The sequence below is a fragment of the Myxine glutinosa genome, chromosome 10 (genome assembly GCF_964187855.1).
Source record: "Myxine glutinosa chromosome 10, kmMyxGlut1.1, whole genome shotgun sequence".
Lineage (NCBI taxonomy): Eukaryota > Metazoa > Chordata > Myxini > Myxiniformes > Myxinidae > Myxine > Myxine glutinosa.
The window spans coordinates 7,402,234-7,524,538 of NC_136270.1; the positions used below are offsets into that span (position 1 = coordinate 7,402,234).

The window sequence follows — 122,305 nt, forward strand, 5'->3', positions numbered from 1 at the left end:
CTCTGCAGGGTAAGTATTCTATGAATACCATCTAGTTAAGTCATGAAATTAAAAATTAGGTCAAGGTCAAAATAATTACATCAACCCCACCCGCATACTTTAGATTCCCATTATGGATGCGAAATGTCATTCCGAAAGTCCCAGCTGGCTCCAGGATATAGCACAGACATTTGCAGAAAATAAAGAAATAGAAAACCCTAAATGGTCGTTTCGTACTCAAAGGGGTCTAAGAAACTCTGAGGTGCCATTAAAAATTGGGGGCACTAATTGTAGAATCAACCCTTACAACAGCTATAAGCCTCCCCCTATCCTACAAGGGGAGGTTTCATTATAAATTGTTTAATTCAACAAATGTGATTTACAACTATACACAAACCATTTTCAATTTATATAAACCAGATAGAAAAACCGCAATAACCCTCAAAACCCACACACAGCTACGTGTAGAACCACTTTGCAGGGCACGAGGAAACATTTGTTACCCTAACTGACTGCAAATTCCCTTTGCAACTTACCAAGCACCCTCTTAACACGCAAAGCACAATACAACACACAGTTTGGCAAAGTTAGAGATTCATTCATTTCACGGTTGTCTTTTTGAATCGAAACAAATGTGGGTGATTTCAGAGACATGTTCAGTGGAAGAAGTGATCTGTGTTCTTGTGGGCAAGTGAAGGAACTATTGTCGGCTCACAGATGTGGTGGAGAAATCGTATACCGTTTTTGAACTTGTTCCATGTTCTCTTTGAGGTAAGCTACACATGAATGAAGGTGCTCTAGCACAAGTGCGCATGCTCAAACCATGCAGCCCAAGGCTGTACTCGCCTGTAATTGGCTGCCATGATGCCCATAGCTATAATGCCCAAACCGGATCCTCAAAGGCAGTGATTAATCATTCTACCAAGATGGAAGGATATGTTTGTATGAATCCACAAACTAGGGGGGAGAGAGGGAACGAGAGGAAGAGAGGGTGAGGGGGTGGAGGGGGAGAAGGGAGGGGAAAGGGAGGGGGAGACAGAGGAGGAAGCCATGCATCAACAATCCTTATCTATCTATAATTCCAGTAATCTCTGTGTGTATGTATGTATGTATGTATGTATGTATGTATGTATGTCTGTGACCGCTGTTTCTCGACAACCACGGGTCCGATATACTTTAAACTTGCCAGGTATATTGCTGGGGACCCGAGGATGTGCCTTTTCAAGGTTTCATATTAATCGGACAAGTAGTTACCGAGCTATGTCCAAAAAACGATTCAACCAATCAGAGAGCAGCGAGCTATCACGTGTGCCGAACGTGGCGAACAGACTCTGCCTCGGACGGCACATTTGAGAGCGTATTCATTTATTTCACGTTGGAAAACTATGTTGCCGTTAAACTATGTTTTAAAACTAATTAAAACTAATTTGCGATTCATCGTAACTGCGATTTGCGACCTTCCGGACAGTGAAGACCGCACTTCCGGCAGCCAATCACAGAACGCGTTGCGTAGGCGTGGCCGATGTGAGAGCGAGCCGAGGCGAGCGCGTGCGCCATTACGGTTCGTAATTCGATTTCTTCCGGAGAAAATAATAATTTCTCGATTTCTTATGCGCATTATTTCTCCCAATTCAGTCAGAGCGAAGGGCGGAAGCGAAGAGCGTTGTTTTTTTTATTTACGGGCATACGGGCGGGGTAGAGCGTACGGGTAGCGTTTTTTTTTTTTTTTGGCAAGGAACGGGCACCCACGTACGGGCATGCCCTAGTATAATCTAATAGCTTATAACTTAAGGCATGTGATGACATGCACAACTTTAAATAAAAAATTCATTTAGACACCTTTATGAGCATAAAATGGCGTGGCCTAACAGGAGGCCTTGCCTACAACATGCACCATGTAAGATCAGTCCACGCCGTAAATTAATCAAAACTCAACAGATTTCACAGAATTTGTTTTCACCGAGTCTTAATCTACTTTATCGACTACCATAAATGAAAACGCAAGATTGGAGGCGCATTGGATGTGCAAGATTGGATGGAGGTGACGTCTATTCAAAGCTGTCCCTGCTCGCTCGCTTTCGAAGTTAAGTAATTTTTCACAATTGTGTTTTTATCGAAACTGTATCTTTCTTTCGGTGTATGTACCTATTGGGGTGTCTTTAATAGGATTCTCGGTGTTGGTTTTCATACCTGTGTACAGAATCGTCGGTTCTTTCGTATCGCGTATTCTGAGGCCTAGAGTAGTAGGCTACCGTGTCCGACCTTGGCTTGAGGCTTTGTTTTTGTCTCAGCGGTTCTTCGATCACGCTGCAATTACTTTCGGTCTCTGGTGTTCCCGGTCTTTTCACCCCATACTTCCTTGTTTTAAAATCTCCTAAAAAAAAATATTTTCCTTCTCTGTTCTTTCCGTTGTTCGTTCTTATTTGTTCGTTCGTTCTTCGACCACGTTGTTTGTGATCACGTGATCACGTTGTTAAAATATGTTTAATCTGTCCCCTGAAGAACTGTATTCTGTCATATTCTATAACACCTTTTTCTTCTTCTTCTATAAAAGGATGCTTTCGCCTTGCTCACCAAATCTATTCATTCCAAAAAAAAATTCCATCTCTTATAGTGCATCTTTCATTCATTCCCTAAATTCTCCAGCACTCCACCCATCCTTCAGCGTCCTCAACGTATTTTTGACTCGAATGTCTCAAGAAACTCATTTTGCAATAAATGTTCGTTTTCCAAGAAACGTACACTTTTCAAAATCCAATCTCACCCCTCCCCTCCAAATCTTCCCCATCACCCCTTCCCTCCAAAACTTCCCCATCACCCCTCCCCTTCAAAACTTCCCCATCACCCCTCCCCTCCAAATCTTTCCCTTTGCCCCTCCCCTCCAAATCTTCCCCATCACCCCTCCCCTTCAAAACTTCCCCATCACCCCTCCCCTCCAAATCTACCCCTTTGCCCCTCCCCTCCAAATCTTCCCCATCACCCATCTCTTTCAAATCTACCCCTTTGCCCCTCCCCTACAAATCTTCCCCATCACCCCTTCCCTCCAAAACTTCCCCATCACCCCTCCCCTTCAAAACTTCCCCATCACCCCTCCCCTCCAAATCTTTCCCTTTGCCCCTCCCCTCCAAATCTTCCCCATCACCCCTCCCCTTCAAAACTTCCCCATCACCCCTCCCCTCCAAATCTACCCCTTTGCCCCTCCCCTCCAAATCTTTCCCATCACCCATCTCTTTCAAATCTACCCCTTTGCCCCTCCGCTCCAAATCTTCCCCATCACCCCTTCCCTCCAAAACTTCCCCATCACCCCTCCCCTTCAAAACTTCCCCATCACCCCTCCCCTCTAAATCTACCCCTTTGCCCCTCCCCTCCAAATCTTCCCCATCACCCCTCCCCTCCAAATCTACCCCTTTGCCCCTCCCCTCCAAATCTTCCCCATCACCCATCTCTTTCAAATTTTCCCCCTTGCCCCTCCCCTCCAAATCTTCCCCATCACCCCTTCCCTCCAAATCTTCTCCCATCACCCCTCCCCTTCAAAACTTCCCCATCACCCCTCCCCTCCAAATCTACCCCTTTGCCCCTCCCCTCCAAATCTTCCCCATCACCCCTTCCCTCCAAAACTTCCCCATCACCCCTCCCCTCCAAAACTTCCCCATCACCCCTCCCCTCTATATCTACCCCCTTTCCCCTCCCCTCCAAATCATCCCCATCACCCATCTCTTTCAAATCTTCCCCCTTGCCCCTCCCCTCCAAATCTTCCCCATCACCCATCCCTTTCAAATCTCCCCCCTTGCCCCTTCCCTCCCAAACTCCCCCCACACCCCTCCCCTCCGAGACTCTCCCTCGCTCCTCCCCTCCTAGACTCCCCTCTCACCCTTCCTCCTCAAAGCGTCCTCCCTGCTTGTTCCCCCTTCCAACTTTCACCTTCATCTCCCTCAACCTTCTGCCTCACTCTTCCCCCTCCTCAAATAACACCTCACTGCTTTCCTCTTTTCTCCCGCCTCTGGAACAAACTCCCTCACTCCCTTCAATCCCATTCCTCCCTCCAGGTCTTTAAAACAGCTGTTCGCCACCATCTCTTATCTTCCCCCATCCAAAACCTTGATATTTTCTACCCCCGCTAATTCACCCCAGATCCACCTTGTTTGAAATTCCAACTTCTTTCCTGGAAGTCCTGGCAGTGTCCATATGTTTTATACCTCTCCCACCCCCCCCCCTTCCCATGCCCCCCCCCCCAAAGCCCTCGCCCTCTCTCAGATTTCTCGATGTCTCCATGTCTCTCGGTCCCTGCTCTCAAATGTTGTGTTTGTGTCCTTCCCCCTCTCTCCCCATCTTGTCTACCGCTCCCGATGTTATATGTTTCATGTGTCGGTTTGTCTTTCTGTGTGATTAATGTTCGCTCTTTCACGAGCCTCGATCTTGTATACAAAAAAAAACAAAAAATAAAACAAACACCTTCAACAGCTCTCCCTACCTCTTCCTCCTCTGCTACATCTTACCCGGCCGTTCCCCCCCTGTTCTGTATCCGATGCTCCCCCTTCCTCTTCCTTAACGGTATGGACCTCAAACATCCGGGGCCTTCGCTCAAACTTGTCTGATCTCTCCATACAGGTTGCTTCTGACAAACCAGACGTGATCTGCTTAACAGAAACTTTCCTCCTTCATGATGTCTCTGATTCCTTGGTATCTCTCCCAGGTTACTCCCTCCTCCGGTATGATAGACCTAAGCCTCGTCCTGGAGGTGGGGTTGCTATCTTTATAAAAAAAACTCTCTTCCTCACTCGCGCTGCACTGCCCTCTCTCCACCTCACCCCCAGGAATACCTTTGGCTACGGCTTCCCCTTCGCTCCCACCTTTTGTTCATATGTGTGTTGTACCGTCCACCAAACAGTGATGACTCCATCTACATCTCGCTGTCTGATAATATGGACCAACTTCTATCTACCCATCCCAACTCTCTCTTCCTCATATGTGGTGATTTCAACTGTCACCATGCCAGTTGGCTGGGTGTGGGAACCTCTCTCACCAGCCATGGCTCTCCAGCAAAGGACTTCTGTGACTCACTGGGACTGACACAATCTGTCAATTTCCCGACCCGGATCTCAGTCAACGGAGCATCTTCTCTTCTGGACTTGGTTATGACTAACTTCCCTGAAAATGTCTGCTGCTCTTCTTCTGCTCCAATCGGCTCTTCTGATCATGTGCTTGTTAAAGTGGACATCTCTCTGACCATTCTCAGAGAGCCTCCTCAGCGTCGACGAGTCTGGCATTTCACTCAGGCCAACTGGCACGGTCTTCAAGCAGCCATCAATCATCTGGACTGGTCTCCCATCTCTACCGCCTCTGACATCAACTCATACTGGGAATTCTTCCAAAGTAAATTGCTCTCTCTCATGCACAGATTTATCCCATCTCGTCTTCAGTTGTCATACCTTTCCTCCCGTCCATGGTACACGGAATCTTGTGGTGAGGCTATTGCCCAGAAACAACTTGCTTTCGTCTCCTGGAAAGCAAATCCAACGGAAGGAAATCTCATTTCCTTTCACAAAGCCCGAAACAAGTGTGTGTCCACCCTCAGGAGAGCCAGGAAACAATATCTCTCCGTTCTCAGGACCGAACTCTCTTATCTGTCTCCATCTTCCAAATCCTGGTGGCGTCTGGTCAAATCTGTTTCTGGTGTTTGTTCCCCCTCCATCCCCTCCCTCACCTCAAATGGCCACACGGCTCACTCCGCACGTGAAAAAGCTGAATGCCTCAACTCTGTGTTTGCCTCTAAATCTTGTGTCCCAAACCCATCCCTCTCTGTACCTACCATACCCAGTCGTACCCAGTTGCTCCTGGACTCTGTGTCCTTTCCTCCTGACAAGGTCGAAAAGTTTCTGTCAACCCTCGACTCTGATTCTGCAACTGGACCTGACGCCATCAGCCCACGGGTCCTAAAATCCTGTTCTGCCGCTCTTTCACTCCCTCTCTCTGTTCTCTTCACCCTCTCTTTTGCTCAAGGTCATCTTCCATCTGCTTGGAAATCTGCCAACATCACCGCTTTGCACAAAAAAGGTGCAAAAACAGATCCCAGCAACTACAGACCAATCAGCCTTCTCCCAATTATCAGCAAAGTCATGGAATCCATCATTGCTTCAGATATGAAATCTTTCCTCTTCTCCAATGGCTTGATCTCTGATCATCAATTTGGTTTCAGACCTGGACACTCTACTCTGGACATGCTGCTTCTGCTTTCACAACAATGGATGGAGGTCCTCAATGCCAAACAGGAAATTAGAGCAGTCTCCCTTGACATATCGCGTGCCTTCGATACGGTCTGGCACCCCGCTCTGCTCACCAAACTCTCCTCTTTTGGTATCCATGGAAATCTCCACGCATGGCTGGCGGACTTCCTCTCTAATCGTAGTCAACGTGTGGCCCTGAATGGGTTTCTCTCATCTCCTCTTCCTGTTCAGGCTGGAGTTCCCCAAGGCAGTGTTCTGGGCCCTGTGCTTTTTCTGGTCTTCATCAATGATCTCTCTGACTCTCTTGAAAATCCTCTCTATCTCTTTGCTGATGACCCTACTCTCTGTCGCTCCATTCTTCATCCCTCAGATCGGCAGTCTGCAGCCTCCTCACTCTCTGCAGACCTGGACAAAATCACAGACTGGGCAAACAAGTGGAACATGTCTTTCAATCCTGACAAATCTCACTCTTACGATGTCTCTCCGAAAAGACCGACTGGACAACCCTCCCATCCACTTTTTGAATAATCCTCTCCAAGAAGTTCTGTCACTCAAGCTTTTGGGTCTCACTATCTGCCATGATCTTTCCTGGGAAAACCACATTTCAAATCTGGCCTCCAAAGCCAGTCGCCGACTGGGCATCCTCCGTCGTGCGAAGTCCTTCCTTGGCACACCTGAGCTCCTCACGACATACAAGGCTTTCATCCGCAGCTCAATGGAATACTGCTCTCCCCTCTGGGCTGGTGCTCCTGCCTCACACCTAGCTCGTCTTCACGCTGTTGAAACCAAAGCATTCAGAATCATTGGAATCTCCCGCGATGAAGCTAACTCCAAGGGCCTCTCACTCACTCACCGCAGGCAGGTTGGTGGTCTTTCCGTCTTCTACCGACTCCCCTCTGGCCTTGCCCCCCCCCCCCCCAGCTCTCTCTGGGCTCTGTCCCGCAAATATTCCTACAGGTCGCACAAGATCTGCCTGCAACCCTCTTATGGTTAAACTGCCAAAATCAAGACTCTCTGCTCACCTTCACTCCTTCATGCCTCTTTTTTCCCGCCTCTGGAACAAACTCCCTCACTCTCTTCAATTCCACTCCACCCTCCAGGTCTTTAAAACAGCTGTTCACCACCATCTCTTATCTTCCCCCATCCAAAACCTTGATCTTTTCTACCCCCGCTAATTTCACCCCAATTCCACTTTTTTGAAATACCAACTTCTGTCGTGGAAGTCCTTGGTGTTCTTGTGTTTTATACTTCTCCCTCCCCCCCCCCCTCCCCCCAAGCCCTCTCCCTTCCACACATCTCCCTGCTCTCAAATGTTGTGTTTGTGTGCTTCCCCTTCTCTCCCCATCTTGTCTTCCGCTCCCTCTTTTTGTATATTTTGTTTGTTTGGTTGATTTGTTTGTGAAATAAATGTTAGCTCTTTCACGAGCCTCGATTCAGTATACAAAAACAAACAAACAAAAAAAAAAACAGAAATCGAATCGCCTTGTTAAAATGAGGATGTGAAGCCATCGGGAAGAAAAACTACATTTTCACCAAAGGAAATTCTCCAAAAAGTCATAAAACTCGATTTATACGAAAGCGGATGCTGAAAGATGAAAAAAGGGCGGATGAGCTCCCATAGGGAGCCAACGGCCATCCAAGAAGGAGATGGTGTCTCTGAAAAAAACCCATCCAGGTTGGACTGGTTCAAGTCATACCAAACACTTCAAAAATGGTACATGCTGCTTCCTTGCTTGAAAAGGGAATGTACGGCCAATCCCCATTGGTTGGTGTGGTGAAATTGTCATTTAAGTTACGGCCTGGTGTTATTCTACTCATTGCCACTACGCGGCTCTTATAAAGAGACTGCCGTTCAACTCGGAAGGTAGTTCTGTGCCACGTAATTCTATACTATAGCATCTCCGGGCTTCCGTAGAATGGTAAGGATTCTCCATTGTGTGCTGCATGCTCGCTTGAATAGATATCATCTGTATGTACCTGTATGTACCTGTAGTAATACTAATACTATGAATGCTGGTTCTCCCTTTAGATGCTGTCTGAGATCGATCACGATTAAACTCTGCTCTGAGACAATGTTGTATCTCTGATTATTACAACAGTTGGCATCCAAAAGGAGGAGAAAATTCCTCTTGAGGAAAATGAGTAAATTCCTCTTGAGGAAACCCAGTTTATTGAATTCCACTTGAGGAAACCCAGTCATTCCTGCACTCCCTTGGAGTTCCTTTAGTATGCATGGAAAGTTTGGGGCCGCTAAGTTTCATGGTCTTGGATTTATGGAGGAGACACACACACATGCATACACACACTGGCACACACTGCCTTTTATTATTATAGACGACTCGGCTTGGGTTCACAACGACCTCTCAGAATTGGAGGAGATGCTCCACCGAAGTCTTGGAACATTAATTCACTGATTTTTTTTTTAAGGGACATTTTCATTGAGCAATTGGCCTACACCCAAGGGTTGCGCCATCTAGCTGGTGCAGTGCAATGGCTGCTGAAATCAATCCAAGGGAAGATGACAATGTTAAAGTGATCTGTATACAAAATAACAATACCTATGCAGGGTGAAATGGGGCTGGCAGGATGGTCTAAAGGTGCACACACTTGCCTCTATGCTATCTAGACTGGGTTCGAATCCCGACCCAACTATAAACCACCATCCCAGTATTTCTCAGGCAGGGTGATTCATCAATGTGGGTGTCGTCCCTCAAATTGACTGTAAACTGGGAATCCCATCTGTCAGCGTTAGCTGGTGGACATTAAATATCCCATGGTGTTTTTTGCTGAGAGTAAGCAAACTATTGCCGGTACCCTGTTATCTTGGCGCTAGCCATCATGGCACTGTCTTCCAGGCTGTCCCACCCCTCTTCAGGCCTGCACGGCTCACTATACTGACCTGGTCTGCAGTTATCTGGCCAAACGGCCCGTGAGGTTACCATTTAAAATGTGAAGCTCTTTCCATGTGCCTTTGTGCCCAAGAAGTCCTCCTTCTGACCTCGCCTACACAGAAGGTCTTACATAGTACTCCTTACCTTATTCTGTGCAAAGATTACAATCACCGCCTTCGTCGGTGAACATTTTACATACGACTTATCTCTGACAGATTCCTAATACAGACCTGTGATTCTACCCTACTTGAGCACACGGACCAAGCTAAATTCTTAACACATTGCAGCTATGGACACCCCCTTCCTCTCCCAACCCCTCCCCCTTCCTCCACCGTCATGCAAGAATATGAATTCTAACAAACTTAAAGTCTGTGAAAGAGATATGCCCAGTACTAAAACTTCTGTCAGTCAACCTACATAGGATTTAGAAGACCTCTTTGGAAATTGTAGCCCACTCATTGGGAAGATAATTAATCGACTAGGATGCATTTCAGGCTGACTTGCCATCATTAGCAATTAGGGGACTCCTCCCAAGAGTTGAGCTGGAAACTGTCGCATAAGGATTCATCTTACTACAATTCACCAAATGTCTGTCTGTCTGTTCCCAGGTACCGCAAAAACGGCTGAACCGATCGCACCGAAATTTTGGGTGGGTAATCCTGGGACCCCCTGGAGTAAAATAGGCTATATTGTTTTTTCCAGTTTTTTCTCCCATTTTTCCAATTTTCCAGTTTTTCCAAACACGATGGAATAACATTTACTGTAATGAACAGTGATGTGCCTTTTATAGAAATTCTACAAATACTGTTTAGATTTTGATGATTTGCGTGTGATGTGATTTAACGGATGTTTATATAAATCGTTTAAAATAAAAAAAAGCCTTCAATTTCCGATATTTTGCCTTTTCATTTGGGCCTCCCAATTTAAGCCCCGCCCTTAGGGCGGGTACCGTTGCTCGTACTGTTAATTTGCAATTGGTAATTGACTTGGACACCAATACAATTTTTTATTATGGACCCTAGGCCTCAAAAAGCTACATAGATCAACAAACAGTTGCCAAAGGAGCACCTCGCCGCCATTAGAGCTTTTAAATTGCATCAGATGTGGCAATAAATGTGAATTGTTGCTCCCAGCTTCCCGGCTCGATGACAGAGGATGCCATTTGCAATTTTGTCATCTCCATCCATACCACGTTTAAAATCCTGTGTGGACAAGGGCAACTTACTAGTTATGTCCAACAGTAGCTCTTCACTCTTCACCATTCCTCCTCTTCATTTCACGAGTCACACTAGCTTTAACACCCGTCGCCACCCCAGAAGAACGACACACTCATTGGTGAAACACCATGCCTACAGTGCATCAAGATTACAGTTTACTACCATCAGTACCCGCCCTACGGGCGGGGCTTCAATTGTGAGGCCCAAATGAAAAGGCAAAATATCGGAAATTGAAGGCTTCTTTTTTTTTTTTAAACGATTTATATAAACATCCGTTAAATCACATCACACACAAATCATCAAAATCTAAACAGTATTTGTAGAATTTCAATAAAAGCCACATCACTGTTCATATCGGTGAATATTATTCCATCGTGTTTGGAAAAACTGGAAAATTGGAAAAATTGGGGAAAAAATTGGAAAAACAATACAGCCTATTTTACTCCAGGGGGTCCCAGGATTACCCACCCAAAATTTCGGTGCGATCGGTTCAGCCGTTTTTGCGGTACCTGGGAACAGACAGACAGACGTTTGGTGAATTATAGTAAGATTGTCCAGTTGGAATCAAACTCATTCCCGGCATCATAAAAACGAGCTCAGTAACTGACCAATCCCATCACTACGCTTGATGCTTTATAGACCCCATTAGTTCAGCTGTGTTGTGGTCCTCTAATATAATTTTAGGGAATGAATACTTTTTGTCGACAATGACAATGATATTGTGTTCATCCATTTTAAGTGCAGATATTATGCACATCAATGAAATGATTGGTGAACAATTATTTTTGAATGAATTTATCTCCCTGTAATTACATTTTCAAACAGAACCTATCCCAGTTGTCAGTGTGAACATGTGTGCCAAAGTAGAGGAAACTGGATGCTCCTGACAGACAAGTGACGAGTTTGGCATACCTTCAAGAGAGTTATAGGCTATCTCTTTGTACTAACTCCAGATGTGAAGCATGTGGTGTGGAATTCCATACATGCACAGCTTGTGGTCTGTGGATCAGAGCTTCAGATGCTCATCCAACACCAATGATAGCACTGGGCTGGAGACTGTGAGTCATTTACTTTTACACACGAAGCGATTTAGTCTGCAATAGTCAGATATAAATGATTAAAAAATCTCTATTAATCACAGACCACCCACACACTGTAAAATTCGAATGGAAGGCTCTCTGCTGGAGTTCCGGGTATATATATATTATACCGTTATATATTATACCGCGGAGGAACGGGTATATTATACCCGTTCCTCTGCCCCCAGCCCTCCCCTTCCACAGATCTACCGATGTCCTTGTTCTCTTCTGTTGTTGTACTTGTGTGCTTTCCTCTCTCTCACCATCTTGTCTCCCGCTCCCTTTATTATATGTTTTATGTGTCCGTTTATGTTTTTTTGTCATTAATGTTAGCTCTTACACGAGCCTCGATCTTGTATACAAAAAAATAAAATACTACAAGGGAATACCCTAAACCAGTTTGAAATCTATATATATAAAACACAGTTTGTGTTTGTGTGTGTAATGTTACCGATAGACTCCTAAACGGAGAGGCTTACGTGCTTGATATTTGACATAGACATGGCCATTGAGCGTGGGACGAACATGGCCGAACTCAAAATATTTGACGATCCATATTTTTTATTCATATTTACCTCAGCGCATTTCAGCGAAGTACCCGCTAATCTCAGCCGGTTCCAGAGCAGCTCGCTGATTCGCTCAGAGCGATCACGTGATGTTCCATTCCCGCCGCCAGACTGATGCAGAGCGATCACGTGATGTTCCATCCCGTCACACGTCACTTCACCTTTTATGCGATCGTGTTTTGTATCGATTTTGTGCGATATGAATTAAATGTCTTTGAAACAGCTGTGAAACGTCTTTCCACAACCCTTCCATAACCGATTGGAGCAGTTTCTTGCCGCACAAAACGAGATCCGCGAAGCGAGTTGGTCGAGTCGTGCTGACCAAGATGGCGACACGGCAGCTTCACTTTTCACGGAGTATGAGCGTTCTATATCTATCTATAATTCCAGTAATCTCTGTGTGTATGTTTGTATGTTTGTCTGTGACCGCTGTTTCTCGACAACCACGGGTCCGATATACTTGAAACTTGCCAGGTATATTGCTGGGGACCTGAGGATGTGCCTTTTCAAGGTTTCATATTAATCGGACAAGTAGTTACCGAGCTATGGCGATTTCTTTACCAAACTCCGCAAGCCGTTCGCTTTGGACCAAACCATTTCATGTAAATAGAGGGGGGGGGGGATTGTCACCGTACTCGCAAGCCGTTCGCTTTGGACCAAACCATTTCATGTAAATAGAGGGGGGGATTGTCACCGTACTCGCAAGCCGTTCGCTTTGGACCAAACCATTTCATGTAAATAGAGGGGGGGGATATAATTTTAGATATATATATAGTACGGGCATGCCCTAGTATTTTCAATTCAGTGCGCCCGTGATTTGTGGCATAGACATGACCATTGGGCCTTCACGGTGTAATTTGTGCGAGGCTTTTGTCCGAGTGAGCTTGAGTCGAGAGGGCGAATGTACGGGTTGGGAATGTACGGGTCTCCCTTCCCCCGCCCGGCAACGCCGGTACTGGAGGACGTCACAGGATCGGTGAGTCTCCAAAATCCGCTTCGTGCTGTTGTGAATATGCAGGACTATGTCCGATTGTTGTGCTGCTCTCCGACCATGAGAACTGCAACGTTATTGTTGACTGGCCATCCCCTTCCCTCCCCCTTCCCCCCCCCTCCATCCCCCCTTCCCTTCCCCCTCCACCCTCCCCCTCCCCCTCCCCTTCTCCCCTCCCCCTCAATTTTCCCCCTCCCTTTTCCCCCTCCCCCTCCCCTCCCCTCCCCTGCCCCCCTCCCCCTCCCCCCTACCCCCTCCACCCTACCCCCTCCCCTTCTCCCCTCCCCCTCCCTTTTCCCCCTCCCCTCCCCACCCTTCTCCCATCCCCCTCCCTTTTCCCCCTCCCCTCCCCCACCCTTCTCCCCTCCCCCCCTCTTCTCCCCTCCCCCCCCCCGTTCCCCTCCCCTCCTCTCCCTCCTCCCCTCCCCTCCCCTGCCCAGCAATTCCGGGTACTTCTGCCGGGTCCCCCCCTTCCCCCTCCCCCTCCCCCCTCCCATCCCTCACCCTCCCATCCTTCACCCTGCCATCCCTCACCCTCCCATCCCTCACCCTCCCCATCCCCCATCTTCCCTCTCCCCTCCCCCCTCCCCCCTGCCCTCCCCCTCCCCCTCCCCCTCCCCTCCCTCCTCCCTCCCCCCTCCCTCCTCCCCTCTCCCCCCTCCCCCTCCCCCTCCCCCTCCCCCATCCTCCCCCCTCCCCCCTCCCCCCTTCCCCCCTCCCCCCTTCCCCCCTCCCCTCCCCCCTCCCCTCCCCTCCCCCCTCCCTCCTCCCCTCCTCCCCTCCCACCCCCTCCCACCCTCCCACCTCCTCCCATCCCTCACCCTCCCCATCCCCCCTCTTCTCCCCTCTCCCCCTCCCCCTCCCACTCTTCTCCCCTCCCCCCCCCCGTTCCCCTCCCCCCCCGTTCCCCTCCCCTCCCCTCCCCCCCGTTCCCCTCCCCTCCCCCGCCCGGCAGTGCCGGGTACTTCTGCTAGTGATATATATTATGATAACCTGCAGTGCATTTCATCTCTCCCAATAGCACCCTGGTGGACCGCCCTCTCCGCACCCCCCCCCCCCCCCCATTAATACGCCAGTGCACTCTAGATCTATGCCTCCTCACAATTCTATCTCGGAATTCTACATACAGTTCCTTGGACTTTATGGTGGAGTTTCTGCTCTGACATGCACTGTCAACTGTGGGACCATATAGAAAGGTGTGTTTCTCTCTAAATACTGTCCAATCAATTTAATTGGCCACAAGTGGACTCCAATCAAGTTGTAAAGACATCTCAAGGATTATCAAAGAAAATTGGATGCACCTCAGCTCAATTTGTAGTGTCATAGCAAAGGGGTTGAATACTTATTGACTCAAGACATGTCGGCTTTTCATTTTTTATTATTTTGCAAAAAATTATTCTCCACTTTGACAGCATTGGGTATACTAGGACGTGCCCGTACGTGGGTGCCCGTACGTGCGTGCAAAAAAACATGCGTGCAAACAACAACAAAAAAAAACTTTGAAACCACGTGGCAGTAACGACCACAGAACCCCCCCTCTATTTACATGAAATGGTTTGGTCCATTCGCAACGACCACAGAACCCCCCCCCCCCCCCTCTATTTACATGAAATGGTTTGGTCCATTCGCAAAGCCAAAGCGAACGGCGAACGGCTAAATCGCCATAGCTCGGTAACTACTTGTCCGATTAATATGAAACCTTGAAAAGGCACATCCTCGGGTCCCCAGCAATATACCTGGCAAGTTTCAAGTATATCGGACCCGTGGTTGTCGAGAAACAGCGGTCACAGACACACAGAGATTACTGGAATTATAGATAGATTGTGCAGATCAGTGACAAAATATCTCAATTTAATTCATTTTAAATTCAGGCTGTAACACAACAAAATGTGTAAAAGGTCAAGGGGTTTCCCACACATAGAATTGTGTGGTACAATTATTTGTGTGGGAAATTGCATTGTTATTCAGGGTCGCCCAGATATCTCAGATGGTAGAGCACTGATACAGGTCACCAGAGGACCTGGATTCAATTCCTGGTCTGGGTGTGTAATTTTCCCACATATATCAATTCCATTATTTGATCCTGTTCATTAATGTAATTGGTCAATTTAACGTGAATTTCACTTAACTTTGTGTTTTCAAGAACTTTACCATGACGTTAAACGAGGACCAAATGTATATATATTGTTATGGACATCGCCTCCACATAACTCCATGAGGACGCCATGTCTTGAGAGACCACGGATGACGCCTACAACCCTCAACTCGGGCGGGATCTTCGTGCCCAGTGATGGGTTACCGTGCCGGTGAGTTAAGCATGGCAGACAGTGAACCGTGCCAGCAACTACGCAGTAGTTAATTAATTTGCTGAGCGAACCAATACCACGTGTCGCATTACGTAGGCTACAATTGTAACAAGAGTCTCGGAACAATTGCCCCTCCTTCCCTCTTATCCCCAGGAAGAATAGTTACTTGAGAAATGGTGGGAACAATCGATAGAAGGCATTATAAGCAAAAACAGGCATAATCAGAAGCACGTATACATTTTCCCCTAACAACGACAGAACACATCCGTCCCGGTACACTTACAACATTCACTAATCAGAGAATACACTACGAGATCCATTTACAACCGTGGAAAGACACAAATAACTTTGGGTATGGGGAGGTAGAGAAGGTAGAGGAAGAAAGGAAAAGATTGGAGTCTATTATGCGCGCCAGCGAACCAGTTATTGTGTCCACAGCCCAACACCAGCACCTTGTGCCTCCTTCCCTCCCTTCATCGGCATTGCTCTGATGCTCTGGAACATCACTGAGGTCCCGTCCGACCTACGAGATTCTCTGCAGGCCTTGGAGAATTTCTCCATTCAACGCAAGGGGTGCCAGCGTCTTTGGAAGGCAGCATGGGGCTATTCTGGCACGGTGGGCGGTGTGCTAGACTGTCTCGTTGCAGGGCCGCAGAGCAAACGTGTGTGTGTCTGTGTATGTCTGTGTGAGTCTGTCTGTGTCTCACATTGAGTGTTGTGGTTGGTTAGCATTTTAAACACCATTGATGTAGAGTCTGCTGGTGATTTTCTCATTACCGTGCAATAATAACAAAGGCAAGTTGCTTTGTGCCTCTGAGTTACTTAATGAAAAGCCAATTTGCAGGTATTCCCCACAGCCAAATGCCAGTCTCCAAACTCTTAGCTTGTGGCAGTTCTTGGGACCATCATTTTCAAGGCTTGTAACAATATCTTGTCATATATATATATATAATATTATCCGATCCGATGTACCATACTCTGTGTTACAGAGCGTTTGTTCTGACGAACCAATTTCTAGGCCAAATGTCATGCTGGGTGGTTTGCTATTCCTCTCCCAACTATAGTTAGGGCAGGAAATTGTAATTTGTTCAGGGTGCCGGCGATAGCTCACCTACTCTTCACGAAGGACATAGTGGGATCTTTAACATCCACAACCAACAGACAGGGCGCCAGTTTAACGTCTATCCGAGTGACTGACGTCACACACATTGCTGAGTCACCCTGCCTGTGAAACACCAGAATGGCAGTTTATAGTTAGGTTTTGCGTTACTCTAGAGTCAGTCGACCCCACTCCTCCATACAAAGATACAGTCTGATGGATTATCCTTTTATCATGGACGGCTTGTTGACCTGTCAGTTTACTCAAGATTTGTTGTTGCATTCTCTTAGCTATTCCTTTCTTTAGAAACCAAGCCTCCACCATCGTCGGAAAAGATTAGAAAATGTGGAGTGAAAACTTTATCGTAGAAGATATAAATGGCGAAGAGATGTGTAACATACTTGTATATCTTCTATAAATGGATGAGTTGTGTGTGTGTGTGTGTGTGTGTGTGTGTGTGTGTGTGTGTGTGTGTGTGTGTGTGTGTGTGTGTGTGTGTGTGTGTGTGTGTGTGTGTGTGTGTGTGTGTGTGTGTGTGTGTGTGTGTGAGGCATACTTTTTGTGTCTATTAATAACATACGTCTATTAATTAATTACGTACTATGGAAATGTACCTTTTAACCCTTTAGACTGCTGAGACCCCTTTGACCTTTGAAGACCCTTTCAGATCATTAAGTCCTCAAAGGCCCCTGAACACCCAGAGGATCTAAATTCCCAAAGGACCCAAAAGTCCCTGATGCCCAAAAAGACCCAGATGACCCAAAATACCCCAAAGGCCCCTGAACACCCAGAGAACCCAAAAGACCCAGATGACCCAAAATACCCCAAAGGTCCAAAAGACCCAGATGGCCCAAAAGACCCAGATGACCCAAAAGTCTCTTGCTACCCAAAATACCCAGATGACGCAAAAGACCCAAAAGACTCTGAGGACCCAAAAGACCCAGATGACCCAAAAGACCTCGAAGACCCAAAAGACCCAGAGGACCCAAAAGACTCAGATGACCCAAAAGTCCCTTGGGACCCAGATGACCCAAAAGACCCAGATGACCCAAAAGTCTCCGATGACCCAAAAGACCCAGAGGACCCAAAAGATCCTCTTGAGTCTGGCAGGCAGGTATGCTACACGGCCGCGAAGACCAATGAAAATTTGGTACACCGGACCAACGAGCCCACTAGTATATATTAAAGGTCAGAAGGTAAAGTAGCTTTTCATCTTCTCCAAAGGTCAGGAGACAAGAATGTGGCTGCACTCTCTCTTTGTGGTGGGTCATCTTTCAACAGAGAATTTAATTGCTGGTGCAGTTTCTCCGACGGTTGTGCAAGAGGATAAGTAAGTTGACATAAAGCTAGAGGATTAGCCCCCTTATATAATTACAGAGGGAAGCAACATCCAACCGTTGTGGTGAAGACTACTCCATGAGAGCAAAAGAGCAGTTGAACGTAGCGCGGTAATCAGAATCCTGTGTTTGAACGGAATAAATCCCAGTAAGTAAAAGTGTTTGCGAAACATCATCAAAACCCTGGTTGTACAAAGAGAATTCTCACCTCATGGGTCCACTGCTGCAGAAGATGTCAGGTGAGGTCAGGAATCTGTCCAAAACAATGGCCGTATAAGCTACTGCGATGATGCCCTGCCAACAAGAACATCACCTCTACCCAACTTGCTGTTGATGTTCTTTATTACCTCCACCAACTTGGTGGTGGTTGTACCCCCACATTGGTGGTGGACCACCAGGAGCCGGGGGCAGAGGGGTCAAGCTGGTGGATGGAGGTTACGGATTCATCCTTGTTTGTCTGTAAGCAGGATATCTCAAGAAGTTATCATTCAAAAACACTTGGTGGGCAGGTTGGATGTGTGTGTGCTACCAATAAATTCCTTTGATTTTAGTGAAGGTCTGGATCAGGATACAAGAATTTTAAAACTGATTCTTCACCAGTTCATTTTTTTCCCCCTATTTTTTTTTGTATACTAAGTCGAGGCTCACGTAAGAGCGAGCACAAGTCTTACTATAATTCATGAAATGTCCGTCCGTCCGTTCACAGGTACCGCAAAAACGGCTGAACCGATCGCAACGAAATTTTGGGTGGGTAATCCTGGGATCGCCTGGAGTAAAATAGGCTATATTGTTTTTCCAAATTTTTTTCCCAATTTTCCAGTTTTTCCAAACACGATGGAATAATATTTACCGATATGAACAGTGATGTGGCTTTTATTGTAATTCTACAAATACTGTTTAGACTTTAGATTTTGATGATTTGCGTGTGATATGTTTTAACGGATGTTTATATAAATCGTTTAAAACAAAAAAAGGCCTTAAATTTCTGATATTTTTCCTTTTCATTTGGGCCTCCCAATTGAAGCCCCGCCCATAGGGCGGGTACCGATGCTAGTAACATATAATAAAGGGCGTCGGAGACAAGAGGGGGGAGAGAAAGGGAAGCACAACAATAGTAGAGAACAGGGATATCGGGAGATCTGGGGAAGCCACAGAGGACACTGCAGGGGATTTCAAGAAAAAAAACGGAATTTGAAGGAGGTGTGTTTTGGGTGTATAAACGGGGGTAGAAAATATCAAGGTTTTGGATTGGGGAAGATAAGAGATGGTGGTGAACAGCTGTTTTAAAGACCTGGAGGGAGCAGTGGGATTGAAGAGAGTGAGGGAGTTTGTTCCAGAGGCGGGAGAAAAGAGGAATGAAAGAGTGAAGGTGAGCAGCGAGTCTTGATTTTGGAAGTTTCACCAGAAGAGGGTTGCTGGTAGATATTGTGCGACCTGTAGGAATATTTGGGGAACAGAGCACAGAGAGAGCTGGGGGAGCAAGGCCGGAGAGGAGTCGGTAGAAGACAGAAAATCCACCAACCTGCCTGCGGTGAGAGAGTGAAAGTCCATCAGAATCAGCTTCATGATGGGAGATTCCAATGATCCTGAAAGCTTTGGTTTCTACAGCGTGAAGCCGAGCTAGGTTTGAGGCAAGAGCACCGGCCCAGAGGGGAGAGCAGTAATCCATCAAACTGTGGATGAAAGCTTTCTTTGTGGTGAGGAGCTCAGGTGTGCCATGGAAGGACTTCATGCGATAGAGGATGCCCAGTCGGCGACTGGCCTTGGAGGCCAGCTTGGAAATATGGTTTACACAGGAAAGATCATGGCAGATAGTGAGATTCTGAGACAAACACAAGGGAAACACAAACACATTCGGCTTTGTCACGTGCGGTGTCAGTTCTGTAGCCATTTGAGGTAAGGGAGGGGATGGAGAGGGAACAAACACCAGAAACAGATTTGACCAGATGCCACCACGGTTTGGAAGAGGGAGACAGGTTTGAGAGTTCAGTCTTGAGAGTAGAGAGATATTGTTTCCTGGCTCTCTTGAGGGTAGACACGCACTTGTTCCGGGATTTGTGGAAGGAAATGAGATTGCTTTCCATTAGATTTGCTTTCCAGGAGGCGAAGGCAAGTTGTTTCAGGGCAACTGCCTCATCACAAGATTCCGTGAACCATGGACAGGAGGAAGGGTATGACAACTGAAGACGATATGGGATAAATCTGTGCATGAGAGCAGTTTACTTTGGAAGAATTCCCAGGAAGAGTTGATGTCAGAGGTGGTAGAGATGGGAGACCAGTCCAGATGATTGATGGCTGCTTGAAGACCGTGCCAGTCGGCCTGAGTGAAATGCCAGACTCGTCGAAGCTGAGGAGGGTCTCTGAGAATGGTCAGAGAGATGTCCACTTTAACAAGCAAATGATCTGATGAGCAGATTGGAGCAGAAGAAGAGCAGCAGACATTTGCAGGGAAGTTAATCATAATCAAGTCTAGAAGAGAAGATCCTCCGTTGACTGATATCCAGGTCGGGAAATTGACAGATTGTGTGAGTCCCAGTTGGTCGCAGAAGTCCTTTGCTGAGGTTCCATGGCTTGTGAGAGAGGTACCCACACCCAGCCAGCTGGCATGATGACAGTTGAAGTCGCCACATGTGAGGAAGAGAAAGTTGGAATGAGTGGATGGAGGTTGGTCCTTGTTATCAGACAGTGAGATGTAAATGGAGTCTATAGCACGATATCTCAAAGTTGTGGGCGAGTTCTGGCTAAACAAGGTGGATGAGTTGGTTTGGCGACAAGACAAAGCCAGTTCGATTTTGGTTCAGGTCTGGATCCAGATTTGGCCTATCAGTGGGATACAAAACGTAAACTGTTCAGCCTGGTGGAGGTATTCTCTCCACCGAATGTCGTACTAGTTTTTGCCTGCAACATGTTGCAGCTCTACAAGAGCTTTGCGTTGCTGTTGTTGTTGTTGTTGTTTTTAGTTGTTCTGGTTATTTTGGGGGTCGATTTTTGGAATGTGCACACATTGGTCGGACAGCTGCCGGACCACACCCACACCTGTCGCTCGATTCCACCACCCACCAAAGCACCAAGACAAAATGGTATGGCCGCCATCTTGGTTTTCTATTGGGCCTAGTTGAATTGAATTGAATTGGCCACGGGTGGACTCCAATCAAGTTGTAGATAAATCTGAAGGATTATCAAAGGAAATTTGATGCACCTGAGTTCAATTTGGAGTGTCATAGCAAAGGGGTTGAATACTTATTGACTCAAGACATTTCAGCTTTTCATTTTAATTATTTTGTAAAAAAAAAAAAAAAATTAGGCTTTAACAACAAAATGTGAAAAAAGTCAAAGGGTGTGAATACTTTCTGAAGGCGCTGTGCACGTGTATATATAAATGTATTACAGGTTTTTGTGACCTTTTTTGTGATGCATAAGATCTCGATTTATTTAATTTTTGCCTCCTATTTAGTTATTTAATTTATTCAATTTAATTATTTAGTGGATTGGGTGTTAGGGTTATTCCTTTCATTCCTCTTTTCTCCCGCCTCTGGAACAAATTCCCTCACTCTCTTCAATCCCACTCCTCCGTCCAGGTCTTTAAAACAGCTGTTCACCACCATCTCTTATCTTCCCCCATCCAAAACCTTGATCTTTTCTACCCCCGCTAATTCACCCCGGATCCACTTTTCTGAAATACCGACTTCTTTCCTGGAAGTCCTAGCAGTGTCCATGTGTTTGTTTGTTTTTGACCTCTCCCACCCACCCCCCTTCCCACGCCTCCTCCTCCCAAGCCCTCTACCTCCCACAGATCTCCCGATGTCCCTGCTCTCAAATGTTGTGCTTGTGTGCTTCCTCCTCTCTCCCCATCTTGTCTCCCGCTCCCTTTATTTTGTCTTATTTTTTCCTTTTGTTTTTTTTGTGAGCAATGTTAGCTCTTACACGAGCCTCGATCTTGTATCCCACCCCAAAAAAAAATTGAGGAGAGCTGTTAATGGTAGGCAGTCCTGAAACAGACGGCAACTTAAGGGCCCTGGGAGGATAAGGCGTGTATCTGTTTCCTACGTCACACTCCCATCCCCACGTCCACCATCCACGCCGATATTCCAGTACATTAAGATTTAACAAGGTATTCCGATTCGTCTCCGCTACACGAACTTTCAACTCACCCAGCACCGCCCAAATCAAAGCAACACGAACAGTCGCGTCCAGGTGAGAGTCCGAGACCCACCTGGACCTATCGTTTATTACTGCGCGAAGCACGCACGGGTATCCATGATATCCATCCTCGTGCGGTCGTGCCCACGATGCCCGTGATGCTTTGCGCGCGCACTGGGCACGACATTCGAGGAGTCCCGCGCTTTGCCAGTGAGTGCCACGTGCTGCATCCCTCGCGCTCACGTGGGGCCCGTTTTACCCTCGTCATTTGTGAGGGGTGGGGTACACGTGGGGCGGATTGTAAGGGGGTTTAGGAAGAGGAGTTTCATTCGGGGGAAGGAAGTTGGATGGGGCTATTGAAGTCCAGGAAAGGAAGAGTGGTGCAGACCGTTGAAGGGAATTTGTGAATTGAAGTTGGAGAATAGAGGAGAGGGTGGTTTGATGTCGGGGAAAAGAATTTTCAGTTTGGGTGGTTTGAATTTAATGTGGAGGGGGAGGGGAGTTTAGGGAAGGGATGGGGTAGGGAAACGAGATTGGAAAGGGGGATGGGAAAGGGGAAGGAGTGGGAAGAAAGGGAGGGGTGGGGTCACTGGGGGAGGGGGTGTGGTTTGCTGTTTAACATATTCCTTTCATCCGCCGCCAGCAAGCCAATGACCGGGGCCCGCCGGCTGCAAGTGGCATGTTTTCAATGAAGAGCTTCTCCGGGCGTGCGATCAGTTGGACGGCAGCTGCGGACGGGGAGCGCGGCTTCGGGGCCCCGAGCGCGGAGCGTCCGCCTGTGCCAGGACGATGATGGCCGAGCGATCGCGGAGCTCGGAGCCGCTCCGGTGAGAGCGGACGGTCCGCGAGCAACATGGGGAAACTTCACTCCAAGCACGGTACGTGCGCCGCGTACGGATCGGCCTCGGTGCACGTGGGAACTCCGCGACGACGCTCCCATGCGTGACGTCATACTTTACTTTTCTCTCGAACGCCCAACTGTCGGAATACCGTGTGTACCTCATTTATACCTCGTTTGTCTGCCCACCTCTCCACAGCCCATATCCCTGCGGCATGTAGACGACGGGAAAGCCCCGAAGGTGAGGTCACCCACATTATTGGTCTAGCCACTATGGTGTTTCCCCAATCTGTACCACGTGCACAATGTGTATCCGATTTGAAGTGAAGACTCCACCAGCCAGAACCTTTTGGTGGAACCTCCATATTTTCCTTCGAGAGTGAACCCCAAAATGATGATTATGAACCTGAACCTGGGAATTAACCCTCGGTGGTATAAATAAGACCTCTGGCCCTTTTGGGGGTGCGTATGGCCCTTTTTATGGCTTTTGCTTTTCTTATGGCTCTTTGCTTTTTTATGGCTTTTCTATGGCTTTTGGTCTGGCCCTTTTCTGTGTACTTGCAGCATTTGTTAGCTGTTGTGTCATATCAACCCAACTGGTATTTTTCCCCATTGAAGCTCATTCTTCGACTTTGTCTTGAAGGTGACAGTTTTGTGGCAAACGCATACGTGAATCGACCTGGCATTGAAGATCTTGGAACTGAACAGAAAGGCCAGACACCCTCCTATAAGGTGAGCCAAAAAGCCTGTGGGACCCCTCATCGCTAACCATGTGATGACTGTTTGCAGTCGGATCATTGTGGGCTTTGCGAGGACTCGTTATTTATTTATTTATTTATTCCATTTTGTGCTCTGGTTATGAGTGGAGGGTGGGGACGTGGGGTGCGTGGGAGTGGTCATGATAGGGGTATGGCCGAGATTATCAGAATGGGGAGGGGTTACAAGAAGAAGCACTCCAAGAGCAAAGGTGGGGGCGAAAGAGGGAGAAGGTGAGGATGAGGAAGTGGAACCAGAGATTTTTCATGTGCCCTGTGCCCCAATGAGGACATATGAGGGACTATGCAAACCTTTTCCTTGGTGTCACGTCTAAAAGTGCCTTCACTTTGTTGACGCCCTAATCGCTCACATTTACGCATTCCTGCCCCTTTAGAAGGGCCGCGCCGGCCCAAGTAAATCTAATTAAATCCAGAACTTCTTTCAACTTCAAATATTTGCCTTTCCAGACGTCAGACCATCCCAACATCAAAGTAGGCTCTCTCTCTCCCCACCATTCCCTCACCCTCTCTCCCGCTCGGCTCAACAAGGGCCGAGGCGATGCTGCTCCGCTCGCCTTTTGTTTTATAACCGCGGGGAGCACGAGGGACCCGAGTGACCATCTTAACACGAGGCCAGGAGCACGAGGCCAGGATGCGCTTTTCCATTTGACCGACGAGCGACAAACGCAGCTCGGCGCCAGAGTGTTCTGAAAGGCAAAACTCAATATTGTCGAAGGAAAATGATACGAAAAGGAACAAATGGTAGATTGTGCAATCTTTTGCGCAAGACGGGCTCACTTTGTCCGCCGCTGCACGGCTTGGCTTGCGAGCAAAGCGCGGTTCGCCTCCACGGACGGAAACCCAAAGACGCTATTGAAGTGACTGCCAAGGCGGTGCGGCTGCAAAGAGGACTGTGTGTGCTTCTCATTATGGCTCTTTACATCTTATTGGACCCCCTTGCTAACGAACGGCGCCATTGTTCAGTCTATTGCTCGCTTGACACAGATACGCAAACACGTGTACTCAGAATTATACTACTAATTAACACGACATTAATATAACGAGATGTTGGTGTTGTTACCTCCACCACCAAAGGTGGATGGAGGTTATGTTTTCACCCCTGTCTGTTTGTCTGTCCGTTTGTTACTGGCAAAATCGAAGATTTTTCAAGTATATTGGTCGGTTGCGTTTGTGGTTCTGTCTGTCTGTCTGTTTGTCTGTTTGCTGTTTGTTTGTCACCGGCCTACAGGTCACAATTCGAAACCGATCGTCACGAAACTTCACCAAGCTGTGTAGGTCGTCCCAATTGAGAAGCCTGTTGTTTTTGGGGTCAAAAGGTCAACATAAGCCAAAGGTCACCCACCAACTTTGCCAAATTTCTAAAATCCTCTTTTCATCCGATTGACTTGAAATTTGAAGAGGACTTGCACATCTGGTCACTGAATTCAACCACCAAGTATATTTGAGGTCAACATAGGCCAAAAGGTCAACATACGCCGAATTTCTAAAATCCTCAATTTTCATCCGATTGACTTGAAATTTGAAGAGGACTTGCATATATGGTCACTGAATTCAACCACCAAGTATTTTTGAGGTCAACATAGGCCAAAAGGTCAACATAGGCCAAGTTTTTTTAAATCCTCAATTTTCATCCAATTGACTTCAAAATTGAACAGCATTTGCACATTGAGTCACTAAATAGGAAAACCAGCTATTTTTGCGGGCAAAAGGTCAAAGGTCAACTCAAGGTCAAACTTCTAAAATCATAATTTTTCATCTGAGAAAACATCACTTTTCATCCTGTTCACCCGGGCTTTGATCAAGATCGTAAATTTTAATCTTCATGAAATGGACAATTTGCTCTGTCAATGGAATTTATTTATTTGGGGGAGAGGGGGGGATTTTGCAAGTATCGTGCTCTGCATGGCGTCTTCTTGTTACCTGCAAAATCGAAGATTTTTCAAGTATATTGGTCGGTTGCGTCTGTCTGTTTGTTTGTCTGTGTGTTTGTCTGTTTGTCACCGGCCTACAGGTCACAATTCTAAACCGATCATCACGAAACCTCATCAAGTTGTCTAGGTCGTCCCAATTGAGAAGCCTATTGATTTTAAGGTCAAAAGTCATCTGGAGGTCAAATTTCTAAAATCGCCATTTTAAATCCGATTGACTTGAAAATTGAATACCATTTGTATATTGAGTCAATAAATTGGGAAATGAACTATTTTTGAGGTTAAAAGGTCAAAGGTCAACTCAAGGTCAAATTTTAAAAGTCATCAATTTTCATCTAAAAAGCCACCAATTCTCAACCGATTGACTTGAAAATTGAACAGCATTTGCATATCGAATCACTAATTTGGGAAACATACTTTTTTGAGGTCAATAGGTCAAAGGTCGACTCAAGGTGACAATTTGCCATTGACAATTGACAATTTGCTCTATCAATGGAATTTGTTTCGGGGGGGGGAGGGGATTTTGCAAGTATCATGCTCCGCATGACGTCTTCTTGTTTGTTTGTTTGTGAACAAAATATTTCAAAGTTGTGAACGGATTCGGACGAAATTTGGCAGAGATATAACGTATGTCAGAAGGACGAAATGATTAGATTTTGGTGAAAGATCCGGATTCGGATCAGGCTACGAGAATTTTTAAAGTGATTCTTCACCATTGGGAGATCGGGCCAAAAATGATACATAGCACGATAGCTCAAAAAGTTGTGGACAGATTTGGACGAAACTTGGTGAACCAGTTGGGTGTCTGACAAGGACAAATAGATTCGATTTTGGTGAAGATCTGAATATGGATTCGGATATGAGAATTATTTAATTTTTTAAGTGATTCTTCATCATTGGGAGATAGGGCCAAAAACGATAAATTGTGGGATATCTCAAAAAGATATGGATGGATTTGGACGAAACATGGTGGACAGGTTGTGTGTGTGTGACAAGGAAGAATCTATTCGATTCTGGTGAAGATCTGAATATGGATTCGGATATGAGGATTATTTAAAAATTTTAAGTGATTCTTCACCATTGAGTGATATGGCCAACCAGGCGGAGGTATTCTCTCTCCTGAGTGCCGTTCTAGTTGTTGTGATGAGGTTCTTTGATGCGGAGCTTTTATTTTGCTTACAAGGTTTTTTTTTGGGTTTTTTTGTATACTAAGTCAGGCCTCATTGAAGAGGAAGATGAGTGTTTATAAAAGCGTGAAACGGTCAAGGACATGTCGTTTAACTTGTTATCTATAAGTCAATTACATTGCGGTCATGGAGTCACCCCCTGTGTTTTAGCATTGGGTTTAATCCATCACACCACGAATACCTACCATCAGTGGCAACGTCATGGCGGTAGTTTAATGTGCCTCTGTACAGTTTGAAGAGGACGGCTTTATGTTGCCATGCTTGGTCATCATGAGTGTCCTGTTTCTGGAAAACATTTCTGTCATTCCAATGCCACTGGTATCGGCACTATCAAGTTTAACCAAACTTTCATGAAGCTGGAGGGGAGTGTCATGGGGTCATGGCAACGAGACAAGAAGGTAAGAGGTCAAAATTTACAAGGTTATTCAAGGCATAGGCAAATACTATTATCATGCTTGTGCCGCATCCACATCGCAGCGATTCCAACAAATGCAGGTTGTACTCATTATACAGGTAAACATGAAGTTTTCCCAAGCACATCATGACCTGCTCTTTATGAAAAGAAAAGTACAAATCTTTAACATCCACAACCTAAATGCACATGTCACAGCCAACGTTATGTTTCCATCGAAAAGACAGCATGCTTCGAAGCAGCACCCAGCTGCTGGTAACTAACCCAAATGACTGGCTTTTGTTCGGTCTAAGCTTAACGGGGACTGAACCCAGAAAAGACAGTTCAATAGTGAATACTATCCTACCGCATGAATATAAACCGTTGATAAAACTAACAATGATGAGCAATGTAAAAGGAATTGGAATCAAGAATTCATGTAAAATTGGATTAATGTAAAAGTAATAAATAGCCCTGAGTGGGCTGCCTGTCATTGGTTATCTCTTGAGGTTGTAGTTCACACATCTGTTGATTTGAAGAAACCCCCCTGGGGGCCGCCCCTGATCCCCTGGGAGTTCCGAAATCGAAAAACCTGATCCAAAATTGAAAAAGCCAAGACTGAGATATCCTGCGGACTATCGAGTGGAAGGGCTGTATCGGGTTTCAGAGAAATCGGTTGGTAAATAAGGGACAAGCAAGGATCTGAAGTTTCAGCCCCCCCCTTCTGGGACCCCCCCCCCCCCCCCGTGATCTGAGATTGAAAAATCGAAGCCCGAAAGATTGTGTGAGCTACTTGCTGTCTTGTATTCGTGTGTCGAGTTTCAAAACAATCAGCCGGTTGATAAGGGTGGAGTAGCAAAAATAGCAAAAGGTTAACAGACTGACTGATGGACTTACAGACATCTGGACATCATGACCCATTTTAAAAGGTCATCTCTGCAGGATCGAGATGAGATTTCCAAGGTCATCTCTTTGAGATGAGATTAGATGACCTATAAATCAAAAAACAATCTTAGAATTGCAAACTATCAAATAATTGCTGTGAACTTTGCATACCCACAGTAGGGTGCAATTGTACCCACACCCACACCTAACCAACTCATCCACCTAGTTTTGTCATAACTCATCCACAACTTCTCTCTTCAATCCCTCTCCTCCCTCCAAGTTTTTAAAACAGCTGTTCGCCACCATTTCTTATCTTCCCCCATCCAAAACCTTGATCTTTCTTACCCCCGTTAAAATACCCCAAATCCACCTCTTTCAATCTCCGACTTCTTCACTGAAATTCCTAGTAGTGTTCATTTGTTTTATACCGTGTAAGGTAATGAAATGGTACAACGTAGATAAAATGAGGAAGTAATTTGCAGATTGAAAACATGTTCACTTGACAATTATGAGTTATTTTGTAAAGTGCCTTATTTTATTTTCACTTCGGAGGATATTTAGGTAGCATTGTCTTTTCATAGGTCACATTTTGGTGACCCTCTCAAGTCACCTTGAGTCGACCATCCTGTGGGGGAACAGCATCACATGTCGTATATTTAAAACAAAATCCTATAGAAATGATTTCTTTGGGCTGGTGTTGGCTTAGCGGTTAGGGTGCCGGCTTGGGATCCTAGGATCCTGGGTTCGAATCCCGGTCGATCGCTGAATTAACGCCAGGGGGGTTGACTCAACCTGTCATCCTTCCGTGGTCGGCAAATTGAGTACCGGTTCACTGGTAATTCCCTGTGTCGCAAGAGGTGACTAACAGGGTTGGCGGCAGGAAGGGCATCCGGCCATAAAACATTGCTTCAAAAAGGGGACCACGGTGCCCGAAAAAGGCCAACTTCATCATGGGTTTACCCTGCTAGAGCGGGGGTTAGCCTTGCGGTCCCCGCAAGTAGTATGCAATTGTCGTCACTATGCAATAGTAATATAGCAATTCTCCTGAGATGAGCTTGATTTAAAGAAGCTTGTAATTTAAATCTGTGATAGTGCGGCCTCCATCTGGATTTGAACCTACAACATCTGGAATTCAGTGCAGTCTAGTGCAGTCCACCATACTGATCCATCATCCCGTCAAGTGTTTATTTCCTGAGAGAATAGGATTCAAGGGCAGACTTATTTTTCTTATGGTTGTTGTTGTAGTTGTTTTTTGGAGGGGTGGGGGTGGGGAAGGGAAGTTTTTGGTATTTGCAGATTCATATCCATCCTATATTTACAATTTAGCATGGTAACACAAATTACAACCATCGGAGTGCTGGAATTTAAATTGTACATTTCCCCCTCTCTCTACTTTTTTTGTATTTTGATTTTCATAAATACTGCAGTCAAGATAAAAAATAATTGCTAAAAAGATGAATGTGAAAGTTTCATCCAACATGTGGGAAGTGTAGCCCACATCACGTTAACTTTGAAGAACATAATGTTTTGGGACATCGTCCTTTCTATGATGTTGAAACACATTCCTTTCAGACGTAAACTTTCGAATAAGTATGATGTATGACACAATCTCATCCATGTTGTTCATAAACAGAGTGCAACTTCAAAGTTTTAACGTGATGATGGCAGCAGATTTTAGTGATGAAGCACGACTATACAAGTTAAAAGCACCGAAATATCAGGTTGGCGGTTTCATCAAGGTTTTCATCAAAGTGTTGGCTACATGCAAAAAAAAAAAAGTAGGCCAATCCTCAGCGCATTTTGCTGACATCCCTCATTTTCCTCACTATACTGCATGTGATTATCAGTAATGACTGATCACATCTAAAGTTCTATTTTCAGTCATCAACTAGAACGGCATTCGGTAGAGCGCATACCTTAGCCAGGCTGTTTTGTATCGCACAGATAGACCGGATCTGGATTCGGACCTGAACCAAAATCTAATCGGCCAGTTCTCGTCACCTAACCAACTCATTCACCTAGTTTAGTCATAAGTCATCCATAACTTTTTAAAATATCATGTTATATATCGCTTTTCGCCCGATCCCTCAATGGTGAAGAATCACTTTAAAATTAAGTAATTCTCGTATCCGAATCCATATTCAGATCTTCACCAAAATCGAATAGATTCGCTCTTGTCACACACCCAATAAGTCCACCAAGTTTCAGCCAAATCCATCCTTAACTTCCTGAAATATCGTGGTATGTATCGGTTTTAGCCCTTTAACTCAATGGTGAAGAATCACTTAAAAATTAAATTAATCTCGTATCCGAATCCATATTCAGATCTTCACAAAAATCGAATCGATGAGTCCTTGCGACACACACAACCTCTCTACCAGGTTTCATCAAAATCCGTCCATAACATTTTGAGATATTCTGCTATATATCGTTTTGGCACTATCTCCCAATGGTGAAGAAACACTTACAAAAAATTCTACTTGGCAGATCTGGATCTTCACCAAAATCGAATAATTTCGTCTGTCACATGCACTACCTCTCTGCCAAATTTCGTCCGGATCCGTCAACAACTTTTTGAGATATCTTGCTCACAGACAGACAAACAAATATACAGACAGGTGTGAAAACATAACCTCTATCCACCTTTGGTGGCGAAGATAACAAGCACAAGTGGTGGATGGGACTGAAGAACTGTGACCTACATAGGGCTGATGTACCGCAAGTCTAGATTGGGCTGACGTGTTGCTTGTCTGTATTGGAATAACAAACCACAGGCCTGGGTTGTGCTGACGTGCAGCGGTGGGTGATGGTTGGGCTGACTCGCAGTGGTGGGCGCGGATTAGGCTGACGTGCCGCGGTGGGCGTGGATTCGGCTGACGTTTCACAGTTGGCATGGATTCGGCTGGCGTTTCGTGGTGAGTGTGGATTCGACTGGCGTGCCGCGGTGGGCGCAGATTCATCTGACGTGCCACGGTGGGTGCGGATTCGGCTGACGTGCCGCGGTGGGCGTGGATTCGGCTGACGTGCCGCGGTGGGCGCGGATTCGGTTGACGTGCCGCGGTGGGCGCAGATTCGGCTGACGTGCCGTGGTGGGCATGGATTCGGCTGACGTGCCGCGGTGGGCGCGGATTCGGCTGACGTGCCGCGGTGGGCGCGGATTTGGCTGACGTGCCACGGTGGATGCTGATTCAGCTGACGCGCCGCGGTGGGCGCGGATTCGGCTGACGTGCCACGGTGGGCATGGATTCGGCTGACGTGCCGCGGTGGGCGCGGATTCGGCTGACGCACCACCGTGGGCGCAGATTCGGCTGACGCACTGTAGTGGGTGCTGTTTCCGTGGAGTGCCGCAATGGGCGCAGATTTGGCTGACGCACCACGATGGCGCTGATTTGGCTGACGCGCCGAGGTGGGCACAGATTTGGCTGATGCGTAGAGGTGGGCACTGATTTGGCTGACGCACAGAGGTGGGTGCTGATGTGGCTGACACGCCGAGGTGGACTCTGATTTGGCTGACGCGTCTTAGTGGGCGCTGATTTGGCTGACGCGCCGAGGTGGGCGCTGATTTGGCTGACACGCCTTAGTGGGCACTGATTTGGCTGACGCGCCGAGGTGGGTGCTGATTTGGCTGACGCGCCGAGGTGGGCGCTGATTTGGCTGATGCGCAGAGGTGGGCGCTGATTTGGCTGACGCACAGAGGTGGGCGCTGATTTGGCTGAAGCGCAGAGGTGGGCGCTGATTTGGCTGAAGCGCAGAGGTGGGCGCTGATTCGGCTGACGTGCAGAGGTGGGTGCTGATTTGTCTGACGCGCAGAGGTGGGCGCTGATTTGTCTGACGCACAGAGGTGGGCGCTGATTTGTCTGACGCGCAGAGGTGGGCGCTGATTTGGCTGATGCGCAGAGGTGGGTGCTGATTTGGCTGATGCGCAGAAGTGGGCGCTGATTTGGCTGACGCGCAGAGGTGGGCGCTGATTTGGCTGACGCGCAGAGGTGGGCGCTGATTTGGCTGATGCGCAGCGGTGGGCACTGATTTGGCTGATGCGCAGCGGTGGGCGCTGATTTGGCTGACGCGCAGCGGTGGGTGCTGATTTGGCTGATGCGCAGCGGTGGGCGTGGATTCGGCTGATGCGCCGTGGTGGGGACGGATTTGGCTAACTCGCCATGGTGGGTGCTGATTTGGCTGACACGCCAAGGTGGGCGCTGATTCGGCTGATGCACTGCTGTAGTTGTGGATTCAGTTGATGTGCCGCTCTGGGCATGGATTAGGAGGATGCGCCACTGTAGGTGCGGATTTGGCTGAGCGCCGCAGTAGTTGTGGATTGGGCTGATGTGCCGTTGTGGGCGCAAATTCTGCTGATGTGCTGCGGTAGTTGTGGATTCGGCTGACATGCCGTTGTGGGTGCAGATTCATCTGAGAGCTGCAGTGAGTGCGGATTTAGCTGACGAGCCAAGGTGGGAGCGGATTCGGTTGACACGCCGCCGTGGTGGACGCGGATTCGGCTGATGCACCATGGTGGGAGCGGATTCGGCTGACACACCGTGGTGGGTGTAGATTGGACTGACAATGCAAACATACCTGACACATTGTGAGGGGTTTGTGGCTCAGGCTGTGTTGATGCATTGTGGGGTTTATGGGCTAGGCTAATGCTCCGCTGGGGACATGGACTGGACTGACTCGCCAAGGGGGTGTACTGCGATAATTCGCCATCGGGGTGGACTGCATTCATTTTCTGTGCTATGGATTTGCTATGACTCAGTGCGTGGTGGATTGGATGAGCATTCGCTTCCAATAAGGAACACTAGATATCTGCGATCATAAAGCGATCTGGGGGAGGCTTATCCTTGGCGATCGCCCACACTTACCCTTGGCCCGTGATTCAATGATGGATATATTTCCCTTTTTTGGACCACCATATGACATTGAACTTCAACATTTAGGGATGGAGTGTAAATTAAGAAAATGTGTCCCCTTCTACTATATATTCAGAAAATTCAACATCATGAAATTCGGAGGACAATTATTCAAGTTTTGATCGAAAAGGTGTTTTTAGTTGATGAGGCCACAATCTGAAAAAAAATAGGTCAAGGACGCTAAACCAATAAACAAATATCAGGTGCATAACTTCAGTACAGGTCCACTATTATGATTTAAGAATATCTTGGCGTTATTTAAAATCCAGCATTGACAAAATTGAGCAACGACAAAAAATGCAATATTTTTTCAGACCGCCATTTCCTTTAACCCGGAGGGGTATGATGTGAATGAAGTGTAAATGCACCTTACTGTAAGCTATCTAGAGAGGGCGATTTGGTTCTGATCAGACAAGTCTCAGTCGAGTTTTGGTGACAAATGTTAAAATCTCTATAATCGTGTCATGACCTCAAAAATTAGGTCAAAGTCAAGTTGTGTCAACCATACACTTTTTTTCCTATTATTGATGCAAATTATCATTCAAAAAGTCTCTGCCAGCTCCGAGATATAGCTCTGAAATTTGGAGTGTTGGGAGTTCCGGAAGGAAAAAAAAATTTATCGATATATAGTAATAATAAGAATTTTATAAATGGTGGTTTAGTACTCCTAGGGGTTTAAGAAACTCTGTGGTACCATTAAAACTTGGCCCCGCTAATTGTGGAAACGAAACCCTTCAACTGCAATAAGCCTCCTCCTATGCTATAGGGCGAGCCTTAATGAAGTTGGTTTTACCAAAATTGTAGCTCAACAAAGTTGAGCAAGTACTATGCTCACCATGTGTCTTATTTTTAGGTTATCTCATCTCGATTCTTGAAGAGATGAACTTATAAAATGGGTCGTGATGTTCGAATGTCTGTCCATCTGGTCGTCCGTCCGTCCATCCATCCCTTAACCTTTTGCTATTTTTACTACTCCTCCCTTATCTTCCAGTTGATTGTTCTGAGACTTGACACATGAATACAAGACTGGAGCCTGCACAATTGCTCTGGCTTCGATTTTTCGATTTCGGGTCATGGGGCCACCAAGGGGGTCGAGGGTGTTAACCCCCAGATTTTGGATCCCTACTCGTCCCTTTTTTACCAACTGATTGCTCTGAACCCCGATACAGCCCTTCTACTCGATGGTCCGCAGGATCACTCGGTCTTAGGTTGTTCAATTTTTTGGGGGGAACCCCAGAAGGGTCTGAACAAATCAGCAGAAGTCTGAACCACAAGCTCGAGAGATGACCATCGGCCCACCGTCCACATTCATCACAACCTCTGTAGCACTCTGAGTTGGTGAGTGACATCTCAGAATGGTTGCACAACTAAACTATGCGTCATTTAAATAACTTGACTCTCAGTTCCAGTGCACTTTTTTCAAGAGGTGTTCTCCCCCATACTCGTTTCAAATAAATTAACTTTTTAATCACTCATATGTTGGTTTCCTCATCCATGGGGAATGTCGATATTTCTACCCAATGGTGTCCCATCTCCTTTCCTTGTGTGATAATGGCAAAAAATTGAGATTTGATCAAGGCACTAGCATATAACAGCTTACTCTTTTCAAAAGGTACAATGACATCTTTAACATTTACACGTGAACTCTAGCAGCTGCTTTAACACCTCCTCTGAAAGTTTGGTGTACTCTGTGATGCAATCCCCTCTCTGAAGAGCTCCAGGAGTCGTATATTAATATTTTGGAAATCAAACCAGACTGGTATCTCAAGGGCAATTACACTACCTCTGAGTGATGTGATGTGTGTGAAAACATACGTCAGTATACACATCAGTATAGTAAACAGTGATACGTCGGTATAGTAAATTTTGTGTTCCTTATTTTCCAAAATGAGATGCCCATTCCGCTGATTCATTCACAAACACAAACGAATGCCATTTCTTCTCAACTAATTGAGGTGGCAACTCACGCTTACTCTGACAGGCTCAGTATGTGGTATTCTGGTCACAACTGTGAAAATGTTTCTCACACAGTTGCTTTGAACTCTGTCTGACCTTGGTTATCTGCTTTGGCCACAATGGACTGGCCTGGAAACAGCAGCGAGGATTATCTTGCAAGCAACACCATGTTCAGCCCCCTTCTGGCATAGACCTGAGCTGTCGAGCCAGTGTCATGGCTTTCTGCACGTGCAAGGAGAACGACGTGATCATGGCCTAGCCTAGCTTGCCTGCTCTAGAGATTACCAAAAGACAACAAATCTGAAAACTCTCAAATGGAGGAACTCATTCTGAATCGACTTTTCTTTATTGTATCGTTATCTTGACATTTTGTTTTGTTAGTGAACTCTAATTTTGAATATGATGGTTTTTTTTTCTTCTCAAGAACCGTTATTTGCCCTTTGAACTGATGATTGCCTGAGGCACGTCATACCACTAAGAACAGAGCAATGAAGTGCGGTGCGCAGCCTGCTCTTTGCAGAGTACCGTGGAATCCGCTCTGCAAGCAGAATGGACAGTCTTCATGATGTTGTGTCTGTGACCTCTGTGCTTTGGAATGCAGAGTACAATCTGCTTCTTGGAACATACTCAGAATGTCTGCAGCCTGGATGCTTGGACACAGACAAAATGAACCTTTGCTGTGGAAATATGCCACAGAATGGAAAAGCTTCTTTGGAGAATTCAACGACTATTGTATTGTTGTTCCCACTTGGGATAAACCTTTTTGGAGCTTTCTGAAGAGCACAGTTGTCACGGCAGACACCAGGTTTAACATCAGCTCTGCTGTTGACATCAGCTCTGCTGTTCTTTTTTTGTTTGTTTTTCTTCTTTTTTTAGCCTTTGCTTTTATGGTGTGCTCCTTCTCTTCCTTTGATTGTGGCTGAAAATTACGTAATTGATATATCTGACCTATGTGTGTCTGCCCTAGAAATTGTCCTCCATGCTAATGTGGCGATGACCTTCAAGGAAGTTGGTGGAGAGGCAGGGCTGGAGAGTGATCGACGAAGCTTTATGGTTGCTCCTGCAGATTCTAGTATGGATTGAAATAGCAGATTTTGAGGTCCCTCGAAGCCCCCTTCATTTAATTTGCAGAGCAATAAAATATGGTACGCTATGCTCATAAAAACCCATCAAAGCTGTTTTATGTCTACAATGGAGGCCGCAGTCACGTTTACAGCAGCTGTGAGAGCTGGAAAAGAGACCAGAGAAAGCGGAACAGAAGAGCCATGTGCTGGTAAGGATGGAATGGGGTGGGGGTGTGAGTGGTGGGGTATTGAGTTTAAAGCCTTCGGCACGTAAAAGCCTGCAGCCACTGCATGGTAATGAGAGAAGCGTATCGAGGCTTCCCTGCCGGGGTCTCGTTTCTTCTGAGATTGACCTTCCCGCCTTGAAAGGCGGCCCAAGGGACCCGATTCTGTCATGATGCCCTCATGTATCCCAGCTTTTTATACTCTTGTGCCCCAATTCTTGCTGACAAGCACGCTCTCCCTCCCACATTGGTCTTCTTTTCTCACCCCAACCTATCCTTGTAGTTTTTTTTCCTATTCTCATTAATACACCACTTCCTACTTCTGTGCTATTGCTTGGCATTGCTATTCCCACTGACATTCCACCAGCATGCCTTCCCTACAGTCTTTTGATCACCGTTCCTTGCAGGAGATTTGGGTTTCTCGGCTAGCGAAGGAAACGATGTAAGAAAGTTCTTTCCATGGTACCTTTATCAAACTTGAGCAAGCTGCGCTGCCAGCTTGGAGAGGGAACCGAAGCTGAGAAGCTTTCATACAGGAGGTGTTCGCTTTTGCGTTTTTGTGAAGTGATAGTGTTGGGGCAACGAGGATTCCGAAGTCTGGAAGCTCGAGGGTATATTTTCCATTTAAAATTTCGTCCACAAGCAGATCAATATGTCAGGTTTCCAGGTGCTTTTGCAATTGCGGTGCTCCTTACCTCCTCCTTTGGGGTACACGTATCGTTTACTTACATCATGTAGAATAATCTAGATTTCCTGTCCATTAATCCACCGTGACAAGTCCTCAATGGTGACATTTTAAATGATCCACCTCCCTATCTTCTCACTATTATTTTTCCTCACTGCCCTGGTTAGATTCATTGATTGTCCTGCATTACATGAAATTTGGCTACCCTGTGCGTAATGAAAGGGGTGGCCATGAGACATGTGTGTAGGGCCCACATCTAAAGTTTACCAAATTGAAGAAAGGAGCTTTCATGCTGGGCCCGAAGTCAGCACTTTGTGTTTTGTACTTCCCTGCACGTCACAACTTGGATTAAACAACCATTGCAAGCCTTTATGTGTGTGATGGGGGAAAAAAGGAATAAAGAAAAGAAATTGATTTTTGCTGCCTTTGATTTGGTAATTTTCTGTGGACAAAGGATTCTGCCTTTTGAAGCTCACCAGTTTGTCTTTGTGAGCCTCATTCACCCGACCAATCAAAGGCAAGGCCATTGGCAGACAGCCCAAGGGTGGCCACAGCTGGTTACAATGGCTCCGTAAATTTCCTGTACAGAATCCGAGTTCGGCCTGAAGGGATGGGCTGTTTTGAGCCAAATATTCAGGACACTAAGTATCCACGACTGAAGCTGATGCATCTCCATGTTATGAGTCAAGGCAGGGTAAATAGCTGCCGGTGGAGTAAAATATTGTCACATAACCACAGCAAACGTCGAGGAGTCACAACCGAGGAGTCACAACTCCGTGTCAGGGTAAAACCATGGTAAATAGCTGCAGACACTCATGGTAAATATCTCTATCTCTAGGAAAGTGTTATTTCTATATATATATATAATGATGGTAAATTATTATTATTTGGTAAAATATATAAAACCATGGTAAATAACTGCAGACACTCATGGTAAATATCTCTATCTCTAGGAAAGTGTTATTTCTATATATCTATCTATAATTCCAGTAATCTCTGTCTGTACGTTTGTACGTTTGTACGTCTGTACGTCTGTTTGTCTGTGACCGCTGTTTCTCGACAACCACGGGTCCGATATACTTTTAACTTGCCAGGTATATTGCTGGGGACCCGAGGATGTGCCTTTTCAAGGTTTCATATTAATCGGACAATTACTTACCGAGCTATGTCCAAAAAACGATTCAACCAATCAGAGAGCAGCGAACTATCGCGTGTGCCGAACGTGGCGGACACACTCTGCCTCGGATGGCACATTTGAGAGCGTATTCATTTATTTCACGTTTGCAAACTATGTTGGCGTTAAACTATGTTTTAAAACTAATAAAAACGAATTTGCGATTCATTCGCTTTCCTGCGCGTTTGTGCACGCGATGGCGATTTCTTTACCAAACTCCGGAAGCCGTTCGCTTTGGACCAAACCATTTCATGTAAATAGAGGGGGGGGATTGTCACTGTACTCACAAGCCGTTCGCTTTGGACCAAACCATTTCATGTAAATAGAGGGGGGGGATATAATTTTAGATATAGATATAGTACGGGCAATGCCCTAGTATATATAATGATGGTAAATTATTATTATTTGGTAAAATATATAAAACCATGGTAAATAGCTGCAGACACTCATTGTAAATATCTCTATCTCTAGGAAAGTGTTATTTCTATATATATATATATAATGATGGTAAATTATTATTATTTGGTAAAATATATAAAACCATGGTAAATAGCTGCAGACACTCATGGTAAATATCTCTATCTCTAGGAAAGTGTTATTTCTATATATATATATAATGATGGTAAATTATTATTATTTGGTAAAATATATAAAACCATGGTAAATAGCTGCAGACACTCATGGTAAATATCTCTATCTCTAGGAAAGTGTTATTTCTATATATATATATAATGATGGTAAATTATTATTATTTGGTAAAATATATAAAACCATGGTAAATAACTGCAGACACTCATGGTAAATATCTCTATCTCTAGGAAAGTGTTATTTCTATATGTATATATAATGATGGTAAATTATTATTATTTGGTAAAATATATAAAACCATGGTAAATAGCTGCAGACACTCATGGTAAATATCTCTATCTCTAGGAAAGTGTTATTTCTATATGTATATATAATGATGGTAAATTATTATTATTTGGTAAAATATATAAAACCATGGTAAATAGCTGCAGACACTCATGGTAAATATCTCTATCTCTAGGAAAGTGTTATTTCTATATGTATATATAATGATGGTAAATTATTATTATTTGGTAAAATATATAAAACCATGGTAAATAGCTGCAGACACTCATGGTAAATATCTCTATCTCTAGGAAAGTGTTATTTCTATATATATATATAATGATGGTAAATTATTATTATTTGGTAAAATATATAAAACCATGGTAAATAGCTGCAGACACTCATGGTAAATATCTCTATCTCTAGGAAAGTGTTATTTCTATATATATATATATATATATATAATGATGGTAAATTATTATTATTTGGTAAAATATATAAAACCATGGTAAATAGCTGCAGACACTCATGGTAAATATCTCTATCTCTAGGAAAGTGTTATTTCTATATGTATATATAATGATGGTAAATTATTATTATTTGGTAAAATATATAAAACCATGGTAAATAGCTGCAGACACTCATGGTAAATATCTCTATCTCTAGGAAAGTGTTATTTCTATATGTATATATAATGATGGTAAATTATTATTATTTGGTAAAATATATAAAACCATGGTAAATAGCTGCAGACACTCATGGTAAATATCTCTATCTCTAGGAAAGTGTTATTTCTATATATATATATAATGATGGTAAATTATTATTATTTGGTAAAATATATAAAACCATGGTAAATAGCTGCAGACACTCATGGTAAATATCTCTATCTCTAGGAAAGTGTTATTTCTATATATATATATAATGATGGTAAATTATTATTATTTGGTAAAATATATAAAACCATGGTAAATAGCTGCAGACACTCATGGTAAATATCTCTATCTCTAGGAAAGTGTTATTTCTATATGTATATATAATGATGGTAAATTATTATTATTTGGTAAAATATATAAAACCATGGTAAATAGCTGCAGACACTCATGGTAAATATCTCTATCTCTAGGAAAGTGTTATTTCTATATGTATATATAATGATGGTAAATTATTATTATTTGGTAAAATATATAAAACCATGGTAAATAGCTGCAGACACTCATGGTAAATATCTCTATCTCTAGGAAAGTGTTATTTCTATATGTATATATAATGATGGTAAATTATTATTATTTGGTAAAATATATAAAACCATGGTAAATAGCTGCAGACACTCATGGTAAATATCTCTATCTCTAGGAAAGTGTTATTTCTATATATATATATAATGATGGTAAATTATTATTATTTGGTAAAATATATAAAACCATGGTAAATAGCTGCAGACACTCATGGTAAATATCTCTATCTCTAGGAAAGTGTTATTTCTATATATATATATATATATATATAATGATGGTAAATTATTATTATTTGGTAAAATATATAAAACCATGGTAAATAGCTGCAGACACTCATGGTAAATATCTCTATCTCTAGGAAAGTGTTATTTCTATATGTATATATAATGATGGTAAATTATTATTATTTGGTAAAATATATAAAACCATGGTAAATAGCTGCAGACACTCATGGTAAATATCTCTATCTCTAGGAAAGTGTTATTTCTATATGTATATATAATGATGGTAAATTATTATTATTTGGTAAAATATATAAAACCATGGTAAATAGCTGCAGACACTCATGGTAAATATCTCTATCTCTAGGAAAGTGTTATTTCTATATATATATATAATGATGGTAAATTATTATTATTTGGTAAAATATATAAAACCATGGTAAATAGCTGCAGACACTCATGGTAAATATCTCTATCTCTAGGAAAGTGTTATTTCTATATATATATATAATGATGGTAAATTATTATTATTTGGTAAAATATATAAAACCATGGTAAATATCTCTTCGCTTTATTTTAGAAATTATGTCACAAACCTCATTGTCACAGACTGATGTAGATCTCGTCTGTTTTTATTTCATTCACGTCGTCATTGATTACTGCCACTCTTGGGTGGTGGTCCACAGTACTGCCCAGTGGACGTCTCTCCGCAGTCTTCACAGAGGATGATTACGTAAAGGTTGGAGGAGGTTAAAGTGATGAAGAATGTGGTATAACTAAAATTAGGTGGTGAGGAGAGAGTGGGGGGGGGAAGAGGGATTCTACTTTCAGTGTTTGGAAACTTTACCCAATTGTTTTGACAAGGCTCAACATCCCCTTCAGCTTGTGCTTGGTCTTGTGCTACCTCCAGCAGTGAGGATCACTGCACAGGGTAATTTCTATCTGCACGGAGAAATAAAGGCTCATTGTCATTCAACAGTTTCTACATGTTGAAGCTTTGTGAGGTTTGAGTGATCAAATACCTCCAGTTCTTCACTAGGCCTGACATTGAAAGAGTTTCGAGAATATTGAGTTGTACTATTACCGTAAAAAAAAGATTTACGATTTATTTTTTCCATGGGAACCTATGAAATGTCTCATAGATCTCATGACAAATAGGAGAGTTTTGTAAAGGTGATGGCTAACAAATTGCTAAATGTTGGGTTAGCTTCTTTCTTCGTCTTCTTTCTTCTTCTTCTTATAACAGCCATTATTAGGCCAGTCATAAACTTCTTCTAACAGTCATAAACTTTTCTTGTGGGGTCGGCTGTGGGGAAGATTAGCCTGAGTCTTCACGAACCGGCTGGTCAGGCCTGATGTTAGACCATGCGTTAGCTTGCCTACTCTTTGCTAAGGACACCGTGGGGTCTTTAACGTCCACCAACTAAGGCTGACAGATGGTAGGCCCAGTTTAAAGTCCATCCGAGGGACGACACACACATTGATGAATCACCCAGCCTGTGAAACACCAGGATGACAGTTTATAGCTGAGTCAGGATTCAAACCCAGGCCTAGACACTTCGAGGCGAGTGTGCATAGGGTCAGCTTCTTTGGTGTCCCATATGATCACATTGTTCTTCCAGGTAAATGTTTAAGTCTCATGACTCATGCCGATTTGATTTGTCGAATGCAATCGAAATTCACGTTAAGGTAAACTTCTGTCATCTTCTGTCATCAAAACCTTGTCTTGCACTGTAATATGTGTAAAAGCTCTGATAGTTCTGATGATGATTATAACATATCTGTATTTACTTATCAATAGGTCACCTGCTCGATGCTGAATAACTTTGCATCCAGTCACAGTCTTGCATTGTCCTCACTTTGTCTTTTCTTTGTCTCAGACATTATTTCCAGTAGCTTAGCATGAAAAAAACAACCAACAGTGGTCCATTTGTTTGACACATAGCCTTTCTTTTTAATTACCGCCCCATAATGAGTAAAGGTGCGTGACATGCAGTAGCTGCTGATTCTGTACCTCTGGTAGCTTAGCATGGAAGGCGTGCTTATGGCAAGCTTAAGAATAGGTTGATAATTAATTTTTAAAGGAATACTTATAACCACACGACAATTGTCCCATATGCCCACTATAAAAGTGTCGTCATGCTTCCCACAGTGTCTTCGCTCACAAAAATGATGCAGGGACCAGGCCCATGACGTCAAAAATGGGTCCAATGATTAATTTATGATCGATCAGGGATTAGGATTAGTTATTACTAAAATACCGTGTTTATTCTCAAACGTTATCACATGCACGTTTTGCTCATCAAGCCCCTATACTTTCAACTATGAAGCAGTGGTGGCCATGTTGGCCGTCTGCTGACGACATGATCATGCAAAAAGAATCCTGCAAAAGAACCACTACTTGTGAGTGCTGCAGGCCTTCAAGTTGAACTTTTTCTCTTTATCCTTTTTAGGTTCCTTATAAGGATTGGCGGCTTATAAGGATTTGGGGACTGTTTGTCGTTGAAGGCGGCAAAAAGGGTTGGCGTCAGGAAGGGCATCCGGCCGTAAAACATTGCTTCAAAAAGGGGACCAAAAAAACAACAACTACCAAGGTCCCCGAAAAGGCCAACCCCCGCTTTGCGGGGAAAAATGGCCTCTAAACGGTGGTTTTATAAGGATTGGCGATATGATTTACAGTCACGTGAAAAAGTAAATACACTCCATGTAAAGTTTTGACTTTTTCAATATATTTCAACATACAGCTATTTGATCTTCATTTCAACAATATTGACAGATAAAGGTGATATAATATTACAAATATCATGAAACATTTACATTTTGTACTCCATTGTATAATTTAAATAAACATAAATGCAAATTTCACATGTGGAAAAAGTAAGTACACCCATGAAATGTTTTTAAAATCTTTTTAACATATGTGGACATATCAATATTTGATCTTCATTTAAACAGTATCTATAGATAAAGATCTATAGATAGATAGAGATATCTATAGATAGATAGATAGAGATAAACAGATATCTATAGATAAAGTACCCTGGTGTTGGGCTAGCGGCTAGGGTGTCAGCTTAGGATCCTAGGATCCTGGGTTCGAAACCCGGTCGATCGCTGAATTAACGCCAGGGGGGTTGACTCAGCCTGTCATCCTTCCGAGGTCGGCTAATTGAGTACCAGTTCACTGGTAATTCCCTGCTTGTCGTTAAAGGCGGCAAAAAGGGTTGGCGTCAGGAAGGGCATCCGGCCGTAAAACATTGCTTCAAAAAGGGGACCGAAAAACAACAACTACCACGGTTCCCGAAAAAGGCCAACCCCCGCTTGCGGGGAAAAATGGCCTCTAAAGGTGGTTTTTTTTATTTTTATAGATAAAGGTGATCTAATTGAACAAAAAACAATGAAAAATTGACTTTATAATAATTTATTCAACAACAAATTAAGATGTTCGAGTTTCTTGCATGCACAGCTCATTTCAAATCCCCCCACAACATCTCGATGGGATTTAGATCTGGGCTTTGACTTGGCCATTCCAGAACCCTCCATTTCTTTCTTTTCAGCCATTCCTTGGTGGATTTACTGGTATGTTTAAGGCCATTGTCATGTTGCAAGGTCCACCTTCGGTTGAGCTTCAACTCTCTGACAGATGGCCTCACATTATCCTCAAGCACCCTCTGGTACAATGAAGAATTCATAGTGGATTCTATGATGGTGAGCGGCCCAGGCCCTGATGCAGCAAAGCTGCCCCAAACCATAATATTTCCACCACCATGCTTTACAGTTGGTATCAGGTTCTTGTGGTCAAATGCTGTCTTTGGTTTTCTCCAAACATGTCTTTAGTGGGGCGGCTTAGCCCAAATATTCAAAAGAATTGTGCATTTTGTGAAACAAGCACCAAATTTGGCACAAATGTACATTAATATGTTGCGAACATTTTCAGATATTGGGCCACTTGAAATTCCGTAATTTTTTTTTTCAAATTTTTTCAAATTTCGTAATTTCAAATTTTTCGGGTGACACCGTCACAATTTCGGTCTTCGAGGCCGGCCGATAGGCAAAGTGTGACCGGAAGGGACGAGGTTCTCCTGACCACGTGGCCCTCGATCTGGGAATCGAGAGGCGTTCCATTAGTGGACGCGCCCCTCACGCCCGACTTTTGGGCGGCCCCGGCAGGCCGTTTGTTTTGACGTTCCGTGACAGGCCCCGCACCCCCACCTCCGGGCCGACCGGAAGCTTGTGCTGAGTACATCATACCTGAACAACTCAGTGAGGCAGAACACAGCAGTGCACACCAGGGTGACCCCTTCAGTGCATAAACCAATTAACCTGTCCACTGCAGGGCATATAGAAATGAAGTTATTTTCTGCATATAATAATAATATAAGTTCAGTTCTATATAACAATTTCTGTTATCACCACTACCACTACAACTACCACTACTACAAGCTTTGTCTGGAATTTTGTGGACTAACAGACAAACAGACATACAGACAAGCTGGGATCAAAACATTACCTCCTTCCACCATTGAGTGTAGAGGTAAACATCATGGAAATTATATCATGCCCTAGATTTAATTCATGCTTACCCGTGTATTTGCTTCACTGGTTCACAAGGTCTTTTGCATACATGTAATTCAGACTCTCGTCTTCATTGCTGACCACACAATGTTCGCAACATATTAATGTACATTTGTGCCAAATTTGGTGCTTGTATCACAAAATGCACAATTCTTTTGAATATTTGGGCTAAGCCGCCCCACTATATCGGCCGGCCTCGAAGACCGAAATTGTAACGGTGTCACCCGAAAAATTTGAAATTACGAAATTTGAAAAAATTTGAAAAAAAAAATTACGGAATTTCAAGTGGCCCAATATCTGAAAATGTTCGCAACATATTAATGTGCATTTGTGCCAAATTTGGTGCTTGTATCACAAAATGCACAACAGGTTTGCTATGCTGCTACACTACTTCTGGTACTGTGGCCAAATAGCTCTACCTTTCTCATCTGTCCAGAGCACATTGTTCCAGAAGTGCTGGTCTTTGCCGAGGTGTTCATTGGTAAACTTTAGTCTTGCCCTGATGTTCTTTCTGGAAAGCAAAGGTTTCCTCCTGGCACACCTCCCATGTAGATCAAATTTGTGCAGCCTCTTTCTAATGGTAGACTCGTGCACTTTGACATCAACAGTGGCATTAGCTACCTATAGGTCCCGTGATGACATTCTGGGGTTCTTAGAGACTTGTTTCAGCATCTTGCGGTCTGCTCTCGGGCTGAACTTGCTGGGGCGGCCTGGCCTGAACAAGTTGGCAGTTGTTTGGAATCTTCTCCACTTGTAGATGATCTTCCGGACAGTCGAATGATTGATTTCAAATTGTTTGGAGATCTTTTTAAATCCCTTCCCAGACTCATAGGCATCTATAACCTTCTTTCTGAAGGCCCCAGAGAGCTCTTTTGATCTATGCATGGTGACGCCGCACACTTCAACAACAAAGAGCAAACCAAACGAAATCTCTGAGGTTTAAATAAGACAGGTTCCTCCAAGATCCTCTCTAACGATGTTCTAATCATTTGCACCTGAGCTGGTGCACCTGATTCTAATTTTAGGTATTTGAAGTAGTTAAAGCGCGGCGTTACGCGCGCTGCTTGTGAGCAAGGAGGAAGCGGACAAGCGGTAACATATAAACGTCTTTATTGTAAGACTACACTGTAACACTGAACTCCTCCGGGCTGGTCGCCCGGTGTCTATCATGAGGCCACGCCTACCCCTCTGGCGTGGCCACCGCCCACTTGGTGCGTGGAATGATGTCACCACGCCAGTGGGCTTTTGTGTCCGCCACACGCGCCCCCCCAGAATTCCCGCGCACCTGGAGGGCCAGTTTGCGGGGCAGACGAATGACCCGGCCGAAGCGCCCCCTGGCGATCGGCGGCGTCCGGGGTGCAGGGATACCAGGTGGGATGCCCCTGGCTGCCCCTGGGATGGGTGCAGGACCGGGGGGCGCCGTGGCGGCGGGGCTGGGCGGTGCCGGGGGTCCGCCCGCAGGAGGGCGGCCCCGACGTGGGGGTCGGGCCACTGGCGGTGGATGGTCCACATCGAGGTGGGCCGGCTTGAGGCGGTCTACCGAAACGCGGTCAGGAGTACCGCCGATGTCCAGGGTGAAGTGCTTCGCCCCGGTCTCCAGCACGCGGAAAGGCCCGTCGTACGGGGGCCGCAGTGGTGTCCGATGGGCATCGTGGCGGACGAAGACGTACTCCGCCGTGCGAAGCTCCGGGGCGACGTGCGTCGGTGGGTGCCCGTGGCATGCAGTTGGCACCGGGGCGAACCTCTGGGCGGTCTCTTGCAGAGCGGAGCGCTGCTGTGCCGCGGACCATGGTGCCGTGGAGTCGGGGAGGAACTCGCCCGGCACCCGCAGCGGTTGCCCGAAGACCAACTCCGCCGCGGATGCGCGCAGGTCCTCCTTGGGCGCCGTCCGGAGGCCCAGCAGGACCCAGGGGAGCCTGTCGACCCAGCCGCCGTCGCGGAGGGTGGCCCGGAGCGCGGCCTTCAATGAGCGGTGAAATCGCTCACACAGGCCGTTAGCCTGGGGGTGGTAGGCCGTGGTTCGGTGCAGCCGGACCCCGAGCCCCTGCGCAACCGCCCCCCAGAGCTCCGAGGTGAACTGGGGGCCGCGGTCGGATGAGATGTCTGAGGGGGCGCCGAACCGGGCGACCCAGGTGGCGATGAAAGCCTGCGCGACATCGGCCGCCGTTGTCGACGCCAAGGGCACGGCCTCCGGCCACCGGGTGGTGCGGTCCACCATGGTGAGGACGTAGGTGAAACCCCGCGAGGGGGGCAGAGGTCCCACCAGGTCCACGTGGACGTGGTCAAACCGGCGTTCCGGCACCGTGAACGGGGCCAACGGGGCCTGGGTGTGCCGGTGCACCTTGGCGCGCTGGCACGCGAGGCACGTCCTGGCCCAGCCGCGGACGGCCTTCCGGAGGCCATGCCAGACGAACTTGTCGGCGATCAGCCTTTGGGAGGCCCTCGCGCCCGGGTGGGACAGGCCGTGGATGGCGTCAAACACCTGGCGCTGCCAGCCCGCGGGCACAATGGGGCGAGGACGCCCGAGGGAGACGTCGCACAAGAGGGCCGCGCCCGCGCCGTCGAATGGCACCTCGGTGACGCGGAGGCCCGTGACGGCGGTCCGCAAGGCCTGGACGTCGGGGTCAGCGGCCTGGTCCGCTGCCATCCGGGCATAGTCGATGCCGAGGTGGACTGCGTGGGCGACGGCCCGGGAAAGGCAATCCGCCACCGGGTTGTCCTTCCCCGCGACGTGCTGGATGTCCGTCGTGTACTCGGACACGGCCGAGAGGTGACGCTGCTGCCGGGCCGACCACGGCTCGGTGACCTTGCCCATCGCGAAGATCAGCGGCTTGTGGTCGACGAAGGCAGTGAACGCCCGGCCCTCGAGCAGATGGCGGAAGTGCCTGACCGCCAAGTGAAGTCCGAGCAACTCGCGGTCGAAGGTACTGTAACGGCGTTCGGGCGGGCGAAGCTGCCGGCTAAAGAACGCCAGCGGTTGCCAAGCTCCACGCACCCATTGCTCGTGCACCGCGCCCACCGCGTAGTCCGAGGCATCGGTGGTGAGGGCGATCGGTGCATCAGGCGCCGGGTGCGCGAGCATGGTGGCGTTAGCCAAGGCGAGCTTCGCGCCCGTGAACGCCGTGTCCATCTGCTCGGTCCAGGTAACGTCGCCTTTGCCCGGCTTACCTCGGAGAGCTTCGTGCAGGGGGCGCAGGAGCTGGGCGATACGGGGCAGGAACCGATGGTAAAAGTTCACCATGCCCAGGAACTCCTGCAGCCCTCTGATCGTGCGGGGGCGCGGAAACCCCTTCACCGCCTCCACCTTGGCCGGCAGGGGGACGGCACCGTGCCTGGTGACACGGTGCCCCAGAAAATCGATTGTGGCGGCGCCGAACCGGCACTTTGCGGGGTTCACAATCAGGCCATGCTGGCCCAGGCGTTCGAAGAGCGTGCGGAGGTGGCGTAGGTGCTCTTCGCGGGACGCGCTGGCGACGAGGATATCGTCCAGGTAGACGTAGACAAAATCCAAGTCGCGCAGGACGCTGTCCATCAGTCGCTGGAACGCCTGAGCCGCATTCTTCAGACCGAAGGGCATGCGCAGGAACTCGAAGAGTCCGAATGGCGTGATGACCGCCGTCTTCGGGACGTCCTCCGGCCTGACGGGGACCTGATGGTAGCCGCGTATGAGGTCCACCTTCGAGAAGAAGGACCTGCCCGCCAAACGGGCGGAAAAGTCCTGAATGTGGGGGACGGGGTAGCGGTCGGGAGTCGTGGCGTCATTGAGACGGCGATAGTCCCCGCACGGTCGCCATCCCCCGTCGGGCTTCGGCACGATGTGCAGCGGCGACGCCCAAGCGCTCTCTGAGCGCCGAACGATGCCGAGTCGCTCCAGGGTAGCGAACCCCGCTTTTGCCACCGCCAGCTTCGTCGGCTCGAGGCGGCGTGCCCGGGCGTAGACCGGTGGCCCGACGGTGGGGATGTGATGGGCCACCCCGTGCTTGACGGCCCCCGCCGAGAAGGTGGGCCGCGTGAGGGCCGGGAAGCCGGCGAGGAGGCGGGTGAATGCGTCCGCTGCCGGAAGCGTACAGACCAACGTGGCCGGAACCGAATCGTTCGGCAAGCCGCTTGGCAAGCCGCTCGTTGAGCTGGGCAACGCACATGCGAGCGAGCTGAACGTCTCGGCCTGGACAAGCCGTCTGCGCTTGACGTCGACCAGGAGCCCATTAGCGCACAGGAAGTCCGCGCCAAGCAGTGCCATGGGCACGTCGGCGGTGACGAACGTCCATCGGAAAACCTGCCCTCCAAACCGCAGAGAGAGGCAGCGTTTTCCGTACGTACGGATGGGCGTCCCGTTCGCGGCAAGCAGCGCGGGGCCCCCACCCGCGGCGTGCTTGTCTGACGTGCCGGCGGGAATGACACTCACCTGTGCTCCCGTGTCGCACAGGTAACGGCGCCCGGAGAAGGTGTCCGTTATGAACAGCAGGCTGCTCGAACGGCCGGCGCTCATCGCCACAATTGAGCGCCGGCCCGGGCGTTTCCCGACCCGTTGAAGGAGCACGGCGGATGACACCGCCGAGCTTCGTGGCCGAACTTGGCGTGGAACCAGCACCAGGTGGTGGAGCTGGAGGAGCGCGGCTGGCTCCGCCAGGCCGGTGGAGTCGACGGGTTTCCCCGCGGTGGCGGTTTTCGCCGCGGCGGTGGGCGGGGCGTGGCGGCGTTCACGAGGTGCGTATCAGCATGCTGCTGAAACTCAGCGTGCTGTAGAAGATGATGCTGTGGAACAGCAGCGTCGAAGGCCGTGACGGCCACGCCAACGCTCGCCCGCGTGTCCGAAGCGGCGAAGTACTTGTCCGCCTCGGCCGCCAATGCTCGGGGTTCCGTTAGCCCGGTCCCGGCCAACGCGAGGCGAACCTGCGCTGGAAGTTGGCGACGGAAAAGTGCCCGGAATAGCGAACCGGGGGCTTCGTCGCCCAACAGTGACAGCATATGGTCCATTCGGACCGACGGGCACGTCTCACCGAGCTCGGGGAGATCCAGGAGGCGGTCGGCCCGTGCGTCGTCCGTGAGGCTGAACGTGGCTAGGAGTAGCCGCTTGAGTGCCTCGTACTTGTGGCCGTCCGGTGGGTGGCGAAGGACGGACACAACTCGAGCGGCCGTGCCAGGCCCGAGGGAGGCGAAGACATGGCAGTAGCGCAGGTCGTCGTTGGTGAGGCGCCGAAGCTGAAATTGGGCTTCGGCTTGAACGAACCAGACCTCGGCCTGGGCCTCCCAAAATTCGGGAAGTTTAATCGCCATTGACTTGTCGTTGGCCATTGCAATGGCGTCGTGTTCGGAAGGATCGCTACGGCAGATCCAACGTCGAGGGTCACCAGTAAAGCACGGCGTTACGCGCGCTGCTTGTGAGCAAGGAGGAAGCGGACAAGCGGTAACATATAAACGTCTTTATTGTAAGACTACACTGTAACACTGAACTCCTCCGGGCTGGTCGCCCGGTGTCTATCATGAGGCCACGCCTACCCCTCGGGCGTGGCCACCGCCCACTTGGTGCGTGGAATGATGTCACCACGCCAGTGGGCTTTTGTGTCCGCCACATAGTGATAAATGTAGGGGTGTACTTACTTTTTCCACATGCGAAATTTGCATTTATGTTTATTTAAATTATACAATGGACTTCAAAATGTAAATGTTTCATGATATTTGTTATATTATATCACCTTTATCTCTCAATATTGTTGAAATGAAGATCAAATAGCTGTATGTTGAAATATGTTGAAAAAGTCAAAACTTCAAAAGTAAGGTGTACGTACTTACTTTTACACGTGACTGTATCTGTATCGAAAATATATATATATTTATATATATATATATATATACATATACGTATATATAATGTGTATATGTTAGCTTGTTGGCCAAACCTTTGATATTCAGGGACTATGTGGTGTAATGGGTTAGAGCGTCCCATCTGAGCCTGGGAAGTCGGCGGTTCATACCCTGGCCGAGTCGTACCAAAGACTTTAAAATGGTATGTGCTGCTTCCTTACTCGATGGTCAACATTTACAAGGATAGAGCACGGACAAACAACCATTGGTTGGCAATACAGGCACGGCCTTTGATGGGCGTAATGGCCTCCTCATGTATTGTAGTACCTTTTAAGGAACCTCGTATTATTATATTATTCTAAGCATTTAAATCTTGGAATAATTTTTTTGTTGGTAAATACTGAATTGATAAACACTGTTTGAATCGTAATTTCTCTTTCCACCAGTGCTTTCTTTTCCATCAGCAATCTTGGAATAAGTGATACACTTTGAAAATGTCCCATTAATTTGATGTCGAACGAACAAGTCGTCTGACTGTCTCAGTATTGCTAAAAAAAGAAATCTTGATTTTTTTTTTTTTGGCATGTCAGATGTCTTCTTTTTATTCTCATAATCCAGTACTGGACTTTGTAATGCCTCTGCTGACCAAGTCGCCGGAGGCATTATGTTTTTGGGTTGTCAGTCCGGCTGTCCGTCCGTCCATGAGTCCGTGATAGGTTTTCGTTACCGTGATAATTTTCTTTTGCAATTTGACCCTTTTACCCAAGAAACAAACCACTTTAAAAAAAAAAAGACAAAAAGAGCCTCAGGTAAATGGTGAGGTCTCAATATGATGCCACAAATTGAAGGAACATGTGCTATGTTAATAGAATGGTACTATGTGAGTTGTTTTTTGGCCTGGGTGGGAGAATTGCACCACAATACTAATAATTGTCTAATTAGGAGAAATTATTTGCCTCATCCATTCTCGATGGCAGATGGTGTGTGTGTGTGTGTGTGTGTGTGTGTGTGTGTGTGTGTGTGTGTGTGTGTGTGTGTGTGTGTGTGTGTGTGTGTGTGTGTGTTCAGATCTATGTTAATATAGATCCTTCATTCTCAAATCAACTGGAATCTTTCTTCCCTGATGAGGCTCTGCATTGTAAATACTCGGCCTCGTCACCTTTGCAGGTGGACGGAGGTTATGTTTTCAGCCCTGTCTGTCTGTCTGTCTGTCTGTGAGCGGGATATCTCAAAAAGTTGTGGACGGACAGGTTGGGTTTATGACAAGTACGAAATGTAATGAGGATGACACCAAGCGAACATTTTGCCAAAACATTACACATTGACAATGGCTGTGGGAAGGAGTATTTTCTGAATAAAATAAACCAGTCGATAGAGGTACACAGGGCGGACAGATGGCCTAAAGGTACGCACACTTGCCTCTGAGCTGGATTGCCATCCTGGTGTTTCAGTGTTAGGATGATACATCAATCATGCCATCCCTCAGATGGACCTTAAAGTGGGCATCCTGTCTCCCAGCATTAGTTGGTAGCCATTTATGATCCCACGGTGACCTTAGCTCGCCTACTCCTTGCGATTTCCTTCTAGGAAGGCAATGGCAAACTACCCTGCTAACCAGTACCAAGAGACCACTTCGGTAGCACCAACGCTCTATAAAGATTATGTGGAACACATCATCATAGATGACCACAATTCCTGTAATGACGTCTGTCCATCAACTTTCCAGCCTCATATATTTGCTTCCTCCAAGAAGGAAATCTGCACATGGTGATATTTAATTCTCCTTGTACTTTTTGTGTTCCATTGTGAATAAAATTGCTGGACTTAAATATCTGGATTATTGGTACCTACCTTTTTGGCTATCATGTTATAATAAGGTTCGGGGCAATTATTCAAATTTGTAAATAAGGTTTTGGACAAAATGTGTGTTTTGGAAAACCCTTTGTAAAACAACAACTATTATCCGTTAAACAGCCACGTGCATATTATTCTCTCTCGTATTGCACCTTGAGTCTTTGGAAAACATTGTGGAGGTATGTAGTGTGTGGCAGTTGTTTTTGTTGGCATTCTCCCTCATCACATAAAATCAGTGCATGATGCGACCTGCCGAGACATTGAATTTTAACAATGGACCTTGGCAAACGCAGCACGTTCCTTGGTTCTGTCTGGTTTATGTTTAAGCTTTATGGCATGAATTCAGCTGCGGATGGGGCCAGCAAAGGTGGTGGGAAGTTTTGAAGTTGCTGGGAATGTTGTGGATGGGACAACAAGGAAAAACAAACAAAAATAACTACAAAGTGCCTCTAATTCTCCTGCGTTGACGGTAAAAACGACCTACTTTTTACGGGTATTCTGCCCTATCAGGACAGAACCTGAGATTGCTCTGCCAAGCTCCATGTATAGTCGTCGCGAATACCATGAACTCCTATACAAAAGGGGACAGTTTGCAAATCTCACATGTATTTGCAAAAGTTTGCATTAATGCCAAAGTGTGCGTTGATATGAGCCCATAAAAACGAGAATATGAATGAATGAATGATCGTTTTAAGGCCATTTTTCCCCGCTAGAGTGGGGGTTGGCCTTGCAGGCCCCATGACCTCATGGGGCCCTGTTTGAGGCAATGTTATTATGGCCGGATGCCCTTCCTGACGCCAACCCTTATTCGCCTCTTACGATGCGCAGGGATACGGTGTACCTATTCTAAATCGGGGTACGCACAGTGATCATTCATCCCAGCAAGCTGGTACTCAATTTGCTGACCTCGGAAGGATGACAGGCTGACTCAACCACCCTGTTGTTAATTCAGCGATCGACAGGGATTCGAACTCAGGATCCTAGGATCCCAAGCCGGCACCCTAACCGCTAAGCCAACACCAGGCTAAGCCCATGAAAACAAGAAGGGGTGCTATTCAGTTTGTTTTGTTCTCCATTGCTCGTAAGGTTGTATTTGAGTGTCTGACACGAGAACCTTCAATATTTGCTTAAAACAAACTGTTTGCTCTCTTTAGTCGAACAGTACCGCTCCCACCCACACAACAGGACCCAAAACGTAAAGTGCTGCTGAGTGAAAACGATACCACCACAAGGCTATATTACGCGGCGTTAGATCTAGTGGGAGCAATTTGGCAGTTTGCAATGTTCTGACATTTTCTCTGCTTGGCATAGTTTTAAATTAAGGCCAGAATAGGAAGTCTGTTTATCCCCTGAGGAATGTCAATAGCTACCAGTTTCCTGGCCGCTGAAGTTCTTAGAGTTCAGGCCTGGGAAGGCATCAGCTAGCGGGCACAGGGCCGAGCAAGTAGCAGACTCAGCAGGCAGCCCTTAAGCCAAAATAGTAGTTGGCCCAGTCGGGGGGCAGCATGCCCGACGAGTAGGCAGCAGACACGGCAATTGAACATCCGAGTGACTAAATTGCCTCGAAAATGTGTGGCGGGCCCGGCAAGCAAGAGGCTGGCTCAACAAGTCGTGGTACATCCAGCCAGCAAACAGAAATCCATTGCCTTGCATATATGGGAAGCCTGATAACTGTTGTTTTGCACGATATTATGACTGGCAGCTACTTCACAAGTTTCCGAGAAGTTACAACCTGATTAGTTAATTTATAAGATATCATTATGGTTGGTCCCATTCCTGAGAAAGCTCTTCATGAAGAATTTCGCAAAGGATTTTCCTATCATGTAATTTTGCAAATCACGCTGTTCGAAAGTCTTGGTTAATTTTCATTGCTGTTACTTATGAGAAATAGCGCCGTGATAGCTGCAGCATGTTACCATGTCAAGCGTCACGCCACCAGGCATGCACCATCTGGATTTGTATCCTGTCTGTTCTGGTGCCCCTATTCCCCCATTTACCCATCGACTCCCACCTTTTCATTCGTTGCTTTCTGAAAACATCTGAAACATTTTAAATCTACCGCTCAGGAGGTCAGGACATGAATAACTGTGGGTGAAGAAAGGCAGCAGGATGGTGGCAGAAGATAAGGGGTTGGGGTTAAACGTGCACTTGCTAAAGGTCTAGAGCAAAGGTAGGTAATGGAAAAGAACGAAGGGAACAGCTCGGTGAAATCTAGGGCCAGGTCCAGTCAAGTGAACTGTGTCCGTGTTGTACCACCATCCTAGCATTCCTGTAAACAGAGAAATACATTTACTGTGTATGAATTTACACAAGATGCAACGAGATGTCGGCCTAACTGAAGCTGTCCCTTCCGAATTCTCGCTTGCACACTTCCCCTTATAAAGGATACACAATGAACGCAAAAGGAGGCCATCTGCCCCATGATGCCTGTGCTGCATCAACAATACTTCAATTGAATCCAATCTTATCAGTTTATGGACTTGATTTCACTGGGGGAGTTGGAGGGGTCGGGGCATGGAGAGAGGAGAACAATTTAACAATTTAGTTCCTGAAACAAAATTTTAGAGAAACGTTATATTGACCCCAAGTTTCATATTCGCCAATTCTGTCCAGGACGAGCGTTAATTTTGGCTGGAGGTCACTTGGATCTCTCCCTGAATTGAAGACTTGTTTTGGCTGAGGTTTTCTGCCATCTGAACTCAATTTTCCTTGCATGGTTAATCCACTCATTATGCTAATGATATGCAGGGGCTAGAAAACAAGACCGATAGTCTAACAACAGCATAGCCCGTCTTGGATCTGCTGAGTGGAGGATCTGCTGTCCCCCTGTCATGTGACCAGATCCTCAGCTCTGGACGTTTGTGAGGGACATCCATACAACAGACGGACAGACAAACGCTGTTCCAGATGCCATTACCCCACGGGCTTCGCCGTAAATATAATACTTTTTAGCCTTTCTTTGTCCTGCTTTACTTTCTCTTTCTTAGTCTGTATACTTATTTTCTAACTTTTTTTTACTGTTTTACAATATTTTCTAACTTTGTTTCTTTCTATCTGTGCAGTTGAGGTGTTTATTTTTTGTTACCTCTTCCCCCGAAGGTGGATGTAGGTTATGTTTTCACCCCTGTCTGTCTGTCTGTTTATCTGCCTGTTAGCAGGATATCTGAAAAAGTTATGGACAGATTCAGGCGAAACTTGGTGAACAGGTTTGGCGTGTGCCAAGGCCGAATTGAGTAGATTTTGGTGAAGATCCGGATCCGGATATTACGATTTTTAAATGATTCTTCACCATTGAGAGACGGGGCCAAAAACGATATATAGCATGATATCCCAAAAAGGTATGGATGGATTCGGACGAAATGTGGTGGACGAGTTTGTTGGGTGACAAGAACAAGCCGATTAGATTTTGGTTCCGGACCGGATCCAGATCTGGCCTATCAGTGGGATACAAATCATAAACTGTTCAGCCTGGCAGAGGTATGCACTCCACTGAGTGCCATTCTAGTTTATATATACCCTGGTGTTGGCTTAGCGGTTAGGGTGCCGGCTTGGGATCCGAGGGTCCTGGGTTCGAATCCCGGTCGATCGCTGAATTAACGCCAGGGGGGTTGACTCAGCCTGTCATCATTCTGAGGTTGGCAAATTGAGTACCAGCTTGCTGGGATGAATGATCCCGGTGTGTACCCCGGCTTAGAATAGGTACACTGTATCCCTGCACATCGTAAGAGGCAACTAAGGGTTGGTGTCAGGAAGGGCATCCGGCCATAAAAACATTGCCTCAAACAGGGAACCATGGGGCCCGCAAGGCTAACCCCCGCTCCAGCGGGGAAAATGGCCTTAAAACGATCATTCATATTCATTCATTCATATATTTATATATATATATATATTTATATATATATATATATGTATATATATTGTTGCGGATATGGGATTTGGCCTCCATATCCGCTTGTAAATATTCCCCTATTTCCCCAATACTCCCCAACTATCCCCAATCCCCCATTCCCTAGTCCCATTGTCTGTAAACAACACTCTGTAGAACTGACCTTCCCCTTCTTCCCCCATTAAATGTCATGCCCAGGTCCACCGCATCTCACGTAGACAACTTTCGGACATCTTGCTAGTTATTCTTAGTCTATGTCAGTTAAGGACTCGTTTCCATTAATTCTGACTCTTCGTTGCACCAGAATGTGATTGTATGGCACCAGTAGTGAGTTTAGGACCTCCCCATACCTCCTCCCATCTTCCTCATGAAACAATAACAACAACTACAACCACAGCGGGGGCGGCGCGGCCGCGGTGCGGGGAGTGTGCGTCCTCACACCGGCTTGGTTAGCCGCCATTGCCATGTGCACCCACGGGGTTACCACGAAGGGGCTGGCTGTCAGCTCCTCGTCAAGGGCGGAGCCCGGTAACCCCCGCACCCAATAAGAAGCAACTGGCCGATTCCATCTGGGGCGGAGCTAACGAGCCGAGGGCGTGTCACTCCCCGCCGGATATACGCAGCCACTTACCGGATGTGACGTCAGATGCGCCCCGAGCTTGAAGAAGAACCAGTCGCGACCTCCGAGCGCTGAGAGACCTCCCTGCATCTTTCGGACCGTGTGGATCCTGTCCCTGAGCCAAGAGTGCACCTTGTGCTGTCCACCGACTACCTGCCCTTCCTTGCCATCAATCCCCGTGTGAGTCAGTCTTGTCCTGTTTATCTGTCGTCTGTCGGGGTTACTATAAGACCGTGATTAAGTGCCTATCTTCCTATGCTGTCTCTCTTGTCCTTGTAATCTAACGTTCCGAACTATTATAACCTCCTCCGGAGGTCTTGAGAACTGTACCCCTGGTGTCGTGTCATTTAATCCAGCCGTTGTGTCCTTTCCGTAATTGATTTAGCATAGCGCGACTCGGCCAACGTTCGAGTATAATCGGGTAAACTGTGCAGACGCGGTCATACCAAACCGCTCGGTAAACCAACATCCACAACCGCGTCTGTAACATTTGGTGTCGAGGAGTTGGATTCGGACCTGGGACTAAATTTATTAGGCCCAAATTTTGGAACACCAATTGTACCATTAGGGTAACATTTTGGTGTTGGGAAGTGGAATTCGATCCGGAGCGCGTTTCACGCGCTCGAAATTATAACGGCGAAATTTGATTTTGTTTTACGAAAATAAAAACCCGAATTTTGAAAGTCGCGCTATGGCAGACCAAGACGGCTGGGTTCCGGTAAAAGAGAGTGAGGCAGGGTCGATCCAGGACCAAATTGAGGGACAAGAGGAGAGCGAAGCAGTGAGGGTAGCAGATTCGCAAAATAGCGTCGTCACGCACGAGGGTGCGGGCGCGCAAAATGGCGCCTCGCAGATGGCCACGGCGACCACGCCCGCGACAGTAGTAGCGCCGCTGGTAGATTTGAACCTTTTTTTCATACAAATGAAGGCCCTTATGGCCCAGAATAGCGAGAAAATGAGGGAGGAAATGAGGGCTGATAGAAAGCGATTGGGTGAGCGATTGGAGGGCCAAATGGGGGTAATGGGGAACCGGATGGATGCTCAGAGTGAGCAATTGGGGGTAATGGGAAACCAAATGGGGGTAATGAGGGACGAAGCGAGGGGTACCGGTGAGGGGTTAGACAATAATTTTAAGGGATTAGACAAGAAATTTGGGAAGTTAGACGACAAATTTGAGGGGTTAGACAACGGGATAAAAGAGGTGAAAAATGGGTTAATGGGGGTAGAAAACAGAATGGCCGCTCAAGAGAATCAAATGGAAGGGATGCAAAAGGGGTTAGAGGGGTTAGAAAACAGGATGGAAGGCAAATTGAGGGACATGAGGGACCAAGCGGAAAGGGAAGTTAAACAAATGGGGCAGCAGATAGAGGGGGTCAGAATGGGGGTAGAAACCAAACTGGATGCTCACAGGGAGGAAATGGAGCAGATGAGGGTGGCATCTGGGCAGGAGATGCAAGTGATGGGAGAAGGGATCAGAAGAGGTGTGAGTGAGGAGGTCGGAGGAGTGCGCGAGGAGGTGAGGCACTGTAAGGAGCACATGGAGAAGGAGGTGAGAAAGGGGACTATAAAATTGCAAGGGGGCATAGAGGACCTGACGCAGGAGGTGGAACAGCTGACGGAGGGACAAAAAGGACTAACGGAGCAGGTTCAAAGGAACACTGCGGTATTAGGAGGGTTAAAAGTGACACAGAAAGAACTAAAAGACGACTTGATAGCGACGAAGAGGGAATGTCAGATGGTACGTGAGGGACTGACAACGAGGTTGGACGAGGTGATAGAGGTAATGGAGACGAAGGACCGGCAGGTGAGGACGCACATGGAAACGGTCAAGGTAGCCTTGGAGGACGAGCTTGAGGAGACGTACCGGGGAATAAAAGAGGTGAAGCAGAAATTAGAAGAAGTGGAAGAAGGGGTGAGCGAAATTAAGAAGCGACGGAGAGAGGATAAGAAAGAGATAAAAGAGGAGGTAAAAGAATTGGTCCAAAGTCTGTGTTCGGATCGTGATGATGTGCTCATTAACCGGATGAGGGATTCGCAGGTGATGGAGGAGAAGCGAAGAGGAAGAGGACCCGGTGTAAGTGGTGACCAATATGGTCGTGCGTATGATGCGCCAGGGGATTTAAGAAGCTTGGGGGTCGAGATGGACCCGGGTGTTCGTGAGAGGCCGTGGGTGAAGTGTGCGACAGGTCTGGTGTGCGAAAAAGGAGGTGTGCGAGAAAGTCCGACTCTGGGGTGTGTGAGGAAAAAGTGCGTGCCAAGGAGTGAGGGTGCTGGCGAGAATGAGTCGGTCGTAGCGCGTGTGCGAGGGAGCACATGGAAGCGCGGTGTGGTAAGTGTTACAGAGGGTGTGACGGGAGAGTGTGCGCGAGAAAGGTGTGTGACGGACAGGTGCATGGGGAAAGAGTGCGCTGTCAAAGGCAAGGAAGAATGCACACCTGTGGTGAGTGTTACAGAGGGTGTAACGGGAGAGTGTGCGCGAGAAAGGTGTGTGACGGACAGGTGCATGAGGAAAGAGTGCGCTGTCAAGAGTAAGGGTGAGTGCGCTGTCAAGAATGGAGGTGAGAGTAGTGAGAGTGACAAGGAGAGTGAGTTGGTTGTGACAGGTGAGCAAGGATGTACACCTGGGATGGAAGGATGCACACCTGGAATGGTAGAGCGTGAGTGGGAATGCACGCTGGAGTTGGTGGTGAGGCACGTGGTTGGGTGTGCGAATGAGAGCACACCTGTGATTGTCACAGAGGAGGTGACAGAAGAGGGGGCGCGAAGAGGTGTGTTGGTGAGGTGTGCGACCAACGAATGTGTGCCAAAGTGTTCGGTGGTCAGGTGTGTGACCAAGGCTGTGAGTGGAATGGGTGTACCTGGGTGTGTAAGGAAAGGTACGAGGAGCATGGAAACGGCTGGATGTGTGAGCAAGGAACGGGCTGCGGGGTGTAAGCGTCCAGGTGAAGCATCGACGGTAACCGGTTTAGAGGTTAGAGCGACTTTTAGCCGAATCGGGCCCTCGGTGCGTGCTGGGCCTCGCTTTGAACGGCCGCGTCCGTGCTCCACTAGGCGGAGCGGGCAGCCCGATAGAAAGGGTCGTCATGGCGACCACTTTTTGTTGAGGCATTCCGGCAGGTCGAGATCGGGACATTGGATGGCTCCACGCCGAGATGGTGCGTGGGATCTCGGCCCGGGTAAGCCCCCGTCCCTGCACCGAGTGCCGGACGCATCCAGCCGCTGGCACAGAACAACCCGCATTCATGGCTTGGCTTTACGAAGCCGGGCTTTGGACAGGAATTGGCGCACCGAGAGGCATTAGTGAGTAGACTGGGTGATGAGGTTAGTGTTTTGGACCCAAAATTAGAAAAAAGCGAAATTTGATGATTGGCAAAGGATTGGCCGTAATGATTGGCAGATGATGAGCAGTGATTGGCAAATTTTTGATTTGTGGAAATTTGATGTGCAAAATTGGTAGTGAGCGATGGGCCCGGTGGGTAAGGGTGGCATCCCTGCCACCCTTCCCAAGTGGGGCAAATGCGCAATAGATTATGGGGTGTATGGCAGTGAAAACTAGCCCGGGTGGGTTAGGTTATATTGATAGGGATCTAGCGAAGATGACAGTAGGTAACGTTAAGATTAGTTAGTGACTGATACCTGTAGTGGGGACGCAGGTAGATTAGTGTGGATGATAATGACGAGGGAGCGCAATAGTTTAAAGGGACGACTGGGAAGCGCAAGTTTCAGAGGGGAGTAGTTAGATGAGATGATGCTGTGTGAGGATTGAACAGGTGTGATTGCACAGGTGTGCAACTGGACAGGTGTGTGGAGCAGTGTATGAGTAGTGAGTGTTGTGGATCAGCGCGAATGCGCTTGGGGAGAGAAGGGTGCAGGCGGCACCAAGAGTGAGAGCACAGGTGTGCAAGTACAGGTGTGTGGAGAGAGTTGGAGTAAGTGGTACGGAGTGGTGTGCATGGTGCGAAGGTGTGAATGGGGGAAGAGTGGACCCCTTTCACGAGTACCCGGGGCGGGTAGTGTAAGTGTTAGGTAGAGGGTATAGGTAAATTGTGGTTGGATATTGGCATTTGTGGTGCGGTAGCAGAATGGTATTGTGGATGGGTGCATTAGTGTTGTGGAAATGGCTGGGCGTGTAGCCTGTTAGTGTGTGTAGTTGGTTGGGCACTCCACCACTGTGAGGATGTCGGCCAGGTGAGGCCGCAGGTGGGCTCTGGGAGCCGGTAGAGTTGTGGATGGGGCCCGAGGATCCGGAGGACGGACCCGGGTAGCCCAGTGCCAGAGAGGGCACCGAGTGGGGAGAGCGCCAGAGGGCCTTCCCCAGGTAGTTAGGTTAGGGTAAGGAGCAGGTAAGCTCGGAGGCAACTGCAGTGGTGGAGGTGTGCAGGTGGGTAGACCCGCTGGGAGAGGTACACGCCACAGCCCAGAAATTGTGCGAGGGCACCGGGAGATGAATCGGGGGAGTGAGACCCCAAATTGAAAAGCACCACAGTTTGGGCAATGGGAATTGGTTTTTAGAACCCATAGTGTAAGTTGGCCAATGGATTTGCAGGGAAAGACCCCGGGTAATGTAAAGTTGTTAAAGTCATTTAGGAAATAGTTAGGATTGATGAACCTGTCGCACCATACGCAGCCACTTACCTGAGGTGATGATGATGACTCCACACCTGTGTTTTCTTTGTTCTGTTGCAGGAAATGAGAATTGCTGTGAGGATTTGTGAGACGCATCACGACGTGGATGAGACATTGGGGTGATTCCATCTCTCCCTCCCTAGGAGGGACTGATGATGAATTGGTGATAGCAAATTATGATGTTGAGTTGGAGATGGCAAATTTTGATGAGAGTTGAAAATGGCAAATTTGATTGGTTAGGAGGGAGAGAAGACGAATTTGGTTTATGGGAGGAACGGGGAAGACAGTAGGGACGTTTGTTGATTTGTAAAGTAGATGTTTATGGGTAGTGTTGTGTTTTGTGGATACAGTAAGGGGTAAGGGAGGGGCCATGTAGGTTACCTGGTGGGGGGGGGCATACGGTAGGAACGTACCTGTCTCACCTGGTTCCCATGTGCCCCCAGTGTGCATTACCTTACATTGCGTGCACTTTTGCGCCCTTACCACCTTACTCACTTGTCTGCTTCTTTTGTCTCCCACCTCCGAGGATCTGGCTTTGGGGCAGAGAGAGAGGAGAGAGAGGTGCTGGCTCCGCAGTTGTGGGCCTGCACTTTCGCTGCTTGCTGCCTGGATCGATACACCATATGGACCGCAATTTTGGTGGCCACCCACAATGGACCGCAGTTCTTTTGCGGCCAAGCACCACCCGTGGATGGACCTATGGGTCAACGTGGCACCTATGCCATACAGGTGAACCACTTTTAGTTGGCCCCCTGACGGCCACAAATAGGAAATGGACGCGGTTGGCGCCTTTCGTTATTTTTGAAAGAAGCAAGAAGGCCAAGTGCACCACACGAAGAGCAAGAGACACCTGCAGGGTTAGGGGTTGTTGTTTTTATTTTAATGAACAATGGTGACTGCACCGATTGGTGCTTGGGGTGGTGCTTTTGGTGCTTGGAAGGGGTGCTCTGCACATTATTAAAGGCCGTAAGGCCACAGAGCACTCGTGGGTTGGTGTATCGATGCTGGCATGCGTGCTCTCTCTATGCATAACATCTGCATGTGTTCCTCCAAAAACAGGTCCTGGATCGTCGTGTAAATATCAGCGTAGTCTTGTGTAAATAATGCTCCCTACCGGCTGTGTGTTTAGTTTGCGAATTCTTTCCGCGATTCGGTTATCCTGTGGGTGTGTTTCTGTGAGGAGAAGGGTGCAACGTCGCAGGGGGACATATTTACTCATTTGTGAATATCTGTAAAACTGTCGCACTCAGGGTAGAGTTAATAGTAGAGGGAACTACATCTGAGTGCCACACTAAAATAGGTAAAAATTTATCGGGTCGGGACGCCCCGAGGGTAGAGAAGGGTGCAATGTTGCGGATATGGGATTTGGCCTCCATATCCGCTTGTAAATATTCCCCTATTTCCCCAATACTCCCCAACTATCCCCAATCCCCCATTCCCTAGTCCCATTGTCTGTAAACAACACTCTGTAGAACCGACCTTCCCCTTCTTCCCCCATTAAATGTCGTGCCCAGGTCCACCGCATCTCACGTAGACAACTTTCGGACATCTTGCTAGTTATTCTTAGTCTATGTCAGTTAAGGACTCGTTTCCATTAATTCTGACTCTTCGTTGCACCAGAATGTGATTGTATGGCACCAGTAGTGAGTTTAGGACCTCCCCATACCTCCTCCCATCTTCCTCATGAAACAATAACAACAACTACAACCACAGCGGGGGCGGCGCGGCCGCGGTGCGGGGAGTGTGCGTCCTCACACCGGCTTGGTTAGCCGCCATTGCCATGTGCGCCCACGGGGTTACCACGAAGGGGCTGGCTGTCAGCTCCTCGTCAAGGGCGGAGCCCGGTAACCCCCGCACCCAATAAGAAGCAACGGGCCGATTCCATCTGGGGCGGAGCTAACGAGCCGAGGGCGTGTCACTCCCCGCCGGATATACGCAGCCACTTACCGGACGTGACGTCAGATGCGCCCCGAGCTTGAAGAAGAACCAGTCGCGACCTCCGAGCGCTGAGAGACCTCCCTGCATCTTTCGGACCGTGTGGATCCTGTCCCTGAGCCAAGAGTGCACCTTGTGCTGTCCACCGACTACCTGCCCTTCCTTGCCATCAATCCCCGTGTGAGTCAGTCTTGTCCTGTTTATCTGTCGTCTGTCAGGGTTACTATAAGACCGTGATTAAGTGCCTATCTTCCTATGCTGTCTCTCTTGTCCTTGTAATCTAACGTTCCGAACTATTATAACCTCCTCCGGAGGTCTTGAGAACTGTACCCCTGGTGTCGTGTCATTTAATCCAGCCGTTGTATCCTTTCCGTAATTGATTTAGCATAGCGCGACTCGGCCAACGTTCGAGTATAAATCGGGTAAACTGTGCAGACGCGGTCATACCAAACCGCTCGGTAAACCAACATCCACAACCGCGTCTGTAACAATATATTGTTGCGGATCTCGGCCATCGGCTCTCCCCTTATCAAGGGGGGGTTAATCCCCTTGTCCTTTTATCTGGCCGACGTCAAGTCCTGGAAGTTATACGCTCCTTCCGGTCGGTATTAAGTAGGGTTATCGGTCGACTTAGTCCGAATACCTAATTACTAACACCGTTCGTGAAGCAGGGAAATAACTCCCGCCCGAACCACGGCGTTAGTGGACACGCCGAGCGAAACGAGCTGCGATTGGGGCCGTTAACAGGGACTAAACCCGATTATGGCGGTTCCGATCGTGCCACGTTTACCCAATGAGAGAAAAGACGGATGCGATCGAATAAGAGGAAACCCAGAAAATAGGAAGAACAGATTGGTTTATTAATTATGTACAAAGAAAGAAGAAGAGGAAACGAAAAAAATGTGCAGGATAGGAAGAGGAAGAGGAAGAAGAAGAACACAGGGCAGCCTTAGACAGTCTTATTCTTAATACCCCAGGACAAACATGCCCGTCTCACATACACACTCACATGGGGATTGTAGATGGTTGATGGTCACCAACGCGTCCAGGCTCCAGCCCGGCTCCGGTCCAGGCTCCGATCCAGGCTTCGGTCCAACGGACGAAACCCGGCAGGCAGCTTCGCGTATAGTGGAACGCGAACGGACAATTTATATAGCGGGGGGAAAGGCTGGTGTGCTGCGTATGTAATATGCGTACTATTCGCGCCAAACGCCCCCTCTCCAATGTCCTCTTAATCAGCGCGCTTCCTTGCAGTCTTCACAGTCCTCCCTTATGAGCGCTCTCCCAACCAGTTCTCTTGCAATCACGACAGTCCTCTACGCGCAGTCCTGTAAAAAGGGCTTTGCGCTCACTTTTATAACTCAACCAAGTGATCGCTTCGCGAGACCCAAAGCCACGCCTGTCGGCGATGTCACTACAGCCCTGGTTGGCTGGTGCTTGCTTATCGGCCCCGCCTTTGACGGCTGGGTGATGTGGCCACACCTTCTTCCTGGTGCTCCGCCCCCTTTCTCGGGCCTCACCTCGTGGCTTATGGCGGCGTTTGGGCGGAAGCCCAGCGAGGTTGCGAGCAGCTAAGGCTGCTGCTGCTGGCCGAGGCGCGTAACAATTTGGGAGGGCCATGGGGCAGACTGGAGGGCGCGTAATGGCATCGCTTGGAGAGGGAGGCTTTCAAAATGGATGGAACAGACCTACTTCTTATTTGATTGACACAACGCAGATTCAACTATTGGAAACACGGCCTTATCTAAACACATACTAATGAAATAACTGAAGTTCTATGGTGGCCTACGTGTTGCTTGTGGCCTAACTATGGGGTGCAACCTTTAACCCTTTAATGTCATATTTACAAGAGTGTGGGTTCTCAAAACCGCAACTATATATATATATATATATATATATATATATATATATACATATATTATATATATATATATATATATATATATATATATATATATATATATATATATATATATATACACGTATATATATATATATATATATATTGTTGCGGATATGGGACTTGGCCTCAATATCCGCTTGTAAATACTCCCCTATTTCCCCAATACTCCCCAACTATCCCCAATCCCCCATTCCCTAGTCCCATTGCCTGTAAATAACACTCTGTAGAACCGACCTTCCCCTTTTTCCCCCATTTAAATGTCGTGCCCAGGTCCACCGCATCTCACGTAGACAACTTTCGGACATCTTGCTAGTTATTCTTAGTCTATGTCAGTTAAGGACTCGTTTCCATTAATTATGACTCTTCGTTGCACCAGAATGTGATTGTATGGCACCAGTAGTGAGTTTAGGACCTCCCCTTACCTCCTCCCATCTTCCCCATGAAACAACAACTACAACAACAACAACAACAACAACAACAATTACAACAACAACTACAACAACAGAGGGGCGCGGCGCGGCGTGCGGGGAGTGTGCGTCCTCACACCGGCTCGGTTAGCCGCCATGACCATGCGCTCCGACGGGGTTACCACGAAGGGGCTCCCTGTCAGCCCTCGTCAAGGGCGGAGCCGGTAACCCCCCCGCACGCACCCAATGAGAAGCAACGAGCCGATTCCAGCTGGGGCGGAGCTAACGAGCCGAGGGCGTGTCACTCCCCGCCGGATATACGCGGCGACTTACCGGATGTGAGGTCAGATGCGCCTGAACTACGGAGAGCAGAGGAAGCCACCGCCACCCCCAGCGCGACGATACCTCCCCGCATCTTTGGACCGGACCGAACCGGGTCGATTCTGCCCTGAGCCCAGGTGCACCTGGAGCCATCGACTGCCTGCCTTTCCTTGCCATCAATCCCCGTGTGAGTCAGTTTTGTCCCGTTTATCTGTCGTCTGTTGGGGTTAATATAAGAGTGTGTCTAAGTGCTTGTCTTTCTATGCTGTCCCTCTTGTAGTTGTAATCTAACCTTCCGCCATAATATAACCTCCTCCGGGGGTCTTGAGAACCATATCCCTGGTGTCGTGTCCTTTGAATCCCAGCCGTTGTGTCCTTTTCCTTCATTGATCTAGCGTAGCGCGACTAGTCAACGTTCGAGCATAATCGGGTAACTTGTGCAGACGTGGTCATACCAAACCGCTCGGTAAACTAACATCCACCACCGCGTCTGTAACAATATATATATATATATATATATATATATATATATATATATATATATATATATATATACACGTATAAATATATATATTTTTTCTTTTTTTCGCAGCCTTGCATTCAGGTATTCTGTGGTTTTATGCCAGGGAGGAGGGATTCGCTCCCTCTCCCTCACACCCACAAGTTCATAATTGACCATTTTATCCTGCTTCTGAGCTCATTCATCTTTGATGTGCATAAATGGTCATGGATTGTGTATCTGTACGAAAGTATTGAAAAGTAGCTTGGAGGTGCCATTGAGAAGACAGGGTTTCTGTATTCAAAGTCATGAAAACAGGGCTGGTTGTCTTGAGGAATAGGCTGTGTGGTGAAGTCATGAAACGATTCTAATACTGCTTAGCGCAAACCTTTGTTTGAGTAAGATGCTGTTTTGATGAAGATGGTGTCTTCCATTATTAAGGATTACAACCACATTTGCATGAGGTACGACTATATTTTATCTGACTGTACATCCCCATCCCCGGTCGCAAGTGTCCATGCTGGAGGGGAATTCACGGGTGATTTTGACTTGCTTTAGTATGCTGGGGCATTGACTTCATTTATTACGTCTGCTGAATCTGCACAACAAGTCAACAACATCAGAATTCTGTACGAGTGGAGACTGGAAGTGATTTTATTAATGAGTGGTTGTAGAATAGCCAAGTGGTGGTTCGGTCAGCATTTGATGACTCTGTATCCCACTGGATATAATTTTTGCATTGCCCAATGGACAAGTTTTTGACATTGTTTTTGCCAACTCTGTGTTGAAATATTTGGCTGAAGTGGGTGTTGGTTATTATGCAAAAGCAACAAGAAAAAGAGCAATCAGAGATTGCAAACCTTCGCCAGGATGTATTTTCAGTGGTTTTTAAGGCTTTTGTGTTAAAACAAATATGGCGGCCGAACCACATGACCGATGACGTCATCATTCTTTTTTTTTCTAAACGAATTTATTCCTAGATTATGCTCAAGAAATTCATCTTGATCGGATGAAGTTTTGTACTTGTCGAATTTTGATGTCATAATGGAGGACCTATGACATCATCGTTAACATATTTTATTCCCCATGGAGAGTTCTTTACAATGAGCCATGTCTCAATTTTTTCTATTCAGTGTTTTCGGAGATATAGAGGTACAAAGTTTTTTTGGGTTTTTCCAAGATGGCGGCCGAACCACGTGACCGATGACGTTATCCTTTTTTTTCCTCCACCAGTTTATGCTCACATGGCGCAAAACAAATTTCATATTGATAGGATGAAGTTTTGTACTTGTCGAATTATGACGTCATAATGGAGGCACCTATGACATCATCATTGACATGTTTTATTCCCCATGGAGAGTTCTTTACAATGAGCAGCGTCTCAATTTTTTCTATTCAGCACTTTCCGAGATATAGAGGTGCAAATTTTTCCGATTTTCCCAAGATGGTGGCCGAACCACGTGACCTATGACGTCATCATTATCATTTAAAAATTCTACAGGTGGAGTTGCTGCACCTATGGTGAAAATTTCCTGTCAATCAAACCAACAGTTGCAGAGAAAATCGTATTTATTCTGTGCGGACAAACAAACAAACAACCAGACAAACAAACAACCAGACAAACAAACAACCAGACAAATGGACAAACAGACAAACGGACTCAAATGCAATACCATCTCCTCTGGCGAGGGTAATTATATGGAATTGCTTCCTGTTCTTTTGGGAAATATGAGAGTGGCTGTTACTATACAAATGTTCTGCAAGTTGTTGTTTTTATATATGAGTGAGGCCCATGGAAGAGCACTATATCACTGACAGTTGGACACATATCAAGGGAATGAATGAAGAGGAAAAAGAGGAGAGGGTGGAGGGGAGGGAACTCCACTATTGGATGAGACAAACAGCCACTGAGCTTCGGGGAAGAGCCGTAACACTCCAGGGCACTCTGGGTACCAGCGACGCCACAACAATGGCGCCGTCTTCGCACCGCACTCAGTACGGCATTTCCGAAGAAGGAATCTCCTTCTCCCCATGAATGCCAACCTATGTGGTTATCCATGCTATTATCCCTTATGCCTAATAGAGGTTTATCTTAATACCTTGGTCAAGTTAAAATAATATTGTTATTGCAGTCTGGATCAAATACCCTTGACTTGCACAACTCCTAAGTGCCATCGGTGTGTGTCATATGAACATTTTCCTCAACTTGTTTCAAGATTAGCATTGAGGTAATATGTGTGGTAGTTCTGGGCATTTCTTTTGACAGTACCCACAATCCTTTGCTAACAGGGATTAGCAGACCAGGTGTCTACTTGCTGCAAAGGCTAACTAATGGGGCAAATCTTGCAACAGATTATTTAGACTCCTTCCTATTCCGCTATGTTGGGGAGTCTAGCTGAGCACCTGTACAAAAGGTGGCAAACATACAATCAGTGATGATGGTTGGGTGTTGCTGCACTATTATAAGTAGGATTTTGGTTTTGTATCCCACTGATAGGCCGGATCTGGATCTTCACCAAAATCGAATAAGTTTGTCCTTGTCACACACCCAACTGATCCACCACGCTTCGTCCAAATCCGTCCATAACGTTTTGAGATATCCTTTTCACAGACAAACAGCAGTGAAAACAACCCCCATCCACCTTTGGTGGTGGAAGCAATAAAGTTGTGAGGGTTGTAATTTTAAATATCGATGATAACCTTTGAAGCAAAACAAATTTGTGGCTGCTACATTTCTGACTTATCCCACTTTGCAATGCGAGAGAAGGTTGCGATCTAACAACTTTTAGTATTGGCACAGGAGAAGGCCTTTCGGCCTATCATGGCTATGCTACAACAGAAATCTCCTGATAGATTCTCGCAAGGATGAAAACGTTTGGCAATGGTGCATTCTTCAGATACGCTCTTTGGTGTGGCTTTGATGTAGAAGTGTTATCTCTTACCAAAATTGGGCTATCCAGATTGCTGCAGAGAATGGAGGTGTTTGTTCTTTTTCTCAGTTGGTGCTGTGAGCCGGAAGGATGATGGTGCTGTGTTTTTGTTTTTTCATCCCAAACTTATTTTTTTCACTGAGCGGACTTTAGATCAAGAGAAAGGGAGGGTACATGTTATTGATGCAAGTATCTATTTTTGGTTTGTCAACCGACCAATGGATTGTCATCATTTCGGTGATATACATGTCGGGACGTATTCGATATTTTTCTTATGAATTTTTACTACTAGCAAAGGTACCCGCCCTATGGGTGGGGCTTCAATTGGGAGGCCCAAATGAAAAGGCTAAATATCAGAAATTGAAAGCTTTTTAAAATTTTAAACGATTCATATAAACATCCGTTGAATCATATGACACGCAAATCATCAAAATCGAAACAGTACATGGTGCCCATTTTGAAAAAAGATTGAATTCTGCAAAACGGAAGTGGCCGCTACACGTCTATTTCAGTCGCACGTTTATGTGTGAAGAGTGCGTGCCGAATCTGTAACACAGAAGCGGCCACTACACCTGTTTCTCAGTAGCTTTGCACACGCTGCCGTGCTACTTCGGAGCCGCACGTTTATATCGGAAGAGTTCGTCAGGAGTCGATCTACTCTCTCCTGGTACGTAGAATAAACAGTATTTGTAGAATTTCAACAAAAGCCACATCACTGTTCATATCAGTAAATATTATTCCATCGTGTTTGAAAAAACCTGAAAATTGGAAAACTTGGAAAAATTGAAAAAAACAATATAGCCTATTTTACTCCCGGGGTCCCAGGAATACCCACCCAAAATATTGTTTGCGATCGGTTGAGCCGTTTTTGCGGTACCTTCGAACGGACGGACGGACATTTGGTGAATTATAGTAAGATTATATGAGATTTTCAATTTTATATTCCATGTTACAAGAGTGTGCTACGGAGACTTCTAAATTATGCAAGTGCTGACAAACATTGGATGAAGAATACATGCCTGTGCCACAGGCCTTAGCCCAAATGAATGTGGAGGGTTTAACCGTAACTCAAAAAGGAAGTGCTCCACCGAATAACTACCTCACATGACAGGCTCATAATCCTCCTTCAGGAAACTGACATGTGTAACTAGAACAGCACTCGGTCCCCCATTGTGTACTTCATCTTCATCTTCGTTCATATGCAGCACAAGGCTACGGGGAAGCGTCATTGGCTGATTGTGCAGCTGAGCCACTGATGCACACACTCTACATGGTTAGGGAAGGAATTTTGAATTTGTTCCTTGTGCCGGCAATAGCTTGCCTACTCGAGACAGCTTAGAGGCGAGTGTGCTTACCTCTAGGCCATCCTGAAAGCCCTTTCAGGATAATAGGCATGTTACGGCTTTAAAGAACACAGACACCAGGGTGTGATGGTAATCCTCCGAGTCTTATAAAGTTTTATCGGATTATAGTAAGACTTCCTTTCATAGACTGTGCATTTAGGTCATTTTTTTAATACTTACCTTGGTCTGCATAAAGTGTGATTGCTACTGCTCCCAAATAAAGGTGACTCAGTGAGAATAGCAAATTGGAGACCGATTTCTTTATTCAAAAGTGCTTGTTAAATAACATGGCAGGATGTTGTTGCTTCATCCTCTGGAATTGGGAGCTTTGGTTCTAGGAATTCATCAAAGAAGCAGGGTGAAGAATGTTAGAACCTCTGATTTTTTTTTTAACTTTAGAATGCTTTCAAACTTGCGAGAACCAGATTCCAAAGTTTTGATGCTCTTCGTTTTCTTTTTTTAATCTATTTTTGTACACAAACTCTTTGCTCATGAAAGTGTGAGGTGATCGAGGGTTAGAAGGAATGCAACACAGTGATTGTGGGGCAGTGGGATAAACTGAAGATGCAATGAGGGGATGTAGGGGAGAGGGGAGGGAAGAAAAGCTTGTAGGTCAGCTGAGCTACTTAAGGGTTACGAGGACAAAAAAAGATCAAGCTTGGGATGGAGGATGATCTGAATTGGTAGTGCACTGCCAACTTTTGAAGCCCAGGATAGAGGAATAAAGTTGAACAGACCGAGGAAGGAGGTTCCATAAGTGGGAGGTACATTGGAGTGTAGGTAAGCAATGGACATGAATTTTGGTGCTTTCACAAGGAGGGGGCTGCTGGAAGAACATCTGTGACCTATACTGGAAGGGCTCAGGAGGGATTGAAGAATAAAAGGGCTGAGAAGGAGGAAGACCTCAGGAGTGGCCCCAGAAAAGAGCGGCCACCAACCTGTTTGCAATGAGAGAAGCATGTCCTATGCTTGGCCTTTTTGTGGACGATGCCAATGATGTTGAACGTTGGACCTTTAGAAAGCTTTTAATCGTGGTTTCTGGGGCCTTCCTTTGAGGGTTGCTCAGAATAAGGTCTGTTACCCTCAATTGAAGTTCAATCCTTGTGAACTCGCAACAACCTTTTTTGCAAGCATCATTGCCACTGATTCTGAGCTAATGTCCATTTAAGGAGGTGTAAGATGAGATTGTCACACATCATTTCTCCTCATTATTTTTCAATAGTGCCTTAAGTTAAGAAAATTGTCGTCTGATTTTTTTAAAGGGATACTATACAATCTCTGCTTTGGTATTGTATGTTATTGTTCTTCCTGAAGATGATTTATCCATTTCAAATGTGAAACAAATATGCACGGTGATTACTCATGTGTTGGGGTTAGATATATATTCTTTTTTTGGCAAGAGCGTTGTATCATTTCCTCAGTCCTGGTTATATTGTTCACTATCCTGAACATAGCACTAAAGAGCTCTCGAGCTGATGGTAAACAGGCAATTTCAAATGAAGAATGTTCGGTATACCGAACTAAAGTGCTGAGTTGGATAGGTGCTTGTTAGCTCAACTAACCTGGCTCACATGTCCAAAACCTTTGGTAGCCAAGGTGATTGGGTACAAATTTTAGGAATTTGGTTCGAGAACACGCCAGGTGTGGTTGAGCAAAATTTGGGGTCAAAAGTTAACTTGCTTTTGAAAGAGTGGTTTCAAAGGAAGCTTTGTAGTATTGGAGGAGGCTGTGTTTATTATGCGTCAAATTTTCCGATGATGCGGCTCCTTGCCGGCTGCTGGCAGGGGTTGTTTTGGTCTTCCGTTGTGTTTACAGGTCCCTGCTGTCGGTTGCAATCTGAGTTGTTTTTTTTCACCATGGAAATTATATTGGGTCATTTCATTTTAATATGGACCATTAGGTTTGTACTGTGGATTGTTCCCTTCGAAACTGACAATATCCCATGCATGGTTCCCACCTTATTTATGGGATTCATAGAAAGACGTTTACCAGTCAAAACCTTGGGAATGCCCAACTGTCGATTAAGGGTTTCATGTTTTCATGTGAAAGTTTGACAGCGGTTGTGCAAAGTCAAAGGTATGATGGCGGAGGAGCGTTCTGTAATGTGCAGGACTTCTTGTTCTTCTGGGACCCTTTTGAGATCTCATACTGATGTACGTTACGTTTGTTGTTACTGGATCTGCTACCTTCACAATTTATTTGAGACATGGCCTTGCCATGATTGTGCTTTGTCCTTAGAGGGGTTGCGCCGTTGGCACAGTGTTGGAAGCCTCAATCATATTGGTTGGAGTTGTCACTTTGTACAGAAGTGCTGGAGTATTCTTCAAGTGCAATGGCTAAATAAGATTGGTTTGAATGTTCATCTCTCTTGATGTGTGGTTCTTCATTGGCTTCAGAGAATCCTAGGGACTGCCTTTCAGGAAAAGATATTTTGGTGGGTTGTGAGTGTTGCAAAAGAGGGGTAATGGAAATAAAGATGGCAAGATGTTTAGTTGTGTTTGATCGAATAGTTTGTGGTCCTGCTTTTAATTTATGTATTTTTGCACTTCTTTACAAGAGTGCCTCAAAGTATTGTAACAGAGGCAAACCAGAATGAACAGTTTACATTTTGCATCCGACTGATAGGCCAGATCTGGAGCCGGACCTTAATCAAAATGTAATCGGCTTGTCATCCACCAAGTTTTATCATAACTCGTCCACAACTTTATTTGAAATATTGTGCAATATATCATTTTTTGTCCTGTCTCTCAATGGTGAAGAATCACTTCAAAAATTTTAATTATCGTATCAAAATCCAGATCTTCACCAAAATGGAATGGATTCGTCTTATTCGGAATAGATTCGAAATGGAATAGATTCCACACACCCAACGTCTCCACCATGTTTCATCCGAATCCATCCATCTTTTTGAGATAACCTGCTCCCAGACAAACAAACAAACAGTGGTGAAAACATAATCTCCATCCATCTCCAGTTTTATGGCAAATATCCATTACATTTTAACAACCCCAAAGCTAAGGGTTTGTTAGAAGGCAATGGATTTATTTTTGGTGCTGCTTTAGTCCTTGTTTTTTTTTTTTGTTTTTTTTTTGTAGTTTCCATTCCTCGTCGGATAGAATAACTAGTTGTCCCCCGTCGCACCGCGGAGCGAAATGGGGACTATGGTTTTCCCGTCCGTGCGTGCGTACGTGCGTGCGTGTGTAAGCGAAGGACCGAATTCTAATTTGGTGTGTGGGTGCAACCCACGTCAAAATCAAAGATGGCCGCCGCCATGTATGTTTGATGCCATATATGTCTGAACCTTGTGAGCGAAATATCTTGAAAAATAAACGAACTACTAACTTCTAATCTGGTGTGTGAGTGTATCTACGCATAAGGGAGAACGCTATTGAAAATTGGGTCGCCATGTCAAAATCCAAGATGGCCGCCTTGCGTCTTCCACTTTGTCAACTCGCATCACTTCACCGATGGGGGATCTAGGCGTAATGCTTGTTTTCCATACTGTTGGTGCCTTAAATTACTCCGTTGATTATCTGTTGTTGATTGTGTATGTTGTGCTTTGTTTGATTATATAGTGTTATTGCATTGGTTTTGGTTTAGTTTTACATTTCCCACTTATGTATGATTTATTTTCTCTTCATTGGTCTTTTAATAAGGTGGAGAAAATGCTTTCTGTCTTAATGTGAACCTCTAAAAAGCCATGTGACCATTGCCCATTTTGAGTGGTGGAAATGCTTAGTCGCGCTAGGGAGAAAGGGTTGCTGTTAATTTTTTTTTTGAGAGCTCTCTTCACATTGTAGAACTCTGATTGAGGATACAGTATTTGTCTGAATCTCATTCTATTGTCACCCACTGTATCGACATCTCACCCGCTGTATTGATTAACGAATCGATTGAATCACTGAGTACATGTGTTCTGCAAATCAAGTCCTTAAAGTGTCGCTTGAAGTGCTCCTCGTACAGGCCTTGCATTTTAAAGCCTATTTTCGTTTTGCTAATGATGCTGTTCACACAAAACATCTCCAAGAATGAAGCTTTAAAACGCTGGCTTGAACGCTTTAAAACGCTTTAAAACGCTGGCTTGAACGCTTTAAAACACTTTAAAACGCTTTAAAACGCTGGCTTTAACGCTTTAAAACGCTGTTGGTTAATTTTTCAGAGATTTATTCTCACATTCCCTCTATCTGGTCCTATTTCCACAGATTTTATCAATGGAATCTAATATCACTGGTGACTTCTTGGATTATGCAAATGAAGCATATATTAAAAGTACAATTTGGGCAACGTAGAGTCTGCCTTCCATTTTAAGTTTTACTTCTGTGGTGCATCATGAAGTTGAGTTTTATGGATAGATTGTAGATGGGAACACATTTTCTTAATTTAAACTCTATCGCTAAATGTTGAAGGCCAACTACACTACCGGTCAAAAGTTTTAGAACACCTCAATTTTTCCAGTTTTTATTGAAATTTAAGCAATTCAAGTCCAGTGAATAACCTGAAATGGTACAAAGGTAAGCAGTAAACTGCTCGAGGTTAAAAAAGAAGAAGTTTAGGTTAGCAAAAACGGGAAAATAATGTAAATTGCACAGTTATATTGTAAAAAAAGGCCTTCTTCAGGGAACAAGTAATGGGTTAACAACTTACAGCTGTTCTGCAGCAATGTAGTAAATTAAGCCTTGAAAGTTGATGCAAACAATTCCTACAGGTGTCCCAACCTCTGCTGATTACTTGATTACAAACCCCCTGTCTGTATAAAAGCAGTATTGGAACAGACTGTTATTACACCCTCTGAAGCATTATTTGGACAATATTGCACTGCAGGAGGTAGTATATTGCTATCACAATGGTGAGAAAAAGGCAATTAACAAAAGAAGACAGACAGACCATTATAACCCTTAAAAGTGCAGGTCTTTCCTTTCGAGAAATTGCAAAGAAAGCCAAGGTGTCAGTGAGTACAGTTTCCTACACCATCAAAAGGCACTTGGAAACTGGAGGAAACTCTGACAGGAAGAGGTCTGGCAGACCCAAAGCCACAACAGAATCAGAAGACAAGTTTCTGAGAGTCAACAGCTTGCGTGATAGGCGGCTCACAGGACAACAGCTTCAAGCACAGCTTAACACTGGTCGAAGTAAGCAAGTCTCAGTTTCAACTGTGAAGAGAAGACTTCGAGCTGCAGGTTTGACAGGTCGAGTGGCAGTAAAAAAGCCATTGCTAAGATGGCAAAATAAGAAAAAGAGGCTTGCCTGGGCCATGAAGCACCGCCAATGGACTACTGAAGACTGGAAGAAGGTCTTATGGACCGATGAATCAAAATTTGAAATCATTGGTTCATCATGCAGGGTTTTTGTACGCCGTCGAGTAGGCGAAAGGATCGTTCCTCAGTGTGTGACACCAATTGTCAAACATGGAGGAGGAAGAATGATGGTCTGGGGCTCTTTTGCTGGATCCAGAGTCGGCGACTTGCACAGAGTGACTGGCACCCTGAACCAAAAGGGCAACCACAGCATTTTGCAGCGCCATGCAATACCCTCTGGTATATGCCTAGTTGGTCAGGGGTTCATCCTACAGCAAGATAATGACCCTAAACACACCTCCAGGCTCCAGGCTATGTCAAAACTACCTTCGAGGAAAAGAACAAGATGGTAGGCTTCAAATCATGGAATGGCCAGCACAGTCTTCAGACTTAAACCCCATCGAGCTGGTTTGGGATTAACTGGACAGAAGGGTGAAAGCAAAGCAACCGACAAGTGCAACACATTTGTGGGAACTTCTGCAACAGTGTTGGGAAGAACCTCCCGAACAATATTTGATTTCCATTGTAGAAAGAATGCCACGAGTGTGTTCGGCGTTTATATCTGCAAAAAGTGGCTACTTTGTTGAGTCAAAAATTTAAATTAAATTTTGTTAAACAAAATGATTCTATGATTTCTTTTTTATCTCCAATTGTTTATTTGTTCTATGCTTAATTTCAGAGTACATTGAGACATTAAACTGTGTAAATTTCAATAAAAACTGAAAAATTGAGGTGTTCTAAAACTTTTGACCGGTGGTGTAGGTCATATGACTGTCCGAACAATATATGGCCATCATTGGATCACGGGCCAAGGGTAAGTCACGGGCGATGGAATCGCTATCACAGACAGCACAGAGACTGAAATACGTGTCCAATGGCAAAGCTTTACTATGTTGGCTTGAACACTGCCCCGTAGAGATTGTTAATTACCTGGAGAGTATCTATCTACCTACCTACTTACCTACCTATCTCCATCTTTCTCTCAGAAACATATTACCATTTCAGCATAGAATACATGAATTTATGGCTATGTCTCAAACTTCGTTAAAAATAAATAAATAAATAAATAAATAAATATTTAACAGGGGGGAAATTTCTTATTTTGTTTTCAAATTTCAAAGCCAACTATTTCGTGCTTTTGATTTTATTTTAAATCTCGTACACCTTTCAACTAGAAGCCATCATTCGTGTCACTCCTCTTGTGCATGGACGACACTGACAATGTTTTCCATTGTTAATGGGTCAAACGTCAGAGATCAAGCAGTTCTCTTGACCTTTTCCCCATCAAAGAAGCCATTGTGTGGGATGCTGAAGAAAGTACTGTAATCTATGAATTTATTAATCCATGGTGGTTTTTCCTGGGATAATAGACTTCTTTCTTGAAGTGAACTCTCTGTGGAGTTAGTGCTGGACATTGGACTATACAAGGAGATGAAAGGTGACGCAAAGGACACTAGGCCTACAAAAAGCTTACATTACGGCTGAGTCCAGAAGTGAGATAGACAAAAGAGAAAGACACATTTGTCTGTGTGAGTGTGCGAGACAGATAAGAATATCCAAATGACTACCTGACATGAGTTGAAGGGCAAAAGAGAACAATTGTTCCTTGAAAGCTTCCTTAAAAGATTTACAATTGAAACTATGTGAAACCAATGCATTGTATCCCTCAAAATATAATACACTCAAGCATGTAAGCCTGCTGTGTTGGAAACAACCACTTCAAAGCTTTCCTTCCCATGGAGAATAGCGTGATTCTACATAACTGCTGGGGTCGTTCACTGTGAAGCTGTAGGGGATTAGGCCATTCCACCATTTTGCATTGCATGGAGGGACCTGTGTAATCACGATAAACACACCTCTGTGTCAGTACTGAACTGTTACATCATGTGCAATACAGTCAAGAAAACAGTGTCTGTCTGTGCAATACCGTCTGTCTGTCAAGTTACCCAGTGTTCTGGTGTCAAGACAGACCAGTACGATAAATGTGTATATATACAATATGACATGACATATATAAATGTTTCATGATATTTGTTATATTATATCACCTTTATCTATCAATATTGTTGAAATGAAGATCAAATAGCTGTATGTTAAAATATGTTGAAAAAGTCAAAACTTTACATGGGGTGTACTTACTTTTTTTTTTTTTTTTTTTTTTTTTTGGGGATACTGAAGCGAGGCTCGTGAAAGAGCTAACATTTATTTCACAAACAAATCAACCAGACAAACAAAATATATAAAAAGAGGGAGCGGAAGACAAGATGGGGAGAGAAGGGGAAGCACACAAACACAACATTTGAGAGCAGGGAGAAGTGTGGGAGGGAGAGGGCTTGGGGGGAGGAGGCATGGGAAGGGGGGGGGGGGAGGTATAAAACACAAGGAGACCAAGGACATCCAGGACAGAAGAGTTGGTATTTCAAAAAAAAGTGTAGGATTTTGGGTGAAATTAGCAGGGGTAGAAAAGATCAAGGTTTTGGATGGGGGAAGATAAGAGATGGTGGTGAACAGCTGTTTTAAAGACCTGGAGGGTGGAGTGGGATTGAAGAGAGTGAGGGAGTTTGTTCCAGAGGTGGGAGAAAAGAGGAATGAAGGAGTGAAGGTGAGCAGAGAGTCTTGATTTTGGCAGTTTAACCATAAGAGGGTTGCAGGCAGATCTTGTGCGACCTGAAGGAATATTTGGGGGACAGAGCCCAGAGAGAGCTGGGGGGGCAAGGCCAGAGAGGAGTCGGTAGAAGACGGAAAGACCACCAACCTGCCTGCAGTGAGTGAGTGAAAGGCCCTTGGAGTTAGCTTCATCGTGAGAGATTCCAATGATTCTGAAACATGACTGAAACGTTACGTGAGGTTTTCACGTGACTGTGCAGGATATATACATAAATACATGCATACCTACATATATACTTATGTACATACAAACATACATACATACAAACACACATTTATTGCACTGGTCTGTCCTGACACCAGAACAATGGGTAACTAGACAGAGAGTAAATTGTACGTGTGCACATGTCGTCAATGAATACATTTCCACCTGAGGTAATTGGTTATGTGAGAGATCATTGATTATTCCCTCCGGTTATGGGTGAGAGATGTGAATGGGTCTCGTTATTTATATGTTAACTGCTATTGGCATTGCAGATGATACCTGCTTTCAAGCCTTGGCGGTGTGCGTTTCAAATACGTTGTCACTGACGACTCACCAATAAGTGATGAAACCAGTCCATTGGCTGAGGGGGGTGTGTAGGATTGAGATTGTCATGTATGTGCTTCTTGTGAATGTCTGCAGCTGTAGATGAACCCAGATATGGTTTGAAACAGCAAAGGGCTTACTTTGTGTAGCTTTTCTTGGCTCCTTTATGCAACTTTCTCTGGCTGGAAGAGCATGGAGGTTAATTTCTTGAAATCCTAACCACCTGGGGTAATTGATTCGGTGAGAGCTGATTAGTTATTTCCTCCAATTATAGGCGAGAGAATGTTTGTGCTAAAAATAGTTGTTGGTGTTTTGTGTGCAGCTTGTAGCTGCTGATTGCATCATTTTTGGAAGCACAGCAGCCGCTGATGCAGTACCCCTGTTACCAGGAAGCTGGTTGTCATTTTACCAACCTCGGAAGGATGACAGACTGAGTCAACCCACCTTATGTTATTTCAACGGTATGACAGGGGCTCAAACTTTAGACCATAAGACCTCAAGCCAGCCCCCTTAACCGTTAAGTCAACACCAGGCTTGCCAAATATAGTAGCGCAAGAGTTTTTAGCAAGCCTTTCCATCAATGCACTCCAATATAAACACAGGCTCGATGCATGCACAGCACTGGTGCTCCCACGTTCTGTTGGGACAAGATGGCTGTCGTGGGCCTATTGTTTTTCCAACGTGCAGTGATTGAATTCCTCTTGAAGGAGAGCAACTCGGTTGCATACATCTACGGCCAATTGAGTCGGGTATATGGAGAAGCCTGCATGGGCGCTAGCAGTGTCAGAAGGTTGGTGAAACACTTCAAAGATGGAAACATGGATATTGCCGATCAGCCACGCTGCGGTCAGCCGAGAAGTGCCTCGACTGAATGCAATGGGCAGACAGTTGATGTGCTCATCAGCGAGGACCGAAGGGTGATGGTTCGGGAGATGGCAGAGCAGCTTGGCATAAGACACCATGCTGTAGAGGAAATAATAGCGACCTTGGGATATCAGAAAGTTTGTTCCCGTTGGGTTCCTCATTTGCTTCGGGAGGAACACAAAACACATGCATGGATGTGTCATCACGGTTGCTTCAACGATATGTCGAGGGTGGTGACTTCCAGTTCCATATCGTGACTGGTGACGAAAGCTGGTTCCACCATTTCAACCTACAAACCAAGCAGCAAAGCAAGGAATGGCATTACTCCACATCTCCAAAAAAAAGAAGGCCAAAGTGGTACCCTCTTCCGGCAATGTTATGGGGACCATCCTCTAGGATGCCGTGGGATGCATAGTGGTTGATTTCCTACTAAAAGGGGAAACCATTAATGTGGCTCACTGCTGTTTGTGCCCTTGAAAGATCACATGAGAGGCCAGCGCTATGCAAACAATGAGACAGTCCTGATAGCTGTGTAGCTGGTTAAGAAGTACCACAGTGGTATTGTTTAAGCTCATGCAGCGCTAGCAGAAATGCGTGGATCGTTCTGGAAAATTTGGAGAAAAGCAATATGGTATGTCCAGTTACTATTGACATTATCATTTTTTCTCACATGTACCTTTGTTAACTCAACTGGACTACCGTCCAGTTGAGTTCATCACATACTGAACCCTCCGGCGTCCGTCGTCTCGTCGTCGTCGTCTGTCGTCCGTTAACTTTTCTACGTTAACACTCCAGCGTCCACAAAGATCAACCGATTCTGATCAAACTTGACATGCAGCATCCGTACCCCAAGGACCAGGTTGGTATTACATTTCAGCCCGATCCGTTGAAAAATGGCGGACTTAGGCGACCATTTTGTTTTTGGTCATGAAAACGACGTTAACACTCTAGCGTCCACAAATATTAACAGATTTTGATCAAACTTAGAATGTTTAACCCTTACCACACAAGGTAGGTTGCTATTGCATTCCAACCCGATCCGTCACAAAATGGCCGCCATAGGCCGCCATATTGTTTTCAGCTCTGAAACGACGTTAAGACTTTAACGTCCACAAATATTTATTGGGTTTTGATCAAACTTGGTGTGTGAGACTTACCACACAAGGTAGGTTGCTATCTTAAGTCAACTCTAGTACAGACAACTGACCTACTTTAAAGTTGTCCAGTCAGTTCAGTTGAGTTCTGCTTCCCTGGAAGCTCTAGTTTTACTGCACAATAAATGTGCTCATGACTTTTGGCACTGAGCTCATGTACATGTGTATGTATGTATGTATGTATGTATGCATGTATGTATGAACATAAAAAGTGCTGTTGTTCTGCATTGGTAAAACTTATATACATAGAAATACAAAGAAATAAAAGATGACCTTCTGTACTCTTGTCTCGTATTCATCTTTTGATCTCAAATCCAAATTTCTTGAGTATACAGCAATAATAACAAATTTGATTTCACTGTTCCAATACTTATGGAGGGCATTGTATGTATGTATGTATGTATATATATATATTATATATGTTCAATGTTGCTGTGTGTGTATATATATATGCACACACGTCTTTATATGAAAGTAAACCTTACAAATTTGATTGTCATTGCTTTCCTCTTTATTTTAGCACATTAGGGCAAAGCCCTTGTGAAACCAAGTACCATATGCATGAAAGCAGTGAGCAAACCCGCAATGAGGCCTTCACCACAGGCCTAGGGCCTGGCAGGGGGCCATGGCAGCTGTTTTCCCAAGGACACTTCAAAGTGCCGGTTTCTTGCAGACCATGGCTTCTTCCGCAAAGGGGGCTATTGTTGCCACTTTTTTGAGGATTTATGCAGACACTCTGACCAAGCCATTGCGTTGTTGTTCATTCGAACTTCACTTCATGCTATGTCCATTGATTTGTGACCTGCATTCACTCCTATAGACTATCAGTTGTTTTTTTTAATTTCTGGTTTATATAATGTTAATAAGTGGCGCATTCTTGGGCTTTGGATACCAGAAAGTTGGCCATGAATTATATTTGGTTTCGGTAACAAATCTTGTTTTCATTTTCTGGAATACTCAGTCGTTTTAATCAATCATTATTATGGGAATACAACATCAACCATTGGTCTACTGTTATAATATTTAACTATTAGCCAAGTTGAATAAGAAATAAAAAAAACAATTGTTCCATGGTGTAAAAGACAGTGGTATGTTAGAGTACCATGTGCGGCACTATTTGGCAAACTTTTTTTTTCGGTATTATGAAAGTGCTTGAGATCGGTTGATACCTACGCCACCCAAGGTAAACAGAGGTTATGTATTCACCCCTGTTTGTTTGTCTGTTTGTTTGTCTGTGAGCAGGATATCTCAAAAAGTTATGTATGGATTTGGACGAAACCTGGTGGACCGGTTGGGTGTGTGACACGGAGGAATTGATTCTATTTTGGTGAAGATTCGGATACAGATACTATAATTTAACAAGTAATTCTTCAAAATTGGGAGATAGGGCCAAAAACGATATACAGCATGATATTTCAGAAAGTTGCGGATTGCGCGATTGTGCGGGATACTGTCTTGTATTCATGTGTGAAGTTTCAGAACAATCAGCTGGGTGAAAAGGGAGGAGTAGCAAAATAGCAAAAAGTTAACGGACACCGGACGACGGATGGACATTCAGACATCACGTCCCATTTTACAAGTTCATCTCTTCGAGTTTCGGGATAAGATGACCTAGAAGGCTTCAAAAACAGATTGTCTTAACTACAGGCCCATTCACTTACTTCCAATTATAAGCAAAGTCCTGGAATCCATAATGGTAGTTGACGTCGTCTTTTCTTTTTTTCAATGGGCTGATCTCTGAGCATCATTTTGATTTTTGGGTCCCAGTCACTTCACCTTGGACATACAGACCTTGTCAGAATCAGGATGTGATCCAACACTTGGAATATATCTTTCAACTGAGACGAATCGCATACTCTCTGTGAAAGCACCGTTTGGTGAACCTACCCAAATACTTCCTTGACAAACCTCTTGGAGACATTCAGTCCCTGAAACATTTGGGCCTTATCACCCACTATCTCTTGGGCGAATCTCAAAAGCAAAGTTGACCACCAACCGCACGCTCGGCATCCTCTTTCTTACCAATCTTTCCTTGGCAAATCCAAACTATTGACAGCCTGCAGGGCCTTCATCCACAACTTGATGGAGTTACCTCACCCCCTGCCTGACATTTTTCACGTCTTGATGCCATGAAATCCAAGGCTCTTAGTCAATGAAATCTCTGGATCTGTTGCTCCAGCAATGCTGACAGGTTGTGGCATTTCTGTCTTCTCCCAACTCCTTTTTACCTCCGCCACCGAAGGTGGATGGAGGTTATGTTTTCACCCCTGTCTGTCTGTTTGTCTGTCTGTGAGCAAGATATCTCAAAACATTGTTGACAGATTCGGATGAAACTTGGTGGAAAGGTTAGGTGTGTGACAAGGATGAATTGGTTCAATTTTGGTGAAGATCCGGATTCGGATCCAGCTAGTAGAATTTTTAAAAAGTGATTCTTCACCATTGGGAGATGGGGCCAAAAACGATATATAGCAGGATATCTCAAAATGTTATGGACGGATTCGGAAGAAACTTTGTGGACAGGTTGTTTGTGTGACAAGGACTAATCGATTCGATTTTGGTGAAGATCTGAATATGGATTTGGATACGAGAATTATTTAATTTTAAGTGAATCTTCACCATTGAATGATCGGGCGAAAAACGATTATATAACATGATATTAGAAAAAGTTATGGACGAGTTATGAATAAACTTGGTGGACGAGTTGGTTAGGTGACGAGAACAAGCTGATTAGATTTTGTTTCAGATCCGAATCTAGATCCGGCCTATCAGTGGGATACAAAACATAAACTGCTCAGCCTGGCGGAGGTGTGCGCTCTACCGAGTGCTGTTCTAGTTGGCCATGCACCCTCTGCCCTTTGTGTGCTCCAACACCACCTCAGAGTTCTGGAGCCTCCATTCTCCAGGGTGCACGTATTCTGCCAGTATCCCACTTTTGGTGAGACCTCGACGTTCCAGGCTCACAGCTCACCTGTGCTCTTTTCTTCATTTTGTTATCTTGTCTGTGGAATGAGCTTTCCAAGTCTGTTAAATTCCACTCTTCCTTCCAGGGCTTCAAGTTAGTGATTCAACTCTTCAGGTCATCCCCTACCCATACTCTTGATCTTTTGTATTTAACCCTACCTAAGCCACCACCTCCTAGGCAGGTTATTGTGTTTCCCCCTACTCTCTCTCTCTCTCCATCCACCTTCCTATTTATTTGTCCCAAATAAATCAATTATTTATTTGTTCTTTCACTTGTTGGGCTTGTATCCAGCTTGTTCACTTCCTTGATCTTCCTCCTCTCTCTCCCTCTCGTTACTTTCTCATTCTTTCACTCGCTCACTCTTCCTCCAAGTGCCCTCAATGTGTCGATCTACTTTGTTGTTGGTGCTTCTTCCCACAATGTTCTAGTTGTTCTCCGTTTTGTTCTCACTGTTGCATTCTTGTTATTCCATGAACCTCGACTTTGTATACAAGAAAAAGATCAATGTAAAAGTGGATGGTCAATATTTATTGTCCTTGTTGTTGGAACCGAGATTTATTTAACACTAGCAGAAGTACCCGGCATTGCCGGGCGGGGGAGGGGAGGCGGAGGGGGAGGGGGAAGAGGAGGGGAAGGGGAAAGGGGAGGAAAGGGGAGGGGAGGGGAACGGGGGGGAAGGGAGGAGAGGGGGGAGGGGAGAAGAGGGGGAGGAGGGAGGGGAGGTGGGGGAAGGGGGAGGGTAAGGGTGGAAGGGGGAGGGTAAGGGGGGAAGGGGGAGGGTAGGGAGGGTAAGGGGGAAAGGGGAGGGGGAAAGGGGAGGGGGTAGGGTGTAGGGGGAAGGTTGGAGGGGGAAGGGGAAGGGGAAGGGAAGGGGAAGGGGGGGAAGGGGAGGATGAAGGGATGGAGGGGGGAGGGGAGGGAGGATGGGGGAGAGGGGGGAAGGGGAGGGAGAGGGGGGAGGGGAAGGGGAGGGGAGGGGGGACGGGAATGGGGAAAGGGGAGGGGGTAGGGAGGGGGTAGGGTGGAAGGGGAAGGGGAGGATGGAGGGGGGAGGGGAGGGAGAGGGGGAGGGGAAGGGGAGGATGGAGGGGGGAGGGGAGGTAACATTATATTACACACACACAAACTGTGTTTTATGTTCAATGGTCTGGCGGCGGGGATGGAACATCACGTGATCGCTCTGAGCGAATCAGCGCGCTGCTCTGCCACCGGCTCAGATTCCATGTACAATATTCCTCGCTGAAAAAAAATCTATGTGAAACATGCTACTATCTATGCAAAATCATGCTAAATCATGCTAAATGCTAATCATGCTAAAATCTATGCTACTTGCTGTGAGTTTATGGCGGCAAGGAACATCACGTGATGGCTCTGAGCGAATCAGCGCGCTGCTCTGCCACCGGCTCAGATTCCGTGTATAATATTCCTCGCTGAAAAAAAATATGGATCTAAAGATGAAAGAAAAAAAAACCTATGTGGTGTGAATGGCAATGTTCCTCGCTGAAATGTGAAAAAACGCAATCGCTTTTCACTCTGAATTACGTGCGAACGCGTAACTGTGAGTTTATGGCGGCAAGGAACATCACGTGATCGCTCTGAGCGAATCAGCGCGCTGCTCTGCCACTGGCTCAGATTCCGTGTATAATATTCTTCGCTGAAATGCACTGAGGTTAAAATATGGTAAAAAAATATTATGAAATAATTTTTTTTAGGTCGGCCATGTTCTTCCCAGGCTCAATGGCCATGTCTATGCCAAATATCAAGCACGTGAGCCTCTCCGTTTAGGAGTCTATCGGTAACATTACACACACACACACACACACACACACACAAACTGTGTTTTATACAGACTTGGCATTTAATATGGAATATATATTTTTTCTTGACTTTGGTTTACTTTCTTAACTCAGTATATCAATCTGGTGAGTTTCTTTTACACTTTGGTGGTTTATTTGTTAAAAGAACCATGCCACTGATTGTCTGTCGCAGCAAGACGTCAACAACAGGATTATATCACAGGTGGCGTGGCAAAATGTACGGACAGTTGCATTTCATGATTGGCTTCACAGTCGGGTATACAAGGGTTGTTGCATTCTGTATTGGTGGAAAACAACTGCTGCACGTCTCCAAAGGTTATTGCCACTTCCTCTGGAGATGGTCCGCCAACTCGACAATGCTGTTTGTCATGGAGTGGTGGCTTTACGAAATTACGGCATGAAACAGCATGCTATTGCTCGGCAGTATGGCATCACTCAAGGTCAGGTATCAAAGATCCTGAAACGAAATGCTCAGAGGGGTGTCCCTACTCCAATACCGAGGCCAGGATGTCCCCGCAGAACCACAAGGAGGGATGATCGCCAGCTGCACCGGTTAGTCCGCAATGGCCGGACCAAGTCAGCTAATCGGCTTAGGGCTGAGTGGCAGCAACTGACAAATGTGCCTGCATCCAGAAGGCTAGTCAACCAACGACTGGTTCAAGCAGGCTATCGTGCCAGGCGTCCCCTGAGAAAGCCACGCCTGACCAGAAAACACCGCCAGCGCCGATTGCAGTGGGCCAGAGAGCACCGTCAATGGCAGCCAGGACACTGGAATCACGTGATCTTCAGTGACGAGTCTAGATTTCTGGTCTATCGTCAAGATGGCCGCGTCCGAGTGCGCAGACAAGTGCATGAAGCCTACAACAAAGATTATATAGTGCCAAGAGTCCAAGCTAGAGGTGGTGGGGTGACCGTTTGGGCTGCTTTTCATGCAGGGGGCAAAACTGACCTGGTTGTTCTGAATGCAAACCTGAACCAGTTCAAGTACAGGGCCATTCTGGAAGAAACATTGCTTCCATTTGCTCGTGCAGCCTTTCGAGGAAACTTTGTCTTCCAAGATGACAATGCACGGCCTCATCGTGCTCACATGATCCAACACTTTCTTGCTGACCGTGGTGTAGAGCATATGGAGTGGCCTGCCATGTCCCCGGATATGAATCCGATAGAGAACTTGTGGGCAGAATCAACGTGTCAAATCGACCACTTGGACCAGCAGCCGACCTCTGTGCGTGAATTGCAGCAGGCTATTGTCACTGCATGGCAAGCGATTCCTGTCCAAACCTTGGCAAATCTCGTGAACAGCATGCCTCAACGTGTACGTGCTCTCCTGAATGCTCGTGGGGGTTACACGAAGTACTGAACTGTAATTTTACTGTCCGTAATCCCAGTCGTAATTTAACTTTTGTTTTTGTTAAAAAAATTTTTTGGCTAATGTGCAAAATAAAGAGATACTTCTGGAAAACGTACAGAAGTTTAACACAGTACTGTCCATGAATTGAGTTCGATATCAGTTTACATCACTTTCAAGGATCAATTTATTTGTTTCGAAATGTCAAATGTGGTTTTTGTTTCTTTTAAAGGTCACATTAACAAAATCTAGAATAATTTCAACATAATTCCAATGAACTTTTGGTTCTAAGACATCTTGAAAAGTAAGTTCACCCCCACAAAAAAAATATTCCATATTAAATGCCAAGTCTGTATATATAGATTATATTTCATAAAATTTTTTGCATGTGTAGAATTGAGGAATTGTTTCACTATTTACTGCTGTTTCTCTTGATGCTCATTGGTTTGTCTGACTGGAACAACCATGATAACATTGTGTCGGAGCATGCTTGTTACAAATTTAAAATCACTTCAACCTTTCATAGGTAAAGGAAAATATAAAATATAAGAAGCTTTGCTTTCTCACGCTCCAATCTCATAAACAATAACAACCAGCTTTAGAGGCCATTTTTCCCCGCAGAGCAGGGGTTGGCCTTTTCCAGGCACCTTGGTCCCCTTTTTGAAGCAACGTTTTATGGCCGGATGCCCTTCCTGCCGCCAACCCTGTTAGTCGCCTTTTGCGACACACAGGGAATTATCAGTGAACTGGTACTCGATTTGCCGACCTCAGAAGGATGACAGGCTGAGTCAACCCCCCTTGTGTTAATTCAGTGATCGACCGGGATTCCAACCCAGTTATCCTAGGATCCCAAGCCGGCACCCTAACCGCGAAGCCAACACCAGGCTTCAATCTCTAAGATGCTCCAATCTCATGTTGGTAACTAATTTTGTTTTCAATTATATGAATCTTGTATTTTAAAGTTTTAACTTTTTCATTTCTAACTTAAACTTTTAAAATTGTAATACAATTTTTTTCTACAATACGATGGCCCTGCCTCAAACTCTAATGTTGCAGGACAGTTCGATGATTTAGCTTGCGATTCTGAAGACATTCTTATCCTTGACCTATTGGCACGTAGATTCCAGCTGCAAAGCAAGGCTTGTTCCAGATGTTTGAAGCTGAATGATAGTTTGGGCCTGGAATGGACTGTTGATGAGCACAGTGCCAGTAGACACACCTGTGCATTGTGTAATAAAAAACCAGACCGTCGTCGGTAATGTTTGCTTGTACTTTGTGGGCCTTTGGTTGAGCCGCATGTACATTGTAAAACCACTAAATAGGAAAACAATTGTCAAGCATGAAGTGGTTGCTTAATTTATGGGTTTTTTTGGGGGTTTTTTTGTCCAACAAAGTAGATCTGGTAAAACTGAATACAGTTGCTGGTTGTCATCTGTTTGGTGCAGCCTTGTTGTTCTAATGTACAACAGCCAATGGCTGGCTTTGTTGATGGTACAACATCCCCACGGTTTGTTTGCAATTCTTTATTTTATTTTCAAATGAAGCCGATTGTTCTAGAACGTGCTTGTGGGAAATAAAGAAGCAAATAAAAATATTGTATATAAAATGGAATGCACAAAAGGTGTCCTGGTGCTGATACAAATTGTATTCCAAAGAGATATGGCAAAGGACAAGAGAGAAAATGAGGAGCGCTTATGTGTATGATCAAAGGGGTTTTGTTATTTTATTAAGCAGACATTCGCTGGCCCGTGAGAACTGTTTCCTTCAAAGCATCTTTCACATGAACAGATGGACTTGTTTCCAGCATTCCTATGTTTGTAGAAGCTCTTTAAGTAGTCATCTTATTGGAATCTTTCCCTTTGAGTATCAGATCCACATCGAGTTATTGTTGACAGACCACAAAATAATTGAAGTATTCTTCTGTCTATTCATTTCACGTTAAATGTAACTTTTCAACATTTCATCTGTATATTCACCAAATATATCAGAGAATTCCCACTCAGGGAATTTAAAAAAAATTCACGTTTCAAGTTTTCAACCTTGTACGAGATGATTGTGTTGAAGCCATAATCACTCAGCTGGTTATCAATCTTTTGATGATTTAAAAGCATATGCATAGAATGACTTAACACCATGAATATTGAGGCAAACAGTAAACTGGGATCATTGAGCATGTGCAACAAACTTAAAAGCAAAAAAGAAACAAGAGCAATGCGACTGTGTCGCAAATATGCCTCCGCAAAGTCCCACAATGGGTATGTGCCCTCGTTCACTGTCCTAAAAATAAACAAGTTTGGTTTAAATCCCTTCAGCTGTTTTCAAGGATCACATTTTCACCAGCCATGACAGGTTTCACATCGATCGGTGAAGCAGTTTCAGAGAAGGATTTTTTTTTAATATCGGCTTTCAGGTGAATATGGCTGCCACACTACATGACATCTGACATTTAAAAATGTACACTCTGCATATGTATGGGTAGGGGGATCACGACGAAAATGAATTTATTTTCATGCTTGAGCATTCACCGTTTCTGCATTGTCTGTTTGCTTATGGCTTCCCACCCGTGTGTAGCACGGGTACCTCGCGAGTACATACAGTCACGTGAAAAAGTAAGTACACCCCATGTAAAGTTTAGACTTTTTCAACATATTTCAACATACAGCTATTTGATCTTCATTTCAACAATATTGATAGATAAAGGTGATATAATATAACAAATATCATGAAACATTTACATTTTGTAGTCCATTGTATAATTTAAAGAAACATAAATGCAAATTTCGCATGTGGAAAAAGTAAGTACACCCCGACATTTTTCACGACTTCAAATACCTAAAATTAGAATCAGGTGCACCAGCTCAGGTGCAAATGATTAGAACGTCGTTGGAGAGGATCTTGGAGGAACCTGTCTTATTTAAACCTCAGGCATTTAGTTTGGTTTGCTCTTTGTTGTTGAAGTGTGCGGCGTCACCATGCCTAGATCAAAAGAGCTCTCCGAGGCCTGTAGAAAGAAGGTTATAGATGCATACGAGTCTGGGAAGGGATTCAAAAAGATCTCCAAACAATTTGAAATCAATCATTCGACTGTCCGGAAGATCATCTACAAGTGGAGAAGATTCCAAACAACTGCCAACTTGTTCAGGCCAGGCCGTCCCAGCAAGGTCAGCCTTAGAGCAGACCGCAAGATGCTGAAAGAAGTCTCTAAGAACCACAGAACGTCATCACGGGACCTACAGGTAGCTCTTGCCACTGTTGATGTCAAAGTGCACGAGTCTACCATTAGAAAGAGGCTGCACAAATTTGATCTACATGGGAGGTGTGCCAGGAGGAAACCTTTGCTCTCCAGAAAGAACATCAGGGCAAGACTAAAGTTTGCCAATGAACACCTAGGCAAAGACCAGCACTTCTGGAACAATGTGCTCCGGACAGAAGAGTCAAAGGTAGAGCGATTTGGCCTCAGTACCAGAAGACATGTTTGGCGAAAACCAAACACAGCATTTGACCACAAGAACCTGGTACCAACGTCAGCCAGAAGCATGGTGGTGGAAATATTGTGGTTTGGGGCAACTTTGGTGCATCAGGGCCTGGGCAGCTCACCATCATAGAATCCACTATGAATTCTTCATTGTACCAGAGGGTGCTTGAGGATAATGTGAGGCCATATGTCGGAAAGTTGAAGCTCAACCAAAGGTGGACCTTGCAACATGACAATGACCCTAAACATACCAGTAGATCCACCAAGGAATGGCTGAAAAGAAAGAAATGGAGGTTTCTGGAATGGCCAAGTCAAAGCCCGGATCTAAATCCCATCGAGATGTTGTGGGGGAATTTTAAACGAGCTGTGCAAGAATTTTTTGTTGAATTAATTATTGCAAAGTCAACTTTTCATTGTTTTTTGTTCAATTAGACCACCTTTATCTATAGATACTGTTTAAATGAAGATCAAATATTGATATGTCCACATATGTTGGGGTGTACTTACTTTTTCGACATGCGAAATTTGCATTTATGTTTATTTAAATTATACAATGGACTACAAAATGTAAATGTTTCATGATATTTGTTATACTAGGGCATGCCCGTACGTGGGTGCCCGTTCCTTGCCAAAAAAAAAACAAAACGCTACCCGTACGCTCTACCCCGCCCGTACGCCCGTAAACAAAAAAAACAACGCTCTTCGCTTCCGCCCTTCGTTCTGACTGAATTGGGAGAAATAATGCACATAAGAAATCGAGAAATTATTATTTTCTCCGGAAGAAATCGAATTACGAACCGTAATGGCGCACGCGCTCGGCTCGGCTCGCAACAACGCGTTCTGTGATTGGCTGCCGGAAGTGAAGTCTTCACTGTCCGGAAGGTCGCAAATCGCAGTTACGATGAATCGCAAATTAGTTTTATTTAGTTTTAAAACATAGTTTAATGGCAACATAGTTTTCCAACGTGAAATAAATGAATACGCTCTCAAATGTGCCGTCCGAGGCAGAGTCTGTTCGCCACGTTCGGCACACGTGATAGCTCGCTGCTCTCTGATTGGTTGAATCGTTTTTTGGACATAGCTCGGTAACTACTTGTCCGATTAATATGAAACCTTGAAAAGGCACATCCTCGGGTCCCCAGCAATATACCTGGCAAGTTTAAAGTATATCGGACCCGTGGTTGTCGAGAAACAGCGGTCACAGACATACATACATACATACATACATACATACATACATACATACATACATACATACATACACACAGAGATTACTGGAATTATAGATAGATTATATCACCTTTATCTATCAATATTGTTGAAATGAAGATCAAATAGCTGTATGTTGAAAAAGTCAAAACTTTACATGGGGTGTACTTACTTTTTCACGTGACTGTGTATATATTTATTTATATATTTATTTATATATATATATATATATATATTTTTTTTTTAAATAGATATATTTCTATTTCTCCCAATTAGATTAAAAAATTTGATGTATTGATTAATCAACTCATCGATTAATTACGTAATTATTTTATTAATGACATGATTAATTGAGTCATCAATGACATTGATGACTTAATTAATTTCAAAAAAATTAAGTTACGGATTCGGATGAAACAGTGGTGGTTTAGGTATGCTATGAGCCAATTGATTAATAGTTTAATTATTTTACCATTATTATTTATTTATTTTCATTATTAATCAATTTTGTATTTTCTTTCTCATCTGGGCAATATCTCAGACACCTTTAGAGCTGGGAAGCTGATATTCGGACACAGCAGTGACCAAGTGATTTGGCTATAAAGGATATTTTTGACTTATTGATTAATCCATTAATTGATTTATTATTTATTGACTAATCAATTAATTTTTTTTTTCAACTAATGACTTTTGTATACTGAATCGAGGCTCGTGAAAGAGCTGACAACCACGAGGGAAAGACAGCACAGGGGGACCATGAGGGAAAGAGCACAGGGGGACCACGAGGGAAAGACAGCACAGGGGGACCACGAGGGAAAGACAGCACAGGGGGACCACGAGGGAAAGACAGCACAACTTAAATTAATTTTCAAAAAGTTACAGCTTCCGATGAAACGCTGGTGGTTAATAGTGAAACACTATTATCCAATTGATTACAAAATTATTTTATGATTATTATTTATGGATTTTAATTATGCAATTAATCTCTCCTCTAATTCCGAGATATATCAAAATTAATTCTCTGACAGTTAGGGCTTACTTTCTTTTTCATTTATTGTTTTGGGGAGAGGGGATGTTAAACAAAACGTATTATTCCAACTTGACCCATGGCGGGAATATGTGCTCTACTGAGTGGCGTTCTCGTTTGCATTGTTTTGGTGAATATTGGAGAATAGTGAAGTCAAACAACAAACTGCTGTAGGTTATTGAAGTTGCATGCATCTACTATAAATAGTGTGTGTGTGTGTGTGTGTGTGTGTGTGGGGGTGTGGATGTTTGTGTGTGTGTGTGTGGGTGTGTTTGTGTGTGTGTGTCTGTGTATTTGTGTGTGTGGTGTGCCTGTGAAGTTCAGTGTGTGAGGCATGTTTTTGTGGAGTTATACTGGAGCTTTCTGATGTGGAGTGTGATACACCGAAATAATCGTTATGATCTCCTGAGTTGATTAGGCTCATTAACGACAAATAATCGGGAAGAATTCCCATGAGTTAAACGCACGACATGTTAAAGTGTATATAACAGCTTAATATATCCGTCCTTCCATGGCATGGCATTCCAATTACAAAATAAATAACAAAAACAATGATAACATTTAACAAAGCATATATGAATTTTTTTATTAAAATTAACAACAATAATAGTCATGTCACTTCACATATATAATACCCCCACATCCAAACATATCTGGGCTTGGTGAAAGGCAAGCTAATGCTCAAGCAGTACAGCAGGCAGGTACGCTACAAGGCTGTGAAGACCAATGAAAATTTTGTCCAATGGATAGACTGGTCCACTATTTGTGAAAATGCGTTTTATTCTTGTTTAAAGTGGATTGGGTCTGAATAAGGGGTGTGTGGGGGGAGGGGGCATCTCAGACTTTTGCCCAGGGCCCCAGAATCACTAAGACCACCCCTGCCTCTGTGAATGGTTATAATTCCACAAAAGGTGTAATCCCACAAAACTTTAGGACTGAATGAACTCCAGGAAGCAGGAACCTCATTGGCATTCTTCAATGTCTTTGCTATTATTTCTTCCACTTTGTTGTTGCCTCTGCTATTATATTACAGTGCAGTGTTTCGAACCTTTCATTAAATTTGTTGGGCCCTCTTCTATTTGTTCTTTCCTTGTGGTTATATGATGAATGGGGATAGAAGCATCTTTTATACCGAGATGCCATTTGCAAAACGTTTGGTTCTGGATGGCAATAAAAGTTTGGCTTTTTAGTAAAGCCTGCAGTTGCATTTCTTAATAACCAGGACTTGTCGCCATGGCAATTTGAATGAAAGCTTAGTACCTTATATGCCGCCTCTGTCTTTTGTGATAAAACACGTGGGGGCTTCGTCACAGCCCTCTGCTCCACACTCTCCCAAATGGCATTTGGAGATCAAAGGAAGGTTTTGTTATTGTGAGCGAGGGAGTCATGGGTCGTAACCTTGTGAACAGCTGTACATTTCAAGCCCCCGGAGTGTTTCCGTTGTGGGTAAGGGCGTGGTGAGGGCACAAGGAATGGGTTAGATGTTCGATGTAAAGGAGGGGAGTGAGAATGAGAAGGAAAAAAAAAGTTTTGTGATGGATAATTGAATCACATGGGCTATTGTTTGTTTGTACTTTGAAGTTCGGGTGGGACAGAGAAACAGACACTAAAGTTGACCGCATTTTATTTTACAGGTTAAGGCTCATTTATACGTCAGACATAGATTACATGAACAGGAAGGGGAAATAATAATGCACAAAATATGGCCTTCAAGCTTGTGTCATCCACATTGTAAATTAAGTGTTTATGGAAAAAGATTGTAAATGAATGAATGAATGAATGAATGATCATTTTAAAGGCCATTTTCCCTGCTAGAGCAGGGATTAGCCTTGCGGGCCCCATGACAATGATGGTTCCCTGTTTGAGGCAATGTTTTTATGGCCGGATGCCCTTCCTGGCACCAACCCTTAGTCGCCTCTTACGATGCGCAGGGATACGGTGTACCTATTCTAAACCGGGGTACACACCGGGATCATTCATCCCAGCAAGCTGGTACTCAATTTGCCGACCTCGGAAGGATGACAGGCTGAGTCAACCCCCCTGGTGTTAATTTAGCGATCGACCGGGATTCGAACCCAGGATCCTAGGATCCCACGCCAGCACCCTAACCGCTAAGCCAACACCAGGAAAATGAAAAGCAGTTTTAGCTTTCCCATAAATGTCAAAAAAGAAAACATAAAAACTTTTATCATCACATTTCTTGTTAAAAGACCGAGCATAGAACAATAAGGAAAACAAATGACGTCAAACACTTATTTCACCACTATTGCCAAGTTGTATGCAGACCATCAAAGGTACCGAAGTGAGAGATTATCGCTTTGGGTACAAATTGAGAGCTGGACCATTTACTCTGTAAATCATGACTTTCTCTCTTTTTCCTTGCCAGGACTTTCCATACTACGAGGCAAAGAAAGAGGGCTTCTCCGAGTATGCCTTAGAAGGTGAGAGCTTAAGTGAATTTGACCAAACTGCTGGCATTGATGCCCAAACACAGAAAATTCACAAAACAGTTTTACTGCATGCTGTGCCACTTGGCTCTTTCACACAGGCCGTGAAAGCCAAGATCACAGCTTTGATGTGATTGTATTTTTGTGCTGTTTTTTTTTATGACTTCTGGCACTGCCCTTTCCAAAATAAGCACAATGGTGTGGAACACGAGCCATTGTTGACTGATCGGCGTCTGAAGAAGGTCGTTCTAAATTGAGCAGCCAACTGGCACAAACGGTGTCGGTCCCATCGAAATTGTAGTTTAACTTCAGGGTTTGTTTTTTCCTCAACTGTGAGCGCAAGTGTGGGATTCATGATACAAACACAAAGGAAATTACCCATTCCCTGATAAAAGACAATTTCCGGAAAGATGGTGATTTTGTTTTTTTGCTGGAAAAGGTTTCTTTACTTTTGTGTGTTCATCTTGCTTTAAGCCTTTCCTCGAGTAGACAGAACTGTAATAAATACACCGACGTTGTTTAATTTTGTCACAGAAGGAAGTAAACGTGTTATTCCAGAGTGTTGATGATGTATGATTGAGAAGGAAATTCTGATGGACTTTCCCAACTAAAACTGTTGTGGAATAACCTTAAAAACAAGCTCGCGATGCTTAATTTGCTGTACTTCTGCATGATGGGTCTGCAGCTCCAATTTCCCCTGAAAAAGTGCCGCTGGATTACGGGAGGGGGAAAGACGGGGCCGGCGGCAGAAAGGAAGTTAAACACGGCTCTTCTGCTCGAGTGGCATTTCACGTGAGTTTGATTCGATTGGCTTAACAAAACTTCCCAAAGCCCCACATTTTAACACAAATCGTCAACATTTTCACCGTGATGAAGACCCAGCTAGAGTCACAGTGAGGCAATGTTGTTGCACCGAAAGCACTGTCGAAGCAAACGCATGCTGATGTGCAAAAATAAATAAATAGATACAACTTGTCTGAAAGTGCAGTGTCTTAAAGCATGACCCAGAGCCTTTGGAAAAATAATTATAAATTGAAGAAGGAAGGAAAATATTATTGTTATAGAAGAAAATAATTTTAAAATAAATTGCATCATCAAAACGTCAGTTCAGTGGGAGCCGTTGTCACGGAGAGGAAAGCATAAATGTTCTGTGATATGGAAACCAGTCAGGGACTCGATCCTTGGATCCATTCAATTGCTTCAGCTCTGCTCAGAGTAATGAGAAACAACTATGCTGTGGTCTTCAGAGTTGTGTGCCCGCACTCCTAAACAACTGCAAAGGTTTACTTTGTTGGTGGCTTGCTTGCTCTTGCCATTAGCAATGGATTTGCCTCGTTTAAAAATGCACTTTTCGCTCTGTCCGAACTGCTACCGTTGCCTGTTGTCCTGCCAGGAGGTGGAATGCGATATCTCTATGCGCGATGACAACAGACAGGAATGGACATTCACTCTGTATGACTTTGATAACAGTGGGAAGATCACTCGAGAGGTGAGATTTTGTAGGGAGTCGAGTTGAGGGCAAACTTCTTGAGAATAAACTGTTCAGATTTTGGGGGAGGATCATTTTGCTCGTACTTCGAAAGGCAATGCATGAAACTTTATCGTTGACAATATGAGAATGTCAGCGAGAATGGAGGAGACGTTAAATTGTCCAGAACTTTATTCGTAGACAAAACCCGATTATACAAAATATCATCCATTATATCGTTTGCATATCAATTTGGGATTAAAAAAAATTCTACAATTAATGAGACAATTCTCAAACTGAACAGGAGTAATGTATGGTGGTCTGTTTAAACTCATCCACAAGCCAAAGCATGAGGTCTTGCCTCTCCCCTTACATATGCTACACTCACTTTCTCAAACCGCCACTTTGGTGATGTCATGCCATTGGCAAAACCTATTTCATCATCATTGTTGCAAATACTGCTATTCCCACTTTAACCGACACAAATTTGTGATAATTATAAATAAATGACAGTGATACAGTGTCTATTTTCATTTGAATCTAAATTACACATTGAGGTCTTTGAGATAATAATGGGAGTACATCTGAAAGAGCACTGGATAGCTGGTATAATGACTTGATCATGATACAGTGATTCCATAGTTACTTTCTTTAAGCAAATGTGAAATTCAAATTTGATACCTGCATGGATTGTAAGGGATGGTGGGATGGACTAAAGGTACACACAGTCGTCTCTAAGCTGTCTAGACTGGGTTTAAATCATGACCCAGCTATAAACCGCCATCCTGGTGTTTCACAGGCAAGGTGATTCATCAATGTGTGTGTTCCGTCCCTCGGATGGATGTTAAACTGGGTGTCCCATCTTAGTTTAAGGATCCCGCGTTGTCCTCCGTGAAGAGTAGGCGAGCTACCCCACATAAATTACAAATTCCTGCCCTGATTTCCTGAGTCGACGTGACAACCCATCCAGGATTGTAGCTTAGTAACCGCCTCGGCAGCGCTCTGCATAGGACGTGGTACATGATGATGATGATGGATTTTCAAATGTTAATGCACTGATCACAAGATGTTCTTTTGCTCTAATAGTATTGCTCATAATTACTTGCTGATGCTTGATTTTCCTGCAGGATATTGGGAGTCTCATGAGCACTATTTATGAGGTGGTGGACACGTCTGTGAACCACAACACCAATAACAGCAAAACGCTGAAGGTGAAGCTCACGGTGACCCCTGACTCCAAACTCCATACCAGTGAAGTGCAGCAATGCACTGTGGGTAAGCTTTGTGCATTGCGCCGTGATCATTAGCCATTAGGAACATAGAGGCAAAAGTAGTACAACGTGTGCTGTCAGCAAACTGTGTTCTCAAAAGCAAAATTGTCCTTCTCTGCTTGATTCTGCGATGATGAAGGTTCTTCAAGAGATGTGAGGATTAATAAAACAATTCGGTCCAAATTACACTTTGTTAGCCATGCACAAAAGGGATCACCTAGATAGCAAAGTACAATAACAGCATCAGGGTTTGCTATAGGGTATAACATGCAAAACTAGAACGGCACATGGTAGAGCGCATGCCTCCGCCAGGCCGGATCTGATAGGCAGGATCTGGATCTTCACCAAAATCGAACCAATTCGTCCTTGATACACACCCAACATGTCTAGCAAGTTACATCCGAATCTGTCAATAACTTTTTGAGATACCATGCTCACAAACAATAGATTCAAACCGCTGCTTTTTCTCATTTATTTAATCCATCAAAAATTCAAAAAAAAAATTTTTTTTAATGCTCCAGGAGATATAGAGTACGTATAATTACTTTGGATAATTGCCGAAAAATGTAGAACAAAAGTTTGTTTGTTTTAATTGCTACAATCAGGTATGCAAAAAAAAGAAAGAAGATTTTTCATGAAGTGGGCCTTCTTTGTTAGTCTTAATACAACTTTTAAAGTGGTCAATTTGTTGTGTAACTGGTTCTAAGCAATGCATCAACCAAATTTATATTCTTCTTCTTTCGTATGCAGTACTAGGCTGCGGGGTAGCATCATTGGCTGAGGGCATGACTGTTCCTCTGAAGCAATGCCCTATGTAGGTTAGGATAGCAATTTGTAATTTGTTTATTGTGACGGCGATAGCTCGCCTACTCTTCGTGAAGGATACCGTGGGATCTTTAATGTCCACCAACTAATGCCGGCACGTTTAACGTCCATCTGAGGGATGGCACACACGTTGATAAATCACCTCACCTGTGAAACACCAAGATGACAGTTTATAGCTAGGTCGGGATTCAAACCCAAACTAGACTGCTTAGAGACGAGCGTGTGTACCTCTAGGGCCATCCTGCCAGCTCAACCAAATGAATAACTCTCAATGACCAATTAACAAGACCCGTTACAGATAATTTTCAGGACACTTTGTATTAAGAGTATATAAATTGTGCATAACAAATATAAATGCTTATTTATTTGCTTCACAGGTTTGGGAAATGTTTGGCAGGAAGTTGTGCAAAGCCTTTGTTTTTTGTTGTCTCAGACCAAGGTCGTGCTAAGGACCGTTTGGAGGCCGGTGATGAAGTCAGGGTTGCTGAGAGGAAACAGCAGTCTCAGATTCGGTAAGGCATGCAACTACGATGAACAAACGACAAACGGGGACTTTATAAATAGATTTTCTCTTGCTGCTTAAACGAGGTCAAGGCAAATTGTTAGTTTTGTGAGAAGTGGTTTTAATTGCCCTCACTTTCACATGCTGCTTTGTTGTGAAGAAAAACCAGGTAAGATGTGGTGTTGCCTTTGTTTACAATACAAAATGCACAGTGGTGCACTAACACAGACAGACCCTGGGTAGTACCACACTGGAACACTTCGGAGCTTTAGGCAAGTATGATGGAGATTAGAAGATGGATTCAGGTCAGATTAGCCAGTGACGAAAATGGAAAAAGATGTTGATGGTGCAGACCTGTGTAGTTATTTGTACAAATGACCCCATTCCTGTGTTGCACATGTTTGATTTGGATGCAGGAGGCAAAGTGGTGAGCAGCCTCTGGGCCAGAATGTTGGGCGTCAGTGCTACTGCCTGGATGAAAATGTAGAGCGGAGGAACCACTACCTAGACCTGGCTGGCATGGAAAACTATACATCTCGTTTTGAGCCAAGTATGTTCCACATCCCTCGATCATCTCTAAATTATCACCAACAACATTTGTATGCTTATATTATATCAGATTTATATTTATATTTTTGTCGGTTATCATGGAGTATTGCAGTACTCCATATGTAGGGATGGTACAGGAAAATGGCCGTCCCATCAAATATGTACAAAATGATACGCAAAATGATACGTGACGTCACAAGCTTTTAAAAGTCAAACATTTTATTCTAGAAACGTTTTTATAACTAACAAGAATTAAAAAAAGATGCCAGAATACATCGCAAAAGTACTAAATTGAGAGATCGCAAAATCACTGAATTGTTCATCCACCGGATTGTTGATAAATGTCATCCAGCTTAGCACAATAGTGGCTGAAGCAATTACAATGATTCCAACAGAAGGAGGCGGCATCGTCTCTTGGGTATTGTACCAGTACCATACCAAACTTTTTTAAAAATCAGATGAAAAAATAATAATAACACAACCACAATACACTACAACCTGTTGAGCGCCATTTACGGATGCGCAGAGTGAAGATTGTAAGGTATGACAAAATGTGTAATCTACGAAGGAAGAAGGTGCAAAACTGTCTGCTGATGGTTTTATTGAGGTTCATAGGGTTGTACCAGTGGTTGAAAAGAGAATTCTAAATTTACCTTTCCATATTTTCCATATACATGTGTACGATTGTTCAAGCAAATTGTGCAGTACCTCCTCATGTAAATAGATGTTCATTTATTACACGTCCACTGGGTGAGGAGGGAGGAAATAGGAAATGCCAACATTGACTGAAGGAACAGGAGGGAAAAGGCTATGAAAGGAGGTATCTCTTTATTGTGTACATATAGGTATGGAGTAAATTGAGGAAATTAAAATTGAGGAAAAGAGAATGTATGATGGTAGGAGAAAAAAAGGAGGTGAGCATAGTTTGGGATAAAAGGGAAGGAAGATTGGAAGTATATGGGAGTATGGAGATAGAATATAATGGAAGGAGCAGAAAAAGGAGATAGGGTAAGGAAATATTCTGCCATGTTGGCGCACAAAATAAATAGGACTTCAAAAGTGAATGACAACAGGGTAGTAGGATGTCGGCATGGAGACAGAAGCCATGACATGCATTGGTCCATGACATGGTTAATTCTAAAATAATTCAGGATCCATTTGTCTTCAGCCTCAAATTGTAGCAAAACAGTGTATTGTATTTAAAAAGTACAGGAATCAGGAGAGTGGGAGAAAAAGAGAAGCGAGGAATAGAGAGTATTAACAAACAGTGGGAAATGGGAAACCTTGATATTTTCGACCCCCATTAACCCTCCGCAAGCCCAACTCTTTCCAAATTTCCAGGTTTTACGTGCGACATGTTGCAAGTCTACAAGAGCTGCGCATGGTTGTTGTTGCTGTTGTTGTGGTTCTTGTTGGGGGTCGATTTTTGAAATGCGTACCCATTGGTTGGATAGCTGCCAGACCCCACCCACATTTTTTGCTTGACTGGCGAAGGGCTGAGGAATCAGGAGGAGAGTGAGAGGGGGGCACAAGGAGGGGTGAGCTGGGTGCAGGGGGATGGGGAGAGGCTAGCAGGATTAGGAGGCAGAGCAAGAGGAGGGATCAGGTGTGATCCATTTATCAATAAGCTTGAAGAGCCCAGATATAGGTAGTAGGTTATAGACAGCAACCGCTCAGGGTAGTACCACCATCCTGACTTAGGAGCGTTAAAGTGATGCCCGGAACCATCTTACCCTCTCCGTGTCAGAATTGCTGGTCTTACTTTCTGTCTCACTCAAACTACAGCTGCCTGGCTCGCTTCAATCTCTTTTTGCAAACAAACACCATGCACTTTTCATCGTACACTTTTCTTCACTTTTATTTAAGGCCTGGCCTCGATGGGGATTATATAGTCCATGCCTGGAGCCATCAACATAAAATTAAAAAAAACAGCAGTGAAGGAAGAAGCCCTTTGGTAATCTACCGCTGAGTTTTGCCATAATGCTTTCCTAGTTTGAAGAAGAACAAGAGGAATTAGAAGCTGAGTTTCTCCGTAATGTTTTCCAAGTTTGAAAGTCATTTTCTCGCTGAGTTTTTAGAAGATCTGGGCGGTGTATTTTGCCAAACAATGCAGGGAATAATAAAATGATCGTTTATGTCGTGAGTAGCTGAGTTTCTCTGCCATGCTTTTAGAAGAAGAAGAAGAAGCACTAATGCTTCTGTTCACGTTCACGCTGTTTCTCTGTATCCTGTTTGTTTACTATCACAATAATGAAATAATGACCAAAATGGTGGCTTAAGAACCCAGCAAAGTGACAAAGGGGCTGACCAAGAGAGTGCACCGCCATTTTGGTAAGGCTTATTTTGTTTTTTATTTTTTGTGATGAACATCCCCTACATTATCTTCAAAAAAGGGGATTTAAAAACAGCCAATCACCCAGTTTTTATTCATGCACTCCCTTGGAGTTTGCTTAGTATGCATGCAAAGTGTAGGGCCAATTGGTTTCATGGTGTTGGAGTTATGCAGGAGAGGCCTGCATAACTGATGTACGCACACACACACACACACACACACACACACACACACACACACACACACACACACACACACACACACACACACACACACACACACACACACACACACATTCACACACACATTCACACACACACACACACACACACACACACACACACACACACACACACACACACACACTAACTGACTGACTAATAGACTGACTGACATACATTGTCTTTTATTATTATAGATTAATGTTTACGTTTTGCCATCATTACATACATTATTGTTATGTTTGTGGGGGTAGTGATATGTAGAGTCAGTTAGATTTGTGTAGGCATCTTGCTACGGATGCTGGGTAAGAACCATCACCATGTAATTTCTGTATATAATAGCCGAATGTCGGAGTAAGGTGTATCTTCATCCCCATCATGAGGGGGCAGGGCACGTTAACTACCTTGGGGCACAAGGATAAATTATCCCTTGTAAGTCTTACCCTATGTGATTTATCATTTGTCCTTTATGGCACCGCAATCGACACTAGTGAGGAAATGGCCATTAATTGCACTGAATAATAAACCATAAAACAAACCGGAAGCTAGTTATGAGCACGGCCATTTGGACGCACCAGCTACATCGCCACGGAAGACAGGCAGGCAGAAGACACGCCCCGAGGAGCCGTGATTGGCCATGGCAGAGCAAGAGGCTACCGGCTGATTGGTAGAGGGAAGGCCGAGGAGGAAGCAGAGCGCCGATTGGCAAGGACCACCGATAACATCAGAGGCGAGCAAGAAGCGGCATGCTGATTGGTGGAGAAGTGCTGATGACGTCACGACCAGACGTTAAAAGAACTTGTGGACCGACATTTTTCCTCTTACCCTCCACTCTTGCCCTCGCTTGCCTTTTGCCCTTCACACTTTGATCTTGCCCTGCTCTTGCCCTCCTCTGGTTCCCTTGTTCTTCTCCCTTACGCGTTTGTGCTTGGACCGGCCATGGTCAGAGACGCCACCGAGAGGCGTGCAGAGTTTTGCAGGTGGAAATGACACGCGGCTTGCCGCTACAGCGTGACGAGGCCTAGTACGAGCGCTGCAGCGCAAACGGCTGCAACGAGGCCTAGTTCCCGCCAACGCGTGCGCTTCGTGCGCAACGCTGGCCGGACCTCCGGGGCCTTGGCGATTCCTGGCGAGACCCCCACCCCCCCCCCCCTCCCCTGAGCTGATCAGAGCTAAGTGCACGATAAACCACACGTTATTATTTTCCAGTTCTTTTATTCCCCATTTGTCCGTGTTATAAGTCTGGTGTGAGGGATCCCATAGGAATTTAGTTTTACCGTAGCGATTTTCTTATCGGCATTTATTTTAATAAATCCTTTATTGATATTTATTGAGGGCCGGGTATTTATTGATGAAGGCCTGTTGGGGCCAGAAGTGATTGGGGATAATGGACAAAATGATTGGACACAGCGGCTGGACACCTGTGACGGTCCCATCGAGGATGCGGTTGCTCAGGTCCAACAGGGTCTGTGGGATAAGGTGAGTCAGTTGGTTGATGAGATTGAAGTGACTGAGGGGATCCTCACCACGAACCACGATTGGGTACAGGAGGCTCCGAAACTGTATACCCAGCAGGGGGGGTGTTTTGGCCTGAGCTGGATTCGGACGTAGAAAAGTCGGGAAATAGAGCCTCGGAAGAACTGGTCCCCATAATTAATTTGGAACAGCTGCAGGGAGGGGCAGAAGAACAAGAGGAAGGGGTTGTTACCTGCAGCTGCAGTTTGGCACGGGAGATCAAAATTTTAAAAAGGAAATTGAGATTTAAATGGGAATTTGATTTGGAGCAGCCTTGGAGGGAGTTGGTCCCCAGGCTGTGGAATATGGTCCAGGAGGGGTCATTGGGGTCGGCCTCGGGGAAAAGGTGCCCCTTTCAAGATCATGCCAGCCAGCTGGGGGGCTGTGCTGGCAAGATTTGGACATGGGGTCCGACCATGGGTGTAATGGTACGACCTGGGCCCCATGGGGGGGTCTGGTGGAGTGTGGCGTCCCTTGTCCATCGGGGCGCAGCCCAAGCGAGTGTCTGGGGCCGACCACCGGGGGCCTGGTGGGGGTTAAGACCACCGCGGGGAGGCGAGGGGGGGTGGTTTCTCGCAGGTACCTAGGATGGTGCATAATGAGGACCACTAGGGGGAAGTGTTGGAGGTCGTGCTTTGGTGGCAGCATCACGGACGGCCAACATGGACCTGATGTTGTGACCGCCTGGGCATGCGGCCTGACAGCCTCTCCCTGAGACTCTGGGACAGCCAGCATGTGGTGACCTGCCATGCTGTGCTGGTCTATGGACGTGGGTCGAACCGCATGGACAGGGATGGTTATAGCCTACCGGACAACCATTGGGGCATCTGTGGAACATGATGGTGTGAGAGTGATTTTCCACAGATGTCCTGTTGTGATTTGTGGACTCTCGGCTTGGGAAGAGAGCCATGGCATTGTTGAATGGGAATTTGTAACGAGCCGAGCATATGGGTCATGCTCGGCTGGCATGTGTATGGAAAAGCACCCTTCTTTGGTGAGATTAGTGAGTTGTGAAATAATTGGCATGGGTAATCTGAGGGTTAGATGCAAATTTAAGGGTGAATTTTGTGATGCCATGGTGGACACTGCACAGTGGCATCATTATTGATCCAGGTGTGTTAGACTAAAGTGTTGGAGGCTGGGATAAAAATTGATAGGTTAGCAGGAGACAGCCTTCAACTGGCTGCGGGGCAACTGCGCCGATATTTAGGACACGGGATTGTGGAGATAGAGTTGGGTAGTCTGGGGATCAACGTGGTGCTGTGGGTGTCCTAGGTGTGTGGACCATGTCTTCTGGAGGAGTCTCCTGGGGAAGCATGGCTGTCTGCTGGACCTTGGCATGGTCAAGTGCGGGTGGGCACTGGGGGCTGCAGTTGTGTGGACTGGGGGATGTGGGCGGTGCAGGGAACCTGATGTGGATGCCACGCACTGCGACCGTTCCCCCCAGGGTCGAGATTTTGGGAATGGTAGAATTGGCAGCAGGTGCTCACCACATTGGCCAGCTGGGGCTATAGCAGCCGTGTTCCTAGCAGGGGGGCCAAAGGATGGATGGTGGGTTGCACCCTAATGGACACTCATAGGCCATGTTGGCATTTCGACTGCTCGGCTTGTCCCGATGGCCTTTGCATGGTAGAGGTGCGGAGTTGTCGTCACCAAATGTAGAAGTTTAGTAAAGGTCACCATCGGAGGCGGATCCACATACTTGCCAATACAGTGGGATAAAAGGAAATTTGGAAGAATTGGATTGGTCCCATGGGATAAATTTTGAGATTTAGGAGGGTGGGTGCTACTCTTGGACCTCATCAACCTGCAACTACTTGCACTTGAGGTAAGTGCCTTGATGTGTACTGTCCCAGGGTTCAGTACTTGCTTGAGAAATTGGAACATGAGAATTTGGTATAGGGGGGCGGGTGAGAATGATGGCATGGTCGGTGAGGGGTGGAATGTGTGCCACAAAGAGTCTTGTGGGTGGCGTTTGTTTATTTGTGGAGGTTTTGTGTTTTTATGTCGTTGTGGAGAATGGAAATGAACTGTGAATGAGTGGTGATTAATGTGTTTGGAAAAGTGGTTTTCAAATGTGAACGGGGATTTCACATAATGGCAGACCATGGCAAAATCTTTTTGGTGACATCTTCTCTGTAAATATGTGGTTGAGAATTGAATGGCAGCGGGGGAGGAAATATTTTTGTGGGTAGGGAAGGTGTGTGTGTCCGCAGGTATGGATCAAGCTCTGGAGGAGCGGTGACTGTGGCCCCTCTGCGGCAATTACCCCTGGCAGTCAGTGGTGTCTGAAAATTGGGAGCCCGTCGGTGGTGCGGGTCTGTTTGGGCGCCCTGGGGTAGGAGACTGCCGGCAACCCGTGAGGCTGTATGGAAGCCTGAGGCGACGGATTCTGGAGTGTGTGGACCCCCCCCTCCCCCCTCCCCCCCTCTCCCGGCGGGACAACAGCGTAAGGAGCTGTTTGGCTGTCACGGGGCCAAGAGGGAAAGGGGGGGGGGGGGCAAAGAAGTCGTAAGTTGGGCGACTTGTTTTTGGGACTGCAGGCACCACAGCCTGAAGTGCCCCCACCATCCTGCTTGTACGGTACCTCCCACTGCCTAGTAGAAACGCACACACATGTGTAATAACATCGATGCCATGGTCCTGCAGGGGGGTGAAATACGTGCTTAGTAATGGTTTTGAGTCGTGATGGTTTTGGGAATGTGTATGAGTGGTTATGGGTTTGTGTTGAATGAATGTGGGCGAAATCCACTGAGTCATGTCACTCACCTGTAACACCAGGATAGGGCCCGTGGAAATTTGGGATGCATTGGGATGGCCCTGCAGTTAACGTTGAGTCTTGTGGCATCCACCGGGGGACACGGTCTGTAGATTGGGATTGTATAAATGTTTGTTGGAATTGTTGAATTTTTGATGGTTAGGTTTTGTGGTTAAGGTAGGTTTGCATGTTGTTGTTTTTTCTTCCTGCCCCAGGAGTTAGGGCCCAGGATTCCACGATTGTACATATTTGCATGGTTGCTTAAGGAGGTAGAACGGTAAGGAGAATAGGTAAGTAGCTTCGGCTCACTTCCCACAGCCCTCCTCATTTATTTCATAGGTTAATTAAGTGTGAGTCGGTAAGTGCTAAGACTGAGATGTAGCACCTGCAATGAACCTTGCGTGGCTACGGTTCCAGGGGGGAGGGGGGTGGGGCTGTGTTATGTTTGTGGGGTAATAATATGTAGAGTCAGGTAGATTTGTGTAGGTATCATGCTCTGGATGCCGGGTAAGAACCATCACCATGTATCAAGTTCTGTTTAGCCGAATGTCAGAGTAAGGTGTATCTTCGTCCCCGTCACGAGGGGGGCGGGGCATGTTAACTAGCTTAGGGCATAAGGATAAATTATCCCTTGTAAGTCTTACCCTATGTGATTTGTCCTTTGTCCTTTATGGCACTGCAATAGACACTAGTGAGGAAATGGCCATTAATTGCACTAAATAATAAACCATAAAACCAACCGGAAGCCAGTTCTGAGCACCGCCATTTGGACGCACCAGCTACATCGCCACCAAAGACAGGCAAGCCGAAGACACGCCCGAGGAGCCGTGATTGGCCAGGGCGGAGCAAGAAGCATCTCGCTATTGGGTGGGAGTTGAGCAACGGGAAGGCCGGGGTAAGAAGGGACTCGAGATTGGCCAGGGCGGCGCAAGAAGCTACCCGTTGATTGGTAGAGGGAAGGCCGAGGAGGAAGCAGAGCACCGATTGGCAAGGACCATCGATGACGTCAGAGGCGAGCAAGAATCGGCGCACTGATTGGTGGAGAAGTGTTGATGTTGCCACGACCCGACGCTAACAGAAGTCGAGGACCGACAATTTTTCCTTCCCTCCCCCCGCTCTTGCCCTTTCTTGCCTTTCACCCTTCATGCTTTGATCTTGCCCTGTTCTTGCCCTCCTCTGGTTCCCTTGTCCTTCTCCCTCGCGCGTTTGTGCTTGGACCAGTTGTGGTCAGAGATGCCACCGGCAGACTTGCAGAGTTTTTCAGGCGGAAATGACGCGCGGCTTGCCGCTACAGCGTGACGAGGCCTAGTACGAGCGCTGCAGCTCAAACGGGTGCAACGAGGCCTAGTTCCCGCCAACGCGTGCGCTTCGCATGCAACGTTGGCCGGACCTCCGGGGCCTTGGCGATTCCTGGCGAGACCCCCCCTGAGCTGATCAGAGCTAAGTGCACGATAAACCACACGTTATTATTTTCCTGTTCTTTTATTCCCCATTTGTCCATGTTATAAGTCTAGTGTGAAGGAGCCAATAAGAATTTTGTTTTACCGTCGCGTTTTTCTTGTTATCGGCATTTCTCTTAATAAATCCTTTCGTTATTTTCTGTACATTTCAAACCCGGTTTTTGTATGAGTTTATTTTCTGCAGGTTGAGGACTGCCCCCTGGAATCGCACAGGTAAGCGCCTCCGCTTCCTCTTCTTCTTTCTCCCTCCCATGCATATATAGTGAAATCCGCATTTGATCATCGCCTTCGGAGTTAAAAGCTCGCTATTGGCCATTCGTGACTCTCTTGGTGTTAACTGGGAGGGAATCACATGACGGTATCATCTTTTTTTTTTTTTTTTTTTTTGTATACTGAATCGAGGCTCGTGAAAGAGCTAACATTTATTTCACAAACAAATCAACCAGACAAACAAAATATATAAAAAGAGGGAGCAGAAGACAAGATGGGGAGAGAAGGGGAAGCACACAAACACAACATTTGAGAGCAGGGAGAAGTGTGGGAGGGAGAGGGCTTGGGGGGAGGAGGCGTGGGAAGGGGGGGGGGGGGGGAGAGGTATAAAACACAAGGGGACCAAAGACTTCCAGGACAGAAGTGGGTATTTCAAAAAAAAAAAAAGTGTAGGATTTTGGGTGAAATTAGTGGGGGTAGAAAAGATCAAGGTTTTGGATGGGGGAAGATAAGAGATGGTGGTGAACAGCTGTTTTAAAGACCTGGAGGGTGGAGTGGGATTGAAGAGAGTGAGGGAGTTTGTTCCAGAGGCGGGAGAAAAGAGGAATGAAGGAGTGAAGGTGAGCAGAAAGTCTTGATTTTGGCAGTTTAACCATAAGAGAGTTGCAGGCAGATTTTGTGTGACCTGTAGGAATATTTGGGGGACAGAGCCCAGAGAGAGCTTGGGGGGGGGGGGGGCAAGGCCAGAGAGGAGTCGGTAGAAGACGGAAAGACCACCAACCTGCCTGCGGTGAGTGAGTGAAAGGCCCTTGGATTTAGCTTCATCGCGGGAGATTCCAATGATTCTGAACGCTTTGGTTTCAACAGCGTGAAGACGAGCTAGGTGTGAGGCAGGAGCACCAGACCAGAGGATATGAATGATCTGTGCTGATATAATGTGCTGTGCTGAATGATCATGGATATTTACTTCTCCCCATTTTTTGCAAGTAGTTTGCTGTTGTGCTCTCCAATGTGCTCTCCAGACAAAGTACATTTCTCCCACATTGATAGTACCTCCAATATCACATGCCACATCACATAATCGATGTAATTTTCACATTTTGTAGTGTGCTGGCTTCTTAAAATAAACCCACACTGTTGCTGCTTCAGAGTTGCAAAATCCATTAGCTTGGACAGATATTATTAATAAAGTGGCCAGAGAGTCAAAACAGGTGTCAACTGGAAAGCCTCTCAGTGGAGAGCATACCTACGCCAGGCTGACCAGTTTACGTTTTGCATCCCACCGACAGGCCAGATCTGGATCGAACCTGAACCAAAATCTAATCGGTTTGTTCTTGTCACCTAACCAACTCATCCACATAGTTTTTCATTACTCGTCCACAACTTTTGAAATACCATGCCACATTTGGTTTTTGGCCCCATCTTTCAATGGTGAAAAATCACTTGAAAATTAAAAAAATATATTGTATCTGCTTCTGGATTCGGATCTTCACCAAAATCTAATCGATTTGTCCTTGTCACACAGTCAACTTCTTCACCAAGTGTCGTCTGAATCCATCCATAACTTTTTGAGATATTGTGCTCACAGACAAACAGACAGGGGATAAAGCATAACCTCCGTCCATCTTCAATGATGGATGTAAATTTCTTCAATTATTTGAAAACATTCAACTTGAAATTATATTTCGGATACCTTACTTTAGGGTTAAATATTTTAGACACTGACTCAACTCCATCACTGCTGTGAATTTTATATACAGACGGTCAATGTTATTGTGTTCCATCAAACATCATGCTTTACTCTTTTGCCACAGGTTCCCCACAGCCAGTGCGTCGGACAGAGCACAAAGGTCATCGATCACGTTCCCATGATACAGCTGCTGCTCACCGTGTTGATATTGCTCCAACAACCACTCAAAGTCGACCTCCACGTGGTGCCATGGACCCATGTGGCAGCGGGCCCAGAGCTCGACATGTCTTGTCCAGCCATCCTGGAGGTCCGGTGATGATGCCTCGAGGAAGCAAGCACCGACAACCAGGACCTTGGGCCACAGCAGGTGCCTACGGGGCTTTTGTGACACCTCAGGCCCAGTTCGTGCCACCGACGTCGCACAAGAAGCATCGGCAACGTGTTCGAGATAGCTATCTCTCGCCCACTGCCCGTCCATTGCAACACCAGCTGTACCACGTCTCTGGTCCACAACCAGGCCCACCACCCCATGAGACCATTTGGTCACCCGAGGCAATCGCATCGAGTCCAGCGACAGTACTCATGCCGGGTGAGGCACTGACAGTGCCTGCTGTACAACGTCATGATCATCATCACTTTCATGAACACCACCATCACCACCATTACCACCATTATTATGAAGCTTAAGGTCTCTTTTCCATGTAGCCCTAGCCTTAACGTGCACAATTACCAGCTTTTATCCCTTACTTCAGTGTCAAAAAGGAAAACTTTCTTCACTGCTTATTTTATAATCATGCAATGTATCACGGGAACATTTCCCGAGGACAATTTACTGATGTTTTTGCCATTGCTGCTCTGAGATAATCTCTTGTTTTTCTCCTCGTTATTTTGTGTTCCCCTTTAAGAGTAATTATTTCGAAACTGAAGGAATGTTACATGATAGTATTATTGGTCTTTGCCTGACCTTCCAGACATACCGAACATTTCAAACATAAACCTTTATTATCATGAAACTGACGTCACAATTTTTTGGAGGTGCAGTATTGCTTAAAAACTTTCAATGTTTTCTTTTTCTACTGGGTTCAAATCCTATATCGAGCTCATCGTGCAAGCCCTCATTGGTGTATAAGAAGCCACGTTAAGCTGTGCCACCTGTGCTGAGAATTTGCATTACCATAACCAAGGGAGGCCTAATTTTACAACTATTTTTTAACACTCGGTTTCAGTGACGTGGTGGATTGTGAAAACGTACCGTTACAATTTAATAATGATATTTATCATTTGTGTGAACTATTATTTACATTATATCTGCAAAGAAAATTTCACCATAGCAGCACGTATACAAATATATTTTACTTTAGGAAGAGTCGTATAACAGTACCCCGTCGTCTTTTGCAGTGTTCACGTTTATATTATTTTGTTGACAAATGTTAACGTATTATAAAATCACCGAATATTCACTTTTGGTGCTTTTCTTTTTCCAGATTTTTTTTAATTAATTATATTTTGTATTTTTGTATTATTGAAATGTTTGAGTTGAAAAAGAATAAACATAACAGCATTAATCTGGTTCACTTTATGGACAGTATATTATATAACAGCTTTGACATTTTATGGTCAATAATGGTTTTATTCCAGGGTAAGATTTGTATACATGCAACGGTGTAGTTTTGCAACACAGGTGTTATGCTTTTAACCAACATGGAGCACATGGAGCACATGGAAAAGGGCAATATCATTACTTACTTCGAATGAATTATACGAGTCGAGTAATCAAAACAAGCATTGCAAGAAAAATCTAAACCAATCAGTGTGAACGATTCAGCCTATATATAATTGTTTTTTTTTTTTTAACAATTCTGTGAATAAAGGCAGGATTGTGTGGGCCACTTCTTTAATCACTTGAACACGTTTTGCCTTTCGACATTGCCAGTTTATGGCTTTTCGTCCTATAAACTAACACCACGTACCATGTACTCGGTAGAGTGCTGCACGGTGCGTGCCACGACCTGTAACGCAGACATTCCTGAAAGTACCGAGGAGGTTTCTCCATCACTGTCAATGATTGCTGCTCACCGTGCGAGATCACTTGGACAAATGAATGCTCTTTTGAAGTTCTTTTTACATTTCTTGATTCATAGTGTAGTATGTGTTTTATTGTATTTAATTTATTTAACATCCACATTATATGCACAATGATTTAAGGTTCATGGCATGTATCTTTTTCATTCATGTAATAGTCGAGTCTGATAAAGTGTATTTTCCTGTTTGGTTAGACATTATGAATAAAGTGCATTGAAATATATTTCATGCCTTGCATAAATATATTCATTATGAAATGAATTATTCTGTCAGTTTTTAAAAAATATTTGTGCAGACAATATATTTTGCAAGGGGAATTCAAAAGATATAGAAACAGAAGCACCTGCACACAGTGTTTGGACTGACAGGATGGCCGAGACAGCGTTCAGAACATCCTGCTAGTCCAATGCGGCAGCAGACACTGGTTACCTCTCGTCCCTGGAGGTATGTACACTCACCTCTGATAGTCTGGTGTCTTAACGCCGAAAATGGCCAGGATCGTTACAAATCGCACAAAAGCACAAACTCTTGCCCAGACCCTCCTATGGGTATGACGATGGAAAAATGCTCAAGCTCCAAATAATTTCTTGCATGGGAGGCTGTGACGTCATCATGACGTCATCAAATAACATTGCACATAAATCCGGATTCAAATTTTCACTGTTATACTTTGGTGCTTGTAATGCTTAAAGAAGACTTTGCAGAACAAGAATAGTCAGATGGTCAGAACACCATTCTGGTATTTCCAGACGGCATGCAGAAGATGCTTAAATGTTCCTTCCTTGGACGTAACTATGAATCGGAATCTCCACAATTTTCACAGGTTGCAAAAATTTGTAGAGGAGATGTTCAAATATTCTGGAAGCAGCCAGACAAAGTTTCAGTAAAACATGCAGCCCAGCATTAATGATTCTCCATGGACCAGCAAGCACTTGGAGGAGACACTGAAGATTCTCAAACTTGTCTCACAATCTCTCAAATGTTGCTTCACAACTGTAAAGAAAGGTCGAACACAGAGCCTTGATTCTTACAGTTGACATTCTACAGAGAGCCTACCCCTTCCCATTTATGTCGGTATGAACATTCACACCGTAACCTAACAAACCACCCTAATTGAACAGCTAGCCGGTCTGGGTCTGAGCATCTCATACAGTCGTGTTCTCCAGCTTGAAAACCGGCTGGTCCTCTCCACGTGTGAGCAATTCAAGGCTGATGATGTGGTATGCCCATCAAACCTGAGAAAGGGACTCTTCACTGTTGCATCCCAAGATAACTTTGACCATGACTCCTCATCCAGCACAGCTAAGGGTTCATTTCATGGAAGTGGTATCTTACTATAATTCACCAAATGTCTGTCTGTCCCAGGTACCGCAAAAACGGCTGAACCGATCGCAACAAAATTTTGGGTGGGTAATCCTGGGACCCCCTGGAGTAAAATAGGCTGTATTGTTTTTACAATTTTTCCCAATTTTTCCAATTTTCCAGTTTTTCCAAACACGATTGAATAATATTTACCGATATAAAGTGATGTGGCTTTTATTGAAATTCTACAAATACTGTTTAGATTTTGGTGATTTGCGTGTGATGTGATTTAACGGATGTTTACATAAATCGTTTAAAATAAAAAAAAGCCTTCAATTTCTGATATTTTGCCTTTTCATTTGAGCCTCCCAATTCAACCCCCGCCCATAGGGCGGGTACCGTTGCTAGTAAGTATAATCCAGTTCCCAACTCAGGACAATTCACAGAGAGGGCCAATCTTCTCCCCCTGAGAGTAGAGCAAGGACCAGGCCATGTCCTCCTGAATCATTCAGCATAGTACCAACCGTGAATCTGAACACCTTAGTGACGCGGTTCCCTGCAGTGAAGAGGACATCTTACGAGGAAACACTGGAAGAAGCTAAGTCAAGGAAGATGCATGGCATGGGCCCAGCGCACCATGGAACTTCTTGAGATCGAGGAGTTGAAGAAAGGTGACGCTATGTCTTGGGGTCCTTACCATGCTTCACTCCAGCCCCTCCAGTCAACCCACCTGCTATAACAGCCCTACAAAATAACAGCATGCACCAACGGATACTAATGAAATAGTTTGATGTTGATTTTTATTGAGTGACGTCACGATGACGTCATAACACTTAGATATTTTGCTGGAGAAAAATTTCGGAAACAAAAACAGTACACAAAATTAAAAACATACAAATCCGAGGCATGTACCGATATTACGGAGAATTGAACAGCACTTACAAGATGTATCAATATAGTTTAGTGATGTTTCCGAGTAGTGACGTCATCATGACGTCGTTTAAGGTTCCCATCCATCAGATTTTTTTTTGAGCTTCGATGTTTTTGAACAAGTGACCTCATGTGGTGTTTATGTGAACAAATGGTGCTTTTGTCCGGCAAATAACGATTATTTCACAAAGCCACCGGACGAGAGCACAGGATACAAAACGTAAACTGTTCACCAGGTGGAGGTATGCGCTCTACCGAGTGTCGCTCGAGTTTTGTCTGATACATGAGATATGGGACTAATTTGAACTGAATAATCGGATCAAACTTATGGATATTATGTGGTGATAACAGATAACCCGACGACAGCTTGAATCAGCACGTTGTTGGAAACGTGAGTGGGAAAATGTTTATTTTTGCCCTCTGGGTAAATTTTCATTTTCTGGATAAATCTTTCTTTTTCGGGGTAAATGTATATTTTCTGGGTAAATTTTTCTTTTTCTGGGTAAATTTCTGGGTAAAAAAAGAAAATTTTCTGGATACATTTTTATTTTCTGGGTAAAAAAATATTTTTCTGGGTACAATTTTTATTTTCTGGGTAAATTTTTCTTTTTCTGGGTAAATTTCTGGGTAAAAAAAGAAATTTTTCTGGGTACATTTTTATTTTCAGGGTAAATTTATATTTTCTCGGTAAATTTTTCTTTTTCTCGGTAAACTTCTGGGTAAAAGAAGAAATTTTTCTGGGTAAATTTTCTCCTCAAGAATGTTTTTGTACTATTCATTATATCAATCCTTATGTGTATTTTCGATATTCCATTCGTTCCGTAGATATTCCATGTATCGGCCTCTAAATCGCCACAGTTTGAGCAAGAACGGCCCGGCGTGTTTAGGCCGCAGTCACGTCAAATATACCGGAACCATTTGGGGTAATTTGTTACACTCTAACAAATTTCCCCGGTACCATCCTGGTGCAGAAAGTCCATCAAATACTATAATGATAAATTTTTGTCTTACTGCCAGATCAACGTGTCGATATGCGACAGGCTGTTGCTGAATATGGGGTAGGTAGGCCCATGCTGACCCTATTTAATCGGTCATGGTGATATCCACTGGAGGCATAAACCTTGTATCTATCTATTTTTTGAAAGGAATCCCATAAAATGTGACGTCACGGATGTTCCTTTCATCATGTTAATCCATTAATTACCTCCGCCACCAAAGGTGGATGGAGGTTATGTTTTCACCCCCTGTCTGTTTGTGAACAAAATATCTCAAAAAGTTGTGGACGTATTCGGACGAAATTTGGCAGAGATGGATGTAGCGTATGTGACACCGACGAAATAATTAGATTCTGGTGAAAATCCGGATTCGGATCCGGCTACTAGAATTTTAAAAGTGATTCTTCACCATTGGGAGATGGGGCCAAAAACGATACATTGTGGGATATCTCAAAAATTAATGCATGGATTTGGATGAAACTTGCTAGACAGGTTGTGTGTGTGACAAGGAAGAATCGATTCGATTTTGGGGAAGATCCAGATCCAGATCCAGCTTGTAGAATTTTTAAAGTGATTCTTCACCATTGAGTGATATGGGCAAAAACGAGGGGTAGATCAGGGTATGAAAGACTCGACCTATGGTGATTCCTGTGATTGATTTTTTATTAAATGTGATTGTGTATTGTGATTTTCTGGTCTACTCTGAGATACAAAACGTAAACTGTTCACCAGGTGGAGGTATGCTCTCTATTGAGTGCCGTTCCAGTTACCCTCGCCTGAGTAGAGGGTATTGCATTTGAGTCCGTTTGTCTCTCTGGTTGTTTGTCTTGTCCGCACAGAATAAATATGATTTTCTATGCAACCGTTGGTCCAATTGACAGGAAATTTTCACCATAGGTGCAACTTAACCTGTGGAATTTCTAAATGATAATTATGACGTAATAGGTCACGTGCTTCTGCCGCCATCTTGGAAAAACCGAAAAACTTTGCACCTCAATATCTCCGAAAGTGCTGAATAGAAAAAATTGAAACATGGCTCATTGTAAAGAACTCTCCATGGGGAATAAACTATGTTAATGATGATGTTATAGGTGCCTCCATTATGACGTCATAATTTGACAAGTACAAAACTTCATCCGATCAAGATGAAATTTCTTGTGCATCATCTTGGGATAAATTGGTAGAGAAAAAAAAGAATGACGATGTCATCGGTCACGTGGTTCGGCCGCCATATTTGTTTTAACACAAAAGCCTTAAAAACCACTGAAAACACATCCTGGCGAGGGTCTGCAATGTCTGATTGTTCTTTATTGTTATCCTTGATTTTTGCAGGTTGATATCATGAAGCAGCATCATTACTGTGCTCAGAAGAGAAGAGGTGAGGTGAGGTTCCAGTAGTTGGGCCTGGCAGACCAACTGTATTTTCCAACGATGAGGAGAAAATGTTGGTGGAGTATATCCGAACATGTGCTCGCACGTACTACAGCTTCTCCCCGGGAGAAGTCCTACGCGCGCTACTTGCTTACCAAGGAGGAAGCGGACAACGCGGTAAATCAAAAGAGTCTTTATTGAAAGAGCCCTACTGTAGCACTGGAGTGCTCGGGGCTGCGTGCCCCGTATATATCCCGAGGCCACGCCTACCCCTCGGGCGTGGCCGACGCCCACTTGGTGCGCGGAATGATGCCATCACGCCAGTGAGCTTTCGTGTCCCCCACACGCGCCCCCCCAGAATTCCCGCGCACCTGGAGGGTCAGTTTGCGGGGCAAACGGATGACCCGGCCGAAGCGCCCTCTGGCGACTGGCGGCGTCCGGGGTGCAGGGATGCCCGCTGGAATGCCTCCGGCTGCACCCGGGATGGGTGCAGGACCGGGGGGCGGCGTGCCGGCGGGGCTGGGCGATGCCGGGGGTCCGCCCGCAGGGGGGCGGCCCCGACGCTGGGGCCGAGCCACTGGCGGTGGGTGGTCCACGTCGAGGTGGGCCGGCTTGAGGCGGTCCACGGAGACGCGGTCGGGAGTACCGCCGATGTCCAAGGTGAAATGTTTCACCCCGGTCTCCAGCACGTGGAAAGGCCCGTCGTACGGGGGCCGCAGTGGTGTCCGGTGGGCGTCGTGCCGGACGAAGACGTACTCCGCGGTGCGAAGCTCCGGGGCGACGTGCGTAGGTGGGTGCCCGTGGTGCGCCGTCAGCACCGGGGCGAACCTCCGGGCGGTCTCCTGCAACGCGGAGCGCTCCTGCACCGCGGACCATGGTGCTGTGGGGTCGGGGAGGAACTCGCCCGGCACGCGCAGCGGTTGTCCGAAGACCAACTCCGCCGCGGATGCACGCAGGTCGTCCTTGGGCGCCGTCCGGAGGCCCAGCAGGACCCAGGGGAGCCTGTCGACCCAGCTGCCGTCGCGGAGGGTGGCCCAGAGCGCGGCCTTCAACGAGCGGTGGAACCGCTCGCACAGGCCATTGGCCTGGGGGTGGTAGGCCGTGGTTCGGTGCAGCTGGACCCTGAGCCCCCGCGCGACCGCCCCCCAGAGCTCCGAGGTGAACTGGGGGCCGCGGTCGGACGAGATGTCCGAGGGGGCGCCGAACCGGGTGACCCAGGTGGCGATGAACGCCTCCGCGACGTCCGCCGCCGTCGTCGCCGCCAAAGGCACGGCCTCCGGCCACCGGGTGGTGCGGTCCACCATTGTGAGGACATGGGTGAAACCCCGCGAGGGGGGCAGAGGTCCCACCAGGTCCACGTGAACGTGGTCGAACCTACGTTCCGGCACCGTAAACGGGGAAATGGGGCCTGGGTGTGTCGGTGCACCTTCGCGCGCTGGCACGCGAGGCACGTCCTGGTCCAGCCGTGGACGGCCTTCCGGAGGCCATGCCAGACAAACTTGTCGGCGACCAACCTCTGGGAGGCCTTCGTGCCCGGGTGGGACAGGCCGTGGATGGCGTCAAAAACCTGGCGCTGCCAGCCCGCGGGCACGATGGGGCGAGGCCGCCTGAGGGAGATGTCGCACAAGAGGGCCGTGCCCGCGCCGTCGAACGGCACCTCGGTGACGCGGAGGCCCATGACGGCTGTCCGCAAGGCCTGGACGCCGGGGTCGGCGGCCTGGTCCGCCGCCATCCGGGCATAGTTGATGCCGAGGTGGACTGCGTGGGCGACGGACCGGGAAAGGCAATCCGCCACCGGGTTGTCCTTCCCCGCGACGTGCAGGATGTCCGTCGTATATTCGGACACGGCCGAGAGGTGACGCTGCTGCCGGGCCGACCACGGCTCAGTGACCTTGCCCATCGTGAAGACCAGTGGCTTGTGGTCGACGAAGGCCGTGAACGCATGGCCCTCGAGCAGATGGCGGAAGTGCCTGACCGCCAAGTGAAGCCCGAGCAACTCGCGGTCGAAGGTACTATAACGGCGTTCGGGCGGGCGAAGCTGCCGGCTGAAGAACGCCAGCGGTTGCCAGGCACCACGCACCCATTGCTCGTGCACCACGCCCACCGCGTAGTCCGAGGCGTCGGTGGTGAGGGCGATCGGTGCATCGGGCGCCGGGTGCGCGAGCATGGTGTCGTTAGCCAAGGCGAGCTTCGCGCCCGCGAACGCCGCGTCCATCTGCTCGGTCCAGGTAACGGTCACCTTTGCCCGGCTTTCCTCGGAGGGCCTCGTGCAGGGGGCGCAGGAGCTGGGCGATGCGGGGCAGGAACCGATGGTAAAAGTTTACCATGCCCAGGAACTCCTGGAGCCCCTTGATCGTGCGGGGGCGCGGAAACCCCTTCACCACCTCCACCTTGGCCGGTAGGGGGACGGCCCCGTGCCTGGTGACGCGGTGCCCCAAAAAGTCGATGTCGGCGATGCCGAATCGGCACTTGGCGGGGTTCACGATGAGGCCATGCTGGCCCAGGCGTTCGAAGAGTGTGCGGAGATGGTGGAGGTGCTCTTCGCGGGACGCGCTGGCGACGAGGATGTCGTCCAGGTAGACGTACACGAAATCCAAGTCGCGCAAGACGCTGTCCATTAGTCGCTGGAACGCCTGAGCCGCATTTTTCAACCCGAAGGGCATCCGAAGAAATTTGAAAAGTCCGAATGGCGTGATGACGGCCGTCTTCGGGATGTCCTCCGGCCTGATGGGGACCTGATGGTAGACGCGTATGAGGTCCACCTTTGAAAAGTAGGACATGCCCGCCAACCGGGCGGAGAAGTCTTGAATGTGGGGGACGGGGTAGCGGTCGGGGGTGGTGGCGTCGTTGAGGTGCCGGTAGTCCCTGCACGGTCGCCATCCCCCGCCGGGCTTTGGCACGATGTGGAGCGGCGATGCCCAAGCACTCTTGGAGCGCCGCACGATGCCGAGCCGCTCCAGCGTAGCGAACTCCGCTTTAGCTACCGCGAGCTTCGTCGGCTCGAGGCGGCGTGCCCGGGCGTAGACCGGTGGCCCGGCGGTGGGAATGTGGTGTTCCACCCCGTGCTTGACGGCCCCCGCCGAGAAGGTGGGCCGCGTGAGGGCCGGGAAGCTGGCGAGGAGGCAGGTAAATTCGTCCGCTGCCAGAAGCGTACAGATCAACCTGGCCGGAACCGAACCGCTCAGCAAGCCGCTCCGGAAGTGAGCTGCTCAACGAGCTGGGCAGCGCGCAAGCGAGCGAGCTGAACATCTCGGCCTGGACGAGCCTTCTGTGCTTTACGTCCACCAACAGCCCATTTGCACACAGGAAGTCCGCGCCAAGCAATGCCATGGGCACGTCGGCAGTGACGAACGACCACCGGAAAACCTGCCCTCCGAACCGCAGAGAGAGGCAGCGTTTTCCGTATGTGCGTATGGACGTACCGTTGGCCGCAAGCAGTGCGGGGCCCAGGCCCGCGGTTTGCTTGTCAGACATACCGGGGGGAACGACACTCACCTGCGCTCCCGTGTCGCACAGGTAACGGCGCCTGGACAAGGTGTCCGTTATGAACAGTAGACTGTTTGAACGGCCGGCACTCAGTGCCACTACCGAGGGCCGGCCCGGGTGTTTCCCGACCTGCCGAATGAGCACGGCGGGCGACACTGCCGAGCCTCGTGGCCGAACTTGGTGTGAAACCGGCACCAGGCTTGCGGTTTTTTCCACGGCGGCGGAGGTGGGCGTGGCGTGGCGGCCGCCACGAGGCGCCCCTCAGAGTAGGGGTGGTCACCCGCAGGAGGTTCAGCGGCCACGCGGTGCATCGTGTAGTAGGGGTGGTCACCCGCAGCAGTTTCGGGCTCGGAGTAGGGGCGCGCAGCCGCAGCCGCTGCAGCCCCGGGAGCCGCGATGGCCGCACCGAAACTCACCCGCGTGTCTAAAGCCGCGAAGAACTTGTCGGCCTCGGCAGCGAGAGCTCGGGGTTCCGTTATCATGGAACCGGCCAACGCGAGGCGAACTCGTGCCGGCAGCTGGCGTCGAAATAGCGCTCGGAATAGAAAATCCGGGGTTTCGTCGCCCATCAGCGACAGCATATGGTCCATTCGGACCGACGGTCGCGTGTCGCCGAGCTCGGGGAGGTCTAGGAGGCGGTCGGCCCGTGCGTCCACCGTGAGGCCGAACGTGGCGAGGAGGAGACGCTTGATCGCCTCGTACCTGTGGTCGTCCGACGGGTTCCTCAGGACAGACACGACCCGGGCGGCTGTGCTGGGCCCGAGGGCGGCGACGACGTGGTAGTATCGCGTCGCGTCGCCCGTGATGCGCCGAAGCTGAAACTGGGCTTTGGCCTGCACGAACCAGAGCTCGGCTTGGGCCTCCCAGAACTCAGGGAGCTTGACCGCGTTGATTGCCATTGCTATGGTGTGTTCGGATGGTCAGCGACGGCTGAGCCAACGTCGGGGTCACCAAATGAAGCGCGGTGCTACGCGCGCTACTTGCTTACCAAGGAGGAAGCGGACAACGCGGTAAATCAAAAGAGTCTTCATTTAAAGAGCCCTACTGTAGCACTGGAGTGCTCGGGGCTGCGCGCTCCGTATATATCCCGAGGGCACGCCTACCCCTAGGGCGTGGCCGACGCCCACTTGGTGCGCGGAATGATGCCATCACGCCAGTGAGCTTTCGTGTCCGCCACAGTGGTGTATATCCGAACATGTGCTCGCACGTACGACAGCTTCTCCCTGGGAGAAGTCCGCAAATTGGCGTTCCAGTTCGCCGGAGCTAATGACATCGAATGTCCCTCCGCATGGGTTGAAACTGAAATGGCGGCACAGATTGGTTTTCAGCTTTTGTCAAACGCAACCGAACACTCTCAATCCGCACTCCTGAAGCAACAAGTACAAATTCGAGAGTCAAGAGGTTGACCACCATATCAATCACATGTGTGTGATCTTTTAATGAAAGATGTTACAGTAGTGGGTAATGTTACCCCAGCCGGAAGGTGGCGCCGATGGCCTGTGTTGTGGGCGGGAAGTGACCGGCGAGGTATGCTGGGAATGGTGAGAATTGCTGTTTGCTTTATGTCCGACACACATCCGTGTTTTATCCTTTAAAAAAATCTCAGCATCAAGCGAGGAAGCATCTTGTACCATCCTCAAAGGAGAACGGAAACGACCAAAACAACTTTGCAGATTTCGAAACATAAACA

The 122,305-nt window shown here is 46.0% G+C and overlaps 1 protein-coding gene across 3 annotated transcripts; it reads left to right on the top strand.

The window, feature by feature from the left end:
* The first annotated feature begins 22,464 nt into the window (after positions 1-22,464).
* Positions 22,465-112,754, top strand: NKD2 (NKD inhibitor of Wnt signaling pathway 2). Of its 3 annotated transcripts, none has more exons than XM_068127086.2 (10): positions 22,473-22,707; positions 22,867-22,908; positions 23,311-23,399; positions 95,588-95,642; positions 96,334-96,440; positions 97,042-97,137; positions 98,244-98,391; positions 99,646-99,724; positions 100,131-100,264; positions 110,574-112,754. In XM_068127086.2, exons 1-10 carry the CDS (start codon positions 22,683-22,685, stop codon positions 111,134-111,136), a joined length of 1,338 nt encoding a protein of 445 aa, XP_067983187.2. In that variant the 5' UTR covers positions 22,473-22,682; the 3' UTR covers positions 111,137-112,754. The 3 variants fall into 3 exon arrangements, with proteins under 3 accessions (XP_067983188.2, XP_067983187.2, XP_067983189.1); XM_068127088.2 differs by lacking the exon at positions 110,574-112,754 and adding an exon at positions 107,305-107,499 and having other exon boundaries at positions 22,486-22,707; XM_068127087.2 differs by lacking the exon at positions 97,042-97,137 and having other exon boundaries at positions 22,465-22,707.
* The last annotated feature ends 9,551 nt before the right edge of the window (positions 112,755-122,305 follow it).

Excerpts from the sequence above, each read along its gene's own strand:
- NKD2 (XM_068127086.2), top strand. The coding sequence starts at position 22,683 with ATGGGGAAACTTCACTCCAAGCACG. Across the intron at positions 95,643-96,333 it reads CTCCGAGTATGCCTTAGAAG|CTCCAATTTCCCCTGAAAAA; the intron begins GTGAGAGCTTAA and ends ATGGGTCTGCAG. Across the intron at positions 96,441-97,041 it reads CTGCTCGAGTGGCATTTCAC|GAGGTGGAATGCGATATCTC; the intron begins GTGAGTTTGATT and ends TTGTCCTGCCAG.